The 138,941-nt window shown below is 31.9% G+C and overlaps 14 protein-coding genes and 1 pseudogene across 23 annotated transcripts in view; 8 read left to right on the forward strand and 7 right to left on the reverse strand.

Moving 5' to 3' along the window:
- Positions 1 to 2,197, forward strand: part of LOC118049674 (serine carboxypeptidase-like 35) — a 6,807-nt gene extending 4,610 nt beyond the window's left edge. The window contains exons 7-8 of the mRNA XM_035059734.2: positions 1,414 to 1,506; positions 1,777 to 2,197. Coding sequence (XP_034915625.1) covers positions 1,414 to 1,506; positions 1,777 to 2,038 — 355 coding nt within the window. The 3' untranslated portion in view covers positions 2,039 to 2,197. The remainder of the gene's footprint in view (positions 1 to 1,413; positions 1,507 to 1,776) is intronic.
- An 8,696-nt stretch (positions 2,198 to 10,893) lies between these two features.
- Positions 10,894 to 14,049, reverse strand: LOC118049726 (porphobilinogen deaminase, chloroplastic). The gene is made up of 5 exons (XM_035059812.2): positions 13,604 to 14,049; positions 12,525 to 12,930; positions 11,847 to 12,053; positions 11,461 to 11,638; positions 10,894 to 11,258 (listed from the first exon to the last, which is right to left on the reverse strand). The coding sequence occupies exons 1-5, from the start codon at positions 13,828 to 13,830 to the stop codon at positions 11,146 to 11,148; spliced, it is 1,131 nt and encodes a 376-aa protein (XP_034915703.1). The 5' UTR covers positions 13,831 to 14,049; the 3' UTR covers positions 10,894 to 11,145.
- An 11,188-nt stretch (positions 14,050 to 25,237) lies between these two features.
- LOC118049727 (chaperone protein dnaJ C76, chloroplastic) lies at positions 25,238 to 27,618 on the forward strand. The gene is made up of 4 exons (XM_035059813.2): positions 25,238 to 25,658; positions 26,156 to 26,412; positions 26,530 to 26,713; positions 26,815 to 27,618. Exons 1-4 carry the CDS (start codon positions 25,287 to 25,289, stop codon positions 27,427 to 27,429), a joined length of 1,428 nt encoding a protein of 475 aa, XP_034915704.1. The 5' UTR covers positions 25,238 to 25,286; the 3' UTR covers positions 27,430 to 27,618.
- Positions 27,619 to 28,960: 1,342 nt separating this feature from the next.
- Positions 28,961 to 31,481, reverse strand: LOC118049728 (thioredoxin-like protein YLS8). The gene is made up of 2 exons (XM_035059814.2): positions 31,304 to 31,481; positions 28,961 to 29,494 (listed from the first exon to the last, which is right to left on the reverse strand). Exons 1-2 carry the CDS (start codon positions 31,421 to 31,423, stop codon positions 29,186 to 29,188), a joined length of 429 nt encoding a protein of 142 aa, XP_034915705.1. The 5' UTR covers positions 31,424 to 31,481; the 3' UTR covers positions 28,961 to 29,185.
- An 18,697-nt stretch (positions 31,482 to 50,178) lies between these two features.
- LOC118049670 (sugar transport protein 10-like) lies at positions 50,179 to 52,723 on the forward strand. Its single transcript, XM_035059731.2, has 4 exons — positions 50,179 to 50,314; positions 50,419 to 50,741; positions 51,437 to 52,066; positions 52,171 to 52,723. The coding sequence occupies exons 1-4, from the start codon at positions 50,179 to 50,181 to the stop codon at positions 52,618 to 52,620; spliced, it is 1,539 nt and encodes a 512-aa protein (XP_034915622.1). The 3' UTR covers positions 52,621 to 52,723.
- Positions 52,724 to 55,059: 2,336 nt separating this feature from the next.
- Positions 55,060 to 57,854, forward strand: LOC118049605 (small ribosomal subunit protein uS10m). 2 transcript variants are annotated; one of them, XM_035059642.2, is made up of 4 exons: positions 55,060 to 55,399; positions 56,105 to 56,159; positions 57,061 to 57,426; positions 57,529 to 57,854. In XM_035059642.2, exons 1-3 carry the CDS (start codon positions 55,124 to 55,126, stop codon positions 57,423 to 57,425), a joined length of 696 nt encoding a protein of 231 aa, XP_034915533.1. In that variant the 5' UTR covers positions 55,060 to 55,123; the 3' UTR covers position 57,426; positions 57,529 to 57,854. The 2 variants fall into 2 exon arrangements, with proteins under 2 accessions (XP_034915533.1, XP_034915534.1); XM_035059643.2 differs by having other exon boundaries at positions 55,064 to 55,354.
- Positions 57,855 to 62,785: 4,931 nt separating this feature from the next.
- Positions 62,786 to 64,974, forward strand: LOC118049681 (protein TRANSPARENT TESTA 16). Of its 3 annotated transcripts, none has more exons than XM_035059741.2 (6): positions 62,786 to 62,976; positions 63,983 to 64,049; positions 64,130 to 64,294; positions 64,427 to 64,468; positions 64,559 to 64,600; positions 64,738 to 64,974. In XM_035059741.2, exons 1-6 carry the CDS (start codon positions 62,789 to 62,791, stop codon positions 64,933 to 64,935), a joined length of 702 nt encoding a protein of 233 aa, XP_034915632.1. In that variant the 5' UTR covers positions 62,786 to 62,788; the 3' UTR covers positions 64,936 to 64,974. The 3 variants fall into 3 exon arrangements, with proteins under 3 accessions (XP_034915632.1, XP_073266476.1, XP_073266475.1); XM_073410375.1 differs by having other exon boundaries at positions 64,433 to 64,468; XM_073410374.1 differs by lacking the exon at positions 64,427 to 64,468 and having other exon boundaries at positions 62,789 to 62,976.
- A 418-nt stretch (positions 64,975 to 65,392) lies between these two features.
- LOC118049606 (pentatricopeptide repeat-containing protein At5g08305) lies at positions 65,393 to 67,270 on the reverse strand. Its single transcript, XM_035059644.2, has one exon. It carries the CDS (start codon positions 67,143 to 67,145, stop codon positions 65,526 to 65,528), a length of 1,620 nt encoding a protein of 539 aa, XP_034915535.1. The 5' UTR covers positions 67,146 to 67,270; the 3' UTR covers positions 65,393 to 65,525.
- A 1,905-nt stretch (positions 67,271 to 69,175) lies between these two features.
- Positions 69,176 to 73,369, reverse strand: LOC118049607 (E3 ubiquitin ligase BIG BROTHER-related-like). Of its 4 annotated transcripts, none has more exons than XM_035059646.2 (7): positions 72,904 to 73,369; positions 71,820 to 72,156; positions 71,588 to 71,640; positions 70,401 to 70,442; positions 70,201 to 70,322; positions 70,020 to 70,128; positions 69,176 to 69,600 (listed from the first exon to the last, which is right to left on the reverse strand). In XM_035059646.2, the coding sequence occupies exons 1-7, from the start codon at positions 73,174 to 73,176 to the stop codon at positions 69,553 to 69,555; spliced, it is 984 nt and encodes a 327-aa protein (XP_034915537.1). In that variant the 5' UTR covers positions 73,177 to 73,369; the 3' UTR covers positions 69,176 to 69,552. The 4 variants fall into 4 exon arrangements, with proteins under 4 accessions (XP_034915537.1, XP_034915536.1, XP_034915539.1 ...); XM_035059645.2 differs by having other exon boundaries at positions 71,817 to 72,156; XM_035059648.2 differs by having other exon boundaries at positions 71,588 to 71,634; positions 72,904 to 73,368.
- A 3,405-nt stretch (positions 73,370 to 76,774) lies between these two features.
- LOC118049683 (pyrophosphate-energized vacuolar membrane proton pump-like) lies at positions 76,775 to 77,655 on the reverse strand (annotated as a pseudogene).
- Positions 77,656 to 84,891: 7,236 nt separating this feature from the next.
- Positions 84,892 to 87,273, reverse strand: LOC118049609 (sugar transport protein 10-like). Its single transcript, XM_035059649.2, is given in 5 exon segments — positions 84,892 to 85,453; positions 85,540 to 85,968; positions 85,970 to 86,170; positions 86,257 to 86,579; positions 86,691 to 87,273. Coding segments are annotated over 5 exon segments (1,536 nt in total). The 5' UTR covers positions 86,824 to 87,273; the 3' UTR covers positions 84,892 to 85,003.
- A 2,208-nt stretch (positions 87,274 to 89,481) lies between these two features.
- On the forward strand, positions 89,482 to 91,906 carry LOC118049610 (sugar transport protein 10-like). Its single transcript, XM_035059651.2, has 4 exons — positions 89,482 to 90,107; positions 90,219 to 90,541; positions 90,629 to 91,258; positions 91,345 to 91,906. The coding sequence occupies exons 1-4, from the start codon at positions 89,975 to 89,977 to the stop codon at positions 91,792 to 91,794; spliced, it is 1,536 nt and encodes a 511-aa protein (XP_034915542.1). The 5' UTR covers positions 89,482 to 89,974; the 3' UTR covers positions 91,795 to 91,906.
- Positions 91,907 to 95,222: 3,316 nt separating this feature from the next.
- On the forward strand, positions 95,223 to 97,066 carry LOC118049684 (sugar transport protein 10-like). The gene is made up of 4 exons (XM_035059742.1): positions 95,223 to 95,355; positions 95,462 to 95,784; positions 95,866 to 96,495; positions 96,608 to 97,066. The coding sequence occupies exons 1-4, from the start codon at positions 95,223 to 95,225 to the stop codon at positions 97,064 to 97,066; spliced, it is 1,545 nt and encodes a 514-aa protein (XP_034915633.1).
- A 253-nt stretch (positions 97,067 to 97,319) lies between these two features.
- On the reverse strand, positions 97,320 to 98,440 carry LOC118049611 (thioredoxin X, chloroplastic). The gene is made up of 2 exons (XM_035059652.2): positions 98,016 to 98,440; positions 97,320 to 97,738 (listed from the first exon to the last, which is right to left on the reverse strand). The coding sequence occupies exons 1-2, from the start codon at positions 98,358 to 98,360 to the stop codon at positions 97,532 to 97,534; spliced, it is 552 nt and encodes a 183-aa protein (XP_034915543.1). The 5' UTR covers positions 98,361 to 98,440; the 3' UTR covers positions 97,320 to 97,531.
- Positions 98,441 to 100,696: 2,256 nt separating this feature from the next.
- LOC118049612 (E3 ubiquitin-protein ligase RING1-like) lies at positions 100,697 to 112,335 on the forward strand. 4 transcript variants are annotated; one of them, XM_073410326.1, is made up of 2 exons: positions 100,697 to 101,714; positions 112,068 to 112,335. In XM_073410326.1, exon 1 carries the CDS (start codon positions 100,795 to 100,797, stop codon positions 101,683 to 101,685), a length of 891 nt encoding a protein of 296 aa, XP_073266427.1. In that variant the 5' UTR covers positions 100,697 to 100,794; the 3' UTR covers positions 101,686 to 101,714; positions 112,068 to 112,335. The 4 variants fall into 4 exon arrangements, with proteins under 4 accessions (XP_073266427.1, XP_034915544.1, XP_034915545.1 ...); XM_035059653.2 differs by having other exon boundaries at positions 112,092 to 112,335; XM_035059654.2 differs by lacking the exon at positions 112,068 to 112,335 and adding an exon at positions 111,184 to 111,443.
- The last annotated feature ends 26,606 nt before the right edge of the window (positions 112,336 to 138,941 follow it).

The raw sequence follows: 138,941 nt of genomic DNA on the forward strand, positions 1-138,941 counted from the left end.
TTTATGACATGTTTTTTGAATTTAATAGGTTAACCTGATTTGACAAATTAACCTATAATTTTTTTTTGCCTTTTATTCTTTTTAATTAATTTTTTTTGTTAGTTTAATTTGTTAATGTTAAATTTCTTTCTATTTATTTATTAGACTTTCATGACACATATCCCGAATTTCACGAGTTAACCTGGTTTCACGGGTGAACCCAGTTAATTCTGGGTTGATCCGTCAATTTTTTTTTCATAAATTTTTTGTTTAATTTAGTTTGTTAATGTTAATTTTTTTTATTTAATTATTAGATTTTCATGACACAGATCCTGAGTTTAACGAATTAACATGGTTTGACGAATTAACCCGGAATTGTTTTTTGATTTTTTTTTAATTAATTTTTTTTTTAGTTCAGTTTATTAATGTTCACTTTTTTTGTTATTTAGTTACCAGACATTCATGACACGGATCTCAGGTTTAACGGGTTAACTTGGTTTGACGAGTTAACCTAAAATTTTTTTATTACTTTTTTTTTCTTTTTAATTATTTTTTTTGTTTAGTTTATTTTGTTAATGTTAAATTTATTTCTATTTAGTTTTTTTTTTCTTCTTAGAGGTTTTTTTTTTTTATTTTTTCTTCTTAATTAATTTAGTTTATTAATATTAAAGTTTTTTTTCTAAGTAGTTCTCGGCTAATACCTTTAGTTTTTCTTTTTGTTTTTATGCTTTGACAGTGGACTGCACAGTGCAATCACAATGAAAAAGGTTGATGCCTTTTATTTTTTTTTTAATTAATTTTTTTTGTTTAATTTAAATTATTAATGTTAAATTTTTTTCTATTTAGTTATCAAACTTTAATGACACGAATTCTGGGTTTGACAGGTTAACCTAATTTGACAAGTTAGCCCAGTTAATTCTGGGCTAACCCATTAATTTGCTTTTTTCTTTTTAATTTTCAAACTTTCACGATGCGAATTCAAGATATGACGGGTTAACCTGGTTTGAAGGGTTAACCCAATTAATTCATATTTTTTTTCTTTTTTTTTATTAGTTCTTTTTTTCTGTTGGTTTTTTTTCTTTGTTTTTTTTTTCTTTTTAACAAATCTATTTAATTATCACACTTTTATGACACGACCTTGCAGCCATACCCACATCCAATGCTATTAGGTATGGTATTGCAGTCCAGACACTTTTATGCTAATTAAGGGTTAACCTAAGTTTAATGTTATTATTAATATTATAAATATTACTCTTGGATCAGATGTTGCAACCAAACCTAAGACTTTTAAGTATAACTTTGCAAAAAAACCTAATACTTTCAGATATTGACTTTTTTTAAAATATAAAAAATAATTGACCCGCGGCATCGCGCAGGGCATGTAACTAGTGATCACTAAAATGTTTAGATTTTTGTTGTGTGTGGCATGAACAGCAATGCAATAAGGAAGTGGAATGACTCTGCGGAAACAATACTGCCCATCATTCAGAAGCTTTTAAACGCTGGATTGCGTATTTGGATCTATAGGTATGCTGATGGAACACCTTTTCGATATTAATTATCTTATGAATTTATCTAAAAAGATTTTAGGAAATGCAAATATTAAGATGTTTTAAAATTCATAAAATTCTGCCGTTTTAGAACTATATCATGAACCATCGAATTAATTGGATGAAAAACAAGAAAATTATTAACTTTTATAAAATTCTCTTGTTATAAAATAATGAAAAAGAAAAGGCTATTGTTCTCTCTTAATTTCTTACCATGTTCATAACAACAACATTAATGGTACTGCAGTGGAGACACTGATGGGAGAGTACCAGTAACATCAACAAGGTACAGCATAAACAAAATGGAGTTAAAAGTGAATGAAGAATGGAGGGCATGGTTTCATAAGAGTCAAGTGGCAGGATGGGTTGAGACGTATGAGAGAGGGCTCGTATTAGCCACCGTACGCGGTGCAGGCCACCAGGTTCCTGTCTTTGCACCTCAGCAGTCCCTTTCTCTCTTCTCTCATTTCCTTTCAGCCAAAACTTTGCCGGCTTCTTCAAGGTTCTAGTTCCCACAGTATCGGTACTCGTGATAAAGAGGATTAGAATGTGACCAATCATTGACTCTGTTTAGCAGATTTTGGACACATTTTTCTCCACATTGGGTTCTGTAATTTATCAGACAATCTTTTCTCTTTATCTCATTATGCAAAACTCAGGATTTTAAATCTTGGCTGCTTATAAACATGGATTTCTCTCCATGGTTATTGAAAAAAAATAAAATAAAAGGAGTTTAGAGAGCATTAAAAAGATGGGAAAAACAGATAAAAACTACATAATATATATATAAGTTTTTTCGAGTACCATATTTATTTATGGAAGAACAAAGAATAGAAAGGTTTTCCATGTCAAGAAACTATACAAAGCAAGTACGATTTGAGTCTGTCCATGTATAGTTCATATTAAAGAAGAAAGGTTGCTTTATATTTTCAGATCGTGTTCCAAGTAAATTGTTTTATAGCCTGCTGTCGGAAACTGTGCACTATAAAAATATTCATTGATAACCAAAGAATAAATTAAAAAACTGAGAGTATAGCATGTCACGTCATTTAATTATTTTTATTTAATTAAATGTCAATATTTTTTAGAAAAAAATAAAAATAATATTTAATTTAAACAAAATAATTTCCTAGTATAGTCTATCTCATCAATAACATATTTTTTAATAATTTGTATTTCAAATTAAATTATATTGTAATTGATTTGACCTGTTTAATTTAATGAGTTTAAATACAACTCTATCATATCATTTTATTCGTAACCCAATTTGAGTAAAAAAAAAAAAACCAATTTAACCTAAGGTTATTTGATTTCGTGGTTTTGAGTGACTTGAAGTTAAGATTTTGTTTATACTTTGAATGGAACTACGACTCTTTCATTAGCTAGCAATTCCAATTCTAATGTACTACCATTGAGCCATTAAACCTCTCAAAAGTTGGATGTCAAAGTTTCTATTGAAAGCAATTGGCTAAAATCAGCCTATTACCATTCATTTAGGAGAAAGCTTGCAGAAGTCCAAAATTTCGCTTTATTTTCAATACAAGCAACAAAGTAGTAATAGAATGTAACAAAAAATAATATTAATTCTAATTTATGAACTATTCTCCCTCCAAATCAATTTTTTTAATCTATATTCAATTAGTGGAACCCGTTAATAAATTGCACAAATTATATATTATGGATTCTTTTAAGAAATGATTTCGAGAAAAATTTTCTACAAGAGTACATATTTCATTATGTGCTCGTAAAATACGGTGATGGAATAATGAATGATTAATCCTTGGAAGAAAAAAGAGAGAGACTTTCTAATCAATATATAATCATGGCATCTTATCAAAATGTTATGGTACATCTAGTAAGTGGCCCTGCTTTCAGTATTTGTGAATTCGAAATAAATACATTTACAAAATTAGGGAAGAGAGACACAAAAGATTAAAGAAAAAAATCCAGTCCCCTGGCTAGCAATTGGCCTTCTACTTACCCATTCTCTCTGCATCTTTGTATTGTTCTTCTTAATTTTCTTCGTATTTAGTTCGATAGGTAGGGTGAGCAAAGCTGACTTTGAGCTTACTGGTGATGTCTTAGCCCAACAAGAAGCAGACAGAGTCATTAGACTTCCTGGGCTGCCTGAGGTAACCTTCAAGCAGTACGCAGTCATGGAAGAGCTTTGTTTTATTGGGTTCTTTTATGCCATTGAAAATCCTGAAGAAAAACCTTTCCTTATATGCCTCAATGGAGGTGATTAATTCCTTTAAACTTACTTACATTTAGGGTTAGGAAATTTAATGTTTTTTAATATATATATATATATATATATTCCTCAGTATTCTGCTGTGGGTCGGACTATTTTTTAAGATCATGATAACCCTATAGAAAATAAAAAAAATAAACCATAAATTTATTTTTCCAGCCAATTCAATATTGAATGAGAGTGAAATAATAATAATAAAACAATACTAGGTTTGATGGGTAAATCCACTAAACCTATGAATTGGATAACCCGCATCAACACATCAAATATGCAAATTAGGTAATGGACTTTCATTGGGATTAATAACTTGTTTTTTTTTTTTTTAATCTAAACTATTGTTTATTTAATTATATGATAATAAAAATAGACAATCACAGAATCAAGTGTCAAACCAATATTGAGACGTTTTTTTAAGATTATGATAATCTCATGGAAAATAAATTAAACCCACAAACAGGGTAATTAAGGTTATCTCACCAAACTCGCAAATCGAGTATTGACTCCACAAAGTTTAATAACCTAGTTTTTTAAAAAATTATTTTTTATTTAACTAATTTTAAAAAAAATCAGACCATACCACAATGTTATGATATTTTTCTGATACCAATCCGATGTTGAGATTTTTTTGATACCATAATAACCATATAAAGGCAAATTAATCACATAATCAAATTTAATTATAAATAAAGAAGAAGAAAAGTACTCCACAAAACCCGCAAACAGAGCAATTAGGGTTATCTCGTCAAACTTGCAAACCGAGTTATTGACTCCACAAAGTTTAATAACTTAATTTTTTTAAAATTATTTTTTATTTAACTAAAGTTTTTAAAAATTAAACCATACTGCAATGATGAAATATTTTTTCTAATATTAACCCGATGCTAGGATATTTTTTTGATATTGCAATAATCATATAAAGAGAAATTAATCACATAATCAAGTTCAATTAGAAAGAAAAAAGAAGAAGAAGAAAAGGTACTCGACAAAACCCACAAACAGGGGCAACTGGGGTTATCTCGTCAAACTTGCAAACCGAGTTATAGACTCCACAAAGTTTAATAACCTAGTTTTTTTAAAAAATATTTTTTATTTAACTAAATTTTTTAAAAATTAGACCATACCGCGATGTTGTAATATTTTTTCTGATACCAATATGATATTGAGATATTTTTTTATACTGCAAAAACAATATAAAGATAAATTAACATAAATTATCCACTCTAAATCCCCATGCATAAACACATCATATAAGAACTAAATTAAAAAATATATATCAATAACCAAAGAAAAAAAAAGTTAAAATGCAAAAAAAAAAAAAAAAACATCATAATGAATTACTATTTATAATTCACAATGCTAGGCCGAGAAAATAATATTTTTTTACCCACCTTTTAGCTTTACTTATAATAATATATATAGACTTGTTTGCATTAACTATTTTTATAACCAGATTAAGGAGTGCTTTCGGATCAATTTATGTATACTGAGAGCAAGTCGTCCTTCCAGTCCAATCAAACATATATACACACCTTGTAAAACTGTTATTTGAGAACGAGTGGAGTCATGCATTACAGTGGACAAAGTGATTGGTCTCAAAGGCATATTCTTTAAAATTAACTTACTAATTTTTGTCGAGGGTAAATAATTTACTATAAAATATAATCAAAGATGTTTTTGGGAGGGCAGCCTAAATGGAGGTTGACCAAAATTTAAAATTATTAATTTTATATTAAAATTAAATATTTTTTTTATATTTTCAGATTATCTATATGGAAAATAAAATCCATGATGGTAAGAATTTTTTACTGGGCACGAGAACAGGAGTTCAAATCTTTCATCCCAAGGGATGCAAAACCTAGCAAAACGAGTCGGTGTCTGAGACATATAGTGATGTAAGAGACCCAACTTGTTCCTAATTACTGACAATGGTTGTGTACTGTATTAAATAGTTGTAGACCCAACATGTTTTAAAAGAACCGCGACAACCATGCACGAAGCCGGAGCAAAGACCAACCGAGACAACCATCCATTTAGATTGATGAACTGCAGATCAAATGAACAGAGGCGGCACATCTACTGAATGGATCTCGAAATGCCTTGTAATTGGTTAAAATAAAGATCAAGATCTGTAGGAGAACTCGTGTTTTCCACTCCTAAAATAAGCCCAGGAGCCGGCTTCATGTGCAACAGAGGCACATAAAGAATCTGAAAGCAGTTTTTATGCCAACCCAACAGGATTCAGAGCTGTTGATGAGACTTGCCAGCCATATTCTCCTTCATAATTTTGATTATTAGGACCTTAGCTAGGTTCACTGAAAGAGAAACAATGGTGTTATATGTTATATCTCTATATATTGGCTATGGAGAGGCAGAGGAGTTGGGCCCTTTCTTTCCCGTGAGCTAATAAAGTTCAGTCCTCACACATGGAACAATGGTAGGTAGAGCTAGCATTTCTTGATTGTTCATGTTAATTAGGCAGCAGCATCAGTCAATTTGCCTTATAATTTTTGTCCCCAGTGGCCAACTCGTTTGTTGAATCTCCTGTTTGGGTTGAATTTTCCTACTTCAGTGCTTCTAGTGATCTTAAATAACTTGGTGACACAGTTACATATGTTGTCCATGTTTTTGTTTTATTTTATTCTTAAGAACAATACTGGCTTTATTAAAAATCACGCCCTAAATGTCCCAACCATTGAATTCATGGGATCCGCTGACAAGATCTACTTGTTAAATGAATATTTTAATGCAATAATTTCATCAAATTATCCAGACATTAACTAACCAATTTCTTGTAATGATATTTAGCTCAAGATTCATATGTATTTCTTGTGAACTGGTTTCGAAGATCCCCACAGTTCAAGTCACATGGGTTCTACATTTCTGGAGAAAGATATGCAGGTATTGGTTAACAACTCATTAATTATCTGATTTGCCTTTGATTAAGTATCATTTCTTGATTATATTAATTATTTCTCAGGGCACTACGTTCCACAGCTTGCCGAGTTCATTTATGATAGCAACAAGAAAGATCACATAAACTTCAAAGGTTTATTGTGATTTTTCAAAAATCCATTCCATTTCTCCTATTCATGGATACCCATGACATGCTTTTGGAATTGAGAAGTTTTTTTTCATAATCTTGCTTCATGAAAACAAAATAATTTTAATTGGTTGCTACAAAGTATGTTGAAAGTAAACTGATATCTGAAAATTAATTGAACTGGTTGACTAGTTAAAAATAGATCAACCGGTTGAGACTGAGCAACCGGATAGAATAAGTTAAAGCGGTCATCTGATTGAGAAACGATCGACAAGTTCAGTCAGCAAAATATATTTCTTGTTCATATTAGAATTTTCTTGTATTAATTTAATTCCTTGATTATTTAGGACTTTATGCCTATAAAAAACATGTAATTCATCATTGTTAAGCAGTGCAAAAATAGAGAGAATAAATAAGAGAACTTAGAGATAAACACTAAATAAAAATATATCTTCCTCTCAATCTTCTTCTTGAGTTTTTGACTATGTATTACTGTTTTTGATCTTCTACAACACTTATCTTTCTTCCAATAAGTGGTATCAGAGTTTAGGTTTGATTATTTAACATGGTCAATCCAAACTTCTTACTTCAATGTCCTATGTTAACAAAGAACAACTATATATAAAACTTGGTGTATTCGAGTAAAAACTTGGTTAGGCTTCCAAGATGTATGGGAAATGATTGAAAAGGGGCTTTGATGAGCCTATAGATGGAGTAACATTGAATTAATCTCAAAGGAAGGTTGAGCAAAAGGCACGAAGGAAGGATCAACAAGTACTAACAGTCATCTACCAATGTTTAGATTATGCCACTTTTAAGATAGTGGCCAATGCAACAACCGCTAAGCAAGCATATAAAATTTTACAAGAATCAAACAAAAGGAGTTGACATTGTGAGAAAAGTACATCTATAAAAGTTATGTGGTGATTTTAAAAAGTTACGTATGCTTGAATCAGAGAATATTTTAGAATATTTTGCAAGCATACTGGCTATATACAATCAAATGAAGAGATATGGGGAGAAGATGAAATAGACACGTGTGGTAGAGAAGATCCTAGGCTTGTTGTAAAAAAAATTTCGTTATATGATGGTCGTGATAAAGAAGTACAAAATATGGATGTACTTTCAATCCTAGGTCTCATGGAAAAAGTACATACCTATAAGGAAATAGTCAATGAGATTCAAAAAGATTTGGGTGCACAAGCACTATTTTCAAAGCAAGATGGTTTTGGATATTTCCAACGTGATAGAGGACATGGACAAAGCAAACAAAGAGGAGGAAGAGATAAATTTAACAAAGAAGGTTATGACAGCCTCAATAGATCAACTGGTCGACCATATGAAGCAAATCGGCCGACTAGTTACACTAATAATGGCAGTCCAAAATCTAGGTTTGACAAATCAAAAGTTAAATGATATAATTGTCAAAAGACAAGTCATTATGATAGGGAGTGTTAGAATCCAACCAACATGGTTGAGGAGAATGCAAATATAGTGATATAAGAGGAGAAGGAAGCTACCCTATTACTGGCGTATGATGAGAGAATGTAAGATAAAAAGAACATGTTGTATCTAGACAATAGAGTCAGCAATCACATGTATGGAGACAAAAACAAGTTTATGGAGCTTGATGAAACAATTAGAGGTAATGTAACATTTACGAATCATTCAAATGTTACCATAAAAAGAAAAGGTACAATTTTGATTAAATTGAAAGATAGAAGTCATCAATTTATTGGGGTTATCTATTATATACCAACACTGAAAAAAAAAAACATATTGAACTTAAGACAATTATTGGAGAAGGGGTATGAGACTAAGAAGAAAAATCATAATTTGACGATACTTGACACTAAAAGAGCTATAATTGCAAAGGTATTTATAATAAGGGATAGAATGTTCTTACTAAACATATAGATGAATGTGCCTAAATGCCTAAATATATGTGCAAATGATGAGACTTGGCTTTGGCATATGAGACTTGGACATGTAAATTTTGATAGTTTAAAGATTATGGCACAAAAAAAGATGTTAAAGGGTTTATAATCCATAATACATCCAAATTAGTTGTGTGAATGATATTTAGTGGGCAAACAATTTCACAAGAGCTTTTCGAAAAAGTCTACATCAAGAGCAAGTCTACACGAAATACATGTCGATGTTTATAGTCCTATTAAACCATGTTTGTTTGGTAAAAATATATATTTTCTACTTTTTATTGATGATTATAATAGAAAAACTTAGGTATATTTTTTAAAATAAAAGTCTAATATGTTTAGTTATTTTAAGAAGTTTAAGGCAGTAGTTAAAAAAAAAAGTGATTATTCTATAAAATTATTTAGGATGAAAAGGGAGTGAATTTTGTTTTAATGATTTAAATGAGTTTTTGTGAAGATAAATGCAAAAAGACTGTTAACGGTGTCCAAATCTTCATAACAAAATAGCATGGTGGATATATTGTATATAATAAAATTTTAAAATAAATAGTTCATTATGGACAATAAAAAAAGTTTCACTATTTAAAGTGCTTAAATGAGGAAATATTTTAATTTAAAAAAGATATATTGTTTAATTAATATATATCTTTATATATGTTTTTTGTTTGTATTTTGTGTGTGTAATTAATGGATAACAAAAATAGAGTTTTGACAGTGACCAGTGGAATTTTGCCGGAATCTATTGACACTGCCAAATTCCGACAGAAATGAAGAAGAAGAATCCATCTAAGAAGAAGGGATAATCAGTCTAATTCTTAATAAAATATTTCTTATACTTTAGAGTGAGCCTCTAATAACATGCTGTAAATTTTATTTACAATTGCTATATCCGGTGGCTTTATCTACTTATCATATGTTTTGCTTTCATTTACAATCTGGCGACACTACTAGATTCCAACAAAGCTGTTGTAACCCAATTTAACCCCGGTATCCAAACTTTGTTTTTCAATATATATATATATATATATATAAAAGCACAATCCAGTTAAATTTTAAAAAATATGACAATTTGGTCAATATTTCAAAATTATTAACCGAGTCTCTCTCCTAGATTTGGGCATGGGCTTGAGTTTGGGTGTGAATTTACTATAAATGATTTTTTAACTTATAAAAAATTATTTTTTATCAATTTATTTTTTATTTTTATTTAGTCAGCCTATTAATAACATCAATTTTGATTTTAAAAGTTAGTATAAAAAAGAGTTGATTAATGTGAGATGTTGTTCATAACTTACAATAGCTCTTTGCCTTCTTCTCTTTAGATTTTTCAGCTTCGTTTACCTATGTTCTTGCTTAGTTTTTACTCTATTCTATAGCTTAGCTAGGTTCCAGTATTTTAGAGGGAGATTTTTTAGTCTCCTTGTTTCTTTAGTTCCTAGATTTTATATGAAAATTATTTTATAGGACTATATATATGTTTATATTCACAATATTTATATTATTTATAAAATTACAATTTATAATAAAATAAATTTCTTTTTTATCTAAAGCAATAATATTATACAAACTACAACGAAAAAACTCTTCAAAAAGGTGTTTATTAAATAATTGTCGAAACAATGCCTGCAATTTGCAGGAAAATAATTATCGTCTCTCTCTCTCTCTCTATATGTGTGATTTATAAATCATTGAACATAAAACATTGTAAGATCATTTTTATTCAAATTGATGAAATCTTATTGAATTTCCAAATCTCTCATAAAAAAAATTAACGAAAAAAAAAATCAAATGGATTAACAGTAATAAGTGAGAGTTAGATTTAGGTTTTTTGTATACAAAGATTTTGTTAAAGGATCATAAAGATAGTAAACTAATTTGATAGTTTTTCTTGGGATTTTTTTTTTAATCCTTAATTTTTGCTTCCTGGTTTTAATTTTACTTCAAATGAGAGAGCCAAAATAAATATTATGTTGCCGGACTTGAACCCGGGTCATCCCGGTTGAGAGCCGAGTTTCCTAACCACCCGGACTTGAAAGGTGTTCTTGGTTCACCCCCTTCCTCGCTCACCTATCCATGTTTGGATCAGCAGGTTTTCAGGAGCACAGCAGCACTTGTGCATGCACGCCAGAGATTGAGAAAGAGAAAACAATGGAAAAGCATAGCATTATGGATGCAAGTGAGAGAACACCAAAAATTTCGAATTCTATTACTTCTAAAGATACAATAGCCTATAGTGCTCGTGTCAGCTCACGCTCTTCTACTTTACAGCAACTCAAAAGATTAAATAGCTTTGAAGAATTAATGAACACTAAAATGGTCGACAGCTAGGCCTAAAACTCAAACACAAAGCCTTGATTTTGCTTATTCCTTGTGCTATTATCGAGTTCCTCATCGGTCGAAGAATCCAGGGCCTGCCTGTGAAAGAAGTTCCTTGCCGGCATCCATTCCCATTGCAATCATATCATCAAAAGCATATGGACCTTTTCTTGAAGTTTCCAGTACTGAAGAGAAAAGGTGGAAAAACTAAAGTGTCATAAAACGGCAGAAGCTACATGAAACTGAACATGCTTATAGTTTAAACAATTTAATATCTAACACATTAAAACAATCCAAAATCATTAAAAAATTTATTTTGAAGTAAAAAAAACAAATTTCAAGAAATTTTGAAAGCACCTTTTCAACGCAAAAACAAACATAACATACCACGTGTACCATCAGGAGAAGCAACCAGCCCTTTAAATATGCAATCACCATTTTCATCTTTTCTAGCATATCCAGCGATAGGAGTACGACAGGACCCGTCTAAGGTTTCAAGAAAGGCCCTCTCACATGCAACTGCTAGTCTTGTTTCCTCGTGGTTCAATGAAGCCAAATAATTAACCTGCAAAAGGCAGTAACAAAAGAACATGATTAGTTTTATGAAGCCAAGTTATTAGCCTGCAAAACCCGCACCAGAATGGGCCATCAACATAAAGTGTCCGGGTTCTGATATTAAGATATATCCTAATCTATGGCAGTTATGTGGAGCATGCAGAATTTGGATCAACTATTTCATGTATGCAAAGCTTAGATGAGCTAAGGTAACACACCATTTTATCATCATTGCTTCGACACGCAATTCCAATTGCACCCTGGGCAACTGCTGGAAGCATGTCATCAAGTGGAAGAATGGAAGTTACATTTTCTGTCATATTTAAGCGTTTAAGTCCAGCTAATGCCAATAGCGTTGCTTTTACAACTCCTTCATTAAGTTTTCTCAGCCTTGTCTGAACATTGCCCCGAAAATTTTCTTCCACCTACAAAACAAAATCATCGAGAAGCATACATTAGAAGCAATATAAGGATATCAATGATCAAGAGATACCAGATAACCCTGAGAATAAGCTCAACAAGCTAGAAAACGTGAAAAATCCTAAATAATGACAACTGCCTCAAGAATGCTTGCTTTTCTAAACTACAAGAATATAAAAAGCTAAACAATATTTCAAATAAATTTTCATATATCCCAATGTACCTCCCTCTCAAGAACTCAAACAGAAAAAGGAGTTCTACTGTCAATCACAACGTTAGCAAATCACATCAATGGAATGGTTTTAAAAGCAAGATTGCACTTCAAGTAACGCTTACAAACGACAGCTCCATACTAAATAAACAGGCATGATAGCTTTTATAAGCGTAAAATTAAATTTCATGTAAGAGCATCTGAGCAATTTCCAATCATTTCCCAAGAAGAATTATATTCAGAACATGTGGCTCAATAAACGTACACTGAGTGATGGATATCTGTGGAGTATTTGTGACTTTCTTCTGAGTGAGGCAGTTCCAATGACACTACCAGCAGGAAGATCTGCTAGTGAAGCTGCACTCAAGGAAATAAATGCATCCCTAACATCCTCACGTGGAAGGTTACAGGGGAGGATTGTCTTCTCTGGTAAATATGTAGGAACATCTTTCATTGAGTGAACGGCAATGTCAATGTCACCATTTATCAGTGCCTCGTCTATTTCTTTCGTGAACAATCCTTTCCCACCGATGTCTGCAAGTGGTTGACTTTGTATCTTATCTCCTGTTGTCTTTATTATCACAATTTGTATAGCCCCTTCTTCGGCTAGATCTGAATGCGAAGCCATGAGCTTGTCTCGTGTCTCATGAGCTTGAGCAAGTGCAAGCGGGCTGTCAAACATTTAGAAAGAAGATCAAGAAGCAGAACAACATAACTAAATCCAAAATATTTGGCACAAGATCATAAAAAGAAACAAAATCTAACTGTCTTTGCCATTCAACTAGCATGTTAAGGTCCTGGACCTACCTATACTAGTCACAAAGTAATGTCAAACGCATCATTTTCTAACAAAACTCATTGAATTTAAGTGCAAAAACATACAAAAATGAAAGCTTTTGTATAACTATAACCAAAACATACAAAGATTCAAGAATAAAACACCGATATCTAATAAATTTAAAATAGAGACAAAATCAAAACCACATTTCACAGACAAGCTAATCTAGAAGATGAAACTGAGTAAAAATCAACTTAAACTGCATCTCTGATTAAACTGATCAGCAAAGTCACGGCCGAATTTCTTTTACCAAGTCAAAATCTAAATCAATAACAGCCAATTCAATAACAGAACTTCCAGTGCAAAGATCATTAATTTGAAGACCATCCCGACAGTCTATAGAAGCACATAGACCAGAAAAGAGCAACCTTAAATCTCCCAAAAACCCAGAAGCCAATTTCACTCATACACCAAAAAATCCCAAGTATTAAACAAAATTAAGTCAAACATTAACAAACAAACCGAAACCCAGAATTTAGATTTGACCAGAAAAAACTTTTGAGTACCTTCCTCTAGTGCCAATTCTAATGAGAGCAACTTTAGCTTCCTGGGTTTGCTGCTCGACAGCAACAGAAGCCTTGACAAAACTCAAAGTGTGTTTCTTTTTTGAAAAAGCTTGAGTTTTTAGAGAAAACCCAGTAAAAGAAACAGACCCACTAGTGCAAAAAATGGCTGAACATGATGGACCGGACATTAGAGCTTGGCTTGTACATAGAGAAGATAGAGTCTCCATTGATAAGAGAGAGGAGAGAGAGAGAGAGAGTTTTGTTGTTTGACTTTCAAGGGATGGTTTTGTTGTCTGTTGGATTGCGGTGGGTAGGGGTATGTGAATCCTCTGCTTTAATGCTAATGGATCCTGCCTGGAAGTGGATAGGATAACGGGATTACATGCCTCTTTGTATCCCACTGTTCCGTTCCTCTACAATGTTTGGCCCATCATTCCTTTACGTTTTCTTCCCCCTGTTTTATTTTATTTAATTTTTTTTTTTTTAAAAAAAAAACACTTTTACCTAATTATAAGACCAAGCCGGGTTTAGCGGTTTGGAAACTTCCTCAGTCAAATTAAAATTTAAAATTGTGTGAAATAACGCTACTATCCTCGTATATAACAAGTTGCGAGCTAAAAATGACGACATGACACTCACTCTCACTCTTATTTCTCTCTCTCCATGACATTCTCTCTGCACAGAAATGGAAAAACACCAAATCGATTTAAACAAATTAGGTTTTTTGAGATAATTCTCATCGTATTCAACAACTCTAGTCGCTTCTCTTGCTGCTAATGTTGCCTCTGACGCTGCATTGCTCTCATCTCAATGGCAAAAGTTAAATGGAGGCAGAGATACTAAAAGTTAATAGTCAGCTCATACCGTCGAGGAAGTCGACGTAGCAGTTCTAGCTTCTCTTTCATATGCTGTGATAGAGATTTTCTAATTTCCTTGTTTTTCCACTTTCCACCGTTGAAGGAAAAACAAAAAAGGGTTGCCATTTAACTGTTGAGTTTGCTGCTATCATTGGGAAAGGTTTAATTAACTAGTGTTAGCAACTTCTCTTCGCTTTTCTATTGTTTTAGAAGTTGTGTTCTTTCACTTTGAACGACTCTGCACTAATTTCATCGTCTCTGACTCACAAAGATATCGTGGAGAAGAAAAGGCCGACAATTGGCTCGAAAGCAAGGTCAAGAGCCCAACTGGATGGGATTTCTAAAAGAGTTGTTTTTATTATTATTATTATTATTATTTGTCTTCAAAGACAAATTTAGTTCACCATACAACATGGTTATCATAAGTAGTGTGGTGAGAAATTTGAAAGTTGATACTTGCCAGTGAAGTAACGTATATTCTACTCCAATGATCAAGGAATTAAAAGTCTCAAACTTAGGAAAAGACAGCTTATTGATGAATAATGTATGAGAAAAATAAAATTTCTCAATTCATGCAAAGTGTTTCATACACGAAAAAAAAAAAAGCACAAGCTGTAGCTGTTTGCTGTTTAGGTAGTTTTTGATGGTTAAAAAACGAGGATAAATGATTATTAGGGATATCATTTGATGAACTGCTCTAAAAATTTTTATGATGCTTGGGAATAATTAATAATGTTTTATTAGCTTTTTAGAAAATACTTTGAAGATAAATTAAACACTTTGCAAGCTCAATCCATGTGATAGATTGAGGTGGGATTTCATTAGAGACACTAGTAGACGCGCGCGGGGTTCCCAAAGAAGACTGGTTGAGCTAATAATCTAGTACTGTATTGAATCCTCTTCGCTGAGAGTATTATGGGATGGAGGGCCTTCTGCAAGCTTCAATCCTACAAGAGGAATTCGTCAGGGGGATCAGTTCTTGGCAGCCTTTCAAAATGGCCAAAGGGGGTCCGAATATATATCTCATCTGTTTTTTCCAGATGACATGCTTCTCTTTGCTGAAACAAGTTTCATCCTGACTAAAGCTGTTCTGTAACACTTCAGGGTAAAAGGTCAGTGTGGAAAAAACTAAAATTTGTTTTTTTCCAATAATGTAACCCCTTCCCTAGCTAGATCCATCAAGCGTATTAGTGGTTTTACTGTTGCTAATGATCTGGGGAAATATTTAGGATTCTCGCTTTTGCATCAACGTGTTACCGAGCAAACATATATTGGATAGAATGCACCAGAAGCTGTCGAGTTGGGAGTCCAATAATCTATCCCTAGCATGAAGAATTACGTTATGCAAATCCATGTTATCCACGGTTCCTTTATACCCAATGCATCCATCACTATTACCTAAGGCTATATGTAATGAGATTGAACAGCTATGCCGAGAGGAGAACGAAGGCAGAGATAGGGTTCACCTGGTCAAGTGGAAAATATTGTGCAAGTCGAAGCAGGATGGAGGTCTAGGGCTTAAGAATCTGCATCTATTAAACAAGGCATTTATATATTATAAGGCTTGGTTGGGGTATAATTCATGATAACACAAGTGTTTGGGTGGAGGTCTAATGAAGAGGGAAGTACATCAGATCGAAGGACCTCATTCCACAGGTCTTGGGCTGCTGGTGCAATATGCTACTTGAACCATTCCGGAGGAGCTGATTAATTCTTTTGTTATGGAAATGGTGATTGATAATGAGCGATGGAGGTGGGAATCTCTTGCTCACTTGCTCCCCATACAGCTAGTGATGATATTGGATAATTACCTTTCCCCATCAAGTAGTGCTATGGAATGCTTTTTTTTTTTTTTTTTTTTTGAATTCGAGGAAACCCCACTTTCCGGAAAACGTGCACTTTGTGGGTCCAGGTGAGTGAGTAAAACCTCGGTTATCCCAAGCTCTTATAAGAGGTGCACTCCCTGACTCGAACTCGAGATCTGTTGTGCAGATTTCAAATCCTTTGCATCACACGCTATATGGAATGCGCGTTGGTTTGTGGGTGGAAATGGAAAGGTCAAAAAGAGTCAAAGATTCTTATGCTAGAGTGCGTAGACATTTTACAGAGGATCCTAGCTATCACCTTTGCTTGGGGGAAATAGAGAACACGATGCACGTCATTAGAGACTTTCCTGTCGCTACCAGTGTTTGGAACTCGCTTGTTAAACCATTGTATAGGCAGACATTAATTTCTTAGTACAGAAGAGACTATATGGCTGTACTTAAGGAACCTCTCAGCTTGTGATGTGGCCTAATTCGAAGGAGTTACATGGTCTACGATATTTAGAGTAACAATCTGGTACTCATGGAAGTTTAGAAACCAAAAAATATTTTCTGCTGATTTTATGGTTCACATTTGTCCCATGAACACGATGAAGAGTCTAGTAGCAAAAGTAAAGTGTGCCAATGATAGAGATGGCGGATCTTGTAGCAAAATCAAGCAAGTGGGTTGGATTGGATGTAAATATCCTCCACGGGAGTGGATGAAGCTTAATGTTGATGGCGGTAATAAGGGAAATCCTAGATGCTCTAGAGCAGGTGGACCCCTTCAAGACAGTAACTAGTTTCTAGGCTGTCTAATCTGGGTTGCATTGAAAGGCTTTGAAGTGCTAGTTTGCTACTTTGGCATACATGCTTATATGCTCACTGTCTGTCCTATTTGCACACAGATGCTGTAATTGTTTTTAAAATGTTACTACTGACAAGTTCTTCTCCTATGAGATTTTGAGTTAGAGCGGAGTGGAGATTGAGACAAAGAACATGCGCATTCTTCAAAATGAAACCCTTAGGCAATCTGTCTAATCAAAGTCCATGGCGTCAAAATGCTTCTGGGAAGCCAAAACCCTGTTTAGCAATATAAGAAACAATTTTCCCTTCTCCTTTTTAGTTCTCTTCTCTTTAATCGGAATACATGCTCATTTCCTCAACTCAGAAATTTAAAAAACGTGTTCATATTATATTAATTTCTATGACAAAATAGAAATCATGTTCAAATTAACTTGTTTTCCAGCACATTGTTTGCATTTTAACACAGACAAATATATTGAAGATGGTTTTTCCTGGATTGAAGAAGCCACAGGAGTGTTCCGAACTCATTGCATACTTGAAGTGTCTTAAGCATTCTACACTTCTGATCTCCCCATTTTACAATTATTAGAGATTCCTTCTCACAGAGCAAATGATATTTTTTTTACCAATGAAGAGACTACTATACCATGAGCGTCGCTAGTCATTAATTACCAGAATCATGCATGTCTTTGAATCTCCATGCTTGTTATTCCAAATAATTATAGTAGATGGTTTCCGTTTCTCAAAGAAATATGAAAACTCAAGGAGAATCATTCTAAGAACCAAATATTATTTTTTTTTAATTTTAATTAACTCTGTAAATTTTAGGGTGTGTAAATGTTAAGATGTTTTACCTTTCCTAATGGCTAGCTAGTCATTGAAATAAAATGCCTGTCCTAATTCTTCGAGTTTGTTTTGAAAAACTTGGGAAGCTTTACTTGATTATCCTTGCTCATCACCATACTTGAGAAACCCAAACTGGCCACGTAGATTTTTAATAGTAATTGTTGTTAGTGTATATGCTATGTAGTTAATGGGTTGGTTACATGTAGCAATGCTTTTATTTATGTAAATATATTTAATTTATTAATAAAGATTTATTTATCTTTAGTATTAATCAAATATTTTATTAATGAATATAGAATAAAAATAAAGTTTAGGGCAAAAATATCCTTGCAAAGAAAATTATAAAGTTTTTTTAATTATAAGATTTTTATTGCATCAAAGCATTGTTTTTAAATGTTCTTGTTCAATGTTATATTAAGACTGGACATTAATTAGAACTGTTGAGACTAATACATTTTTTGTTCTTTCTTTTATGAAAGAAAGCAGTTGTTCTCATAAACTAAGATATGAGGGTTACTTAGAACTAATATGTAAGTGCTTGTAAGATAATATGTATACTGAACTGACCTATATGATAAATATATATAAAGAGATTACTTGTGTTTATGAAAAGACTCATATGAACGATTGTGTCAATGATTCTTAAACTTGAAATCACTAAGTCATCTTATATAGAAGTGTTATGTTTTGATCCTACTACATGTTGTCCTAATCAAATGGTAACAAATAGACAAATATTGGGTATAATATGAGCTATAAAAAGTATTTAAATAATCAAGAGAGGATTACTCTAAGTGAATTAAGAAAAATACTTTATATATTCTCAAATAATATTGATTGTAAATCCTTGCATAAGGTGGAATAAGATTTGAAAAAAAAAATCTTATTCAAATAATCAATAACTATGGTGTTAAGAATATAATGATTTGACAAAGTATACGCACTTCATGCTATAATATCCAAATCAAAATGTTCTTGATGAAAGAATAATAATTGCATTGAGAAACTAATCACTCAAATGTTAAGTCAAACCAGTTATGACTTTCCTGATATTTGGGGGATCATTACAGGTTGCTAGACATTGCTTGTACTTTATCTTCAAATATAAATTAATCAATTGTTGAATTGATAATAAATTTATTTGTTAAATTTATTTAATCTTATTTTATTTAGGAATATGATTTATATTTGAGTGATTTTATTAAGGAGCCTAATAAGTCACACATATTAGGAATTTAGTTAGAAATTAAAATGGAATGATTAATCAAGTCTAACGTGATTGTAAATAAATTTTAGAAATTAAGAACTAAAATGTAATTAATACATGAGATTACAATTTTAGGTAGAGAACCAATTAAGTAAGGGTTTGATTGAATAAATTTTTAAAATTAGCTTAAAACAATATATGTGATATTATTTAAGTGAAAAATTGATATTTTTCTATTTATAGGATTTTCAAGTTTCCTTATAAATTGAAAGCTATGCCTTTTATTTTCTGTAAGTAAAGTACAATACAGAAACACCTAAAAAATACACAACAAAATAGCTAGCACTCAAAGGTATAACAATCTTTATCCCATAAAAGGGTTTAGGTAATTTCTTACTAGTGGTTATTGTGGATTACTGTTAAAGAATCGGATATTTAAACGGTTTGTGGTTTACAACAACCTAGTCTTGAAGCAAATATTTAAAGCCGAAAAGAATATTTGATATTAAGGTAATCTTCACATAAATCCTAAACAACTCTAGATCTGTTTAACGAGATTCTTGAGACTCCCAAAAAAAATTTAAATTTACTATCTTTGTTGCATGTGTGTATGTTTCGGAAACCTAACGTAACTTAGTATTAGTGACTAAGAGACACTACAAGTGAGGCAGTATCATCGAGACAAGGCCGATCTTACCAGAATTGTTGATTGTAAGAGGATCATTTTAGATTCTAGAGAAACAAGAACTGGAGAAATTGTAAGAGATTGATTATAGTTAAGAGTAGACCAATAAACGCACACACATAATAAAAGAAGGATCCATCATGTACGTAGCAGAACTTACGATGGTATTGTTTTTCTCACATCTTGTTTTCTATTGTTTTGAACTACAAGCTTTATACAAATGATTAGTGCTTTCAACTTTATTTCATTTTTTTTTAATGAGTTGATCAATATCTATTTTGCTTTAATCTTTAATTTATTTTTTGGATTTCCTTTTTTCATATCCCACCCTACCAAATTTTGTTTTGGATAAAATGTAGCATAATCTGGAATGTGTGTGTGTGTGTGTAAAGGAGTACGACCAATTTTAAAAGAAGATAGTTGGCTAATGTAATCACGTTCTTATACAAGAACTATAACAAGTTGTGTTTATCATTTCATTAACATTTTCAAGTCAAAAGTACTCTAGTATACGTGTTAAAGGAAAGTGGAAGTCTTCAACACAATTAATGGCTTCATGCACATATACGGTATCACAATGATTATTCTTCTAGATTGGGATATATTATAGGATGTATATATATAGGAAATACTATATGACTACTCTAGTATTATAATCTCTACCTTTAATATTGTATATTATCCTACACATATAAATAGAAAAGGTTTGCTAACTAATAAGTTAAGCCTCATGTTATTTTCAATTTGGTATTAGAGCACTAAATAATATAAAAAAAAATTTTTTTTCTTCTCTCTAATGGACTTTTATTCTTAGCCACCAGTGCAGACTTCCTCTACCTCTACTGCACCACTGGTGTAGACCTTTTCCTCTACTGCACCACCAATGCAAACTTTCTCTTCCCTGTCTACATTGGAGGCTTTCCATGCTCCTGTTGTGCCTCTGCAAAACTTTTTTCTCTTCCTCTGTTCTGCACTTTGCTCCTACTGATATTGGCTGAAATCTTGCCACCATAGATGTTTTAGATTTATAGACTTTTATTTTCGTTGATACTGTCATCCATTTTACTTCAATGGATGTTATTGTTCCACTCTCCAATACCCATCAAGTTCTTTCTCTGAAACTTACAAACACAAATTAGTTGTATTGGCGAATACAGATGAAGCCATATCTCCTTGAACAAAGTGTTTTCCAATTTGTTGATGGCTTCCTCGTGTCTTTCTCCTCATGTGGTTGCTATTAATGGTATTTTTCTTTAGGTTAATCATTTTTTTTCTTTGTTGGAAATAACAGGACCAACTTATTCTAAGTGCACTTCTTTCTTCGCTCTTAATATATGGATGTTCTCTATCTTTTTGTTGATTGTTAAACCTCGCACTTTATTTAGCGCACTCTTGAGCAAGCTCTCACTTCTCCATCTAATTATCATATTATGCAACTTCATGGTTCCTTTCAAGATCTTCGACAGGTGATGATTTGGTCACTAGGTTTATGTAAAAAGCAAAGGCATTATTTGATGAATTAATCCCTGCTAGCCAACCAATTTTGCTAAAAGACTTTAATATGTATGTGTTTCGTAGTCTTCAAGGTAAGTTCAAAGACTTGGTAACAAACCTCGTGACCAATGCAGAACCTCTTCGTATGCAGATCTTCATAGTCATCTCCTAACTCATGAATTTCTTCATAAAACCTCCCTTTAATCTATGAGTTCTACTGTCATCAATGCTCATTTACTGTCTATGCCAAACCAGCTCATTTAAGCTCTTATTGCCCAACATCAGTCTTTTTGTTCCTTTGGTAAAATCAGAGGATGATTTCAGGGAGGGTGGCGTCCTAATTCTAGCAATAATAGAGGATACAAGTCTGCTTTGAAGTCTAATTTTCACAGCTTCAACGGGCCTTCCAACAATGATTAGAGGCAGGGAAATTGGTAGTGAAACAGGGGACAACAAGGCTTTTTATAGTGATTTAATGTCTAGTGCCAGTTATGTCATGTCTTTAACCACTCAGCTTTTTAGTATGCTCAACTTCAGCACCATGGCCAACATTCTAGTGCAAATCTAGAGCTGATCAATATTTCCTCAACAAGTTTTGTCGATTGATTTTCTGACATCGGTCATAATCAATACGTTACATCTAATCTTGAAAATCTAATAGGGACTGAACCATATCTCAATAATGATCACTTGCATGTTGGTGATGGTAAGGGAATTCTTATATCTAATATTGGTCATGCTAAGATGCATACACCACATCGTACTTTCACTTTGTCTAACATTCTTCATGTCCAACATATTAAAAAAAAAAATATTGCTTTCTATTCAGAAATTATATCTTGATAACAATGTTTGTTTTGAATTTCACTCACTTGTGTTTTATGTCAAGGATCTCAACAGTAAAGCACCACTCCTTTCCGGTTAGAGTAAAGCTTATGTGGGTGTGTTTGTTAAGATATTGGAATATTCTCTCTTCAAGAAATAATTATGTGGGTGTGTTTGTTTATATATATAGTTTAAGCTTTTTATTGTTCTCAACCGGATAAAATACATGTTTTTATATAATAACATGTTTATAGAAGTCATTTCCATTTTAAAATCAGTCAAACAAAACTCATAGGGAAATGATATTTTGAAAGGAAAAAATTATTATGTCAGGATTATGGTTTTTAATCAGTTCAAACGAGGCATACCGTATCATCTCCTCTCAAGTAATGTTAATGTTAATGTTAAGATATTGGAATATTCTCTCTTCAAGCAATAGAATTATGTGGGTGTGTTTGTTTATATATATATATATATATATAATAAAATATATATATATATAATATTAAAAAAATTTAATTTTTTCAGATAAAAATAATTTGAAGATTACTTTAAAAAATAAATTGTAACGCAAAAATAAAATCCATAAATAAAATCAGATTATAATGCAAAATCAAACACTTGAAAAAGTTAATTTTATCACAATATCAGTATTCTTCGCTATAATCAATGGATTCAATGCTAAAAATCTCTAGAATCAATGCCCGTAAGCTTGAAATAAAAATGATTGTAAAAAAAATAGAGGCTGTGACTGCATCCGGGCGCAAAAAATATGAAAAACTCTAATTATCCGTTTTAACAATAAAATAATTTTTATGGTTTAAAATTGTTTTTTATTTTTTTTTTAAATTGGATTGAAGTGAAATTAGAGATGACTTCGCATGATGAAAACCCTTTTTATAGCAAATCCTAATGAGTATTCAAATACACACACACATCATCATCACCTGATACGAGGAGACTTTGACAAATTTGCAACATAGTGTGGTACAAAATTGACAACAGCTATTTCCTTGCACGTCTAAAAAACTTGCCTTTCTTAACGTACCTCTGTTCGTATAAGTCAAGGAGGTGGGGTTGTTTTTTTTTAAAAAAAAAATTCTTCTTTTTCTTCGTTTCTTGATTTTTTTTTTTATTTTATTAAATTTTATTTTTCAGTATTTATTTTACTTTGAATTTTTTTTTTAAAATAAATTTATTTTTATAAAATTATCGCAGTCTCAATAAATTTTAATACTTAATTTATATTTAATTTCACGAGAATCTATTTCTATTATCGTATAATTTAATAAACAATAATTTTAAAAAATAAAATTCTTAACTTAATGTAGTCCATCAACTCAATCATAAATTTGACGGGTTATGCTACAAAACTTAACTAGATATATCGCCGTTTTAATATTAACAAAAAATCAAGATGATTTTTTGTTAATATTAAAACAACGATATATCTAGTTAAGTTCTTGATTTTTTTTTAAGCCAAACCATATTTTTTACCGATTGTTTAGGTTGTTTTTAGATCTGTCAACTCAAGTGGATCATATCAAAATAACTTCTATACAATTTAATTTTAAATTTCAGCTAGATAAAAAGTTAGGTTTCAAGGTTTCAAGGTTAACCTATTGGGATAAGTTTAAAAACAATGTTAACTAGTTTCTTGTGTCTTGAATATTTTTTTTATATATATATTTTTTTAAATTCAACATGTAATATAGCACGATAGTGTAAACTAGCTGCTACTACTACTCTATAATGAAGCACCTTAGGTTTTTCTTTTAAATAACCTTTTTCTTTTATTTTATTTTAATTCTAACTTTGAAAAATTTTTTTTTCCTTCAAAATATTTTATTGATTTTGAATTGATCATCATAATTTGTTTTGATTTTCTTTTTATAAGGTTATCATAATTTTAAAAAAATATTCTGACATTCAATTAATGCTAAATTTTTGCAATTATCTATTTTTTTTATTATATCATTAAATAAAAAATATTTTAAAAATAAAATTTTTAAACCATCTAGGAGTCCATGATCCATGTTGCAGGTTTTGCGAGTTAAGTTGCAAAGCTTGATGTGATCCAATATATCGACATCTTAATATTAAAAGAAATAAATGTGATATGAAATGATTTTTAAAGTCAAACCATGTTTTTATCGGTTATCTAGATTGCTTTTAGACCTGCCAAATCAACTGGGTCATCTAGAGTCAACTCTTTTGTGGGTTAATTTTAAATCTGAGTTAAGCAAGAAGTTGGGTAAAATGGTTTCAGGGTTGACCAGCTCGATAGAGTTTAATAATAATGTAAAATAGTTTTTTTTTTCATCTTCTAATTTTCTTTCTTGCAATTGAATCTTTTTTAGTCCTTTTTTTTTTATCCTTCAATGAGTGATTGATCTTGAATTAGTATTAATAATTTGTTTTGTTATATTTTATCTAAGGTTATCATAATTTCAAAAAAATATTTTGATATGTGGTTGATACTCAATTTTACGAGTATCTATTTTTGTTATTATATCATTAAGTAACAAATAGTTTTAAAAAACTACTCCATGATTTGGGTTGCGGGTTTAAAAAGTTAAGCCTCAAAGCTTAGATCTAATATTTTATCGTCTCAATATCTTAAAATTAATTTTTTAAAGCCAAATCATGTATTTTTACTGGTTGTCAAATCGATTAAATCACATTAAGACAACACCAATACAATTTAATTTGAAACTCAGGTTAAATAAAGAGTTAATCGAGAGTTTTTATAGTTAATCCATTAGTTAGGATTTAATAACAATACAATATAAATTTTCTTGGCCTAAATATGTTTTTAGGTTCTTTTTTTATTATTATTATTCAACCCGTGGTTAAACACTTTTTTTTCTCAATCCTTTTCCAAAAATAATAATTTGTTTTTCTTTTCAGCTTTTGCATTAAGTATCTAACACATATTTTATTGTAAACAAAAATAACCAGTCGTCGTCTCCTTTAAAAAGAGGATTTTCACTTTTATTTCAGTGAATTGAATTTTTGCACGAGACATCATTTTTAAAGAAATATCTCATGTCATGAACCTCCTGCCTAAAATATCTAGTTCCGAAGGACCAATAGAAGCTACAAATCTACAACATCCTTCCCCCCCACCATTTGTTATCTTTTGTGTGAGGAGAACAAAATGCCTGCTGGTTGCCTGCCTTCTTTATACACGCCATTTGCTTCAATGATAACCAAAATCTTAACCCCAAAAACCTTCACTTCCTTCCCTCCGACGTCGTCTAGGAAAACATGTAACTATTCTATGACATGTAGAGCAACTTCATCGTCATCGTCATCGTCTTCTTATTCATCAATCACAGACTTTGATCTCTATGATCTTCTAGGTATAGATAGCTCAAGCGATCATTCACAGATAAAAATAGCTTACAGGACTTTGCAAAAAAGATGCCACCCTGACATAGCAGGGCCAGCAGGACATGACATGGCTATTATACTCAACGAAGCTTACTCACTTTTGTCTGATCCAAATTCACGTTTGGCTTATGATAAGGTCAGTTTGTTATTATCCATACATTAGAGAAACTAAGGTTGAATTTTCCGACCGTGGATGTGTTGTGTTTCTGTGGTCTGTCTTCAACATATAAACGATAAAATATGAACAGATTTTAATCATGCATGTTGAGAGTTGTGGCCCTACCATGGCCAATGTGTTCTTATCTTGGCCCGAGAAGTCTTTGATGTCTTAAGGCTTCCTTGTTAGTGTAACCCAAATGAACTTTTTTGAGGATTTCTAACATGAAGAACTTTTTTGAGTTCTAACAATTATCAAATCACCATAGCTACAAGACCACCCAATTTTTTATCATGAAGAACTTGTTAAAGAGAAATTCTAGTCAAATTTCTTAAATTACGGTCAATTTAATTACGAACCTAGCAGGACATGATTGAGTCATTCTTTAGGAGGATGAAGCAAACTGTAATGCATTTTTAGATTCTTGTGTTTTGCCTAGATGTGAGAATATGTTTTCGTGTTCATTTGCTGTACAGGAACAGGCAAAGATGGCAGAACTTCGTGGCTTCTCTGGCAAACCAATATATTCAGTATGGTTTGGCTCAGAAGGTGAACAAAGAGCGGTTTTTGTCGATGAAGTGAAGTGTGTTGGTTGCTTAAAATGTGCCTTAATTGCAGAGAAAACGTTTGCTATCGAATCACTTCACGGAAGAGCAAGAGTTGTTGCACAATGGGCTGACCCTGAGCACAAAATCCAAGCTGCAATAGACGCATGTCCTGTCGATTGCATCTCGTAAAGATCATAAATCTTTCAAATAGTTGAATACATTGATTTCTGCTGCTAGAGACACAAGACAGTTGTAACAAAATAAATTCATTTTTGTTTTTAATTTTCCTGAGACAAATGCAGGACTGTGGAGAGGTCAGACTTGGCAGCACTAGAGTTCCTGATGTCCAAGCAGCCTCGAGGCAGCGTACGAGTTGGTGGAGGCAACACAGCCGGAGAGCGTGTCTCAAACATTTTCATAGATGTGAAAAAATTCCAAAACAGATTTGTTGATGCCATGAACAAAGCCAACCCTCAGAACTCCATGGTAACTTGATCACATCATTAGGATAATAAACATTAGTTATGAACCGATGGCAATTGACATCAACTATAACATGATTAACCATAGAATATTTTTCATTTCAGGAATCCGACCTGCAAAGAGAAGCAAGAATATCAGCTTTCCAAGCAATTAGATCAATCTCAAATTGGCTTTACTGGCAATCACCAAAAACAAGAGCAGACTCACCAGAATCTTGTCAAAAGCTGGCAAGGATCGTAAGAAAATCTCCTCAGCCAAATATCGACAAGATTCGGGAGGCTGCTGCAGCAAGAAAGAAAGCAAGAGAGAGCACAAGGCCCTTTCGTCAAACCCCATCAAGTTCCTTACATTATGACGAGTATTGGACTCCAACTCAGTTTCTTCCCGCCTCAATCAATAGTTCTAGCTCCAGAGCCACACCAGAGACTTCACATACTAAAGAACCAAAGAAGCTTGAGAAAGATAACAGGGGAGAAGAGAAAAGACAAGCAAATCCCATAAGATGGGAAATACCAATGGTGCCTGCAATAATTGCAGCTGTTATAATACATTTGCAAGTAGGAGAAGGGACAGGTGGTAGATTGAATGAGCATGTCGGTGGTTCGTTCGCATTGGAGATTGTAAATAGCTCTTGGTTACAAGTTACATTAGCTGGGATTACATGGTATTTGATTGGTTTAGCAATTATAGGAGTAGTTGAAGCAATTCGCAAGAGGTAATGGTACAAAAGAAGAGGGAAATATGTCTGTAATTAGTACTTGAAATGTATTTGATGTAAAATTCATCGCTGTAGATCTGATATATACGTAAATAGACAATTAAAAAGAGCAATATGTTCTTTGTATGACCCCCAACAAATAATTATGGAAATTAGAGAGTTAAAGTAGAAAGGTTGTTATTTTTTTTAACTGAATACATTTTTAGTTTTATGGATTGAAATTAATTTTTATAATTTATTATATTTTTTTATGAAATATTTTTGGTGTTTGTTACGGGTTTTGGAAAGTTAACTTGAATTGACTTTAAGATATTTTTTTAATTATTATTTAACACTAGTTTGATTAGGAATTTAAATTTATAATTATTATTTTATTTGTTTTTTATGAAATTATTATGATCTCATAACCTGAGCTTGTAAGTTAATCTGGTTGACATAATTTTTTTTAATTGTATTTTTTAATATTAAATTAATTAAAAATTAAGTTTTATAATTTTTTTTTTATTTTTTTTATTCAATTATCTCAAGCTCATAGCTTAAATTTAATAGGTCAACCAAGATTACTCAAGTATTTTTTTTTTTTTTTTTTTTTTGGTATTTTATCCTAACACACATACAAGATAGTTAAAGATTTGTTGGGGGAACATGCCTACTCCTCACTTGTTGGATCTTTCACGAAATAAATTAAAAGGAGATATGCCAAGGTGCCTTTGCAAAACTCAGTCATTTGCTGTGCTGAAGATTTCTCACAACCAACTGATTGATGCAAGATTCATCAGTAACATCACTTCACTTCTCTCAAACATTTAGATCTCTGATAATTTGTGCTGGGGAATTCTCTTCGTAACCTAACAAAGATCGAGTCCTTCATCATCTCACGTAATGGTTTCAAAATCTCTCACCTTGACATTTCTAATAACGCAAATTTAACCAGACCTAGCAAAGCGGCAGAAATGTCTGCAGGTTCATAACCACACCTTGCAATTCCTAGATTTATCTTATAGCTTACTTGTTGAGAGCATTCCCTGTTTGCTGCTATACAATGTCTCTTCAGAATTGCTGATAAGAGGAAACAATTTGAATGGTTCATTCCCAAGAAGATACATAAAACATATGCTGGTTCAATTCTGCATGGCAAAACAGTTAGAGAGAGAGAGAGGGCGGGAGGGATTGCATCTGGTGCTTTAATTAAAATTCTCCTCTCCCATTTGTTTACCTTCACCAACTTTGCCACCAAAACTATTGTTACTGTCAAGAACCTCTCATCGTCTCCACCACCACCTTCTTCAATATATAAATAAAAAACTTACTGAAACTCATCTCCACGATCCAATAAATCCCACTCGCTTTCCTCCAAAAACAAACTAAATCAGTGACTCCATTCTCTCAACCGCTTAAAATCATCAAGATTTCTTAACATAATTACATGAATCTTTAATTCCACTCTTCCGGTTGAAATACTTTTCCATCAGCATGTTTGCTTTTACAGAATGCAGAGCGTGTCCTATCTTATCTGTCCAAACACTAATAACTTATCAAAAACATGAATGAATACTGTTTCAATTCTAGAATAGTTGTCGAGTTCAATGCGTCGTCCATGTCCAAAGCATGGAACTGGTTATCCACACCAACCAGTATTACAACATAAGATTTTGAATTAACCAGGGCATCCCCCCTTCTGTTCTAAGAGACAAGTTTGGCACAAGCATGATGTTTTCAAGGCAATCTACTACAGTTCAAACAATTAGCAAAAGTACTTAGTAGCGGTACTTTGTGGAGTAGTCTTTCGGTGCAATGACAAGACCACGACCCTTCCTTGCCCCCCGGTAGACAGTCTCAACAATGTCAATGAATTCCTGCTTGTCTTTGAGAGCCCAGTTGATCTTGTTGTTATTACCAGTTCCAAGATCAATCATAATATGCTTGTTCCTGAAGAAGAACATGACAGTAGATGGATCATACAACTCATACATTGTGTTAAAATCAGGAACCTCTGTGATGTCCACCAGGTATATCACAGCAAAATTCTTTATCGTTTCTGCTACTGACGCCAACACTTCATCCATCTGAAAAAGAAGAGATGAAAATGATTAATGAGGCAAAAGCTGGAAATGCCATCTCCCCAATAAAGAAAACAACTTAACTAACTAACATCATCAAATTTCAACATCCAGAAGGCACCATACATATATATATAATGGAAGCAGTTACAAGCAAGTGTTGTCAACCTACAGAATTATAAAAAATTAGGGGCTAGAATCATTGAGATCCTTTCACAAAAGGAATATCTTTAATCAATCATTAACAACCAGGGCATGATAACCTCTAACAACTGAGATTCCAGATAGGCAAAACTTCTCACTTTGCAGAATACCACATACACTAGGACATCTGCAACAAGTATCTGTTGATTCTAAATTCATTACACACTTCCACAGAAATGAAACACCTAAAAACAGTCAAAAGGAAAACATACAGTTAACAGAGGTTCAGAACCAAACAAATCCAAAAGCACCAGTCAAGAAGCAAGCTCTTTTTTAATTAAGGTTAAAAAGCGGAGACAATAATAAACCAACAAGGTAATTTGCAAACAAGTATCTAGAAGGCATACAATGACTTATGCATTCTCCACTTAGTCAAGGGTATTGTAGAAAGGAATGGAAGAGCCAACGACAATTAGATTTTTGTAGACAGTTCAAAATTGAAGACTGTTGCTAAACAAATGTAAGGCAAGAACAAAGTTTAAAAGGGGAGGGCAATAAGACTGGAAATGCTTTTACGAACTTTCTCCAACTGAAGGTCAACATAGATCAACAAATTTAATTCCCACTTGCACCTGAACAGGTTAAAACACAGGATCTACTATGAACCCAGTTACACTTTCACAAGATAAAACACAAGATCTACTATGAACCCAGTTTTCTGCCCATCTAGATAACATTCAAATTCAAAACATTTTTTTTCAATGTGTCTCAAACAACCTCAATGGCCATCACAGAAACTAAAAATTTAACAAAAACCACAAAAAAAATGATAATACTAAAAATAAAATGAAAATCTTCAAATAACATATTGTTCAATAGTCCAAAAGCTTTCCATAATTAAGGTGGCTCACAAGATTAGAGTCATTAATCAACATCTAGGATTGCAAACACTCATACACTTATAAAGACATTTCTTTCTAAACTACACGTAGGAGTCCAATTTTATTAAGATGTAAATCAGCAAATTAGCAGTTCACCGGCATCTCATGAGTCAAATTAGCTTAAAGTTACATATCAAAATAATAATAATAATAAAATAATAAGCTCATTAAAATGTACTCAAAGCATTCACAAACAGTTAGCAAACACTGCTAAAAAAAAGGGTCTCCCTTTACACAGACTCAAATTGAACCAAAATGCCGAGTAATAATAAAAAGTCGCAAACACTGCTAAAATAAAGTATCCCTTTACACATACTCAGAATGAACCAAAATCCAGAGTAATACCTTTTATTGATCAATTTTCCAAACTTTTCCTAATTCCCCCCAATAAACTCAACAGCTAAATTTCACTATTTGAGGTTAATTGAAACCAAACCCAACTTGAATTATAAATCCAAAATCATGGGACTTCAAAAAACAAAGAAAAACACCCACATATGCGGGAAACCCACCACATAAATCCCTCTAATAACAACCGAAAACACAAAAAGATCACAGTTTTACCAAAACACAAACAACAACAAATATTAGGACTTAAAAAAAAAGAGGGATTCTCAAACCCACCATAATTATGCAATTTTATGAGAAATCCATTCACAAAACCCACTATAAGTCCCAAAAACCACAAAAATATATATATAAAAAAAAAAGTTGGGAATTTGTTGTAAACCTGCATACAAGTCTCATCCCAATCATGACCAAATCGAATGACTACCAATCGCTCTTCTTCAGCTAGAATCGCCTGGTCTACAGCCCATCCTGAGTGCAAGTGAGGTAGCAGATACGACATCTCTCTCTCTCTCGGACTAGATTTTTCTACGCTGTCTTCGATTGAATTAAAACGAAACAGTCCGCGATTCTTATGGGGATTTTTTCTCTGTGCGCGTTCACTGTACTCACACGTGTGACCAATAAGACTGCAGCTTTCAAGTCTACTTGGGCCCAACTAGCAAGAACTGACCTTACTTAGGAAGTAGACCAAAGCCCATACACCGGGCCTCTTCTATCTTGTGTATTGTGTTTGGTCCGAGTCTCGGAGAGAAAATGCACGGAAGCAAGAGAACAAAAAGGTAAAACTTTCCTAGTATGAATCTTTTCTCCTCCTATTCTACTAAAAATAGATTTTACTTAATTCAAGTCAGATTTTATTTTTCTCACATTCCATGATCCAATTTCCCATTACATAATATGACTATATTTGTAGTCTTAAAAAATATCAAAACAGGAAAGAAGGAAGAAGGAGCTGAGAGAGGAGGGTTAGGCACCTGCATGCAGGTGTCATCCCAGTCGTGACCGAATCTGATGATGACCACTCGTTCCTCCTCCGCTAAGATGGCTTGATCCACCGCCCATCCAGAGTGCAAGTGTGGTAGCAAGTACGACATTTCCACCCAACCTTTGAAAGCTAAAAGGATGAGAGGTTTATCAGGAGAGAAAAATACCGAAGGCTAAATGCAAGAAGATGATGATGCATGGTGGTGATTCGGGCTTCCTTGTTTTAATCTTCAATACAGTGACCAGAAGGCTCTGGAACAAGCTGGGGCTTTCTTTCGGGTTTTTCCCCCCTTCTTTTTCATGTCAGATTCCTTGGGAACTCTGGAAGCCACGTGTATGTTCTTAATTGCTTGTTCATAACGACATGAAAATATAATATAAACTGTAAAATTATACATAAGTGTTTTTTTAATTAATTATATAGATAATTTGAGCTAAATGGTAAATAATAGTATAATATAGTTAAGATAAAAGTTAAATAATTAATATAAATTTCAATCATCTTAAAATATATAGAATATAACTTATATTTCAATCATCTTACATAGAATTTTTTTTAATTACCAATTGACAACCTTAAAACAAACAATTTGTTAGTATGTTATGCAAATTAAAATCAATATTATTATTTTATTTTTCTTGTTATTTATCAAAATCATTATTATGTTGAGAATTATTAATATTATGGCTAGTATTAACATTAATATTATGAACATTAGTACTCTATCAGTACCAAAACCAATATCGTCAATAATATTTAACTTGCACTAAATTTGTCTTGAATTTTTATCAATATGTTTACTATGTTACTATCCCACATCATGTCTAATACTATTGGAATTTATTTTTATTAACATGGATGTCCGGACTAATTTGCGCATACTTCGACTAATCCCACAAGTCTTAAAGTTAATGACTATGTAATTCTCCAGTAACCCTAAGATTTATGACACTCAAACTAATAACATCTGATAAGCAAACTCAGGGTCTAATTAATTAAGGTACACCCCTTAATATTATTATTAGAATTTTATTTAGATGTTCAAAAATCAATTCAAATTATTCATCTAAACAATTCATAAAAGATTGTTAATCTAGAATTAAATTCTATACTACAATGAAGTGAAGCAATCGTACACTATCAAACTTTAGCAAACAATTATTGATACAAAAAGGGAAAGAAACTATTATACAAAATTATTGATAGTCGGTCGACATGTTCTTCAATCCGGTACTGAAGACAAATGGTTGGAATGCTCGGTTATTATGCACTCTATCCAATACATTCATATATTGTCAAGCATGAAAGATGAAACAATAAATGTATAGTTTATTGAAGTGAAGATACTTATAAGACCAAGCTCAATAAATCGGGCATAATCACATTCACAGAGATTTGCATGAGTTCACATGACAAAGGACAAAAGTAGGGCATAATGACACCATGGACACAATTGCATGCTAGAAACAAAGGTTAGAGAGAGAGAGGAGGGGTCAACCCTCCTGGGCTTTGCAAAAACTCTTGAAGACACATATAATAGTCAAGTGCTGGCAGAGCTTGGAGCAATTTCCTTTTCCTGGGCTTTGCATTTGTGTATACAGAATATTGAATATGGGTCAGGGACTGAAAAGGACTCTTAGGCTCTTAGCTAGATGCAGAAAGATAGAGCTACTCATCCATTTGGAAATGGAATCTCAACCCTTCTAGACTTCAAGTGTCCAAATTCCCGTTCAATTTTATTAGATTTTGTTCCAATTCTTTGAGAGAAGAAAAAACCTCTGATCAATGCAAGTTTAGCAGAGGCTCTGCATACATGAAAACGTAAAAAAGATTGAAAAAACCTCTGTCCATTTATTCTTTTTCTCCATCCACTAAATTCCCAACTAAACCATTGCGTCTAAATTCAACCTTGGAGTCTATATTGAATAATGGCTGGTTTTCGAGAGAATCATGCATGAATCTCTGGAAATCATTGAATTTGAATAAGGCTCAATTTAGTAATAGAAATCGTCACACAGGAAGCCAAATCGAAAACGATGAAATGTGCTTCCAAGTATCAATGAGAGGCCCTTTCAAGCAGAGAGCATTATGGTTGTGACAGCCAAATGTTTGAAATAGTAATTTGATTCATAGCAAAATCCGTAGCCAATGTGCCTTATTGATATTATCTCGTTAAAGCCTTGAAGGCTCTTCCTTATCCAGAGAGACTACAGTTTCCAGTGTTTGGAGTAAAATGCAGCATATAGTAGGCAAGAGCAGTGGAAGGAATATATTCCATCATGGGAATTAATGGGTTGACATAAATAAAGAAGGATCAGAGAATATATGTCTATGAGGAGTCATCAAAATGCAAGTGAATTACGATGAGCGATTGTATTTGCAACCTTCATTCAATACGATTATTCATTTCAGCTATAAATAGGCTTCAAACACTTGGTATTTGCATTGCAGATATACGAGAAGAAGAGTGGTCAAATATGAAGATAAGAGTGCTGTTTTCTAGCCAAGGATGAGTTGCCCGTTAGCCCTTGAAAGATGTTTCAAATTTAGGCTGCATATGCTCAGAACCTTTTTCTGGCTTCAGGCATTCACCTTGGCTAAATGACAGCCTCTTCTCATTCATATTAGGCTTTTCTCTTCTTGCCATGACTGTCCTCCTACGACATGAACTTCGCAGCTAAGATGATTTCCTTTTCTTCAACTGGGTTCAGCATCTATACATACATATATATGTACTGTCTAGAACCAATGGATCCTAGGAAAACTCCTTGTTTTTTGCTGAAAGGCTCTTCTCTCAAATGTCAGGCCTTCTTTTCATCTACCATAGGATCTTGACATCAGCTTGCAATCTGATTAACTTTCATACTTCATAACAGGCACATAGCGCCGGCAAAATGCACAGACAAATGTTGTGTAAAAAAAATAGAAGGTGGCCGAATCCCTGCAACGTTTCATTACTAGGTTTTAGGATGCAGCGTTTCTTTCTCCATCTTGTTTTGCAGGTCATTCATAGTCAAGATTTGCAGCAGCCTTATAGCATTGAACAAATTACTGTAGTGTGGTGATCTAGACATTTATAAATTTTAGAATTCATTTCTTCATATAATTAAAAAATTCTAATCAATGGATATTAACTCCAAAATTCCTTTTGCTTGACAGCTTTTTTATCAAGTTGATACTGCATGAAATGCATGCAGAAGGCTGCAGACTAGGGAAAGTGAAGGGCTTGTCCGAGAAAAATTTCTTGGATAAATATATATAGATGGATCAAGAACATGTTCGACGAAAAATCTGTTACTATGTGATTTCCTCGATTAAAGTTTCTTACGCGTGCATGAAAGAGAGAAAGACGCAGGCATGTGTTGGTATGGCAAGACCAGCCTGAACCAAAACTGTGATTGTTTTAGTCAGCTTGATGTTTTCGTTCTGTTATTAACATGAAAAATAATTTTTAGCTAATTTATTTCTTGAATAAATATAGATAACTACAAGTCGAACAGTTGTTCCTCAAGTTAATACGAGGGACAAAGAAAGATTCGAAGCTAATGAGGAAAAATAAAGAAGATAAGAAGAAGCCAAAGGAAAAGAAGAAAAAGCAGAAGAAGAGAGGAGAAAAAAGGGTATCAGTACAACCAAGTGTTAGTGTACATGCCTTGTAATAAAGTTAGTGATATTGTTCATGTAAATATATTTAATTTAATCATAAAGGCTTATCTATTTTTAATATTGATTAAGTATTTTATTGATGAATTACATATTTGATCAATAAATCTAGAATAAAGATAAAGTTATTGGAACAAAAATATTTTGCAAAATAAATTTATAAAATTGTTGTAATTATGAGATTCATATTACATCAAAGCATTGTTCCTAAAATGTTCATGGTTAATACTTTATTAAAACTAGATATTAATCAGAGATGTTAAAATTAATACATATCATGTTCTTTCTTTAGTGAAAGGAAGAAACTATTCTCATAAACTGAGGTATGAGGGATATCTAGAGCTAATATGTAAGTGCTTTTCAGATGATATTTTCACTTAATTAACTCGTATGAGAATTTCATATGGAGATATCAATTGTGTTTATAGAAAGGCTCACGTGATGGTTGTTTAAGTGATTATTAAACTTAAGATCACTAAGTTATCTTATATAAAAAGTGTTATGTTTTGATCATGTTACGCATTATCTTAATCAAGGGTAACAAATTGACAGTTTTTAGGTATAACATGAACTATATAAAGGTATTTAAGTAATCAAGAGATGATTCATCACCATTGGTGAATTAAAATAAAAAAATTTCATTTGTTCTTAAATAATATTGATTGTAAATTGTTGAGTAAGGTGAAATGAGATTTGTAAAGAGTTTCACATCTTATTTAAAGAATTAATGACTATGGTGTCAAGAATAAACATGATTTAACATAGCAGACACACTCCATGTTATAAAGTTTAAATTGAAACATTGTCGATGAAAGGATAATAACTACACTGAGAAACTAGTTACCGTAAGGCTAAGTCAAACTACTTATAACTTTTCTAATATTTGAAGAATCATGACAGGTTACTTGACATTATACTTGATCTTTAAATATAAATCAATCAATTAATGAATTAATAATAAATTAATTTGTTTAGTTTATTTAATCATATTTCATTTAGGATTGTGATTTATATTTATGTCAACTTATTAGGAAACTTAATGGGTTACAAACATAAGAACCATTGGTCAGAAATTAAAATGTGATGATTAATCAAATATGATTTAACTATAAATAAGTTTTATAAATTGAGGACTAAAGTGTAATTTATATATGGAATTACAATTCTAGACCTAGAAAAATCAAGTTGAGACTTGATTGAATAAATTTTTAAAATTATTTTAAAATAATATATGTGATATTATTTAATGGATAAATTAATATTTTAGTATTTATAGGGTTTTTTAGATTTTTTTTATAAATAGAAAGTTCTTGCACATTTTGGACTTCAAATAGTTTATTTCTACCAGTACATTTTACTTTTGGTATAATTGAACTACACTTTCTTCATTTTTGTAATTGGTAGTGCACTGAACTTTGGTTCATTGACAACCTTTTCAATTAATTTTCAAGGAGCTTGTCAAAAAAATGCATTTTCTAAATTTGTTATTGTGATTGGTATTGTGCTAAAATATTTTTTAATAAAAAATACATTAATATATATATATATATATGTATATGTATATGTATATTTTATGTATATTTTATTTTTGATATAATTAACACATCAAAATCGTTCAAAAACACATTAAAAAAAAATATCAATTTAATATTTTTTAAATAAAAAAAATTTTAAAAAAACATTTTAAAACACAAAAACAAAAAACAAACACTACCACCATCATATCATGGTTTTATTTATACCGCAATCTACATGCATTAAGATTAAAGTTAAACAGAGTTAAGCCTAAATAAAAATATTACATTTAAAGGAATAAACTATATTGCATACGTGAAGATTAGAATTCAAGAAAAAAAAAAACAAAATAACCGGATTAATTGCTAGGTTGCTAGGTTTGGTAGTTAATAATATAAGTAACTTGACCATGGCTGGGTTAATTATAAGAAAGGATACATAATTATTATATGAAACCGAATGTATCAAATAATAAATTTAAAGTGTGAAGCTAACAAATAATATTTGTAAATCAACATGGTATCTTGAGAAATGTCATTCTTTTCATTTTAAGTTATTGGTATTATTACCATCCATTTTACTTTAAAAATCACATTGATGTAAATTGTAATAGCTGAAATTAATTGTGTTTTATTTTTTTTTCAGATCAAATTACATGGTTGAAAACTCATCAAGTGGTGCTTCTTCTATGGCTTCAGCTCTAGCAAGATCAGATGATCCAGTATGGGCTCATGAGCAAGTGGGTGTTGGTACAAAGAACTCAAGTATATGTGTTCATTGTAGCAAAAGGATCAATGGTAGTGCTATTACTCGTCTATCACCTTGCTGGTATTAAGGGCCAAGTTGAAGCTTGTAAAAAGGTCCCTCCAAATGTGAAATGGCAAATGAAGCAGTTGATAGAGGACTTGACAATGGAGAAAGAGAAAAGAAAGAGACTTAGAATTGATATTGGAAATTCTCAATCACTTTCCAATGATGAAGTCAAAGAGGGTGATATTGCAAATCCTACTTTAAGTGATATCAGTTCACAAGCAAATAAGATATTGACAATGCAAGACATAAGTGCAAATAAAAAAAAGATGACTTTATTCGTTCCACGAAATGCCCCAAATTCACAACCTAACATTAAAAGTGCAATGGCTTCTAAAGAGAAGGAACATAATGCAAGGAAGGAAGGTCATAGCAAGATGGTGGTATGATGTTAATGTACCATTTAATGGTGCTAAATCATACTATTATCAACCAATGATAGATGCCATAGCATCAATGGGACCTGGTTTTAAAGGACCATCATATCATGATTTAAGGGGACCACTTTTGAAAGGTGTAGTTCATGATGTCCATGAATACCTCTTTAAAATCAAGGCTGATTGGAAACTTTATGGATGCTCCATTATGGCAGATGAGTGGTTAAATAGAAGGAATGTACCAGTTATGAATTTTCTTGCTTATTCTCCAAGAGGTACCATATTCTTAAAGTCAGTTAACACTTCGGGTCTTCAAAAAGATAAAGAGACATTGCTTAAAATGTTTGATGAAGTTGTCAAAGAAGTGGGGCAAGAAAATATTGTCCAATTTGTTAGTGATAATGAGTCTGCATTCAAGGCTGCTGGGAAGGCTTTACAATAAAAGTATGGCACTTTCTTTTGGTCTCCTTGTGCTGCCCATTGCATTGATTTGATGTTAAAAAATATTTCTAATCCAAGATATTTTTCGATGATTGATGAAACCATTAAGAAGGAAAGAAACATAACCAAATTTATATATAATCATGCTTAGGTTTTAGCTTTGATGAGGAAAGACTTTACTAATGGAAATGATCTATGTCGTGCTGGCATTACAAGGTTTGCTACCCATTTTTTAAGCATCCAATGTTTGCTTAAGTTTAAGAAAGAGCTTCGACAAATGTTTACTTGCATGAAATGAGTAGAATCAAGTCATGGTAAAAGTAAAGTTTGAAAGGAAATAACTGCCATAATTTTACAAGATAAAGACTTTTGGCCTTAATGTGAACATATAGTCAAAGTTAGTGAGCCTTTAGTGCGAGTTCTTCGGTTAGCATATAGTGAAGAAAAAACAACAATGGATTATTTATATGAAGCAATGGATAAAGCAAAAGAAGCCATCAAGACAAGGTTGAAAAATAGAGTATCTCAATATGGACCATATTTTTGGGTAATTGATGCTAGATGGAATAAGCAACTTCATGGTTCATTACATGCAGCAGGTTGTTTTCTTAATCCTGGAATCTATTTTAGGCCTTCTTTTTCAAAACAAAAAAAGGTTACTCGAGGTTTGCTTAGCACAATTACTAGATTGGTCCCTGATTGTGACACTCAAGATGTAATTAGTGGCCAACTTGGGGAGTATAAGAAGATTAAGATCCTTATTTCTATGTTAATGATGGAGATTATGTTTGATTTATGTTTATTTTATGTTAAAACATTTTACTTTCATAATATTTTGATATTTTGTTTAAGTTGAATTACTTTAAGACTTTAAATTAAAATTCTATTTAATCTTGACTATTTAGGAATATTTTAAATTTTAAAATTATGTTTTCTTGACATTGTGTTTGTACTTTGTAATGCATAATTTATCTTCAATTTAAAGTATGTTTGTTAAATATATATATATATATATATATATATATATGGATAGTATAACCCCGAAACAACACATCGAAACGCTCCAAGATTGAAACATTATATTTCAATTAAAAATACAAAATACCTACTAAAATAAAATTGACAACCTTGGATTGAACATCTCATTGTCAGCAAAGATAGTCATGTTGATGCAAAAACCTTTACAAAGTCAACCAAGGCAAAGCTACCTCTCTTATCCTATTGTGGAAAATGCGTTGACTTTAGTTTGCATTACAAGGGGGAGCCTCTCAATTTGGTTGATGCTGAGAATTTGGAATATCGACCCAATTGCGAAGTGCGGGAAAAAGCTTCGGGTGGCAGAAAACTGTATCCATCTTATGACAATTGAATTAAGTAAGGTGTCACCTTCACCTCTTGCTATAAGATCTAATGCGTTTTTTATTCTAAATTGAGGTCAAAACCATTTCCACATGGGAGAGGGTCAGTGAATATATTCAATTATGGGGCGGCTAGATGAGAAAAGTGATCATGGTTGAAGTAAATGGATTGAAGAGAACCCTATAGTGCTGCCATTTGTGTCTGATATTTGTTCTCTGGTTAAGTATAAAAGGGCAGCACCATGAGAAACCTGAATTCATCAAACCATTTGAGCAAGAACTTGAGAAGAAAGGTCTAACATGATGAAAAGGGTCTTGTTTATTGCCAATGATGATTTGCCTGAGCTCACGTTGAGGTGTCGAGCTTGGTTAAATATACAAATTTGATCTCTGTTGATGAGGTTCCCAGGCAGTCATCAGCTTAGCCTTCCCTTGTTCTTATTCCTCCACACATGCCCTTGATTGCCATGGCGTTATTTCATGGAGATGATGGTCTTGCATGAAGATAAGAGTGCTGTTCGGTAGCCAAGGACGACTTTCCCACACTATATATATCTCAAGTGGTTCCAATTAGCAACTTCTTAATTGGTTAGGGAAGTCTCCTTGGCCAAGCTGACAGACTCTTCTCGATCATGCTAGGCATCTTCTCTTCATCCCTCAACATTCTGCGTTGTACTCTGTAGAGATCAACTAGAAAACCACAGAAAATGGCAATGTGAGAACAAGACAGGACCAGTTAAGTATTTAGTTTGTTTTGATACTTGAATTTTATTTTTATTTTTTCTTTCCTAGAAGAAGATTGACTATACAAATATGTAGCATGGCCACAGAGCTGCTGGTTCCCACTTGCTTGCAGGCATAGCTTGAAAGATCAGAGAACACTGTCAAACTTTAACAGTTGCTTTATCCGCCTTCACTGAGAAATAGCGCCATGGTGTTAAAACTCAGATAGGAGCCCATATGAAAAGATGGTAGGTTTTCAGTTCTTGATAGCTTGCAGAATTAGTACTACGGATTTTATCTCTTCTTAGTAAAGGATTACAAACTATTTTTCTTTGTTTGGAAACCACTAAATACATGCAAGGCTCACTTTAGAGTTTATATTTGTTGAAACTTGGGCCAAATCGAATATGAGGAATGTGAATCCCGATACTAAAGAGATCTTGTCTAGCAGAGTTAACATCCTGGTTGTCTTAACAAAATACTTGAACCTTCGCAGCACACAGGATAGCCATACTTGAAGATAAGATCATGTTTGGCAGCCAATGAAGACTTGCCCGTCATCGTCTTAGCTGGTTCCAGTGTATTACTTAGCACCTTTTGTTTGGTTTTGGGGAAGCACCTTGACTAGCTGACACTCTTCTCAGTCATTATGTTAGCGTGATCTGTGTTGCTGTAAGCACATGATTGTATGATTTATTTTCTTTATAGATTTCAGCACATCAATACGCTTAGGCCTAGAATCAAGTTATAATTAGGACTAGCATGTTGGGTTGTGCCTAGCGGTGGAAGGAATTTGTTCACTTTCATTGGATATGGGTTCAAACTCATTGTATACTTATTATCCCGCGGTATCTTACATGCTCATTAAGCTTGCAAGATATTTAGTGAACCTTGAGGATTTATTGTGGTGCGTGCATGCAAGCTGATCGGGACACCCCGAGTTATAAAATAAAAAATGATAATTAGGACTACAAGTTACCTGTTATTAGAATTGTAAAACTAGTCCACACACACACCAAATGTACAGGCAGAAATTTATGACAGAAAATTTCAAATATCAACATGGTACCTGCCGACACCATAGAGCAGCAGCCATTGTTCATTGCAATCTTAGTTTTCTAGGGTACCTTAGAAAGATTTGACAGCCTTCTCAGTCACAAGTTTTTTCTTCCCTGTCATATCGAAATCAGAATTTGCACAGTACAACAAGTGAAATATACTCTTCCAATCACGTACCTGTCTTCCCGGAGTCTTTGTAAGATTAAATGGGGTTATTGACTCATCCATCATCCAAAAATCACAACCTCCAGTCTTCACTGGAAGAACCCTAGATGAGAACAATTATCCTTTATAGTCCCAATCAATGGAGATGCGTATTGGCACCTGGAACAGACTCGGATTTCTCACTGATGCTACGGCGAAACCAGCCCTGGAAGAAGCCACTTTTGACATATGGATTGTTGAAACTTAAACTCCATCCAGAAGGTTAAGGAAGGCAACCACCGGCCAGCCAGCTACTAGCTGTCACCGATCAGCCGTCAGCCGCCTCCACACCTGTAACCGCCTTCACACTTAAAGGTTGAATTTTCTTGTTTTGAATTCGTGTATAAATAGAGTGCTCAGCTTATGTTATTTGTTTGGAGAGAATAGAGAGAAAGAGAAAGAGTGTGTGTATTGTATTAAGCTTTTGTGTTAATTATTTGTAAGCTTGTGTTTTTGTAATAAAACTTTGTATTTTATCCCCTCTGAGTGTTTCAAACCACCACCAGTGGTTTCTCCCACCAACATGGATTGCTAAGAATAATAGGGTCAAGAGTTTGCTTATCAACTCCATGACCCCCTCCTTGATGCAGGTTTCATCAGTCTTCCTACAACCAAGGACACAGGGGAGGTGGTGTCGAAAACCTTTTATGATGACTTAGATGAAACTTGCTTATTTGAACTGAATCGATGATCTTTCTCTACCAAACAAGTGTTAGAAATAAGTAGGGGAGAAGGAAGGAAACTCTTATATTACGTAATCTCAAATGAGAGAAAGTTTCAATGTACTTACTTAGATTACAATACTTTAAAGACACATATTTATACTAATTTATGAAAATTAAAAGATTTAAAAGGATAAGCACATTTTTAATAGTTATACATGTACCCAAGATACACTTAAGAGAACAAAAAAAAAAACTTTAACTTTAAAATTAATTCCAACACTCCTTTTTAATTTTGAAAGTCTCACAAGTCTTCAAAATTAAATTGTGTATAGAGATCATCTAATCATGATTATTGCAATATTCTCATCTCTTGTCCATAATAAAAAATAAATAAATAAATGTCTTGTTATGGCTACTTAGAATATGTTTGGCAGTGTAGTAACGGTTGCTTTTCAAATAACTTTTCGTACCGAAATACATGTCAATGATGTTTTTTTATTTTTTAAAAATCATTTTTGATATCAGCACATTAAAACGATCCAAAACATATAAATCATATTAAATTTTAACAAAAAAAAATTGAATTTTTTTGGAACGCGATTTGCACCGCATTCCCAAACGATTTCTTAGCAATTTCTCATCTCTTTAAAGAAGAGTTTATATATTTTTTTTTATGTGTTATTTCTCTTTTATCACATCATCTATTATCTTTATTACCACTTTGTTAACCCAAGAAAGAAAAACAACATATTACATGTTTGAAATAATTTTAAATGTTAAAAATTAAATTTCTAATAGAATTCAATCTTTAAAAATAATACAAAAATAAATCAAAGATCAACCTTTCTGGTTCACTATACTATATAGGAGAAATTCACATTAAAAATAGCTTTCTAAAATACTTATTTATCCATCTTTTGTTTTAAAGATGTTTAAAGGAACAATATGAAGGTGATTAGAGTAATATAAAAAACAAAATAAATTGCATTCTATCATTTTCAAATATATTAAACCAATTTATTTATCAATTGAATTTAAATTAAACACTATAGTTAAATTCAATTTAACTTTTTCTTATTTTATCAATTGATTATAATAACTACAATGAACATTTGGGTTGTACTCAACAATTTTGAGTTATTTGAATTACAAATAAGTTCACTTTTAAAGGATAAATGAATATTAAGTTATATACTATATTTTAAAATGAATTAATTTTGTTTTTTAGTATTTATGTTTGAGAGTTTGTTATTTTCTCAAACAAGATACTTCACAACAAGTTTTATTATTTAATTTTTTTTTTGTGATTTTTTTGTCTAAAAGCTTTCGTAGAATTTTTTTTTTGAATTTAAAATTTGTTATCATATAACTTCATTCTAAGTAATTGTTATAACTCTTAGAAAAGATTTAAATCACCTCATTATACTAATGATCATTAAATTATTTATTTTTAAAATAAGATTTAAAAATATGAATAATTTTAAATTTTATTTTACTATCATGATTTGATTTGATATAATCCAGATCTAAAATAATGGTAATATAAAAATAGATTACAATCATAAACTATTTTACAAGTTAGAGAAATTGAATATTCAGAAAAATCATTATGAAACTTTTTAAGAAAACAAAACAAAGAAAATAAAAATAAATTAATTGATAATTTGTCAATTATATAAAGAGGGTTATAAAGATAGCATTAGATCATTTACTCATGTTACACTACAGATTGGATCATGTTTTTTATTTTAATGTTAAAAAAATATCCAAGTACTAATAAAGTATTTAAAAAAAAAAATTGTGCAAAAATTAACTCAACATGACTTGGTTAACTTGAAAAGTTCAAAGGCAATCTAAACAATTAGAAAAAAAAATTGTTAAAACAAATTTCAAGAGGACAATTTAAAAAAAAATATTGAGACGACAACAATTTGGATAAATCAAGGTCAACCTATGTTAACATGTAAAACCTGTGAACTAACTCGTAAAAAAATTGAAGCTAACTCAAATTGAAGAAAAAAAATTTTGAGAAAAAAATCAATTAAAAAAAATTCAAGTTAACTCAAATTAACCTGTCTAACCTTGATCATGAAATTAGAATAACCCAGTAAAATATTTAAAATTAAAAGGGGTGAAATTGAAAATAATATTGTAATTTCATGGCTTATTCAAAATAATAATAATAATAATAATAGGGACCAAATGTGAAGAGAAAATAAATTGCGTAGGACTAGTTTGATTTTTTAAAGGGGCTGACATGAAATTCAAGGTGGGGAGAGGAAAAAAAAAAAGTCATCGACACCAATACCGATGCATGTTTGGGGCATGCATCGTTCCATTATGTCGTAGGCACCAAAATGTTTCAAACGTTGCCTTGAAAGATGATTTTTGGTGGTTGGACGACCCCATACGCATTGCCTAGATAGTGCGAGGGCCGTCCATAAGGTAGCTCGTGTGTAGTTTTTTTAAATTATATTTAATTAATGTAAATTACAATAAAACCCTAATCACCATTGGAATTTACAATAAAAACCAAAGTAAAATGGCAAAAACAACCCTTGGGTGAGTGTTATGTTGTTATTGTCTTTAAATGCATAAAGTAATTACACTATTCTAAAAAAAACAAAAATGCCCCTAGATAATAAGCATTATATTATTTTTATTCAAGGGTTAAATTAGTAATTTTGCTATATAAAAAAATAATCAATCAAATCTCATACGAAAAGATTATCTTAATTGACTCAGATATCTAATTCAAAAGCATTTTTGTTTGAGGACAATTTTATAATTATATTATTACAATAAATAAAATTCTGAGTTTTAATGCACAGTTACTTCCTTCTTGAGGAGAATTATTTTTTTAAGAAAATTAAATTAACCTAATAAGTTAAGAAACAGTATTGAAATTTTGAATGGACTACTGTTAAAACTAAAATGTTATCAATAAATCAGTTATTTTGATATTGTAGATAATAAGTATTATTTAAAATTTCATATTAACTTATAAAATAAAAAAACCACCTTTCACTATTCTCAATAGAGTAAAGTACAACTTATTAAATATTCTATTTAAAAAAAAAAAACCAAAATTGGTATGTTATTATTTCCCAAAATATTTTTGGAAAAAAAATATTATTTTACAAAAATATTCCAAAATTGTTGCACCAAAAAAAATAACAGGCAATCTCTGACACTATTTTTATCATAGTTTTAAAACTCGACCCGGCCTGGCAGGTCGATTCGGAATTTGACTGACTTGAGGCTGGAACCGAACCGAGTTGAAAAAAATAACAGGGGAAGAAAAAATCCAATGTAACCTAGCGACCCGGTTGCAACTCATTGACTTTTATTTAATTTTTTTTTACTAAAACAACATCATTTTAACTTAAAAAAAAAAAAAAAGAATTGACTTGAACGACTCAATGATACGATCAAAATCTGAAACCCTATTCTTGAACCGAACCGAACCGACCATAAGAAGGGTCTAAAAACTATGAGTTTTATCCATGTGCTTAGCTCACAAGTGAGAAAGCACACAGAGTTAATGTGGCTTTTGGGATGAAATTATTTCCTCAAGCATTAATGTTTCAGATTAAAAAAGGAAATGCATCAATGTATTTTTTTTTATTTTGGGTGAATGGATGCCACTTGTCTTTTAAATGGAAATGGAAGTTACAACTCTTGCACGGTAAATTCGGCAGCTATTTTTTTTTTCCTTTTCTTCTTTCTTTAAAATTATAAATAAAATACGCATTAGCAATTACAAGTATTTCCTTTTGAAGTTGCAGGAAATCAAGCAATTATAGATACAATACAATATGCATTTCTTAAATTTAATATGTTAATTAATAATTGTAAATAAAATTTCAAGAATAAAATGATAATAATAAATCAATTGTTTTGGTAACTAAAAATTTTGAATATATATTTTAAAGGGAAACTAATTAAAAAAATAGATAAATACTAATAAAATTAAGTCATGTTTATACATGACATTGGAAACAAATGAAATGGCTTCTCCTTTTAGTACAAATACTAGTATATTGGCTCAGTAGCAGATCAATATCAAATTTTTTTTAATATAAAACAAATATTAAAAATATAAATAATATTTTAAATGTTTTGAGTCTGATAATTATGTCAGACCCAAGTGAGTAGGTGAGTTTTGTTGTTAAAAAATAGGCTAAATTTTATGGTGACAACATATTAGATTGATCTAGATTTTATGGCTTAACCTGTCAAAACCACGATAAAGGTCATGGACTCCAAAATGTTTAACTTTTTTAGACTATTTTTTTATTTAATTATATAATACATAAGCCAAGCAATGGACCAAACTTGGTTTAAGAACTTTGTTATTTTTAAAAACATTTTTTGTTTAATTATACAAAAAAAAATTATTCATAAAATTAAATATCAACTAAGTATTGAAGCGTTTGTTAGAAACTATGAAAAACCTACAAACACTTAAATAGCTATTTTGATATATTTTTAGCTAAAAACACTTTTAAAAAAAAATCTCTTTAATAAATCAACATTTAATCAATTTAAAAAACAAAAACTCAACCCAAATAAAAATAAAATTTGAAGTTTGATCTATTTTTTTATGCCAGATGGAAAAGAAACAAAAATAGAACTCTCATAAGTAAAAGAAATTCATTAACACCAATAATGATGAGTTTTTGTAGATTAAAAATAGAAGTTTGTCAACTTTGTATCCCCTTCACTATAATCTATGATTTTTTGTCCTTTCTCAAACTCAAAAACTTAAACGAAAGAAAAGGAAAGTTTTGAACCTAATCACATAATTTCAATATATAAGAACCAAAAATGATTTTTGACAAAACCTAAAGGAAAGAAATTTAGAAAAGGAGCGGGCACATTGTTTTTTTTTAAAGGACCTTTAAATATTTTACAAATGAAATTTTGGTCCTCTAATTTTTAATCCTTAAAATTGGATCATCTTTTGTGTACATGAGCATGAAAAAAATGACGTGACTAGTTTTAGTGATCGAAATAATGACATAAAAAATAAAAAAGATATATCAATTTCATAGACCAAATAACACAATATTAAAAAATCTAATTGAAAAGAAAAGGGAAAAAAAAGATGATTGAAGGGTGGAAAAAAGAAAAAGACACATATCTGGTATCTATTTTCATAAAAAATAAAAGTAAAAGGCATGTTATTTTTTTCTTCAACTTTAGTCCCTCATTTTTAATTTTTTGCAAGCAACTAAATTCAATTTTTTTTTTTTGTGAAATTAAGCATTTAAAAATCATATAAAAGATAAATAAAAATAAATTATTAATTTTAAATTCCAATTAATACAATGTAAAAAAAAATAAAAAAAATAGATAAAAATAAGAAAAACTAAACTAAAACAAAAAAAATATAAAATATTATTTTAATGCACAATAAATGGTCTCAAAATCCACAATAAATGTTAATGGTCTCACAATTCACAGTAATCCACTCATTGATTACTGTTTTTTTGTATAATATATATTTGAGAAAAAAACGAAACCACGAAATTTTGGGGGCGAGTCGCGTAATTAATTCAAACAAAGTACAACTGCAATATTCAATGTGGTTGTGTAGAGCGGCGTTGTTTATAAATGTAGTTGTAATTGTTTTATAAATTGGTTTTTAAAATATTTTTTATTTAAAAATATATTAAAATAATACTTTTTTATTTTAAAAAAATATTTTTAATATTATCATATTAAAATAATTTTAAAATACTAAAAAATATTAATTTAAAGTAAAGAAAAAAAATAAAATTTTAATTTTTTAAAAAGTAAAAATAAATAGTACTTTGAAGAAACTCTTAGAATTCTACTTTAATTTGTTGAGGTGAATCGCTGCTTTTATCAAAGAAAAGAAAAGAAAAACAAAACAAAACAAAATGGTCAAATGTTACTAATTATAGCTTCGACATATTCGGTGAATTTAAAAGTATTAAGTTCTGACACTCTCCCTCAGGCGGGAGTCGAACTTATCCTTCGGTAATTACTAATTATTATTAACCTATTAAATTAATGAATTTTATTGATATTTAATTTCACTACAGTTAACGTGCTATGAAATTCTATTTATTTATCTAATTTTATTATTAATTAACCTAATAAATTGAGGAATCCTATTATAATATAAATATACTTTTGAAAACAAATCAACTTCAAATTAATCATTTTGATTTGTAGATGATAAATATTACTTTAAATTTTAAACTATTTCAATGAGTTCCACTTATTTTTAATATAACTTATTGGGAATAAACCTCAAGAAATGTAACTCAACTGGTTAGATTTTAGGTTAGTATTTTAACAGGTTAGGTTCTAGTAGGTTAGTATTTTAGAAGTTATTAATTCAATTTTTACAAATCTCAGAATCACTAAAAATTTATATAGCCATTAATTTTAGAATTCATGAGATTAATTGAGAAGCATAAATTTTTTTATATAGTAATAGTTGATAATCTATAAGTTACGGTTTGGTCTCATTAATTATGTACATAATCTTTTTATAGAATGTGGAGGTTTCAAGAAGAGACGAAAATGTATAAAAGTTGAATAGAATTGAATGATTTTTTTAAAATATGGTGACATGTACTGTAAGATAATAATGTGGTATATTAATTAATGAGAACATTAACTTATAAGATACCATTAATTATAATTTAAGCATTTCTAGATAATAATTTAAGTATGTCAAATTAGAGATCACATTGATAGCACACACTGCAAATATGTGGTCCTTAATGATACCTAAAACTCTAAAACAGTCTTTCAACAATAAAAACAAAAATAAAATAATTATATCCGTGTGAATTACAAAACAAATATATATATATATATATATATATATATATATATATATATATCCCATAAATCCAATAATTAAAAAATATTGGGAAGTGAAAATCTTACAGGACGATCATTGGCATTATTACTCATGAAAGAAAAAGAGTAAGTCTATCTGGACCCTGATCTGCTAGATCCCACCCGTTGATAAAGTCAACTTCGATTTTATCCTGTGTGTAAAAGTGCAAAGCTGTAACTTCCGTTTCCATTAGAAGCATGGTCTGGGCCTTAAATTTCTTCCTCCTCAATTAATATTGTATAGAAATCAAGCAGTACTATCCAATATTATTATTTTTTATCTATAAATATACACTAAATAACATTAATTTCCTATTTTGTCCATTCTGTATTATCCAATATTTGACAGTATTAATTATTAATTTTCATCTCAAGAGTCGGAACGGAAATCTCTCAATATCAATCCAATCTCTCAAATTTGGAAACCACGTATTTATCCACGCATGCCGGCCTTAAATGGAATCATTTCACGAAAGTTATCCCTTATGTTATCCAGAAAATAGCATAAATAAGAGAAGAACAGACCTACTTCTCAATAGTTTGAGGTATTGCTTTTGCTTTTTGAAAATATGGCAGGAGGAGGTTATGCGGCGGATCAAGGTGACGGGAGAAGATACGAAGGTGGCGTCACTGCTTTTGTGGTCATCACTTGTCTGGTGGCAGCCATGGGGGGGCTCATGTTCGGCTACGACATTGGCATCTCAGGTGAGCAAAAGATCTCGAGTCTTGATGCAGTAAGAATGATTTTCTTGAATATACATGTGTTGTGTTGATCTGATAATGATCGCTGGCTCTGTGACATCTTGCAGGAGGGGTAACAGCGATGGATTCATTTCTCAAACCATTTTTCCCCCATGTGTACAAGAAACAACATGGAAATCACGAGGAAAACATGTACTGCAAGTTTGATGATCATGTGCTAACGCTGTTCACATCTTCCCTCTATCTTGCGGCCTTGATAGCTTCCTTCTTTGCTTCTGCAACAACGAGGAGATTCGGTCGTAAGATGTCTATGATGTTTGGAGGCCTGGTTTTCCTCGGCGGAGCTATTCTCAATGGTGCTGCTGTCAATGTTGCGATGCTTATTGTTGGTCGTTTGATGCTTGGTGTCGGTGTTGGATTTGCTAATCAGGTATGCTTTTTTTTTTTTTTTTTTTTTTTTTGTTTCTTATAGATATATATTGAATATGTTAGGCTAAATTATACTATTCGTTAAAGAACCATTAGTCTCTAAATTTTCACTTACCTCGGAATTTAACATTTAGTACAGAAACTAGTGGCACAGAATTGTAATTATACTTTGGCCCAGTGGTATCCAAACTGAACCAGATCTCAGTTTCCCAGGAAAGGTGACGGGTCATATGTTCATCGTAAATAAATTGTACATGATTCTCTTGAACTAGATCTACGGTTTGACCTACAGTCTTTTGACTAAGTTATAATATATATACTTCCTAGCTTCCGAAAATTCTGGGATTTTTTCTAAAATTAGATTGGATTTTTGCTTTTAAAGATGTTTTCATAATTTTACTGTGCATATATGTTTTTTTATATTTGATCAAATATCAAATTTTTTTTAAACTAAAATTATAATAACAAAAAAAATCATTATAGAAAATAGTCACCGATACTTAGATTTAAATTCTTTTACTTTCAAAGATATTTTATATTGTTTCACTAGAAAGTAAAAAATCTTATTTATTTTTGATAATTACAAATAAATCTAAGTAAAAAACGTGTGTAACTACACTTTTTTCCAACCAATTCTAGCTCTTTTTTATATTATATTGTAAATGAGCCAATGTCTTCAATCTTTCGTTTTTGTAGTCTGTTCCGGTTTATCTCTCAGAAATGGCACCGGCGAACCTTAGAGGAGCACTCAATATGGGATTTCAAATGGCAATCACAATTGGTATTTTGGCAGCCAATCTCATCAATTATGGGACTTCCAAGATAAAATCTGGTTGGGGATGGAGAATTTCTTTAGGCCTTGCAGCAGTCCCGGCAATTATTTTTACTATCGGATCTCTCTTTCTACCCGATACCCCCAACTCCATTCTTGAGAGGGGCAACCATGAGAAAGCGAAGAAAATGTTGCAAAAGATTCGAGGCACGAACAATGTCGACGAAGAATTTCAGGATCTTGTTGATGCTACCATGGCTGCAAAGCAAGTTGAGCACCCATGGAGAAACTTCACAGGCCGAAAATATAGACCTCAATTAATCATTTGCACCTTCATCCCTTTCTTCCAGCAACTTACAGGAATTAATGTCATCATGTTTTATGCACCTGTTCTCTTTAAGACTTTGGGTTTTGGTGACGATGCCTCGCTCATGTCTGCTGTCATAACCGGCGTAGTCAACGTCGTGGCCACGATGGTGTCTGTTTATTGCGTTGATAAGCTAGGAAGGAAGGCTTTATTTCTTGAAGGTGGCGTGCAAATGATCATATGTCAGGTACACGACAACCTTAATAAGATTACTCCTAGTCAGTCTGAGCAGTACTAGTGTATAAACGACATTAATGTTGACTTTGAGCTCGATGTTAAACTTGATTGCAGGTGCTTGTTGCGGTTATTATAGGGCGTGTTTTTGGGACAGGAGGGGAGGGAGAGATGTCTAAGAGTGTATCCTCCTTGGTGCTGTTCTTGATATGTGCATATGTCGCAGCTTTTGCATGGTCTTGGGGTCCTCTGGGATGGCTAGTGCCGAGTGAAATTTGCCCTCTGGAGATCCGATCAGCAGGACAAGCAACCAATGTCTCGGTTAACATGTTCTTCACATTTGTGATTGGCCAATTCTTCCTCTCCATGCTTTGTCATATGAAGTTTGCCCTCTTCTTATTTTTTGGTGGATTTGTTATTATCATGACCATTTTCATATATTACTTTGTGCCTGAGACCAAGAATGTCCCAATTGAAGAGATGAATCAAGTGTGGAAACAACATGGGTTTTGGAGCAAGTATGTCTCTAACGATGATGTCACTGCCAGGACAAGCAGCCCACCCTAGACAACACAACATTTTTTTGTGTTATGATGAAGGCAGAATGGCAAGACACAAATAGGGGAAAAGACTGCTTTTTTTTTTTTTTTTTTTTTTTTTTTTTTTTTTTTTTTTTGAAGGCAACTCATTTTATAATTTTCTCAGATTTTTACTGAACTTTCAATAGAAACTGCTTATGCTTAAGCATATTCATTCGTTTTGGATTTTTTTTTCTTACGTTTTCTTTTATGTTATCTCATGCAAACTTCATTAGTCTTTGATTTGTATTTTCGCACCAGTACACATACTTCTGACTCACATGGGTTGAAGGATGAGTGTTTATTTTTTTATATAAATTGAAGGATAAGTCATTAAGCTAGTTAGATTAGAAGCTTTTATAATTATAAGTATAAATTTACTTGGACTCAAGTCATTATGATTTTAACAAGATACCAAATCATATGTTTGAATTCAATTATAAATTGAATAAGTCATTAAGCTAGTTAGATTAGAAGCTTTTATAATTATAAGTATAAATTACTTGGACTCAAGTCATTATGATTTTAACAAGATATCATATGTTTGAATTCAATTATAAATTGATCCCGAATCATCGTGGATCCAATAAGATACAAGACCCAATATATTTAGGTTTAGCCTTTATATAAGTATAAGTTATTATGAGTCAGGTAAGATGTTAGATTTAATATACTTGATCTCAACCATAAGTTGAACCAAAATCATTATAAATCCAGTAAGTTGCCAAATGTATTTAGGTTCAATCATGAGTTAAACATAAGTCACAAAAGGTCTGGTAAGAAAATAAATTTAATATATTTGGGTTCAATTAGAAAATGAGTTTAAATTACCATGAATCTAGTAAGATATCAAATTTATTTTCTCTAGGATCAGAAATCTTTAAAACAATAAACATACTAGTATTTATTAAACTAAACATAAATATTTTTAAACCGTAGCACGGAGCAAGAAAACAACAATGAAAAGGATAATTCGCAACAAATTTAGTGTTATTTAACAATTATTTTTATTTTCATTGTTTTACACCATATTCCATTAGGCTTTATCAACATTCTCATTCCATGAAAGTGGGTAATGTAAGTGGGGTGACTTGGGGCTATATATTTTAATGACTTGGCTTACTGAAAATGGATGATTTTCTTTGTAGTTCATAGGTTGGTCCAGTACAATTACTTGGAATAACTGGTAATGATTTAAAATCAAATTTCTTTTTTTCTTTTATTTTTTTAGATTGATCTAAACTCAAATTAAATTTATAGTATAAAACAAAAAGGAAAACCCAATTTAGCCATTATATTTGTGTCAATTTGGTAAACAAAACTTTATAAAAAAACTCATAAATTATACCCCTATATTTGTCACATATAATCAATTCAAATCAAGTGTAAATAAACTATGATAAACGTACTTTTAGAGAGACCATATGTTAATGAGGACATTAGAATCTAAATTAAAAGTGGAATTCATACACTTTTGATGATTAAACTTTGTTGGAGTTTAATTTCTAACATAAACTCTTTAACATGAAATATTAATATGATTTTAATAAATTATAGAGAGTGAGAAATTAATCTCAAATAACTATTAATTGACATGTTTTGAAGAAACTTATAACCCTCTAATTTTTTTTTTTTCATATCCAAAGGAAACAAAATTTTCTAGTTATTTATTAGTAAAAATATTAAAAGTTAAAATTAAGTTCAAAAACTACCTAGGATTTTTGAGGTGAGAGGACCTAAGCTAATAATGTATTGAATTCCATCCGTTTTGGTACTTAAAATTCTCTATAAAAAAAGGTGAATAAAAATGTTTTAGGGTTGATTTTTCTGCATAAAGTTTTTAGAATCTTTGACACTTTCATTTACAACAATAACAACAAATCTAAATTTGATTATATGTTAAGTACTTTATCGAGTGAGTATTTTTTTATTGGTTTTACTTAAATATATTTTTAATATATGCTTAGAATGTTTGCTAAGAATTAATTTTGTTCTCTTATGCATCATTCAATCAATGTATGATTAATATTGTATTTCAATATTTTATGTAAGTTTATATATTTGGTTGATTTTATATATTAAATGATTATAAACTAAATATTGATGCACACTTTTCTAAAATTAATCTAGTCATTTTTGGATAGCACCATATTGTTTATAAATTATAATTCTGTTTGATCTGGTATAATTGACAAAATGTGCAGAAGTTAAGATAAATTCGATGAGATGTTCTCTACAGGGGCTCGTTTGTCAAATTAACAGAAAGCAGGGGCTAAATTGTGGGATATTCCAAAAAAGAAACCCGAATTGCAAGTTCAGGTCGGTTCAAGAGCTCCATGTCTTGAGCTGGAATGGATACAAAACACATGGGCTAAATCGGGGGATTTTTCTAAATGAGAGTCCATTTTTCGACGTCGGGTCGGGTTCACGTGCTCCATGTCTTGACCCGAACAAGAACTACTAAAAACCCGACAAAGAACTTCACTTTCTCTATGAGAAATCTTTGGCTGCGTTTTCCTAACAGTGAGAGAGGGAGGGAGATCAAAGAGAGAAAGAAACCCGAGAAAAGAGAGATGTCAAGACAAGCAAAAAATCTTGTATCGTTTTTCTCTTCAAAGATTTCATCTTTTTCTTATTCACAATCTCGCTCTTTCACGGCGGCTCCTCCACCACCACCATCAGTGTTTGTTATCAAGAATTGTCAAGGAATCACTGGAAAGAATTTAACTTCTCATCCTGAACAAGCTATTGAATATGGCACTAAAATGGTTTATAAAGTTCTTGTTTCTTTGTTTTTTTTCTTGAATGCGTTTTTGTGATTTTATTTCGTTTTTTTATTGGTTTTAGTTGGTGGGGTGGCGTTATTTTATAAGTTTGATAATGGGTTTTTTCTGTTTTGGTCTCTAATGGGGCAGAATCGGCATAGTTGCTCGTATAGATGCATATTTGTGATGGTTTTGGAGGTGGTTTGGTTTTTCATGTTTGTTAATGAGTTTCTGAGTGTTTTGTCGAATGAACTTTAGTTCTATTGTTGCAAATTGTGCAGTGAATGCAAGTTTCTGTGCAAAACAATTAGGTTGCTTTGCAATGTAGTTATGAAGCTAATACACCATTTATATGTAACAAATTGTTGTACTGTCAGAAATTTGATTGAGTTAAAAGTTCCAGCCATCAATTTTTTAGGATAGCCTATAAAAGTGTGAAGATTATATTAATGTTTCATGAATCTTCTCCTGATGTCAACCTACTGGTGGTTTTTGTGCTTGTACATGGAATGTGCAGCTCTATTGAGTTTTGGTCATTGGGCATTGCAAATTCTTATACCTTGATGAGATAACATATATGTTTATCATTGTGTTGGATGTTTGCACTCTATCAACTTTATTTTAGCTAAGAGATATGTTCTTTTTATTAAGAGATCTTCATTGCCTCATTGTGACTGCTGCTCTTATGATTCTATGCAACTGAAACAGGAAAGCGGTACTAAAATGCCTACAGTTGCATCTTCATCTGGACTTACTGCTGGAGGTATTACAGTGAGATCTAGTTTTACTAATTCATGATCATGCATATGATATTCTGTGCACCTAAAGTCATCAACATGAATGATATTGGTAAAGAACCTTGTACAATCTTAGGACTAAATTAGGAATTTTGAAGGGATAGATTTAGATGAGAAAATAAGAGAATTTAGTTGATAAGAGAAGAGGATAGGATAGAGAAGCTGCGAAGAGAAAGAGAGAACGGAAATTTCTATGTTTCATTCACATTTCACCGACTCACAATCAGTACATTGATTCTATGCATTTTAACCTGGACTCTTAGAAATAGAATACACCCTATCCATGTCTTGCCACATCATCACAAGAATTGGTTTGTTAGTTCTTATAGTTGAGTATGTTTACCATTTGTTACTTCTTAAGATATCAATCAAATGCATAAAAAAATGAAATAAAAACATTGATTTGACCAGCATCATATGTGTAATCTTGTTGTAGCTGTAACTCTTATAGAAACCGTTGTTGTAGGATAATCTGATGAAGAATCCATCTCTTAATAAATATGCGAACATTATCTCTAAGTTCACAAACAGTCGATCTCAGCTTGTTCTAATTTTTATACCTTTTATTTTTTTTGGTTGCCTGCATGTAGGGTCATGTCCACCTCTGTATGCAGGGTCATGTCCACCTCTGTATGCTTGTACTTTCCAAGATTAGAGTAAAAGCAAAATTTAGGATCATCCTGAACTTTGGATTCACAATGAACATTCTTTGTGATCCTGAGAACCTTAGGGTTACTGACCAGTTCAATCAGTTTCATTCCAATAGTATTATAATTTTCTTCTGTTTATGAATCCTGGATGGACTTCATTTCGTGCAGAGTGGTATTTTCTTTGGACTTATTGTCTTTGTGACCTTGTGAATCTCAGGACACCAAGAAGAAAGACCACCAAAAGCAATGAGCACCAAGATATGCATAGCGATTCGATCTTTTGAAGATCTAGTTCCTGGAAACACTATTTCAGGGATTCCAGCTGATGCAAGGAAGATTAGATTGCCTGAATCACGTGTCTTGTATACTGTGTTACGATCACCTCATGTTGATAAAAAGTCCAGGGAACAATTTGAAATGCGAATAAAGAAACAGTTTTTGGTCATGAAAACACAAAGCCATGAATTGCGCAATAAGTATTTTTGGTTAAAACGCCAGCGAATATTTGGAGCTCAATATGAAATTCAGTTTCATTGCAAGACCCGTTTGGATAAGGATAAACTCCAGAAACTGCTGCTTTGAAGTAAGATTCTAGTGTACTGTCATTGTACCTGGGAAATATAATTCTTTGAAATATTTGTAAACTGGCTCTCGCTAATTATTGCTGTTGTATTTTTGTTTACAGCTAGGTATCAGGAGAAAAGGGCAATGCCCAAAGCAAATATCAAGACTCTAAAGGAAGCTGGGGTGACAGTTGTGTGAATGTTCAGCAAAGATCCGGCCTGCATGCTTGATGTATTCAAAGAGAGATGTCTTGTGAATTGGTTCTGTTAGGATATTCTTCCAGCTTGCTAATCATTTTGTTTCTTTTTGAACTTAATTCTGGAAGGATTTTTCAAATTCAATTTTCATAATGCCTTGCTTGATAGGCCTGTCTCGGAATTTCTATGTGAACTATAATTGTGATTTTTCTTGTTCGTTAGAAATATGCACTTTAAATATTGTGATGGATACGCAATCTTTTCTGTGTTGCCCTCAACAAACAGGCTTTGCACTTGATCTACGAATTCAGGCTTTGTATGATGGCGTTAAGAAACAGAATAACAATGTTATACTAAAGTAGTCTCCATCACTTGCTAAAGAGAGGCAATACAAGTCCCTTGACTCTTTTTTTTCCTGTTATAATCGCTATAAGCCAACTGTTCTTCATTGATGTTTCTACTAATAAGTGTACTTGCTCTGCTATTCTATCCAAGCCTGGCTGAGGAATGGCTAATAGTTTAATGTGCAGCAGCCTAGCTGAGATCCTTGTTCTTCCTGAACGGTAGGTTGCTCATGTAAAGTCTACAGCATGGCAAGATGCGCTCGGCCAAATTGAAATGCTGACCACCTAGGAGCACTTCCAGTGCGATGCTTCAGACACATTTGATGCAATTTCAAGCTCCCCCCTCCAGTCGATGCCACTCATCTGACATATCTTCTATGTAACCTGGACAAGCTGAACCGCTGGAACAGAGAGATCTGAGATTAATGGCCTCATGCTTTGCAGTGTGCTCCAAACATTATCCTTAATGCCCCCATTTTCTGCCATTACTGCCTCCCAAGTGGAAGCAAATTAATGATACACAGGCCCGTTTGGTGTATTTGGGAAGTTAACAACTCATGTTCTGCCTTTCACCGAGGACATGCCAAGATTGAATGTGTTGAATTCTCATTGCACTTGATAAAATGTCTTGTTTGAAGACTTAAACTAAGAAGGAAGGATTGACTTGCCGATACACCGACTTGAACATATATTCGGGCTCTCGCCTTACACCATGAGGACCATAATAAGCTCTCTATATGGCTCTATATGCTATAAGTACTAGAAGTTTTTCATACAGAGAAGCACGGTTAGCAGAGAAGAGATTGAGGGTGTGTTTAGTAAAATCAAACCCTTTTTTTCAGTATTTTTTCCTTTTTCAGTTTTTCTTTTCTAATAAAAAATTAAAAAACATGTTCATTTTTTGAAAAAAAAAAAAATTTTTTCCACAACAAAAATTACAACTATTTTTCATGAAAAATCAAAATCATATTTTATATTAGTCATTTAATATTTTGTATTTGTGATAATCTAATTTTTAGGCTATTATTTTTATTTTATTCAAATTAGAAAATATCATGAAAAAGATATATTGTTAACTCAAAAAAATATATCTATAATAAAAATTAAATTTTTGACACTAACTAAATATGTAAATATAAAAAAATTTCAATCTCTTACATTGCTAAAAAAACAAAAAACTTGTATATATATGAAACTGTATTCTGTTTTATTTTGAAAATAGTGAAAAACTTGCATTGAAAACCTATGGAGAATCTCTAAAATATGTTTTCCAAACTAAGTACAATTTTGAGAAATTGAAAAACTAGTTTTCTAGATAGAGAAATATTGCATTTAAACATGAAGTCCCAATTGTTTTTTCTTACTCTAGTTTTTTTCTTTTTAAATAAAATCGGTGTATTGTTTTGTTTTTAAACCATTCTTGTTTTTAAATTGGTTTTATACTCTAAAATAAATTTACTCAAAATTTTTATATTTATTCAATTATATCCCTAATTTCATTAATTAAACTAATTCTAAACTTAATTAAATCCTCAAACTTATCCATTCTTCAATCAAACTCCATATATTATTAATTAAACCCAGTCAGAATTTAATTGAAACTCCATACCAGCTAATTCTTTCAATTTCTTTAAAAATTAGCTTTCAAAATCATAAATCAAACACCCATCAGAGCTTCCCATTTGTGTTGTCTTTATCAAAACCTCAATTTTTTATTCATTTCCTTCTTCTTTTTTTAATTTAATATTGTCCAAAATTGGATTATGACAAAGTATACAAATTGGATTAAGTTTATCGGGTTTTAAAAATCTTAACTTGCCACTCAACTCGTAATATCCATGTTTTAGATTGTTTTTTTTATCTAATATCATCTGTAACACCTATATTATTTGACTTTACTGGTTAAGTTGGATTAGATAATGCAAATATTATAGATATCTTGGTTTTTTAAACACCATTACTGAGCATTACATGATTGAAATGGAATATGCTAGTTTTTACTATTAATTTTATAACATTAAAGGTTAATTTTGAGATATTAGAAAAGTTCTGCTAATAACATGGCCTTGAGGTGATGATGGCCTTCTGAATTTCTCATGACAAATCTAAAACTATTAGTATTGTTGGTTCTCTATGATATGCTGCAAATAAGTACATGCCATTATGTTATATGGGAATTCAATTATATATATATATATATATATATATATATATATATATATATATATATATATATATATATATATAGTAATATATAGTGCTCCAGCCTCTAGGGAGATCAAGGATCATCATAGACTATGACATGCATGGCAATGGTATTTATGCTTGAAATAAATCTAATTAGCCTACAATCACTGCTGATAACATGGTGCTGTTTTTGCAAATAACTTTACATTTACAAATTTACAGCTCAAATGGGCACTTTTTCTCGGAAATAATAAATAAATAAATAAATAAAAATGGTAAAAATTAACTTCGATAAAAATAGATGGGAATCTCTCCCTTGAATAAAGAAGAAAAAGAGGGAATAAATGAGTAGGCTGGCCATTACTATTGTGGTGCATATAGCTCAAGTGGGATACAATGGATGTTGACACACATCAAGGAAAGACAGACACAGGGGGGCCAACAAGTTGCTCAACCTAAGTCTCCCATTTTTAGAATAAAAAACATGTGCTTTCTGACTATACAGAAAAACCAATCAATGTTTCACTACAACTTTTCATTGCACAGAAAGCTGTAGACCAAGCAGTGCATTTATACAATATTCTCTAATTAAAAGTAAATAAGAGATCACACTTACACTTTTGAATTATTGCTGGATGCTTGTGGTTTTTAGTTATTTTCTTCATGTGACACATTTAACTCTAGCAAATTTAGTTCTTGTTTGGTATTATATGTTGGTATTTCAATAGCTTCTGTTTTTTATCCAGCCTAAAAGAAAATTATTTGATTAATCAAATAGTTTATCTTTTACACAGGAGATCATACAAGTTTTATAAAAATTAAAATAATATTCTTTTAATTCATAAAAAAAAATACATTTTATTTATTTTACATGTAAAAATCCTATCTCATAACAGTTTTAATCAAATAAATATTTTTTAAAAACAATAATTATAAATGTTTTTCTTAAACCTATATTTTTAAAATATAATTATAAAAACTATTATAATATCAAATACACTTAATTTGATGAATTATGCATAGTGATTATAACATTCATGCAGTATCTCTGATCATAACCAGGGCTGTTATCAGAATTATATGTTTATCATTTGCTAAATGACAGGAAATAGTGTTAGTTCCACAAACTGCTTATTGGCATTTTATTGCATGTTCATCGCTCAAACTTGAGAAGAACATCCAAATTACAGCATCATTTCCTAAAGCTGAAATTGTTTACATGGTTAATTATTTTGGCTCATTGTAATTTATCTTCCATTCACAATTTCACTTGATTGTTCATTAGCTAATCATGATATGTCAAGGTCATAACATCATATGGAACAAAATGATAAACATAATTATAAATTTTAGCGTCCAAAATTTAGCTAATCCATGCACGTGTACTTTACATCTTGAACGACAACATTTTCTTCAGCTTGATTTGTAAATGTGTCCGGCTCATCACCATTGTGGCCAAGCTATATAGATGCACGAAGAACAATATGTGCCCCTGTATATATCTGCCAAAATAGAAACTTGTGACCTGCGTCTACAAAAGAGATCATGCATATGAAACGAGTGTGGTCGTATAAGAAATTTTCAAGCCACAAGTTAAAGATGGGTTTGCTCTGTACCCATCAGGAAAAAGACCTTAATTCGGTGGAGATCATATCAGTATTATTGAAAGATATATGTATAATTCAACTACATGCATGATCATGCGTATAAACATCATCACCTAGCCACCCTAAGGCTCATCAAGCGTAGAAAATCAGTTTCACTTCAACATCTATAACCATGAATACGAATTACCATGCAAGAAAGTCCCTCTCAAGGGATTTTTACACCTTGTAATTACCTTTTAGGTCATGGGTTTTGGCCAACCCTTTTGCCTTTCCTTTCTTAGTAAACCTAGTTTTCTGACCATTTTCAAAACGATCCCAAATTGGAAAAGTTCAGGTAGGCTGGCAGATCAGACTCAGAGAGTGGTTAAATGTCACAGCAACCCTTTGTCCATGGTCCCATTACAGGACAATAAAAGGAAGAAAATGCCTTCCATCAAATTACAATCCATGCCACTAGCCACGCATGAAACCTTTGTGTGATTTGACCATATCTATACCAATGAGTTATTGCATCACCACTGGTTTGAATTACAAAACAAGGTTTATAGATTAACAAGTCCTTTTCAACTCTTGTCTGTCAAGGATCGTGCAGAAGTTCATGCATGAGGTCATTTTGGTAGTTTTGCCTAAGTAAAGAGCCAGTCTGCATATAGATTAGTAATAAATTTTATCCCAATAGTATTCTGAAAAACAAACTCTCCATTTTCTACAAGCAAGAGAAAGAAAGATAGGTAATATAGAAAGTTTTCTTTCTTCTGTGATTATCATCTTGGCTAGAGAATTATGCCAAGTTATAATTAATTCTAGGTTTCAGAAACTTTCTTCACATTTGTCATTTCTTTGTGTCTTCTAGCTACAAGTTCCTCATCATTATTGCAAATTCACTTTTCATTTACTTTCCATTATAATTTTCATGCCTTTCGTGGTTTTTGGAACTAATCACCGTGTGTTAATTTCTTGCAAAACCAGAAAAACAGGTTTGTGAGAAAAGAGGGTCACTGACTTCCTTACTTCTGTTCTTTCCCTTAGTAAAAGGCAAAAGAATTATGGGGCGTGGAAAGATAGCCATTAGGAGGATTGAGAACCAGACAACAAGGCAAGTCACCTTCTCAAAGCGTCGAGCTGGGCTTTTGAAGAAGACTCATGAACTTTCAGTGCTATGTGATGCTCAAATCGGGCTCATCATCTTTTCCAGCACCGGAAAGTTGTGTCAGTACTGCACCGAGGGTTTGAGGTCCTCTATTCATCACTACTCACTACCATTCCAAACTTTATTTTTCTTAGCTTTTGTTCTTTGTGTTAACACTGGTTTTTTATGCTCTTCTTACTTGATTTTTCTTACAATGTTGGACCCCTTCTGGTTCCATATAAAAATTACTTCTTCTTTTCCTTTTTTGTTTCGTTATGTTTTTGTTTCTTAGATGTTCTAGTACCCGATCTTCATGATTTTCTTCATTTGATGACTTGAATCTGTTTCATACATAGAAGGCCCTTTTTGTTCCCAGCATTCTGATCCAACTGATAAATACCAGCCCCATAACTTTCATTAAAGATTTTAATTGACCAGCATGAGTATGACTTGACTTTCTGTGCAAGCTTCTGACAAACTAGGGTTTTCCACCGTCGAAGTGTTTTCTTTTCTTTCCCTACTTTTTCCTTCGTGGGCAGCTTATCTTTGATGCCATTTTTTCCCTTTCAATACCAGTTCAAGATCTTGTAAATTGATCATCCTAAGGAATGATTGGGTTTCTTAATTTTCTGTAAATTATGATCTAGCTAGTCCTGAAAAAAGAGTTGGAAATCCAACCAACTTTCTACCTATGATGACCACAATCATGCATCGTTTAATAAATATATCAACTTCTGATTGTTAATTTTCTTCTGTTCTATAGAGTTCATCTTAGTCAAGGAGAGGAAAAAAGTACAGAATGTGCATGAAATGTGTGGAATATATGTTACCTCAGTCTCAGATCATCACTGGTTGGTTATGATTGCAGTCCCTTGATGAGGTCATTAATTAATATTTATATAAGAAGGAAAAAAGTAGCTTGCGGTGTCCCTTAAATTGGGAGTCATTTTTCAATTCCCATTCTTTAGAACTGCCTTAAATCAATTCCCTTATATAGTCAGAAAGAGAGAACAGACTGAACCCTTGTCCATGGTGGTGATGTTTTAGTACCATATAATTATAAAATCACGCGCACATTTTTCATATGACAAGAATAATTAATGTGTTGCAGGATGGAGCAACTCATAGAGAGGTACCAGAAGATGTCTGGAACTCGCATTCCTGAGCACGATAGCCGGGTAAAACTAATATTCTCAACGGAAATGAAGTTTTCAGATGAATTTTACATTTGATGGTCTTTTCCCTTCTTAATTCTTAGGAACAACTATTTGGAGAATTGGCGATGCTGAGGAACGAGACTCGCCGTCTTCAATCTAACATGCGCCGCTATACAGGTGAAGATACGAGCTCTATTCCTTTCGAGGAGTTGGATGAATTAGAACAAGAACTTGAACGCTCGGTTAACAAGGTCCGATATCGCAAGGTAACTAAACAATCCAGCAATGGTGAGAAAAAGTATGCCTTACATTTTTTTGAAGTCAACTCTTGTGATATGAATTCCTAGATTTTTATCCTTCTAAAGTTGTTTATACATGTTTCTTTCATTTTCATGCAGAATGAGCTCCTGCACCAGCAGCTGGAAAATCTTCGCAGGAAGGTGAGTCTCTTAGTCTCAAAAACACAATCCCACTTTGATGCACATTAACTCTGCAGCAGGATCTGATTTTACTGTTGTTGTAACTGTTAGGAGCGTATGTTGGAGGAGGAAAACAGCAATATGTACCGCTGGGTAAGGGTTTTTTCCCCCTTATGTTTCATCGAGGGACTTTTTAGCTGCTGGAATCTTGTGAATTATACAGTCTAGACCATCTAATTTCTTACCTCCGTTGTGTAATCTTTTTGTTTGGTTGATGCATGATATTTTAGATTCAGGAGCATCGCGTAGCGCTGGAATATCAGCAGGCAGCGATGGAAGCAAAGCCGGTGGAGCCTCAGCAAGTCCTGGATCAATTCCCATTCTGTGGAGAACCTAGTAGTGTGCTGCAGCTTTCAACCATCTCTCATCAAATTGACCCGTACCATCTTCAGCTTGCTCAACCCTGCCTTCAAGGTTCCAGTGTCTAGGTGAGGAAAGAATGGCTAGTGAGAGTAACAATATCAGCCTTTGCTGCTGTTTCCCTTTTATAACTCGAGTTGTTTTGTGATTTGTGCAGATCAAATTGTCAGATTTGGAGAAGGGCTTCTCACATGGAAGTGTTGGGCATAGTACCTATAATATTTTAATTCGCCATGTTTTTAAGACAGACTTAATTCCTGCTTAATATTCCTTTGTATGTTTGCACTACTGTCTTAAGATGCACTTTATCTTGAAACTATGGTTTTATTTTATGAAGAATGGTGCTGTGTTTCTGATCCAACTCTTTTTTCTCTATGGCCCTAGCGTAAGGAAGGGGTAAATGAATTCTGTAATAACTTGGGAGTTAAGACAGTGTTTGTTTAGTGGCCTAGAGGGATATGAAATTAGACTTTGACAGTTGTGCTCTTCTGTTAGTTAATTGAAGAGTTCCAGAGGGGAAAGAGAACCCTGTGGTTAAGAAAACGGAGAGAATGGTAGTGGCAGGCAACCAAGAAAAGTAGCAAATTCTGCACAGAAGAACCACCATTTAGAATTTTAGCAACCTGAATAAGATTTATTTAAAGAAGAATTAAGTAACTCAAATACCCTCTATACCATACAAACAGTGTTCTTGGCCTTCCTTAAGAACACCAAATTGCATTTGGCTTGCAATAAAACTTAGCATTGTATAAATTTGCTCTGAGCTAGGATGTGATTTATCATGTGCAATGAATCTATGATGAGCTCCAGACATCTCGAGAAAACTATACCCAGGAGTCTTCTTCACCCCTCTACGCTCCATGGCTTCTCTCATGATTCTTGCTTCATCCCAGCGTCTGCCAATTGCATAAACATTTGACAGGCCAACGTATCTACCATCATGCTCTGGATCTAACTCAATAAGCTTCTTCCCTATTAATTCTGCAAGATCTAATTTTCCATGGTTCATGCATCCACTAAGTAAAGCACCTAACATTGAAGCCGTCGGTTCAACTGGCATTTGACACAAAAACTGATATGCCTCCGCCACTTGACCAGCTCGAGCCATAACATCCACCATACAAGCATAATGCTCAGTCTTTGGTGTCATGCAATTTTTGCCAAGACCCTCGAAGAAACACGAAGCTTGCTTTACTAATCCACCATGAGCACAAGCACTCAACAAGCACAGAAACGTGATCTCATCCGGTTTAATCCCAGCTATTTGCATCTCTGTATACAAATCAAGCGATTCCTTAACCAAACCATGAGTTGCAAGCCCTCCAATCATAGCATTCCAAATTAACACATCGCTCTTTCTCAGCGAGACCCCACGAAACACAGCGAAAGCCTCCTCAACTGCCCCACATTTTGCATACATGTCAATAAGAGAAGTCCGCAAAACCAAATTTAATTCGAACCCATTATCAACCAAATATTGATGCATCATCCTCCCTTTATCAAGAGCGCCCAAATGAGCACAAGCACATAGCACACTAACCATAGTAACCTCATTAGCCTTGGGGCCTGAAGTTCGCATCTTCTCAAAAACTGCCATTGCATCCCCGTAATTCCCACTTTTAGCATACCCATCAATTAAACAACTCCATGACCTAACATCTCTTTCAGGCATCAAATCAAACAAACCACGCGCCAAATCCAAATATCCACACTTTGCATAACCGTCAACCATCGAATTCCACGACACCAAGTTCTTCACAGGGGTTCCATCAAACACCTTCCGAGCATACACGATATCACCACAAGAACCATACATATGAATCAAAGAATTAGCAACAAACCTATCTATCTCAAACCCAGATTTTATTACATGCCCATGAATTGAAACCCCTAGTTCTTTCCTTAAAAGTCGCGATGTCGCCTTAGCAAGAAAAGGGTATGTTAAATGATCAGGGTAGATTCCAACTTGCAACATTTTGACAAAAACTGAGATGGATTTATTTGGGTTCTTGCTCTTTGAATAACCCCTAATGACTGAGTTCCATTCAAAGATAGTTGGGTTTTGGAGATTTAACAAAGCCCTGTAAGAATAATCAGTGTTGTTTGAATCAGATAAAGCAGAGAAAGAAACGATTCTTGACATAAAAAGGTCATCTTGAGAGAGGCCTAAGGTGATTACTAGCGCATGAAGCTGGTTCAATTGTAGCATTGATTTGCATTTATCAAGGAAGGTGATTAGGGTTCTGTTTAAAATTAGATTAGGATTTCTAAGTAACATGATGAAGGATCCAACATTTACAGGGAAGTGAAGGCCTGAAAAGCCTCAAGCTTGTAAGAACATTATTTTATTTTTACAGGCTCGGAAGAAAAGCGAGTCCAAGGCAACTTGGTCCGACCTCTTTGATATAAAAATTCGGTTCTTATCCAACCTGATGGGAGACCGGTCCGAGCAACTTCCCGTCTTCTCCAAACTGTATTTTTATGAACAGTTAAAAGAAGAAGAAAAGACAATTTTTTGTTTTTATGATAAATTTAGTTTGTGCTCTTTTTTTTTTTCTTTCTAAATAGATAAATTAAACAATATTTTATCAAATCAAATATTTATTTGATGTCAAGATATTTTTTTAACATTGTGAATATAATGTAGCATGCAAATCTAAACTCATCATCAGGCTTCAATTGTATGAACACGGGAACGGTGAAGTTGAAAAAAAAAAAAAAAAAGGTTAGTGTCTGAAACGAATAATTGTTCCAAGTACAAAAAAAAAAAAAAAAAAATTGGGCTAGAGTTAGTTGCTTTGTATCAATCCAAGTGTAATGCCATTAAGAATGAATAGTGTTTTACATTACTTCTTTAGTTTATTTTCCTAGATTATTGTCTCGTGAGTTGAATTAATTTTTTTTAATACGTTTTAAAATATTGATATAATAAATTATTGAAATGATATTTTTTTAAAAAATATTAAAACGATAATATATTTGACGATTAGTGTTAACCTTATTAAATCTGAATCAAGTTAATAAGATTGTAATAACTTTATAAAAAAATAAAAATAAATTACGAAAATTAGTTTTTAATTAGCTCAATATTAAAAGAAATTTTTTAAAAATAAAAATAAAAAAAGAATTAAAAAAACTATTCATGTCAACTCAAGTTAATCTACCAAACTTGCGACTTGGATCATGTGACTAGAATAAACCTATAAAAAACAAACAAATTTTTTTTATAAAGATCAATTCCCAACTAATCTAATATTGAAAGATAAAATTAAAAAAAAATCAATAAAAAAAAAATTAAAAAAAAACAACTTAAATTAACTCGAAGCTAACTTGATAAATACACAACTTAAATCATAAGATCGAAATAACTTCATAAAAAAAGAAAAAAAAAAAAAAGGCTATGAAACTCCATTTCTAACAAATCTAGTGTTGAAGATTGAAATCAAAGAAAAAAAACTAAATACATGAGATTGGAATAATTTCAAAGAAAACAAATTAAAAAAAAATTTATAAAACTCAATTCTCAATTATCTTAATATTAAAGAATGAAATTAAAAAAAAAAAAAAAAAAATTGAAGGTGAGGATAAAGTACATTGTGACAAAAATAATGCTAAATAGAGTTGTTGGAGGATAAAATATTAAAAAAAATCAATAAAAATAAACTAAGTTAACCTGAATCAACCTGTTAAACTCAGAGTTATAAAATTAGAATAATTCTTTAGAAAGCAACATAAAAAAAATATTATAAAACTCAATTTCAAACTAATTTAATATTAAAAAAAAAAATAATAACTTGAATGAACTAAAAAAGTAACTTATAAGATTGAGCTTTATTATTGTATAATTATAATAATAATGACAACGTGTAATCGTGTATGCGGAGGCTTTGGGCTAATGATTGATGTTAACTCGTAAAGTTTTAGGCCTCTTCTCAACCTGTCAGTTCAAGATTTGAGCAGCGACATCATCTCTATCTTTCCATACATTTCATGTAGGCATAACCTAAGTCCAATCCTATCAGGTTGCTTGCTTTCAAGTTTTACCCCATCATTCATGTCATGTTACATGGAGCAAGGTGTAGAGTTGCCAACAAATTCATGGTATGGATAGAGCTTGTTAAGATCATTGCCTTTGTTGGCTAGACAGCAAATTCCCTGGAGATTCCCATTTTGTTCTTGCAAGGAACCTTACACCAAGCAGAAAATCTAAAAGAGTACAATAGCATAACTGCTCCGTAGTATAGTATTATTCGTTCAATACAATCGACTGGTCGATTGTATGGAGCTGAAAACAAGAAAGGAAGTGGGGAAGATAAACCCAATTAAATAGGATAGATTTGTTATTCAATTTGGCAGGGTGAGGCCATATTCATTTGAAAGGAAGATTCTGCGAAAAAATAAACAAAACCCGGGTTTTGCTATAAAAAAAACTAAATCTATGAGACCATATTCATCCCTGAAGTTCTGCTATAGAGGCCACACAGTAACGTAAAAAGAAACCAATTTGTAGGGTTGGCTTCTTACATGGACACAGAGGATGAATTAATACAAACATGCGCACCTGGGCATTTCCCCTATTGGGAAATGGCATACAAGTTGGCACGACAATCATGCAAGTGGTGCACACATCGGTCTACTTTTCTTTTTAACCATGACTAGTAGAAGAGGATGGTCCCCAAGAAATGCTAGCTGTGCGCAGCAGTGGAGACCTCGGTGCTGCAAACAGGACAGACCTGCAGTCATAAGGAAAATATTAAGCAATAGATTCATACTATCCTTCAAACTGTAATTACAAAAATATGTTGTTGGTCTAAAGCAAGATCCCTTAAACAAATGATTGGTGCATGCATCACTTTAAAATAGGCGCCCTTGAACATATGGTTTGTTCCAATTCTTTACGTGTGTGATTGAAAAGGAAAAAGGTTTATTTATTCTTTATCGATAGCTAACAAATTATGTACGATGTAGTGAAGTGAAAACAAAAGCAAAGACGAAAACAGTTGAGACATGTTGAGATAACCAAGTGCTGTTAGGTTGGTAGGGTAAGAATTTCAGTCACCAGAAAGAAGTTTGAAGCAAGACAAGAAAGATAAAAAAGGACAAAGGCAAGTAACTACACCAAGTTCACACACACACACAAAAAAAAAATTACCTTGTTTATTTTCAACCAATTGTTTATGCACTCTGAATGGTAAGAATGCTTGCATGATAGCAGAGTCAGAGTTTCACCATCCTCGTAATCCAAACGACATATGACACAGCTGAAACACAGGCACACATTTCAATCATCACATAACTACAGTTGATAAAGAAAATTGGGCATTTGTGCTTACGAATCATTGCTTCCATTCTGACTGCTTCCTGCCTTGTAGTTTATCGAAGGCAAAGAAGCAATTATATCAGCTGAAAGGCCTCTGCTTTCAATTCCAACAACTTCACCCAATGCAAGCAACTCCTGAGATAAATGAATCGCACAATAAGAAATAAAGTAACGTAGAAGCATCATGGGAACACTCAGTCCAAGCCAGCTTACCTCATATGAAAGTTCATCTGGATCAACCTCCTCCCATGTTTCCTGGTCAATAAGAAGCCAATTAAGCCCCATAGGGAACAATAGAATTAATTAGGAAAGGAAAATTAGAGGACTCAACACAAAAATTTGCATTTACATGCCCACTCAACCAATAAAAACCTGAGGAAAAGCTAAAAAAAGGAACAAACCTAAACCGATAGCATCCTTCCATGGAGATTAAAACACCCATATTAAAGTTGTGGACTAGAGAATACCACTTAATAGACTGGAAATTTAACAAGAAAAGAAATGGCTAATGAAACACCTCTAGACTGGCAAGACACTTGGATGTCATAAAAGCATTTGCAGGCCTGCAGCTAAAATGAAAACTAGAGCAAGACAATAACCTAAATCAAGCAAACCGCTGAATCATATTATCTTTGACAAAGAGCAAGCAGAAAGCCATTTGTAGTGCTCCATGACTATTTGCTTCAACAAAAAAGGAAAATGTCAGAATTAAAAGTCTTTTGGTAGCATCATGCAAGCCAAACCTTGGCTGAACAATTGCACAGTTCTTAGTTCATCAAGTTGCTCTGCACCACAATGGTATCTACCCTTCTCCTCTTGTTATACCTAACCTTTTACTTCATTGACAACAACCCCTTAAGAAGTGCCAGTCGGAGCAGTCCCCGAGCTCCTATACTATAGCAACAACCTAAGTTGTTGTAAGCGTAGCTTGTGATTACTTTTCAGTTTCCATATAGTATTTCAGGCTTATAGACTTGGTTTAGATTAATTTAGTTCTTCTAATAGTTACCTGAAATGATTTTTTGCATGTGCACATAATGCATGTCAGCAGCAGCAGTTAGAACTGTTTTGAGAACACAACAAAAACCATCAAAGAGGGCTCACTAAAAAATAATCATTGATATCAACTTCATGATTGTGAAATCGACTGCTCACCTTTCCAATACTAGTATCACTAAACTAAGGGGCATATTACTTAGGAAAAATATACACAGCTTAGGTTTATATATAATCCATTGCTTGTACCCGCAAAAACACAATGCCAAAGTCACTTTCACAGACTACAGTCAAGGAAATTTGTAATAGCATGACATACCATAGAGCCAAATTGTTAAACTGAAATCCTTACTATGCCAAAAAGGTAGGAAGAAAATAATATACCAAGTTACAGATAGTGATACCTGAGAATTATCCCCAAGATCTTCTTCGCTATCCTCCTCAGCGTCTCCTGTAACTACAAGCTATTAGCAAAAGAAGCAGAGTTGCATAACACACGCAGACCACAGAAAGACCGACTGGCATAAGAAACAACACTCATTCATTCACAAAAAACGAAAAAGAAAAGAAAAGATGGGCACCAACAAAAAGACATTTAAAAACAATAGTTCCTTTTATACTTTTCAAACTTACTACCATTTAAGCTAGCAAGGGCCAGCAGTCTAGCAGCTATGTCCCTTTCTTCAGCTTCCTGCAAGGCTCGAGCATAGGCCTCGTCACTGGAATACACGGAAGGGTCAATTTCAACTTCGGTATTATCATCTCTATTGTCAGCATGAGCATGCACGTCAAGTGCATCACCATCCACATCTGTGTCATTGTCTCCATCAGTCTCATCATCATCATCATCTCCATCAGTCTCATCATCGGGATCACCAAAATCAACCCCATAGTCATGTAAATAACTTCCAGCTTCCCAACTTCCATAATCACTCCCATCATTATTCATTCTTAGCATCATGTATGCTCTTTCCTACTCCATGATCAAGCACATCAGATCAGACGGTTAGAAGAAAAGGATAACCATAGTAAGAGAAGTAAAGAACATAACCAAATTTCTTGGTTAGAGAAACCAAAGGCTAAAACTTGATAATAATGCCTCTATGGAAAAACAGAATCAACTGAGCCAATTCATCACATTAGAAAAGAACTTAACTAAATGTTTTGCTGATTGAAACTTGAGTGTATTTTCATAATTAATAACATAACTACGCCAAACAAGCAAGCACCAAATCATTTCAAAGTTTACTCCATTTGGGTTCTCAAACGCAAGAAACTAAAATCCAAACAGCATTTCCCCCTTGATTTATCAAAATACGAAAAAGCCATTAAAATTCAAATTTTGATGATATAGAAACGTCTATTCAAGAGATTATAACACCAATTATAAAGACCCAAGAACCTAAAAACTGAAATTCATCTCTTTGGCTAAGCCAAAAGTGAAAATAACACCCGCTAAAACTCAAATTGAAAATCCAAACTTTCACTCAAGTTTTCACATAGCACAAAAAATAACAAAAACCCACCAATCACTCGGGTCCAATAACCTAAAAACCCAATTCATTTCCTCAACTGAAACCAAAATTCAAACTTTAACAAAAAAAAAATGACTGTGAGATCAAAAAACAACAAGAACCCCCAAACCATAGAGACCCAAGAAGCTAAAAAAACCAATCCATTTCAATAAAAAAGATAAAAACATTGAGAAAAAGGAAGAGACCTGTTCTTGAAGGGTCCTGGCAAGAGCAAGGTCAGCATCAACTTGACTAAGATTGGTGAATGGAGTTCTTCCTGAAGTCTGACTTTGAGGACCACCACCCTCTCTCTCTCCTTCACCTTCACCTTCACCTTCACCTCCTCCTCCTCCTCCTCCTCCTTGTTGCTGTTGTTGTTCTTCATTAGAACTCAAATTTGGGTTCTCTTCAAGTTGTTGTTCACTGTTGGTGTTGTCTTTTGAGTCTCCTGAACCTAATTTGGTGTTGTTGTCGTCCATTATTGTCCTTTTCAAGGATTGATTTAACAATCTTGCCGCTGCTGCTGTTTTCGTTAATTAGAGTTTGAGATGCGAAGGGGGTGTTTGATTTTGATCGAATCAAGAATTATTCAAGAATCAGAGAGAGAGAGAGAGAGAGAGAGTTTGATTGCTTTTTGGCGTGGGATTTGTCCAAATACTTGAATACAAAATTAAAACGGATAATTGAAAAGGTAAAGTCCTCGAAGCAATTTCGCCTCTTATTATTTATTATTTATTTTTTAAAATGTTTATAATTGATTTATTTTTATATTTTAAAAACATTTTAAAAAATTAATTTTTTTTAATTTAAATTAATATTTTTTTTAGTATTTTTCAAATTATTTTGATGTGTTATATTAAAAATAATTTTAAAAAAATAAAAAATATTATTTAATATATTTTCAAATAAAAAACACTTTAAAAAAAACCATAACCACACATATAAACAATTAAATTTCACTTTTGGTTTTCGTCATAAAACGTTGGCCATGCCATCTTTAGCCACTTATTCTATTAAATTATTGTAATTGCTATCCATCTCACATAATCTACTTTCCATATTATATTGCATTAATAACAATTATTTGATTTTTTCTTTTAATTTCAACTAAATTTTGACTTTGATAAGAACATTATTTTTATGTAAGACTTTCCAATTACATTATTGTGCGAAAACTAAAAGGAAATCATCATCCATTTATGAAAAAAATTTAACCTCTTTTTTTCAATGATATTGTCAAATAAATATTAAGAAGCTCATTTTAGTTTGAGAAACCAAACCTCAATAAAAGTTTTGCAATCAAAATATTTTTTTTAATTAACCATATGTAATTTGATTTAATGTTTTTTTATTAATATGGGTGTCCGTGTTAGCTTGCGTGTACCTCGACTAATTCCACGGATCCTAAAATTAACGACTATGTAAGCCTCTAGTAACCCCGAGGTTTGTGGAACTCGAATTGATAATTTTTAAAGAGTAAACTTAGAGTCTGACCAGTTAAATTACACCTTTTAGGGTTAATTTGATTTAATGTTAACATGAAAGACATGATGTTAGATAAAGGGCATGTTTGTTTTGGCATTTCAAAAGTATTTTTTTAAAAAAATTAATTTATTTACTTCAAATTAATAATTTTTTATTTTTTTCAGATTATTTTAAAGTACTAAATTTACTGATATTAAAAATAACTTTTTAAAAATAAAAAAATTATTATTTTAATATATTTTTAAAATGAAAAATACTTTAAAAAATAATCATTATCCTATCTTGAACAACTCAAAAAATATATAGATGGTAAAAATTAAGAACTTTAAGTTTAAGAGCCGATTGAAAAACATATCATAAAGTAATGAAGTCAGTCCAAAATAAAATTATTCATTAGGAACAAAACGGAAAACTTGTTGAAAAGGCCAAAATATTTCAGCCATGTCAATTTATGAAAACAGGAGTCTGGTTGCTTGTGGACCGGATAGAAGCGTGTGGATTCCTCAGTCCTTTTAAATGCCCGTCAGTTTAGATAATCAATTTACTACTACTAAATTAAAACACATGCACAACGATTTTATTTTTGGAAATTTTAATGTTTATTTTTTTTGAATAAAAATTATTAGAATTATAAAAGAAATATTTAATAAAAACAATAATACTTTTGTTATTATGTCGCAATTGCACTAAAAAATACAAAAATAATATACTTGGAGTCTGTTTTTTTTTTTTTTTTTTTAATGTAATCATGAGATAATAAAAACAATTTGTGTAGAAAAGCTAAAAACCAAAATTTAAGGAAAAAAAAAAATGCAAATCACAAAGGGCTATACAATAAAAAGACTTGATAATTTTATAAAAACACTACAGTCTTATTCTTAAAAATAATATTTTTAATATATTTTAAAGTTATTATTTTCTTGAAATTTAATTGAAAAAATATATACTGACCCAAATATATAGAAACAAACACTTTACCTAAGAGCATAACACAACCTCGAAAATGGATTACCTTCTCTCATATAAAGATAGATGATTGAAGCATATAATTCTATATATTTAATAGATCGAGCAGTTTCATTAAACTAGTTAACCTTATTGGTGGCTGAATCATTATTGCATGCTGAATTGGAATTGTTTCATAGTTCATTGTTAAGGCCATCAATGGCGTGTAAGAGTTAGCAACCAAAAAAGAAAGAAGAAGAAGAAGAAGAGGAGATTAACAGGACTAAATCATTATTTTATTATGTTTTTTTTATGATGCAAATCTTTTGATCATGTGGTTAAACAACTCTTAATGAAGTAGATAATAACTTAGTTAAAAAATAAAAAAATTAGATTTGATAGAACCATGACTCAAAGGTAACTATATATTTAAGAATCAAATGTATTGAAAAAAATACTTGGACTCAAAGATAAACTTATATCTAAGAACTCTAAGTATGTGAATGACACCACAAATCCAGTTAATCTTCAATAAATCAATATATAATCTTTGTCCTTATAAAAAAATATTGTTTTGCTACAAATAAACAAGAGAAAAATTCATGTTTATTCTTTAACTTACTGCTCATATCTGCAGCTCATAAAAAACATAATATAGTCTCCTCAAATGAACCCCAATATACCTATTTTGAGCTGTAATCTAATAGGTCTAAATTAGTAATAAACTAACATAAATCTAATAATGAAATAAATTAAACCCCTAAACAATGTTTAATGAGATAGAACAAACTTAAATTAAAAATAATTATTAAATATTAAATAAATAAATAACATAGGATAACAAAAAAAAATTCTTTATACTAAAATCCCTTCATGTAATCTGAATCTTCATTTTTTGTATATTTTTGACATATTTCAGTCTTGACTTCAAGAAAATTGTTCTCTTTCATTCAAATGAATTATTAGGTCTACCATATATGACTAGAAATCTTAAGATGCTTAGTCTTCAACCCAATTTAAATGGCAACAAAATTATACATGTAGATCCAAATATGTCCCAGATAGTATATAAAGGTTTAGTTTGATAAATTTGACAAGATTTATCTAGTAATTTATATCCTATAAACTAATATGTTCTTGAATTTTATTTTATTTAAAAGTTTATAATAATATAGTTACATGTATCTATTTTTTTTTTTTTTACAAAATCTCCGCTTGATCTAATATAAAGTTTAAAAGATATGTTTGATTTGGTAAAATTAATTGGAGGATATTTTAATATCAAAATAGGAATTCCTGACATCCAAAGAAAAAGCCATGGCCTCTCAAAGATAAATGTTTGGCATTGAGGTTGAACCTGCTTTTTTGAAAAAATTTTAAATTTTTTTTTTGTTTTTGCTAAAATTGAGTGCGGTTTGTACCTTTTGGATCGTTTTGATGTGATGATATCAAAAATAATTTTTAAAAAATAAAAAAAACATTATTGGCATGCTTTTCGGCACGAAAAGCTATTTGAAAAGCAACCGCTACCACACTCCCAAACACCCTGAAAGAAAAACAAAACGTATATAGCAAAACGTTGCGTAGTTAAAATTAAAATGTGCAACGGTCATCTCCTCTCTTTCAGTTTGAAATAAACCCTAAAGATCATTCTACTTGCAACAATTCCCCTTCCATCAAAGCTTCATTGTCCTCGAGGAAGAAGTGGGGAAACCTAAGAGAGAATTCATTCAGAAACTCCCACATTGTATTTAAAGGTGAAAGATCTTTCCATAGGAACAGAACAAGCTCTGAAGCACCAGCCTCATTGTATTTCTTGGCATTATCCCATGCACTTTCGATGTTGGAAACACAGATGACAGTCTGGACGCCACATATAAAGATCCAGCAAGTAGGAGTGTTAGCATGACAAGTGCACCAGATGGGGTCATTTTTTTTTTTAATTAATCTAGATGTCCGGGCCAGCTTCTACACACCTCGATTAATTCCATAAATTATAAACTTAACGATCATATAAGCCTCCAGTTGGATGGGATCGTCTCCTTGGTAGAAGCCTTAGTAGGGAACATAACACATGCAACATAGTTAGGTTTAGTAGTGCCTTCCATGAAGCCAGGGGTGTTGTTGAATTGCCTGCGAGCTGCCTTAATAAATTTAAGAGCTGAATTTTCCACTCCCTTCAATGTCATGGCAGGAAAGAAATACATAAGCACTGCACCCGCAATCGAACCAATGAAAACGTTAGGATTTAATAGATCAACTGTTGAAATAGATGCATTGCTGATACAAACACCAAAAAAGGCCATGGACACCAGTGTAGCAGATCCAATGGTAAATTCCTTTCCAATGGTAGCATTGGTGTTGCCAACTGCATACAAAGCATTAGTTCTCTCACGAATACAGTGACTCATGCCAACGATATCAATAATTCCCCCAAAATTGTCACTGATCGAATCATAGATCACAACGGCTGATTCAGTAGCAATGGTGCTTAGCATTACAAGAACAGCCACTGCAATGCCATACATTGCCCACAGCTAAAACTAACACAAATGCTAGCTGCAATGGCAAGAACGGAAATGATGGCAGATTTGTATCCCAATACTAGGCCAAAGCTCACATTAGTGGGCAATATGCATTGCTGGTATAATATTTTGTGACAAATTCAATAATGAGACCAGCCCAAAGAACCACAACAACACACAAGAAGAGCTGTCAATTCTTGAAAACTTTGTGGGTTCTGAAGTGGAAACTGGTAAAGGAAGACCGGGGAGCTATCCAACTAACAATGGCAACTGATCCAAAAGTCATCAGAAAAATGGAGATGATTAGTGATTCTTTCGGTGCTGGTTCAATTTCCTTCACAACCTTGGTCTCAATGAGAGTCAGTTGCAAATAAAATGGTTATAAGACAAACCATAATATCCACAGAATTGACAATGTGAGAGTATAAAATTGGAGTCAATGTTGTGATGCACTAAATGCCCCGATGGCAATCAAATCATGATCATATTGAGGAGCATGAGCAGTAGCAACAACAAATAAAGAAATCACATGGACTCCATCATAGATAGCCCGATCCATTGCAGTAAGAATAATAAAGTTATAACAACCTGAACTCCAACAAATCTTGTTAGCTGCAATTCTTGCTTTTGAGACCATACCAAAGAGCTTCTTCACTCGCGCATTGGAAAAGACTTCAAAGATCCAGTTGTTGACATGTTTGTTCCATGAACTTCGGTATCCCTTGGAGATGCAGATTTTGGTTCATCAATAGGTCTCCTTCCAGGACTTATATAGCCTTTGTCAAAAGTTCTAGCACCGATAAGTTTCTTGTTGAGACAGGTCCTTTTCCAGTTGCCAGGGACAACTGACAGACCAGGATCCGATAAACTCCTGTGTTTAAGTCATATATATTCCCCGCTGAAAGAAAATGCATAGGGTTCCTTGTTTGCCTGAATTGTGAGGAGCATGTGTGGCAGCTGCAACAACAATATATGATGGTGGCAAGGGATATCCAGCAGGGGCTGTTGTTTGGATGCCAGATAAGCCATCGAGGGGCGGATGAAGAAACCCAAACTTGGGATTCAAGAAACTGCTATATAATGAAGGCTATGAAGGCATTGATGACTGCATCCCAAACGAAAAAGAATTTGGTGTTGAAGGAGCTGAAGTGGATGCGATAGCAGCAGTACTAGCAGTAGTTGAAGATGATCCTCACAGAGACGACACAGAACTTGTGTTTGATGTAGAAGAAGAGCGAAATGTGGGATTGCCAGAAGAAAAAACTGTACTCCCATTCAAAGCGAAAGGAGTTGATGCAAGTGAACTAAATTGCATCGGCATGGTCTGGGTGGCAGCTCCCAGACAAGTTCCAGCTACAAAAACATGAGCACTTCCAGCACTAAAAGGATTGAAACCCTGATATTGATTAGTAGAAGCTGGAGTTGAGCTCCCATCATTGAAGCTAATAAAAGGACCACTTCCTGTGGCTGTAAATGCAGAAGATGAAGCATTCAGAACATTGTTTCCTGAGGCCAAATTCTTCACAACATTATTCAAATACGTGATGCCCTTTGTTGCCTTTTCAGTAGCCCTAGCAGCCTTGTAGGGGTAGTGATCTATTTTGATCTATCATACCACGAAGAAGATCTTTTAATGTACTTTGGGAGTTCATTGTTAAAGCCAGCAATGGCTGGTAGGATTTAGCAACTATAGAAGAAGAAGAAGAAGAAGACGAGAGAGGGAGAGAGTGAGAGAGAGATTAACGGGATTCAATCATTGTTTTCTCGTTCCCTTTCTCTCTGCAATTATGTTACATATAGCAGCAGTACAAAGGAAATTCCTATAAAACAGGAGTTCCTGACACTAAGCTGCGTTTGTAACTGCGTTTTGGTAAATTTCAAAATTTTTTTTTTTTTTTTTTACTAAAATTGAGTTACGGTTGTACTTTTTGGATCGTTTTGATGTGCTGATGTCAAAAATGATTTTTAAAATATAAAAAAACATCATTTACATGTATTTTGGCACGAAAAGCTATTTGAAAAGCAACCGCTACCACACTGTCAAACACGCTCTAAGCCACACATGAACTCTAAAAGATAAAGAAAAACAAAACGTAAATATAAGCAAAACCCTGCGTGGTGAAAATTTAAATGTGCAATGGTCATCTCCTCTCTTTCAGTTTGAAATCAATCCCAAAGATCATTCTACTCAAAACAATCATACCGCAAAACCACTCGCTCCAAAGTACAAAGAACAAAACTAAATGTAATACAAAGATTTTGCCAAAGGATATGTGATGTAGTGCAAGAGACTTCGTGAGAAATTAATTTTAATACCATGCTTGCATTAATTAGAAATTTTAATATCGTTGGAGAAAATTCTTAATTCAATGGGGATACTTTACAAGAATTGTGAGATTCATGAGCAAGATCTTACTCGTATATAGACCTTAATTTATTAGATAGACCAAATTCATACGCTAGATACTCAAATTATTATAAGGTTCTCATGAAATACATCTATCTCATTGCGAGTATAATATATAACATGAAACAAGTTGAGGCAATAATTTCTTTATGAATGGAAACAAATTCCTGAGATCTTGGCGATGTAACCTTGAACCCTAGGGTTAGCAGTACTGAGCGCAAGAGACGCAAGACCAGAAGCATAACTCCATTGCAACAGAGCTTCATCCACAGCTCCATAATCCCTAAGTTTATTAGTTATCCAAAGAAGTTCCTGTGCCAATTTCTCTGCCACCACATCGTCCGCCTCTTCAAAACCAGCACTCCACGGCCTCTGCTTCTCCAACTGCCACCTACAATTTCCGACAGTTTGTATAACATCACTCAAACAACTACTCGTGCCCTTAAACTAAGATGCAATGTAGGACCCTAATGGAAGTGACCTAATGACACGTGAAGTCCAATTGTTGATGAAGAATCATCTGAGCCTTGAGGGTTCTGCACAGATTGGTATAGAAAGCTTAGTGTACGTGCAAATGCGGAAGAAAGAGCCATCCGATTGACTTCTGCAAGTTCCATATGGCCATCTCCGAAGTTTCCATCCATGATCTTGACAGCCATGGCAATTGCAAATTGCTATTTTCTTGACGTAGCTGGTATCTCATTCATCAATGTAAGTACCTGCCCCATTTAAAAATCTAACAGCAAATAACAATGTTGTGCATATAATTGAAATGTTATGACAAATGTACATGATCTTCAATATTTTGTATGAATCATGTCCAAAGATACGTGACACTAACTTTTTAGGGATGCAACTCAGTCCATATCCTTTTTTATTTTCTAGATATTTCAGGATTTTATATCGAACTCGACAAAAGTTGACAGGACATGAACTTAAAACATGCCGCGGAATATTATTATCTTTTTAGTTCGGTGCCCCCTCCTCCTTATTAATTTACATATTTTCCTGTACAAGGGACGGACAGAACGTGTTTGAAGGCCGTTTTGGAGAAATGAGAGGTGGGAATTTTGAGCCTAAAGATTGTTTATTTTACGAGAGTTGGTGTCTCGTTGTGTTGCGTGGCAATAGTTCTAATAGGAAAGGTTGCATGCAAACCACTTTGCAATTATGTGTAAAACGCAAAATATCTTAAGACACCCATCATTCGATGGCAGTCATTGCATGTGAGCACTCTTGGATTCTTATTACCTATAATATAATTTAAATGCTATGGTGTTTCTACCTTGTACTGTTTTTGATGTTAATCCTTTTATATTTTATATTTTTTAATTTAATTATCAATTTTTTTAAATGATTTAATCTTAATTAAAAAACAATTAATTTTAAATTCTTATAAAAAAATATGATTGAAAGAGAAAGGGTCGATATGAATTCAAATGTATGCCACGAACTAAATAAACAGTCTCAAATTTATCTCTTGCAATAAAATAATCATGAGTGCATGAATTCAATTTGAAATAATAAATAAATAAAAAACTCATTGATGAGATACGAGACTTACAAGAAAACAACAAATGAGGAACAAAATATCAATTAATTATTTTATCCGAATGGCCTTAATAATATAAAAAACCAGATTAGAGCATTAAACTTTAATTAGTAAGGGAGGATGCCAGTGAAAAGAGGGGGAAATTATGGAACATAAAAGGTGGAACCATGGCTAATATATTTTTTTTTTATTATTAATATAGATATCCGGGATAACTTGTGTGTATCTCGAACTAGTTTTATGGGCATGAAGTTAATGACCATGTAAGTTTTCAATGACCATTATATTATCAATCATAGAATTTGAACCTGAAATTATAAGAAAAACAAATCCTTTAATCCCAAGATTTTACTAGTAGATCATCTACTAAATGGTTTCATTGACAATATTTTTCTCCCACAAAAAGAGGAGATTCAAAGAATTAGATTACCTTATACGAATTTCACTCTTTTTTCTTTCCTTTTTTTCGTGATTTGAAAAAGAATATAAATCTGGTCCTCGTTTTTATCAAAACCTCTTGCTGTTTAAATGAATATTTAGCGGATGAAATCAACAGTCCCAAAAAGGGGTCATAAAAAAAAGAGAGTAGTTTAGGGCGTTAATTAAGCTTAATTAATTATATCGACAATAGACGTGCTTATAGAGTAAGAATAAACCAAAAGTACCAATTCTTGCAAATATGGCATATATGGAGATATACTGTAAGGTATATATTTACCTACGTAAAACTAGATAATTATATATTAATAAATCCCAGTTGTTCATAAAAAGCAACTGATAATTACCATAAATTATTATATAAAAAAATCAAGTCCATTGAAGGACCATGTTGTTGATGATGATTGAAGTGCCAAAGGAAATGATGATCCAATGGAGGAAAAGCTATTAAGAAGATAATGAGGTGACAAATTCATGGGAAAAGGGAAATGATCCGTTAAAACCCTAAGTACCCAAACAGTGACCCAAGAAATACATTACCATGAACCTCAAATGATCACTTGGTCTCCACTTCTCTGAGTGCTCTACTTTTAACTTTGATGCCACAGAAACAAGTGTTTTTTCCAGCCACGTTTGCTGTCGACATGAAGAGTTCAAGAGATCGCTTATGGCTTTGGGTTGTAGTTATACACTTATATTTATATTGAACAAGCTTAAGATCACTCGCCATGGTTCACGATCACAATTTTGCATACCAACGAAGGATTTTTTTTTATTGGTATTTAGATACTGATTTTGTCAGAAGAGCATTTAATTACCAATGACATCATAGACAATACCTATTTGTTAAAAATCTTATTGTAAATAATTTCTATTCAATTGGTTATTCCGTCATTAATATAATTACAAATAAATTTAATTTTTTTAAAACTGCCAAACAAAAAATATTTATTAGCATCATTTCATTGGTACTTCCATCAATGACTTAATTCATATTGCTAACAAAATTAACATGATGATGATGTACATATAATCAATGGTATTTTCTATAATTTTTTTTCAAACCCTCCTTCTTCGAGAGATTTAATTCATTACTGATTCCTTCTACAATAGTAGTGGCATTTCATGTATTTTTTAACTCTATGAAACTTTTCAATGGATTTAGTCCGTCAATAATTATATTAGTAATTTACTTAATAGTTTTGAAAATATTTATATAAACAAAGCAAAAAAAAAAAACTAAAATAAAAAACCAAATATTTATTACAAGTTTAAAAATTATCAGTTTGAATACAATTCATTTAGAGGACAGAAGCTGAAGGAGACGGAGGAGTTGAATCTACACTAGGACTGGATGGGCAAGAAGGTGGACATGTACCACCGAAGTTTGATAGATAACAACTCCATATACAATCGTCTAAGTTTGGTCATCTTAGCATTAAATCCTTCTTTCTTAGTAATAAACCAAGTGGTCTAAGCTTGAACTTGAACTTGAACTTGAACTTGTTCTTGTATAATTGTCAATAAAGTTAGAGATTAGGAGACTAAACCCGATTGAGAGGAACCAATAGTTTATACATTACAATTCATCCACATATCCTCAACTTTAATGTTTGAGATACCATAAATTTAATTTTTATTAGGTGCACTGGACAATCTAACCTCTAACCACAAGTCTAAATCGAGTTTTAAATGGGTTGAAGGATCGTCCCCGTATCTCTCATGCAATCGAGTGGTAAATGTTTCTTGAAAAAAAAAAAACCAATCAACTAATTTTAAAAAAAATAATAAGAAAAATATTGTTGAAATCCAACTATCCATGGACTTCTAAGCTTAGCTATCCACGAGCTGCTGCACCCTTTTTTAATAGTCATTATTTTTCATATGAGTTTCTACAAAAAGCTTCATCAATGTTGGTTTTCATCGAAGAACCATAACCTACAAAAGAAAACTATTGTTAGCTAAATATTTTTCATATCAAACAACAATTTTAAAAAGTTGGATGTAATAAAAAAGAATTTTATCATCTTCTTTGCATGTGAAATAAACAAAATGGATCTATTGATGTTCTTTTGTTATAATATAAATATTACTGTATATTTAATATTTGTAATTAAGAAAACAATTAAAAGAATTCTTGAATTTATGATGATACAAAAAATCATTGTAGTTCTAAATACAAATTAAACATTATAGATTGCAATGGTGTTCCACCGTGTTTTTTTTTTTTTAACTCTAGTTTTTTTTTTCTTTTTAAGTTCATTCATTTTCATATCGAGTTTATTTGGGATTGGATCATGTGGTTTGCTTTCGGTTAGCTTTGCATCGGATATTCACGATGTCAAGAAAAAATCCAACACCTGGTAGATGCCCAATTTAACAAAACAAGATTCAATTTTATTGATTAATTTAAAGTGATTAAAACTCTAGTGATTTGATTGAAAACTTACAAAAATACTAAATCAGGGAATATTTGAACAAAAGGGGCAAATTATAAAATATATATTTTGCTGTCCAGCTCACAGCGTAGCACAAGTCAACAATCTAGCATAGCTTAAAACCCAACAAACCTTATAAAAACATGAAAGAAATTGCAATCTAAAACAATTACATATTGTAATAGGAAAAAAGTTATGATGAACACCATGAGGGTATTTCCTTGTGGAAGCAAAACAAGAGAAATTATAAGTATACATGGTTTGAAATTTGACATTTTAACTTATAAGAGGTGTAAGTTTGGATGTAATTAGAATAGAGCATGGAATTTATGAATCATATGGACCAGTACTGAGGGGAGTTGGTCTGGATGTTTTCTGTTGTTTGGATTTTGAACAAAGTGAAATTGAAAAAACAAAAGAGAAGATACTCAAAAGCTTATGGACAACATGTAATTACAAAGCATATGTACATAGCCACAAGTGTCCAAAACAAATGTTGTCATCCTGATGGTGATTTCATGCAGTATGTGTATCGACTCCAATGACAGCATCATGAGGGATGTACTTGCTCCAGAACCAATGTGCCTTCCATACAGTGTTCATTTCTTCAATCGGGACATTCTTCGTCTCGGGCAAGAAGAAGTAAATGAAGATGGTCATGATAACAACAAAGCCAGCGAAGAACAAGAAGAGACCAAACTTGAAGTGGCAGAGCATGGTTAGGAAGAACTGGCCAATGAAGAAAGTGAAGAACATGTTGACTGACACATTGATGGCTTGCCCTGCTGATCTAATCTCAAGAGGGCAGATCTCACTAGGCACCAACCATCCCAATGGACCCCAAGACCAGGCAAATGCTGCAACATAAGCACAGATCAAGAACAGTACAAAGTTGGCTGTGCTCCCTGACATTTCTCCTACACCATTTGTTCCAAAGTTGATGGCTATCATGACTCCAACAAGTATCTGCAATCAAGTAAGCATATTCAATGGATCAGCGTGGATCCAACGTGAATATAGTAGACAAATTGGTTAAGGTTATCAATAAATACCTGGCAAATAATCATCTGAATGCCTCCTTCAAGGAACAAAATTCTTCTCCCAAACCTATCAGCTGAGTAGATGGAAACTGCTGTACAGACAACGTTAACCATGCCCAAGATAACTGCAGACATAAGCGAAGCATCATCTCCGAAACCCAAGGTCTTAAAGAGAACCGGTGCATAAAACATGATGACATTGATTCCAGTAATCTGCTGGAAGAATGGAATCAATGCGCAAATGACAAGCTGAGGCCTATATCTTGGCTGCAAGATGTTTTTCCATGGATTTTCCACTTTCTTTGCAGCCTCACTTGCGTCCACAAGGTCTTGGAACTCTGCTTCAACATTGTCCGCGCCACGAATCTTTTGCAACATTTTCTTCGCTTTCTCGGGGTAGCCTCTCTCTAGGATGGAATTGGGAGTGTCTGGAAGGAAAAAAAGATCCAACAACAATCATTAAAGCGGGGACAGCCGCAAGAGCCAAAGAAATTCTCCACCCATATCCGTCTTCGATCTTTGATGTCCCGTAGTTAATGAGATTTGCAGCAAGGATACCGATTGTAATGGCCATTTGGAAACCGATGTTAAGTGCTCCTCTAATCTGTGCTGGTGCCATTTCAGACAGATAAATTGGAACAGACTGTATAGAACAGAGAAAATGAATATCAATATTCGACGTTGTAAACATTTCAAGTAGAGAAAGACAACACGGAGAGAAACAGTTACCTGATTGGCAAATCCAACACCAACACCAAGCAACAAACGGCCAATGATAAGCATTGCTACATTTTTTGCAGCACCGTTAACAATGGCACCGGCAAGGAAAACTAACCCTCCACACAACATGGAGATTTTACGGCCGAATAATCTAGTTACCGTAGAGGAAAAGAAGGAAGCCACCAAAGCAGCGAGGTAGAGGGAAGACGTGAACAATTGCAACAAATGGCTATCAAATTTGCAGTACATATTGTCATGACGTTCTTCCTTCTCTTTATTGTACACAGATGGGAAGAATTTCTTGAGAAACGAGTCCATAGAAGTCACACCACCTGCAACGTTGTACAAAATAATCCAATCATTAGTACTTTAAGACACAGACGTGATTCATCAGCAATATTTGCCACTACAACAAGATGGTTAAAAGGTGTTCCATTTATTACCTGAGATACCAATGTCATAACCAAAAATGAGACCGCCCATTGCAGCCACCAAACAGGTGATGATAACGAACGCTGTGACGCCACCTTCATAGTTCCTCCCCCCACTTTGCGCAACGAAACCTCCTCCTGCCATCTCTATGCAATCTGAAATTGTACTTTCTTTCGCCCTCTAGATTGACAAAAGAATGGTTTATCTCAGATGCATTACAAACTATTGGTTACTCAAGCTAGCTTTATAGAGTTTTCATGCCAGCAAAATAGGTGGATAAAATTTGACATTTTTCCGCATCTCATTGTCCTCCATTGATTTCTTGCTTTCCTTGTGCCATGATCTCATGTCATGTTTTTGAGTGATAAGCTTAATTGTAGGATCTTTGTCCAGCTCAAAACTACTAGCAGATTACAAACTAAAAAGATCTCTAACCACTGAAACAATTTCTATATTTGTAATCGTGCTTAATCTCTAGAGATATTGAATAAGTAGCTAGGTTTGGATAGAACTTGAATGGTAATTAGGAGGGGTGTTTATTTTGAGATAAACTTTTTTGAGCACTCCAGCTTGCACAGCCGGTTTCTTAATGGATTTCAGAATGTAAAAAATAGCAATACCAGTAAGTTTCATTACAAATATTTACATCCCTGGATATAACCGAGACGTGGTCTTAATTATCATCGTTCTTATTGTTTCATTCCTTTTCCTTCTCTTTTTTGTATAAAGATCATTAATAAGGTATCATTACCTTTAAGACCACAAACACTATCTCCAAACCAACCAATTTGTTGAGGAATAGACACCAATAAAAATCACAGAAATCAGGTGAAAATGAAGAAAAGGTATCGCAAGCTATTGTTTGGGTCGGTGTTGCACATGCAATAAAAGGTTGAGAACAGAATCTTGGCAAGACATTCAAGAAGTACTCAATGCCAATCACTATCAAATTTAATAGTAGTATCGACATAGATTTCTGATGGTATTTATACTAGTAGTCCATTAGTACACATATTACCAACGGATTCACGGACATAAACAGTCCATCGAAAAAACTCTCGTATGTAATTTATGGACTTTCGGTGAGTCCGCGGTAATAAATATATCAATAGATTTACTGACGGATAAAGCACAAAAAAAAAAAATTACCCGCTTTATTCTGTCAGTATATCTATCGGTAATATAACATATCAGTGACAAAATACCATCTGTAATTTCGGCGGTGCGTTAACAGTAGCAGTGACATTTGCAATAATGTTTTTTTCATCTCTCTAGAATATACCGACGGTCTAGTTTCATCGGTAACCCCATCAATAATAGTGGTATTTGCAGTAATTATTTTCCAATTCTCTAGAATATACTGAAGGAATTGTGCCGTATTTTAAAAATATTTTTTTAAAAAAATTATTGAGAAAAAGTAGAAAAATAATTAAAATAAATAAATTATTATAAAAATCAAATATTTATTAAAAATTTAAACATTTGTACATTCAAATACAATAAATCTAAAATAGAGATGGCGCTGGAGGAGGAGTAGACGACTTTTCACTGGGATAGTAGGGTCAATAAAAGGGAGCACATATACCATCATTTGTGATCTCTTATTCATTAACAATCGATGGAGTTCGACAATCTCAACATTGAGTCGTTCATAATCAACAACAAAATGGGTCATCTGAGCTTGAACTTGCTAGTCTAAAATCACAACAAAATGGTTCATGATGATAGAGTTTGAGGTGATTTTAGACTAGCAAGTTCAAGCTCAGATGACCCATTTTGTTGTTGATTATGAACGACTCAATGTTGAGATTGTCGAACTCCATCGATTGTTAATGAATAAGAGATCACAAATGATGGTATATGTGCTCCCTTTTATTGACCCTACTATCCCAGTGAAAAGTCGTCTACTCCTCCTCCAGCGCCATCTCTATTTTAGATTTATTGTATTTGAATGTACAAATGTTTAAATTTTTAATAAATATTTGATTTTTATAATAATTTATTTATTTTAATTATTTTTCTACTTTTTCTCAATAATTTTTTTAAAAAAATATTTTTAAAATACGGCACAATTCCTTCAGTATATTCTAGAGAATTGGAAAATAATTACTGCAAATACCACTATTATTGATGGGGTTACCGATGAAACTAGACCGTCGGTATATTCTAGAGAGATGAAAAAACATTATTGCAAATGTCACTGCTACTGTTAACGCACCGCCGAAATTACAGATGGTATTTTGTCACTGATATGTTATATTACCGATAGATATACTGACAGAATAAAGCGGGTAATTTTTTTTTTTTGTGCTTTATCCGTCAGTAAATCTATTGATATATTTATTACCGCGGACTCACCGAAAGTCCATAAATTACATACGAGAGTTTTTTCGATGGACTGTTTATGTCCGTGAATCCGTTGGTAATATGTGTACTAATGGACTACTAGTATAAATACCATCAGAAATCTATGTCGATACTACTATTAAATTTGATAGTGATTGGCATTGAGTACTTCTTGAATGTCTTGCCAAGATTCTGTTCTCAACCTTTTATTGCATGTGCAACACCGACCCAAACAATAGCTTGCGATACCTTTTCTTCATTTTCACCTGATTTCTGTGATTTTTATTGGTGTCTATTCCTCAACAAATTGGTTGGTTTGGAGATAGTGTTTGTGGTCTTAAAGGTAATGATACCTTATTAATGATCTTTATACAAAAAAGAGAAGGAAAAGGAATGAAACAATAAGAACGATGATAATTAAGACCACGTCTCGGTTATATCCAGGGATGTAAATATTTGTAATGAAACTTACTGGTATTGCTATTTTTACATTCTGAAATCCATTAAGAAACCGGCTGTGCAAGCTGGAGTGCTCAAAAAAGTTTATCTCAAAATAAACACCCCTCCTAATTACCATTCAAGTTCTATCCAAACCTAGCTACTTATTCAATATCTCTAGAGATTAAGCACGATTACAAATATAGAAATTGTTTCAGTGGTTAGAGATCTTTTTAGTTTGTAATCTGCTAGTAGTTTTGAGCTGGACAAAGATCCTACAATTAAGCTTATCACTCAAAAACATGACATGAGATCATGGCACAAGGAAAGCAAGAAATCAATGGAGGACAATGAGATGCGGAAAAATGTCAAATTTTATCCACCTATTTTGCTGGCATGAAAACTCTATAAAGCTAGCTTGAGTAACCAATAGTTTGTAATGCATCTGAGATAAACCATTCTTTTGTCAATCTAGAGGGCGAAAGAAAGTACAATTTCAGATTGCATAGAGATGGCAGGAGGAGGTTTCGTTGCGCAAAGTGGGGGGAGGAACTATGAAGGTGGCGTCACAGCGTTCGTTATCATCACCTGTTTGGTGGCTGCAATGGGCGGTCTCATTTTTGGTTATGACATTGGTATCTCAGGTAATAAATGGAACACCTTTTAACCATCTTGTTGTAGTGGCAAATATTGCTGATGAATCACGTCTGTGTCTTAAAGTACTAATGATTGGATTATTTTGTACAACGTTGCAGGTGGTGTGACTTCTATGGACTCGTTTCTCAAGAAATTCTTCCCATCTGTGTACAATAAAGAGAAGGAAGAACGTCATGACAATATGTACTGCAAATTTGATAGCCATTTGTTGCAATTGTTCACGTCTTCCCTCTACCTCGCTGCTTTGGTGGCTTCCTTCTTTTCCTCTACGGTAACTAGATTATTCGGCCGTAAAATCTCCATGTTGTGTGGAGGGTTAGTTTTCCTTGCCGGTGCCATTGTTAACGGTGCTGCAAAAAATGTAGCAATGCTTATCATTGGCCGTTTGTTGCTTGGTGTTGGTGTTGGATTTGCCAATCAGGTAACTGTTTTCTCTCCGTGTTGTCTTTCTCTACTTGAAATGTTTACAACGTCGAATATTGATATTCATTTTCTCTGTTCTATACAGTCTGTTCCAATTTATCTGTCTGAAATGGCACCAGCACAGATTAGAGGAGCACTTAACATCGGTTTCCAAATGGCCATTACAATCGGTATCCTTGCTGCAAATCTCATTAACTACGGGACATCAAAGATCGAAGACGGATATGGGTGGAGAATTTCTTTGGCTCTTGCGGCTGTCCCCGCTTTAATGATTGTTGTTGGATCTTTTTTCCTTCCAGACACTCCCAATTCCATCCTAGAGAGAGGCTACCCCGAGAAAGCGAAGAAAATGTTGCAAAAGATTCGTGGCGCGGACAATGTTGAAGCAGAGTTCCAAGACCTTGTGGACGCAAGTGAGGCTGCAAAGAAAGTGGAAAATCCATGGAAAAACATCTTGCAGCCAAGATATAGGCCTCAGCTTGTCATTTGCGCATTGATTCCATTCTTCCAGCAGATTACTGGAATCAATGTCATCATGTTTTATGCACCGGTTCTCTTTAAGACCTTGGGTTTCGGAGATGATGCTTCGCTTATGTCTGCAGTTATCTTGGGCATGGTTAACGTTGTCTGTACAGCAGTTTCCATCTACTCAGCTGATAGGTTTGGGAGAAGAATTTTGTTCCTTGAAGGAGGCATTCAGATGATTATTTGCCAGGTATTTATTGATAACCTTAACCAATTTGTCTACTATATTCACGTTGGATCCACGCTGATCCATTGAATATGCTTACTTGATTGCAGATACTTGTTGGAGTCATGATAGCCATCAACTTTGGAACAAATGGTGTAGGAGAAATGTCAGGGAGCACAGCCAACTTTGTACTGTTCTTGATCTGTGCTTATGTTGCAGCATTTGCCTGGTCTTGGGGTCCATTGGGATGGTTGGTGCCTAGTGAGATCTGCCCTCTTGAGATTAGATCAGCAGGGCAAGCCATCAATGTGTCAGTCAACATGTTCTTCACTTTCTTCATTGGCCAGTTCTTCCTAACCATGCTCTGCCACTTCAAGTTTGGTCTCTTCTTGTTCTTCGCTGGCTTTGTTGTTATCATGACCATCTTCATTTACTTCTTCTTGCCCGAGACGAAGAATGTCCCGATTGAAGAAATGAACACTGTATGGAAGGCACATTGGTTCTGGAGCAAGTACATCCCTCATGATGCTGTCATTGGAGTCGATACACATACTGCATGAAATCACCATCAGGATGACAACATTTGTTTTGGACACTTGTGGCTATGTACATATGCTTTGTAATTACATGTTGTCCATAAGCTTTTGAGTATCTTCTCTTTTGTTTTTTCAATTTCACTTTGTTCAAAATCCAAACAACAGAAAACATCCAGACCAACTCCCCTCAGTACTGGTCCATATGATTCATAAATTCCATGCTCTATTCTAATTACATCCAAACTTACACCTCTTATAAGTTAAAGTGTCAAATTTCAAACCATGTATACTTATAATTTCTCTTGTTTTGCTTCCACAAGGAAATACCCTCATGGTGTTCATCATAACTTTTTTCCTATTACAATATGTAATTGTTTTAGATTGCAATTTCTTTCATGTTTTTTTTTCCAACTTATTTCAAGGTTTGTTGGGTTTTAAACTATACTAGATTTATGACTCGTGCTACGCTGTGAGCTGAACCTCAAAATATTTTTTTAACATTAGCCCCTTTTGTTAAAATCATTCCTTGATTTAGTATTTTTATAAGTTTTTAATCAAGTCATTAAAGTTTTAATCACTTTAAATCAATAAAATTGAATCTTGTTTTGTTTAATTGGACATCTACCAAGTGTTGGATTTTTTCTAGGCATCGCGAGAATCCGATACAAAGCTAACCCAAGCAAACCATAGGATCCAATCCCAAATAAACTCAATATGAAAGTGGTTGAAATTAAAAAGAAAAAGAAGAAGAAGAAGAAAAACACGATGGAACACCATTGCAATCTATAATATTTTGTATTTAGAACTACAATGATTTTTGGTATCATCCTAAATTCAAGAATTCTTTTAGTTGTTTTCTTAATTACAAATATTAAATATACAGTAATATTTATATTATAACAAATAGGCTAATTTGTTCGCTCAACATGAACAATCACTTTAGTACTTGAGTAAGTAAGCAAAATGAGACATGAAAAATATTGCCTTAATTAAAGATCAATATAAGGTCATTGTTACAACATTTAGATATCTCACAATCCATATCAGCCTAAAAAAGCCAGGTATGAGTTCAATTATTTGGTATAAGACATGGTGAACATTAATTCAAATTGGACACTCTAGAAGTAATCAGATTAAGACTTGTAAAGTATTTAGAGAACTATATATGCTCCTTTTTTTTTTTTTTAGATTCTCTACCATAATATGAATGTCATACTAAATGTGCTACAACAAACATAAAAGGAGGTGAGTGAATGGATCTTTGCTTCCTCACCATGTGAGTCCTTAAGGATTTCTTCTTTGTTTGTTTTTTATTACTTCTATTAGCCACTTTTGGCTTTATCGTGAAGATAAAAGAGTGGTGTTTGCTATAATTATGTCACCTATGATCATAATCGATTCGACCTTATAAGACATTGCTAGGAAAACAATTTGACTTTAACCTGATGATACAAGTACGAAGGGAAGACTTTTGAATTACTTTTGAGGCACTATAACTTAGTGTCGACAAGCAGCTTTTGTTGCTACTAGGTTTGCAACATAATTATAAGTATAGTATCAATAGCATGTGCATAAGGTTAGTAAAGCTTTTATTGAAGAGCTCGAGTTACTAACTTTTGTAATTTATAAAAGGTTTAGAACATTGACCTTAACACATTACTCATGTAGAGCTTTCAAAATTATAATAGACAAGCGATGACATTCTTTATTAATCAATATTGACAATAAAACGATGTTAAGTCATAAGTTGTAAAAGGTCATCTTAACCTATTGCAAGCAGGAGATATTGGATTTTTTTATATATATTTAATAATTGTATGGCCATGGTTAAGCCTGACCTAAATTCTATGAAATAGAAGAGAATTTGAAAAGTCAAATTGTCATAGTGATTTATGATAAATTTACATATTACAAAGAAATTTTGTCTCCATCAAGAGAGAATATCTCTCCACTATCCTTATTTTATAAGGAAAATCAACTCTCTCATTTTTTAATAATAAAAAACTAAGAGAACATTTCTTTTCTTAATTAAGAGAAAAACAAACATACAAAAAAAAACCAAAGAGTTCTAAGTGAGAAGAAATCACCCTTAAACAAAAAAACCCTCCATCGATATTGCTTAGTATTGAAGGATTCATAAAGAGTGAAATATTATTTTGACTCATTATTTCTTTGTTGACACCTAAAACAATTTAGTTTCAATTTCGATGAATTTTATAAGAACTTGAAAAATATGTCTAATTAACTTTATGCTTTCACTTTTGAATATATTTTATTATTCAGTAGAAGAGTATGGAACAACCAATCCAAATATTTTAGCCAAAAACGTAACTATGAAAAGTACAAATCCAACATGATTATGTGTGTTTGGGAGTGTGATTATGGTTGTTTTTTAAAGTGTTTTTCACTTAGAAAAGTATGTCAATAATATTTTTTTTATTTTTAAAAAATTATTTTTAAGATCGGCACATCAAAAATGATTTGAAAACATCAAAAATATATTAATTCAAAATAAAAAAAATTAATTTTTTTCAAAAACGTTTTTGAAACGCAATGCCAAACACACAAGCATATAAGTTAACTAATTTATCTTTTCATTTGTTCTGCTTTAATTTATCTTTTATTTTATTTTATCAATGGATTGTAAGTTTTATATATATAAGTGCTTTTGGTGCTTTTAAATGTTTTTTAAAAGTGTTTTTGGCTTGAAAAAAATATTAAAATTATGAATTTTAGTGTTTTTTTTATGGTTTTAATATTTTGATGTTAAAAATAAAATAAGAAATTAAAAACTAAATATTTTAATATATTTAAAAAATAAATAAATAAAAAAAACTATTCTAAAAAGCTAACTGCATGCAGCATAAACATACAAGCACCATTAGACTATCACTAAATGAGATAAAATGATTTCCATTATACATAAAGGGAATATACATGGTGAACATGGAAATCAATCTGAGGGAGGCTTACATTGCCTAGTCTAATCGCTGCATCAAATGAAACCTCCATAATTTTACTTAAAGAAGTGGATGATCTATAAATTAGGGACTGATCAACCAAGGAGATGAAAGTGTCTAATAAAAATGTGGATGTGGTTTGAATCAATCCCAGCCACCAGCAGATGGAGGATGATATCATCTTATTAATTAATCCACCTTAAATCTAACTCGTGAAAACTTAAAAATGGAATTAGATAAAAATAGATGAAAACAAAAGGGAAGGAACCCTCTCTTGGCGCCCACAGACTGCGGTAGAAAAACTATGTGAAGGGTTGCCTTATTTGGATTGAAAGCATTGGAAAAGCTACTGAGCAAAAGATAGTCTAAAGGATTGCCTTGAAAGATCCTTTTATTCATCACCTGGAATAAAAAGAAGTGCTAACAAAGCACTCCTTAACAACTACCCTTTGCAAATTCACATCCAAGAGAGCAAGAGAGTTCACATAAAAGATGGCTGGAGGAGCTTTTGTTGGGCCAAGTACGGGGGTGAACTATGAAGGTCGTGTCACTACCTTCGTTATCACCACCTGTTTGGTTGCTGCCATGGGTGGTCTCATTTTCGGTTATGACATTGGTATCTCAGGTAATAAATGGAAGATCTTTTAATCATCTTCGCTGTGGTGACTAAGATTATTGATGAATTATATCTGAAGGCACTAATGACTGGATGATTCTGTACAATGTTGCAGGTGGGGTGACTTCCATGGACTCATTTCTCAAGAAATTCTTCCCATCTGTGTACCACAAAGAGAACGAAGATCATCGAGAGAGCATGTACTGCAAATTTGACAGCCACTGGTTGCAATTGTTCACATCTTCTCTCTATCTTTCTGCTTTGGTAGCCTCCTTCTTTTCCTCTACGGTTACCAGACTATTCGGACGTAAAATCTCTATGTTGTCTGGAGGGTTGGTCTTCCTTGCTGGTGCCATTCTTAATGGTGCTGCCGCCAATGTAGCAATGCTTATACTTGGTCGTTTGTTGCTTGGTGTTGGTATTGGCTTTGCTAATCAGGTAAACTGTTTCTCTCAGTGTTGGCTTGGAAATGGTTACAACGTTTGAACTTGATTTTCGTATTTTCTCTGTTCTATACAGTCTGTTCCAATTTATCTATCTGAAATGGCACCAGCAAAGATTAGAGGAGCGCTTAACATTGGTTTCCAAATGGCCATTACAATCGGTATCCTTGCTGCAAATCTCATTAACTACGGAACATCAAAGATCAAAGCAGGATATGGCTGGAGAATTTCTTTGGCTCTTGCAGCTGTCCCTGCTATAATGATGATTGTTGGATCATTTTTCCTCCCAGACACTCCCAATTCTATCCTTGAGAGAGGCCACCCCGAGAAAGCGAAGAAAATGTTGCAAAAGATTCGTGGCACGAACAATGTTGAAGCAGAATTCCAAGACCTTGCAGCCGCAAATGAGCTTGCGAAGAGAGTGGAACACCCATGGAAAAACATCTTGCAGCCAAGATATAGGCCTCAGCTTGTCATTTGCATATTGATTCCATTCTTCCAGCAAATTACTGGGATCAATGTCATCAATTTTTATGCACCTGTTCTCTTTAAGACCTTGGGTTTCGGAGACGATGCTTCACTTATGTCTGCAGTCATCACGGGCATAGTTAATGTTGTCTGTACAGCTGTTTCCATCTACTCAGCTGATAGGTTTGGGAGAAGAATTTTGTTCCTTGAAGGAGGCATTCAGATGATTATTTGCCAGGTATTTAATGATAACCTTAACCAATTTGTTTACTATATTAAAACTCTTCTAACTATGACGGATTCACATTAGACTCATGCTGATTCAATGAATATGTTTGCTTTGATTGCAGATACTTGTTGCAGTCATGATAGGCATCAACTTTGGAACAAATGGTGTAGGAAACATGTCAGGTAGCACAGCCAACTTTGTACTGTTCTTGATCTGTGCTTATGTTGCAGCATTTGCCTGGTCTTGGGGTCCATTGGGATGGCTAGTACCTAGTGAAATCTGCCCTATTGAGATTAGATCAGCAGGGCAAGCCATAAATGTCTCAGTCAACATGTTCTTCACTTTCCTCATTGGCCAGTTCTTCCTAACCATGCTCTGCCACTTGAAGTTTGGTCTCTTCTTGTTCTTTGCTGGCTTTGTTGTTATCATGACCATCTTCATTTACTTCTTCTTGCCCGAGACAAAGAATGTCCCAATTGAAGAAATGAACACTGTTTGGAAGGCACATTGGTTCTGGGGCAAGTACATCCCTGATGATGCTGTCATTGGAGGCCAAAACTTGAAGGAGCTAACTGCGTGAAATGAGCTTGTACAAACAGTAAAGGTAGCACCGCGCACGGATTTGATTGTGAGCGGTGGTTGTAATTGTTAAAAGCTTAGGTTCTTCTCTTCTTCTTCTTCTTCTTCTTCTTCTTCTTCTTCTTCTTCTTCTTCTTCTTACATTCATCAGATTAATTATTAAGAAATTATATTTCACCCCCGGCCAACTAATTTCACCACTCCCTTCAACATCAAGAGCAAGAACGTAAAGATAATTCCAACAATACTGCAAATAAACAAAGAAACCAAGAGAAGGAAATCCTCAATAATTTAAGAAGTTCAAGATATTCTCTTGAAAATGATGTCCTATCTTATTCATCAGCTCAAATTATACAATTGGATGTCTATACAGACTGTAATATTAGAAAATGTCAATGAAAGCTGGACATTTGCTCACATCACATGATTCTCAAAACTAGCCAAAATGTTGAAGGAATATCAATGTCTATGCAACTGATATGGACTCCAAGAGAGCATCAACATATTCTTTAAGTTTTGCCTTGGTAATTGCACCTTCCCTTCTGCTTTCAGGCACTTCCTTCCCATCTTTAAAAAGAATCAAAGCAGGCAATCCATAGACTTTACACTCTTTGATTAATTTGGGGTTCGCGTCGTGATCGATCTTAACAACCGTCAATCTATCCCCATATTCCTAAAAGTTAGAGAAACAAAAACCATATCAGAAACGATTAACCATTTCTTGGCCCCTATCAATAGAAAGCGCCTCTTAATCACATCTAGATAGGACCCTCCAACCAGCTCTGGCGCACCAAATGCTATCCACATCAAACTAGAAAAATCATGAGAATTAATTCCTTTTGCTCACATCTCAAAAATACATGAATTGGGACAGTGAAAAAGAAAACCCTTTTGTAATCGAAGGCTAATGTATAGTCATGATTGAATAATATAGTAAGAAAAAAAGATACCTGAGCCACAGATTCCATGGCAGGAGATATTAACCTACAAGGACCACACCAGGTTGCCACAAACTCAACAAGAACTGGACGGTCAGAATTTAAGACAACATTTTGAAACTCACTTTCGTTAATCTCTGTAATAGCTCCACATGTTATTGTAGTAGACTTGTGAACTTTACAGAAGCTAGTTGACCTTCTTGAAGAAGAGGATAGTTTTCTTTGACTTTGAGTCGAACGTAACAAGAAGAGCTTCTTTGGAGAAGATAAAGAAGCTGTGGAAGTAACTGTACGAAGTGGAGGAAGAGAAGAGGTGGATAAAGGAGTAGAAGTGCTTGAGAGGATAATCTTGTCCATGGTGGAACTTGAGAGGTAGAGAGAGTTGCAGGGATTTTACAGCATTGGTGGATGTTGCGTTCAAGGTTTTTGAAGGTGCCTGGAGATCAAAGAAATTCTTTAAAAAAAAACCAATGGATGAATTTTTGCCACGTCAAAGAGCATGGTCATGTGGGGTTCACGGGGATGCTGGGTGTGGCTTGTTTGTAATCTGCCAAGTTATGATAAAGTGAGCCATTTCATTTTCTTTTTCTTTTTAATTCTTCCCAATTTTAGATGTTTGTACGAGCCAGTAAGATATGTTTCGTTTTATTTTTTAAAATATTAAAATAACATTTTTTATTTTTAAAAATTTATTTTTAATATTAAAACATCAAAATAATCTAAAAATATTCAAAAAAAATATAATAATGTTAAAAAAAATCATTTTTTTTAAAAAAATAATGTATGTTGCAAGTACAAACGGTGTCTAAATAGATTTGTTTTTGACATTTGTAATTTCTAGTACAAATGTAAGAAGAAGTTACAATAATATTTTTTTAAAAAATATAACAATATAACAATATATATGCTAATGATTCTAAATAATTTATGCATGTAGATATTGTGATATTTAGAGTGTTTACAAGAATACTTTGTAATGGGTCATGGTTTTCAAAAAACCTCCCTCATTTTAAGGCCATCACACGAAAATCATAATCCAAAATGGAGTTATATTTTTTTTGGCACCCAACTCTAAGTTGGGCTATGGCATATTCGCACCCAACTCCAAGTTGGGTAAAGGCACGTTCGTGCCCAACTCCACATCGAGCTAGGGAGCATCCGCACCTAACTTCAAATTAGGCTAGAACATATCCACGCCCAACCTTACGTTGGGCTATGAAGCGGCCACACCCAACCCCATGTTGGGTTAAGGAATCGTTTGCACCCAACTCCAGATTAGGCCATGACGTAACCGCACTTGATCATTCTTGGGTTCAGCGTATGAATTGAATCTAACTCCTCTCAGGTTCAGGGTATGGCTAAAAGGTAACTCCACACTGAGCCTTCCATACTCTAAGCCTAGGCGAGTAATTATGATGCCTATCACATCCCATTAAATACGAACAAGCAGTTCATGATTATATTATTTTACTATTATGAGATTACATCTCTACCCCTTCTACGTTGTAAGAAACAAGTCAAACCAAGTAATATAAAAAAAAAAAGTATGAGTATACAGAAAGGGGTTTGAAACCTTAAACTCTGAGACATAACACAATCCTTCTTCTTCTTCTTCTCTAACTTCTACATTTTCTTCTTCTTATTTCTCTCTATCTTTATAAAAGCTCATTAATACCTTCATTAATGTTTTTTGCCACATAAAAATATCTCATACTTACTTGATCTTCGGAAGGTCCCCCATTAACACCCCCGGGGGTCTCTAAGGGACTTTATGCATGTATTTATTCAAGAAGAGATTCACACCCCTTGAAGAAATCCATTAAAGAAGAAGCAAATGCAATATTGAAAGTGAAGGTCGTAGAACACACTGTGAATAACATACAAGGATCTCTAATAATAATTAATTCCAGAATATTTCCTGTGATTTTTGTATACTCGTTTCTTTATATTTTGTTTTTCATTGTTTAGTTGGTTATCAATATTCAATACACTAAACAATTTTGTTTCCTTTAAAGAAAAGTTGTTAAGATAGTCATTACCATCAAATTTGTGACACCTACTAATAGCAACCTTTTTTTTTAAAAAAAAAATTTCTTCATCTTTTCTAGATGAATAAAATATTTTATTTAAGTTTTATTGTATTTAACAACTATATAAATCTAATTCCTCGTTCACCTTACTTATAAGTTTTATTAAAATTGTATTTTTTTTCACACACAGAAAAAATAAATTAAATTACCCTTCATGAAATTATTTCGCATTTCCTTCTATATAAGCCTTTCATTAAGTAAATTTGTTTATATATTGCTAAAAATAATTTACCTAAATTATTTTTTTATAATCTTATTCATTGAATGGATGGAAACTCATAATAAATCTTATTCATATGACAAAGGAGATCATTTTAAAAAATTAATTTAATTTATTCTTGTACTTTAAATCAAGTCTCTAATAAAATATCTAACAAAAGTATAGTTAGCTAGGATAGATAGGAACAACTAAACTTATAAAAATATATTAAAAACAGATTGTAAAATATAAAACCAAATTAAGCTAATTCTTAAAAGTAATTTTCAATAAAATTAGCTTTATTTACTTTTATGGGCTTTGTAATGGGCTGCGCCATAGATAAATCCAAAATCCAATTTATTAATTAAAATGACAGAGACAGACACCTAGAAATTAGAAAATCTAATCTTCAGGCTACTAGACTCCTCCCTTTAGTCTCTTCAGGGGGGGAAAATAATAATAATAATAACAACTCTCCCATCTATAAAAATTAATACCAATCATGTCCTTCACCGGAGCTCCCCCATTACCTGCAGTGACCGCCGCAGCAACCACCACATCGAAACAATATTTCTGCTATCAATGCAACCGCACAGTCTCGATAACTGCCTCTTCCTACGATGATCCATTTTGCCCGATTTGCCACGATAGCTTCATTGAAGAATCCGAAACCCAAAACCCTCAAAACCCGAATCCATTCTCCGACTCGTATTTCAACGACCCATTTGACCCCTTCTCTTCTCTCTTTCCTCTCCTCTTCCAAAACTCTGGCAATTTCTCTCATCCTGAATTTCCAACCCGACCCGGATTCTCCGACCCGAATGCGTTTAACCCCCTTGAGTTCCTCCGTTCTCACCTCCAAAACCTTCATTCTGGTGGGGGTCGGGTCCAGTTCGTGATTGACAACAATGGACACGAACCTGGTCTTCGATTCCCAGATGGTAATTTTGGTGATTATTTTATTGGGTCGGGTTTGGAGCAACTGATCCAACAGTTGGCTGAGAATGATCCGAACAGGTATGGGACGCCTCCGGCGTCGAAAAAGGCGATTGAGGCATTGCCCACGATGAAGGTTACCGAGGAGATGATGAAATCAGAGATGAATAATCAATGTGCTGTGTGTAAAGATGAGTTTGAGGGAGGAGAAGAAGTCAAAGGGATGCCATGTAAACATGTGTTTCATGAGGATTGTATAATACCTTGGTTGAACATGCATAATTCGTGTCCAGTTTGTCGGTATGAGTTGCCTACTGATGATCCTGATTACGAGAATAGATCTCCTGCAGGGCAAGGGAGTGGTGGGGGTAGCGCTGGAGGAATGGAGAGAAGGTTCACTATTTCAATTCCGAGGGCGTTTGGTGGAAGTGGTGGTGGTGGACAAAGCAGTTCTTGACAGATTGGATTTTGGATTGGCGATCATTGGTGAGTGTTATTATTATGATCATTGGTGTTTGTGTGTGTGCTTGTTTACATGCTTATATTGTGCTTTCTGAGCTGTTCTTTGGTGTAAATGTTGTTGTAATTGTTAAATTTGGATTGGTTGCTTGAGGGATTTCTGGTTTAGTGTTGCTATAGAAGTATTTTAATAGATTTGTGGAGTTAAAATGAATAGACTGGATATCAAGAATTTGGGATGATCTTTTGGTGAGTGGTTTTGCTTTTTTTTGTATTTTCAGTTTTATCAGGTGTTTTTGTTGTAAAGTGTATTGCTTTATGTTTATCTTATGACTATTTCTTGTAAAAGAAAAAAAATTTCATTAAATTCTGAGTAGCTAAGGGGTTATGAGAAGAGAATTTTAGGGTTTAAAGATCATAAATTTGAGAATGAGTAGGTTTTTCCTGTATTTATTTATTTACTTTTGTTTATTCTCGTGCCTATGATGTTCTATGAGTTGTTTTTTAAATGGGTTGATTTTGTTGAATATTGATTGAGATTATGGAGTATTTGGTTCGAAATTATTTGGAGTACCATTTAGAACTTGGAATGTTTGTATTGGAGGAACAATAGTTTTTGTTTGTGTTTATGTTGTAAATTGTTGCTTTGCATGAATTTAGATTGCGTAATTAAAGGAATATGAGAAGGGTATATTATGAGATTAGAATTCATAAATTGGAGAATGGGTAATTTTTTCAACTTCTGCAAAATATTGATGATTTTAACTTGTTTTCTTATGTTGAGACAATGTCTAAATTTGGTTGCCTTTTTTTTGGAACTGGGCTTGAGGGATTAGGGGTTCAGTAGTTTGTTATTGCAAGGTGTGTTTTCTTAAGGATAGTTTAGAAGAATTAGTTTGAAGAAGCTTGTTTTGAGAAATTTAGATGGAATGATGAAATCAAGTAGGAGATGGTCATGATCAACATTTTTAGTTTGTAGAATGTAGCAAAGTATTTTGTATATTAGCTGTGTGGCATTGTATTTCAATTTACCTAGTATTGGTTAACTAGGAAATTTGGCTCAGTATGGCCAGATATGATATTCAAAGGCCCTGATTTATTTTACTGAAATGTGGCCAAAGTTCATATTTGACTAATTATTTTTTATTGTGGGACGTAATTTTAGGGTAATTTGATCTTTGAAATTAGAGCAGTTGCTAGTTGGAGAGACTGTTGGGGAATATTCGATGATTGTAGAACTGAGTTACAGGGAATCTTTCACAACAGTTGCATAATGTTGGTAGCTTTTTAATTGAAGGTTGCATTATAGAAGTATGAGTTTCTGCATGCTATATGGTTGTTTGAGTTCCTGGCTTCCTAATTATGAGGTTGTATTTCTACTATGAGTTTTTTGGTTTCTTGTTTCATGAGCTTTGTTGTCTCTCAATTTGCTATCTCGATGCTATTGAAGAGACTTTTCCTCTTGAAGATGCCATTGGATGCTTGTTTGGAATATATCCTCATGTTAGTGACCTTTATTAACAAAACCATTTTTTTGTTATTTTGATCTTATGTTGCATTTTTGTCAAATTGAGCTGAAGTGATTAAGGATTTGTTAGTTTGTATTTGTAAGTTGAGTAGTTTTAGGATGCTTTAGGAGGCACTAGTGACAAGAGGTGCGGGAGTGAGGCGGAGAGTTGGACAATGGAAAGAAGTTTCCTGTTTCACTATCGTGGTTGCTCGGAGAGAAACAGGGGTATAGTAGTGATGTTGGTAGGCTAGTGCAGTACAAATTAGTGCATGGAGATTTTTTGTGAATTGGAGAGATTGTTGGTAAGTGTTGCTTTTGCTTTTTTATTTCTTTTAGCATGTTTATGTTTTAAGAGTTGTTTGTTGCCAGTTTCTTGCTTTGATTAAGTTGAGATTGAGAGATCAAGGGGTTATGAGAACAATATTTTTGGAATCAAAATTTAGTCCTTCCTTTTTTAATATAGAGGATTTTAGTTTTTTTCTCTTTTTTTCTTTTCTGGAGTGTGCATGCCTATATGTTGAGATATTATGTTGTAATTTTGATGCGGGACAAACGAGATTAAAAAGAAAAAGTCATAAGAAAGAAGAAGTCAAGAAGAAAAGGCTAAAGAAGAGAAGATTGGAGGTGAAGAAGAGAAAGAATAGGGGTTGGAAAAGTCGGTAACTTTGCAAATTTTATTTGAATCATCAAAAACTGTATAACATTTAGAAAAATAACATATAAATACTAAAACCCTAACTAAAACAAACAATTAAACTTATAGTACACTAAAAAAATATCTAATAATAACTAATGCAAGCCTAACAAATAAATCCAAATAAAATTCAATAACAGAGGAGTTGACCTATCCTTTATCATCGTAGATCATACGAATGTGTGAACATTGTCTTGTGTCTGGTGTCTCCATCAACTCTTTCGGGGTTGGAAGGACTTGACCTCGTCAAGTATAGTTCAAGACAACTCCAATAACACTCGTAGAGATCAAGTTATGGTGATGTTGCTCTAATAATCTCAGTAGAATCTGACTCTAAGTCAACTTGCTTATTCACTGAATCTCATCATCTTTGATAGAAACAACTTCTACATCCAAAATAACATCAATAAATTCCTTTTGTGTCAATGATAAAGATAATGGTGTAAGAGTTTCAAAAGGATCATTAGGTGTAGGATAGTGCAATTTATATATACCAATTCTTCTGCATTAAAAGTAGAGCTAATATCAAAATTTGATGGTAGTTTAATGACTTAAATATTTTACTCAACCATTTATAACACTTTATATGGTATAACACTACTCGCCTATAATTGTTGATTGGTTTAAAGATGATACCGTATAGATCTAACTAGTTCGGTGTAGCGCTGGCCAACCTTTTATTTTCATAAAAAAATATTAAAAAAATAGAAGACCAAAAGTGCTGGGTCTGGCTGTAACGCCGAACCCAAGAGCTTTGAGTTTGGTTGCAACACCAGGCTTAACAATAATATTTATAATATAAATAATAATATTTAACTTGTTTACCTAAATTCTTATATTTTTTAATCTTTTTTTAAGAAAATTGTTTTTTCTTCAATAGTAATATTAGTATTTTTAAAAATTATTAATGATAATAACAACAAAAATAATAATTTTTAATTTTACCCTTCAAACCAAATCTAAGGCTATTTTTCAATATTGATAATAATTTTTTTTTCAAATTTTTTCAAATTATTTTATAAATAATATTAATTATAATAAAAATAATAATATTTTTAATACAAATAATAATATTTTTAATATTAATACTATTAATTGTTATAAAAATAATAATATTTTTTACATTAATACTTTTAATTAAAATAAGAATAACAATATTTATAACACAAATAATATATTTAGAAACTTAAGACCAAAGAACCTTGGGTCATGATGCAATACCTAAGAGAATTGAGTCTGAAGGCAGGACTAAAGCGAAATGGGTCCTGATGCATGACCCATCACCCTTGGGTTTGATGCAGTACCTAAGAAAATTGAGTTCGTAGGTAGGACCTACGCAAAATAGGTCATGACGCAGGACCCATTAACCTTGGGTCTTGATTCAGGATCATAATTGGGTTCGGACTCGGGACCCATTAGTCTTGGGTCCTATGCAGGACCCAAAAGAATTGAGTCTTAACGTCGGACTCATTAGCCTTGGATCCTGATATAGGACCTCAGAGAATTGGGTCTGGACCTAGTGCTTTTGGGTCCCCAAACTTATTGGGTCCTGTTGTGCAGCCGAACCCAAAGCTACTTTGAGTCCTGCCCCCAACAGGACCCAAAACATAATTTATTTATGTATTTAATAATACATATAATTCAAAACTAGTGAATAAAAAATCTAAAGACAACAAGACATTGATAAAACTTTGAATCTATTCACTAATGTTGTAAAATTAAAATATCTTCTATTACCCAATATAATATTATATTATAATATTTATAAATTATTTTTTAATTGATTTTATTGTTAAAAAATTCTCTTATATAATACAAATATATAAAGTATATCATGTGAATTAAAAATTTATTGAGAGCTCCATAAACTTAAATATGATAATATAGAGAAAAAAATTTAAAAAAAAATTTAAAATTTGTTTTGAAATGCAAAAACAAACATGTCTTAATAAGGAAATTCAACGCAATCTCAAATGAAAAAAAAATTTATGATCACCCTACTTTTAAACAATATAAAAAAAACTCCCATCAATATATTTCCTCTTAACTATATGAAAAAAATTACATGAGAGAAAAGAAAAAAATTCAAAGCATTGGGTTGTGCGAGGGACAAGACCCATCGCTGATGGGTCCTGCTCGCAGCAAGAGCCAAGGGTGATGGGTCCAACTACGGCTAGACCCATAGCTATTTTGGGTCCTTCTGGGGGCAGGACCCAACTCGAATGGATTCTATTGGGCAGGACCCGCCTTAATATATTCTCCTTGGGTCTGGTTGCTTAGCCAGATCTAATTTCAATATATCTAAAAACAAAATTTTGAAAAAAAAAACAAAAACATCAAAAATATTAATTTGAAGTAAAGAAAACAATAAAGAAATTTGAATTTTTTTTCAAAGCATTCTTGAAACGCAAAAACAAGCATGCTTTAATAAAGAAATTCAACCCAACCTAAAATGAAAAAACAATTATCATCACTCAACTTTTGTATAATATATAAAAAAAGTCACATTAATTTATTTCCTCTTTACAGTTTGAAAGAAAAAAATCAATAAGAGAAAAGATAAAAAAAATTCAAGAGGGAAAAAAATAAAATTGGAAATATCTTAAAATATTTATTTAAAAATATATTGAGATAATATTTTTTTTCTTTTTTATATAATCACATCAAAATAATACAAAAACATCTTAATATGAATGAAGGAAAAAAATATTAATTTAAAGTAAAGTAAAAAATAAAAAATTGTAAAATATTTTTTAAAGCATTTTTGAAAAACAAAAACATGCATGCTTTAATAAGAAAATTCAACCACACTTGAGAAAAAAAAAAAAAAAAAAACAACTTATCATCACCCAATTTTTATAGAATATAAAAAAGTCTCATCAATTTATTTCCTTTTTATTGTATGAAAAATAAATTTAAATAAGAGAAAAGAGCAAAAAATCATAGATCCAATATCCTTGGGTGTGGCTGTGGAGCACGACCCAATATCCTTGGGTATGGCTGCGTAGCCAGACTCAACACCTTTTTGAAGTGTTTTGGATCTGGCTGGCCAATCCAACGTTATTACACTTTTTGGAAGTGTTTTAGGTCTTGTTGTTAAGCTAGAACCAGTAGCTTTTGACAGTGAAGGCAATGCTCCCAGGCATGCGGGCTGCAGACCTGCTCGCCTGGATCTGCAGTTAGGCGCACTTGTCTGGCCCTAGCGCCCAGGGCATGGCAGCTCCAATGGCAGATGTCTGCAGCCCGGGGCTTGCAACCCCACCATGCCCCACCAAAATCGAAACTAAACATTTTCTCCCCATCCATCCCTTCAATGCCAAATGCATCCCAATGAAAAGGCAACCCTACCCTCCCCTTACAGTCTTTCCAACTCCCTGTGGCAAGGGCAGCTTTGCTATTACACTGCTCCAATCAACATTGTTTTGTATCTAGGTAAACAGTAAAAAAGGCACTGATGTCTTTTAATATATTGTATAATATCTATAATGAAACAATCTTTAATATTAAATGATTTATGACACTCAACTTGAAATTTATATTGTTTATTATTTGCTTGAATTCGTTTTATAATCTGAACATGCAACTCATAAACTCTACATGTAAAAGATTTAGTTGGCTCAAACATGTTAGTGTAAGGAGACATTGGAAGAAGACCTACAAGCATCCTAGGTTTATGACCATGAACATCTTATGGCTGCTAGTATGAAATGGAACAAACACTGTTTGTATCCTAGGTGGATATAAATTGGACATAACCTAGTGAGTCAAGGCTATCGTTATCCTCTTTATCATGAATAAAGGGTAATGAATTGAAGAAGCTCAACAAACTACTCAAAATTTATGATATGCTAGATGTCAAGCATAAAGGGTAAGTTATTAGTGAATTTAGAAGGTTGCACAGAATCTATGCATGCTGGATGTCAATTACAGGAGGATAAGAATCAGGGAGTTCAAAGGGACAAGTATTTTGAAACTCTTCCAACACCACACTTACATCTTCAGGCAATTGCTAGAGTCTCTCCAAACCTTTTTAGCTAACTTCTTTTGCAACTAAAGAAGACTTAATAGACTCTTCATTAACCTCATCTTCAAACTCTTTTAGATTTATTGTGTTAACCACGTTCATCTTCTCGGGTGGTTCCACTGAGATTTTTTTGAAATTTTCTTTTCAACTAAACCAAACATGATAGGCTTTTCCTTAACCTCATTCTCAAACTCATTTAGACTTGTGCTTAGTCCTTATTCTTTCTCACTCTTTTTTTTCTTGTTCTTATTGATAGATCTTGGTGGTAATCCAATAAAATGGATCTTTCTACCTTTTACTTTTAAAGAACATGAATTTGATCAACCAAATGGTGACCTCTAAATCATATACATTGTTTACCCAAAATGACAAATCCTTATTCCTATATTCATTGGAATCACATCACACCAAATCTCACATGATAGTCTATGAATTTGATAGGGAATAAACATCTCTTATTGATTTCTATGGAAGTATTATTAACCCATAACACATTATATGACTTAGGATGGAGAACAAGTTTTAGTCCATGGTAATTGTAAAATAAAAACACAATGCTGAAATAAAAATGAATAAAAGTAAAAGTAAAAGTAAAACTTATTCAATTTTTTTTTATATATTAATTAAGACAATGATACACTATGGAAATTGTAAACATGCATTGCTAGTCTTTAAGTGTAAATCAAACAAAAGTCGCAAATTTCCATAAACCTTGCAAGCTCCAAAGATAATAAAAAGGACTAATAAATAGATATAGATGATAACTTTGATAGGTGAGTAGAATATGAACTTTGTATGTAAGATAGGATTTTTTTACCAAACGCAAAAAGGCACTCTATTGATGATTAATTGAATAACAAGTACATAACAAAAGAAGTAAACTTCAATGAATCAAAACGTTGAGTAATTTACCGATAAAGATTCAAATCATCAAACTCAATCGCGGCTGGACCTCTTTGAATCATGTAAAATGTTGCCAATGTATCACTGATGTTGTTTGACTTGTTTGTTGTTGTCACTTTTTTTTTCTCCTTTTTCTTTGATCACTTTTCACTCTCTTTTTTTTACCTTTTCTTTTGACTTTCCGACTTTTCTTTTTTAACTTTTTTTAATTTTATAAATCAATATAAAACAAAATTACAACTAAATTGACAATAAAGCAAATGTAACAAGACTCTTCTAAAACCATTCTTCTTCACACCTCTCACAGCCAAAAACATTTGGTGCAATCTGAGGCTTGAACAAGCATGCTGATGTTATTTGAAGACTTGAATCAATTGTGCTCAGTGGTGGATTGTCGGTGTGATGGAGTTGCTAGTTGATTTGCCTGTTATTAGAGATTTTATTGTCTTCTATTGTGGTTACTGGTAATGAGCGGGTGTGGTGGCTAGTCTTTGACATAGTGGTTGGTACCAGGGTGGTTGGTGGCATGGTGGTTGAGGCTAAAGACTGGCTATTGTGGTTTTCTGTTTGGTAGTGGGTAGTGGATAGGGGGGCTAAAGTTGGGTTTGTGTTGGCAATGTTTATGTGTGGGTTGTGGCTTGTGGCTTGCAGTGTTTAGTTCGATTTGGTAGTGGCTGAGGCAACTGTGGTGGTAGGGATGGATTGGGTTGAGTGGTGTGGCTAAGTGGTATGAATGTGCTGATTTTCTGGTTATAGTGTGGCTGGATGTGATGGGTTTTTTGACAGTGGTGGCTTGAAGATCAGCTGGAATTGGTTTGATGCTACTGTAAAACTGAAGATTGTTGATTTCTTGATGAGGGGAGTTGTTAGGTTGTGATGGGTGGTGGTTTTGTGGGCGACTACTGCAGTGGATGGGTGGACTACTAGTGGTTGGCTGATGAATATAGGGGAAGATGAATATTGGCTAGGGTTTTGGGTTTTGGGTTTTAGGGTGTGTGTGACTGGGTGATTTTTTTTTTTTTTTTTTAGATTTTGACTATAAACATAAAGACATTTTTTTTTCTAGATCATTATTGATGATGATTCTTAACAATTGTTAGGGACTAGAAACTGTGTTGAATTTTTAAGATTTGCACAAGCTCTAATGGATCCGTTAATTATAAGAACAATTAAGAGTTTATGCTTTGATACCAAAGCTAATGTGGGACAAAAGAGATTAAAAAGAAGTAAGAAGAAAAGACGAAGCCAAAGAAAGAAAATAAAAAGCTGAAGAAGAGAAAGAATCGGGTTTGGAAAAGTCTGCAACTTTGTAAATTTTATTCAAATCATAAAAAATTGTCTAACATTTAGAAAAATAACATATAAATATTAAAACTCTAACTAGAACAAATAATTGGACATATAGCCCACTAATAAAAAATGTATCAATAACTAAATCAAACCCAACAAATAAACTCAAATAAAATTTAATAACACAGGGGTTGAGCTATCCTTTGTCATCATAAGATCATATAGATGTGTGAATCGTGTCTTGGGTCTGGTGTTCACATTAAATTTGTTGCTTTCGTTGGATTTGGGCTAAAGATTTCAAGGGGTTTTAGTGTATGATAATAGGATGAGGTCTTTTATGATATTTTATGAAATGAGTTAGAAATAGCATGATTTGTGCTAGAAAAATCGATGGTTGTTGATTGATTAATGGAATTGAATATTAGAATGGGGTTTAGTGTTGTGTAATTTGATAATTAATTTTGCATATGGAATGCTGATTGATATTAGATGAAGATAGTGTGCATAAGTTCATAACTTTAATCTTATATGCCTTTTTAAGTTCCTGAGTTATAATCACTAATACATTGCCATAGATCGATCACATTGGACTAATACCTGTTAAAAAATAGTTTGGATGTTGGGTGATCTCTGAAATCAGAGCAGTTTGGCAAGGTGGAGAGACTGTTGCATGGATGATGGGTTACTGGGAAACATTTTACTGAAACAGCATGATGTTAGGTACACTTTATGTCACAGAATGACTTGTGAGAAAAAGTTAAAAGAGTTTAACAGGAGGTTGCATGTCACCAAGTTTTCTTCTGTCTTTTATTTTTGGTTCCTCTTATGTTTTTTCAATACCTTTGGTTGTCTCATGATTGTGGATCTTGAGGATATTGAAGAGCATTTTCCTTTAATGTTTTTATCCTTCTTCTGGAAGGAGCATTTGAGTGCTCGGTTCGCAGCATGTGCTCACAGTGGCAAGCATATTGCTTCTATATGTTCATGTCTGTGTGGCTCCACCATAAAATCTTTCTTTAAGCAGTGCATATTATGCAGGCTGTAACGCTGGTGTCCCTTGTAATTTATTTTTCAGTCATTATGTGGGCAGTAGCTGAGAATCGAAATCCATATTTGTGTCAGACTTGACCCCCAAACAAGTTGAATCTCGGCATCTTTGCTTAGGCTGGGTGATCACAGTCGAGTTTCTGGTCTCCTGAACATTGAAACTGTTGTAAATAACTTAGGACTTTGAATTGCATGTCAAAAGTTATTTTCATAAATAACTTATGACAAAATGAGTCAAGTTAGAAGTATTTCTAATGAAAAAATGACTTAAAACAACTTTTGTTTTTTGTTTTTTTTTTTTTAAATAGAGGTGGTGTCAGTTAGAATCCATGTCAAAAGTTTTGATTTAAAGCAAAATTTTGACTCAATTTTTTAACAAATTTTTGATTAAGTCAAAAGCAATTCCTAACCAAACATGTTCACGACTTTTCTTTCAAAATCTTAAAGTCATGCCAAACATAGCCTTAATCCTTGCAGCTTAATGTTTAGAAATTTTCAGCTGCATCTTGCACTTTGAAGTTCGTATCTTTGTAAGACCTGCTGTTTATAAATCAAGTTTTGTTGAGACCTGGGTAGTTTTAAGTGGTGGTTTGAGATTATAATTGGTTTGTTTTTTTTTTTCTCCAATTTCCATTACTTCTCCCATATAATTTCATCTGGCAGAATGCAACTTGCAAATTGCGGATTTCTAGATTTGGGATTTGACCTGCTGTTTGAAGTAATGGTTATTATCTTCATGCTTTTAAAATACCAACATGCTTAATCCGTCGGATGGTAATGCTAACTAAAGTCATTGTAAGCATGGCCCTCGTTTCTTTTTTATCTAGTTCGATGTTTTTTCTAATAATAATTTTTCTTTTGATTTTTTGTATAGTACCGTTATGGATTATTTTGTCTTCATCTTCATGACAGACTCGTTTTGAGCTACTTTTGTAGGTGTGGAAAGAATTTTGCAAAGAAAAGGATTTTCTTTGTGAACATGGAATGTGGAAACTGGAAAGCAAGTTCCTGTATGTTGACATGAATATATTTTAAGATTTGCTGATATTTACTTCTGGAAGGTCCAAACACAGTAGCTTTTGTCATATATTCAAAATTGGTTTTCAATGTTGTATATTAACTTTTATAGGTTCTGTATCCTGAAATGCCCTTTTTTCCGTTATTATTCCTTTTGTGTTCATTGAATGAGTTTAACATACTAGGATGGGCCGAAGCCTGGGCCAACCAGAGGCTTCGGCCGCCGGCAGCGTATAACTCTCTCAGAATATGCAGAGTGTCTGCGAAACTCTCTTACTCTGTATACAACTCAGAAGCCATCTGTGTATTGTACCTGTGAATGTTTTCAAGAATAAGAACCATTGATACCTGCACAGAAAGAAACACGGTGTTTGAGTGGAAAAGGAGGATGGTGGTAGATAAGGAGAAAAGTAGTGAGTAGAATAAGAATAAGGTGGTAAAAGATATCATTGAAGTTGTGCGAGCAGGCAGTTTCAAAGCCACCAGTTGTGATTTATTAGATCTTGAAAATCTTGATTTGGAAAGCAGCCTCTTGCTTCTGGTAAAGGTAATATCAAAATTTGTATGCATGTGCGAGGCACGAAAGGCATGCAGAATCAATGAACAAAATTTTCCTACGAGATTCATGTACATGACAGCAGGAATTCTTTTATGGTAATGGGTTTTCATACGTTATCCAATCTATATTAATTATAAACTTTTATATTAATTATTCAATATACTAAAAGGTTTTAGTGTCCCTGATATTGTTTACTTAGATACAAAATTGTGGATGGGAGTAATGTAATGCCTTTGCCACATAGAGTTGCAAGGACAACAGGTGAAGAGTGGGGTTGTCTTTTTACTAGGATACACTTGATATTAAAGGGATGGTTGGGAAGAAAATGATCAGTTTTAATTTTGATAGGGTTGTAGGCCCTAGGATGCGGACACCTGATATTGGGGTTGACAAGCCTTGGGCGCTGAGCCAGACTTGTACGGGGACCCCTAACATTGGGGCTAAATTGCTTGTGCGCTAGGTCAGATCCACGAGCGTGGCTAAAGATCTTGGCGAGACCTAAGGCTTATAGGTCCTGTGTCAGGACCCGGATCTCTTGAGTTTTGAGTTCAGACTTAGTACTCTTAGGTCCTGTAGCAGGACCCAGTGCTCTTGGATCTAGTGTCAAGACCAGGACACTTGACACTGGGCTAACCTGCCCGTGCGTTGGGTTAGATCCACGAGCGTAGCTAAAGATCTTGGCAAGACCCAAGGTTTATAGGTCCTGCGTCAGGACCCGAATCTCTTGGGTTCTGAATTCGGACCCAGTACTCTTAAAACTTGTAGCAGGACTTAATGCTCTTGGATCTAGTGTCAGGATTCAATTTTCTTGGGTCATTTGTTAGGACCCAAGGTTATTGGATCTTAGGTTTCTTAATATAATTATTTTACTTATAAATATTATTATTTTAATTATAGTTGAAAGTATTAATATCAAACATATTATAATAATATTTTAGTTTGTGTTCTAAATATTATTAGTTCAATTATAATAAAAATAATAATCTTTATACCCCAAATAATAGTATTTTTTATATTAATATTTTGAATTATAATTTAAAAAATAATATTTAAAACACAAATAATGATAATAAAAATAATAATCATTGTATCAAAAATAATAATATTTTTTATATTAATACTTTGAACTATAATAGAAATATTAATATTTATAATACAATTTCAATATTAATACCTTCAATTATAATAAAAATAATAATATTTATAGCACTAATAATAATAATAATAATAATAATAATAATTAATTTTATCATTCAAATCAATTATATGGTTTTTCTTAGGTGGTAATAATATTTTATTTCAAATTTATTAATGACAATAATGATAATAAGAACAATAATTTATTCTTTTACCCTTCAAATGGGTCCTGCGCTAGGATCCAATAATAATGGGTTGTGCATCAAGACCCAAGTCTAACAGATCCTATCTCAGGATCCAATTCGCCTGGGTCCTATGCCAGACCCCATTACCTTGGATCCAACGCCAGGACTCGATTGTCTTGGGTCCTGTGTCAAGACCCAAACTTAATAGGTCTTGCATCAAGATCTAATTATATTGGATCCTTCATCAAGATCCAAGGTTCTTAGGTTTTAAGCTTTTAGATATTATTATTTGTATTTTAAATATTATTATTTTTATTATAATTAAAAGTATGAATATGAAAAAAAGTATTATTTGTGTTATAAATATTATTATTTTTATTTTAATTGAAAGTGTTAATATTAAAAACATTACCATTTGTGTTATAAATATTATTATTTTTATTATAATTAATATTATCAATAAATTTGAAAACAATTATTATTAATATCGAAAAACAACTATAGATTTGATTTGAACGGTAAAATTATTATTATTATTATTATTGAATTTTAAAAAAAACTATTATTACTATCAAAGAAAAACCATAATTGTTTTTTAAAGATTAAAAAATATAAAAATTTAGGCAAATAAGTTAGATAATAATATTTATACAACAAATAATATTTTTTTTAATATTAATACCTTCAAGATTAATAAAAATAATAATAGTTTTACCACAAATAATAATACTTGAACTATACTAGAAATATTAATATTTATAACACAAATTATACTATTTTTAATATTAATACCTTCAATTATAATAAAAATAATAATATTTTTAGCACAAATAATAATAATAATAACAATACATTTTAATTTTATCCTTCAAATCAACTATATGGTTTTTCTTTGGTGGTAATAATATTTTATTTGAAATTTATTAATGATAATAAGAACAATAGTTTATATATTTTTACCCTTCAATTGAGTCTTGCATCATAATCCAATTCGCTTGGGTCCTCGCAATGCTTTTGGATCTTGACTCAAGACCAAAGTCGAATGGGTCTTGCGTCAGGACCCAAGGGCAATGGGTCTTACATCAAGCTTGATCTCTAGGGTCATACGTCTGGATCCAATTCACTGGATTCCTACGTCAGGACCCGATTGTCTTGAGTTCACTATCAGGACCTAAGTTTAATAGGTCTTGCGTTAGGACCTGAGGTTCTTGGGTTTTAGGTTTCTAAATATAATTATTTATATTTTAAAAATTATTATTTTTATTATAATAATTATTATTAATAAAATAATTAATAAATTTGAAAAAATATTATTAATATTAAAAAAATATTATTATTTATATTATATTTTTTTATGAAAATAAAAAATAAATCCACAGCATAGCGCGGACAACTAACTAGTTATAAACTAAAAGAGTAGGGGGTTTATTGAAACCTTCTCACAAAGTACTCTTCATTGGAATAGTGCTTTGTTGTTTTTTTTTTCTTTTCAATTAATTTTTTTCGATTTAATTCCATTCTTTAATATTAGATGTTTTTTTTTTTTTCTATTTAGTTATCATACTCTTATGACACGGATCTTAGGTTTGACAGGTTAACTTTATTTAACAAGTTAACACAATCGACTCAGATTTTTTTTTCTTAATTAGTTTTTTTTCTTTCAATTTCATTATTTAATATTGATTTGATTAAAAATTAAGCTTCATGATTTGTTTTGCTTGCTTTTTATTAGATTATTCTGATCTCGTGATACGAGAATAATGCTTGATTGATTAACTCGAGTTAACTCAGGTTGTGTTTTGTGTCTTTTATTTAATTGATTTTTTCCTTAATTTTATTATTCAATATTGGATTAATTGAGAATTAAGTTTTATAATCTATTTTGATTTGTTTTTTATGAGAATATTTTGATCTTAAAATCAAGGTCACGAGTTTTGGTATTTTAATCCTAATTAAATCAAGTTTTTTTTTTTTTCATTTTATTTTTTAGAGGTTATATTGGTCTCATTACCTGGATCATGAGTCCTTCAAAATTGGATTTATTTTTTATTGAGTTGTCCTATCTCATTACCTGGATCGAGGATTAACCTAATTGATTAAATTTTATTTTTTTTTATTTTTTTTAATTTCATCAATTAATTTATTTTGGTTTTCATTAGCTTTTGCAGAATTCAACACAACTCGGAATCAAACCTCTTGCATCATCTAGAGCTATGCAGTTTTGTATGCTTAAAGTGCATGTCAGGTTTTTACCACTCCGTATTCCTAAATATTGAAATCAAAGATATGAAGTAATAAAATTAACCAAATAAATATCTCAGTTTATCACAACCTAGAATTTCATACGATTTGGGGATGGAATGCTCTCCACCTTGCCACAATAACAAATCCTCATCCTTTCAAGACAAGGAAATACTGCAACAACTCGATCACCCTTTCCTCACTATAGATTCGATCTGTGCTTGCCAGTTGAAGCTGGCAACTCTATGATTTGGAGCTTCGGATTTCATACGATTTGGGTTTTTTTTTTTTTTTTTTTTTCTTTTTGATCTATTAGAGCATCCACATTATTGCTTTCTAAAGACAGTCTTTAGCTATAAAAGCTAGCCACCCAAGCCCTCTCTGTCTCCACTCGCTGTTCTCGCAAAAAAAATCCCCTGAAAAGCCTCAATCTTTATGTAAAAATCTCCAAACCACTGGTTTCTCCGATTCCTCTATCCAAACTAGGTATTGTTGGTCTTGATCTAGCCCATTTGGTATTGTTATCTCATTACTGATTGTAATTTGAGGATTTGATGGGTGGAAATTTGATGATCATGGTGGTTTTTGGCATGGAAGCTAGTGTTCAGCCTTCGGTTCAGGAGATTTTTAGTCTCTGTAAAAAAACCCACCAAGCCTAAGCCACTGACCGTCGAATATCAAGAATTTATGATACGATTGAGATGGTTAAAACTTGTAGTGTGATGTCATTCATTATTGTTGTTATTATTTTTTTTTAGTGACGTATCTATTGCTTATTTTAATGAAAAAATGTATTTAATTTAACTAGAATCAGTATTTTGTTTTTAAAAGAAAGAATTCATGTTTGTTAAAGCAAATATATATATATATATATATATATATATATATATATATATATATATCAAAATCATATGTTAATATTTTTATGTGGTAAAAAAAATTATAAGTATGATAAAATTATCTTCACAAAATATTTAAAAGTTTTAACAACAAAAATACTAAAATAATGATTTTAAATCGAATTTTCATGAGAAATTTATTATTATTATTATTATTATTATTATTATTATTATTATTATATCACATAAATAATAATTGAAAAAAAATTAAATGCAAATTAGAGGTTATAATATTATTTAATAACCATGTCAATGTCAATATTAAGTAAGTGAATTAACATTTGTAATTTTTTTTAGTTAAAAAAAAATAGAACAAAAAAAAGTTTAAGAAAAAGACCAAGCCCAAGGCCTAGCCCACCAGAAGTAGGCTAAAAGTGTATGCCTAGAGGCTAGGCTTTGGTGCCTCACCTAGCTTTGATTTTTTTTTTTTTTTTTTTTATAAAGATTGTAGGCAACATAAATCTTCTATTGGTATTTACTGGAGAGATTTACAGTGGAATTTTTTTTTTAAAAAAAAAAGTCAAAAAGTATAATGTTGTATCACTTTTATAAACAAATTACTAACGAGTTAATTCTGTTAGTAATATTTAATTTATGACCTGGCAAACGATCTTCCTCTTCTCTTCCCTCATTTCTTCTTCTTCCACCATTTTTCTTTGCAATAAATGACACATAACCTCCCTAATTTTATCACAAATGAACCAACCACTATAAATTCAGCCACTCCAACACTTCGTTTGTCAACATTCTTGTACTACTTCAAATTTGATTGAAAAAAAACCCTTATTACAGTTGGTTAATGCATCCTTTGGCGAAGCGGTGCAACCATTGTATCATTAAAATTAAAAAAATAATAATTTTGTTATATTTTTTAAATTGTTTTGATATACTAATGTTAAAGAAAAATTTAAAAATTTATAAAATATATTATTTTAATATATTTTTAAATAAAAAACATTCTAAAACACAACAAGCACTAAACAACACTAAAAAGGGATGGCAAATGCCTTTTCTCAGAAATGATTGATTGATTCCTCCTTCGTGCAACGATTCATAGAACAAGAAAAACAAAGAAAAGTAACAGGTCAGGAAAAAAAAAAAAGATTGGTTTAAAGAAGAAGTTGCTTTGAGATCATTCCTCTTGCTATGGGAAGATTTGATTTGAAAACCCTAAAAAAAAACCCAAATTGATTTTCATTGGTTATAGAAAGGTAATTGAAGGGAGAGAAGAAAGGGAAGATATTGAAAAAACAAATTGATATGATATTTGTGTATTTGAATTGTATTATATAACGGTGAATTTATCTTTTTATATTATTTTAAATTTTAAGTTGATTAAGAATGTAAAGTAAAATATTTCAAAACACATAGGCGAAACAAAAAACGATCAAATTATTATAAAATTTAATGAATATTAAAATTTGTATTTCTTATTTTTTTTTAGGATATTAGGATTTTTTATGTGTCTATATAAACATGTGTCCTTTTTTTGTTTTGCCAGAAAGTAGGTTCTTTTTTTAAAAAAAAAATTCATGAAAAGTAAATTCGTTTTCAATTGGAAAATATTTTCCAGTATTTGGCTATACCTTGAAAAATGAGCTCCAAAATCACTTCTTAATGTTTTTTTTTTAATTTTATCAAAAAAATAGGGATCACATATGACAAATGAAAAAGTCGAAGCAAAGTGAAACTAAAAAAAAAATCCATCATTATAAATTATTTCAAATAAAAAATATAATGAAAATAATGAGGACTAAATCTGACATATAAAAAAGTTTAAGGATGAAATTAAAAAAATTCTTATTTTATAAATTATTTTAAATAAAACAAATAATAATCAAAAGAGTATGGACCAAATATCAAGGAAAAAAAATTAAAGAGTTGATTTGAAAATTTAGAGGACTTAGTGTAGAAATCGATGAGATGAGAGAAAATAAAGGGAAAAAAAGGTTGTTGATGCCAAAATAAAAATTAGTACATTACATATGCCACCTAGGAAGGAAGAGACCATCGAGTAAGCAAGCTAGCCTTCAATCACCGTACAAGATCTCACGTGTCACCTGAATATGGTGGCATAGCTAACATGCTGACGTGTTTAATGCACGCATCTATCACTTTTTATTTTAAAATTATATATTATATTTATCAAATAATAAATTATCCCTCGGTCAACTTTATTATTACTAAAAAACCAATACAAAAATTAAAATAAATTAAACCTCAATTTAACAAATTTTGATTTTAAAGATAATTTAGTCATTTCACTTTACTTTTTTTTGTTAAAGATCCAGAAAGTGTTTTTCAAAATTGAGAGAAGGAAAACACATTCATTTGAAAAGGCTTAAGTTTTGAAACTATTTTTCATTTACTAACTTTTTTAAAAGTTAAACAAACATAAAAAAATTTGAAAAGTGATTTTCAGGAAAGTGTTTTTCATAAAACAAATGCCCTTTTTTTATTAGGTTTTCACTAGTTCCTTAACTACTTTCTATAAGTATATACCCCTTTTTATAAGTTTTTTATAGAGAAAATTACCTTGAGCATTTTATGGTTTACTCTATTTTACACTTTGCTTCTATTATTTTATAAATTATATAAACTTTTTGAACTTTGTATATACATAACACTTTAAAAGGCGCTAAAAAATCAACAAAAAAGTTTTGATTATTTACAAGTTTTTCATTATTTTTCATTTAAAGACTAAAGAGCTCTTGGTGCAAAAAACTTCTCATTGTTTACAAGTTTGTCACTAGTTACCGTTTAAGTTTTTTTAAAAAAATTGTTGATGCATAACCTTATATATACCCTGACATAATCAAAACACACTCTTTCATCTCATAAAAACACACATTTCTTTCTTCTCAAAACCTGTAATTTTTTTCATATCAAATCACACAAATCTTCATAAAAAAACACGTTTTCTTTTCATCAAACTAACACTCATTCTCATCAAAACCTGTAAATTTCTTCATATCAAAACACACATTTTAGCTCATCAAAACACATAAATCTTCTTATAAAAAACCACAATTTCTTCTTCTGAAAATACACCATTACTTCTCATCAAAACAACAACCATTATTAAAAAAAAAAAAAAAAGAGCACCCTTCTTCTCATCAACTATTTATTCTTATCAATAAAAAATCTCCATAAATTTATAAATTCAAAACATGAATTCATATACATTAAACAATAATACAAATTATAATGGTTATGATGGATTGAAATTCAATAATTAAAAATGTATGAAATGTTAGGGGGGATTGTTTAGATCTTAGACTAAAGCTAGCAAGAACAAGTTATTCTATAGATGTGATGATAGGTTATGTGACAACACATTCATTGAATAATGCATACCTATTAATGAAATTGAATTAACTAAGTGAGTGTCTACATATGTTAGTGATATTGAGTTAATGCTAGATGAAGTGAAGAGAATAAAAGATGAGTTACATCAAGTTCAGATCAAGAATCATAACATGAAGGCTAGCATTGCAAGTATAAAGTTAATGGTAGTAGCTAATTTAGTATGTGCAATGTAGATGTTTGTAACTATTATAATGTTAATGTCTAACAAATGATATTAATGCATGAAATAAATTCATATATAAATATTGCATAAACAATAAGGAACTCTATCACCAAGGCAACATCAACTTTGACATCAAGGCATCATTAACAGTAATACATCAATAATACAATATGTTCAAAAGTTGCATACATCAAGGCAACACTAATATTAAAACATTCATTAACAAATATGTTTAAAAAATTACATACATCAAGGTAGTAGAAAACATCCTAAATGTTTATAAATCACATCATAAACACACAAACCAACTACAAACAATAATACTCCTTCATAAGAACCTTTTAGATGGAAGCAAACAATCCCAATGAATGGTCTACATCCATTAACAAATCTTTCTTTTGTCATCTTCAAACATACATAAACCTTTTCAAAATTTCCTTGGTGAATATATTTCAGAGTTGTAATTAGAGTCAAATCCTATAAACACATCAGACCTTAGGTTATATTATTTTAGAAGTTAGTTATATCTAGGTGGTCTCTTATAAGACTCCTTGTGACTTTCTTCCATAAACTCTTTATCTTTAGTCCTAAATCTCCATAATTGCATTAGATGTGGCTTAATCCTAAACTTGTCATTAAATATTATATCAAGTTCTTTATTAGATATGTTTGGGTCTGCATAATTGGAAGCAACTATTTTGTTATCCAAGTAGAATTAGTTCCTTTTATATTTTCAAGCCTAATAAAACCATGTTGGTCTCGCAAAGACTTGATCATAAAATTCTTATTACCAGGAACCAAAGAAGCATGTATTTTCCACAAACAACCATTACTCATACATATAGCTCTAGCCTTATCCTTTTAATTAATATATCTTTTTAGATGATTTTAATGAAAACTTGACATTTAGCAAACTTAGTTGATCAACCAACACCTGCCTTAAATATCTAACACTTAAAGCCAATTGTAGGATCAACAATCTTTCTTTCTTTCTTTTTTCATTTCATCCTTGTCACTTTCATCCTCATCACCTTTATCACTACTACCAAAAGTTTCATAACCTTCAAATCAATATCATTTTCATCACTGCTAAACTTCCATTTATTTTTTGAGTCTGTTGCGCCATCCAATGTTAGACAAAAAAAAAAGCATTTTCTTGTGAACTATCATTGCATTCATCTTTATTTGCATTCAAGAATTCAAACCTTTTATCATCTAAAGGAATATAATCATCATCATCTTCACTAAAACCCTCATCCTTGTAGTCTTTATAATATTTAGTATCATCATCTTTACTTCCTATATTACAGTTTGAACTTCTCACACCAGCACCCGTACCAATACTCATATTAGAGCTACCAACACCACACCCACACCTATAATTTTTCATAATGTAAGAAGCAATTCCATGATGTACAATAATGTTGGGCATTTTGTTTCTAATAAAATTAAACATGTTACAATAAAATAATAAAAAATTAGAGTTATATGAACAATAACTCTAATTTTTAATTTGGATATTTTTTAGGTTTTCAAGAAAACAATCCAAATTGTTTCTACCCTTTAATAAATTTTGAGTTTTTAAACATTGAAGATTGAACCAAAAAATAACTTAGGGATCTACGAGTTTCATATTAACCTAACTTTTATGCAATTTCTTTATGTTTAATCTTATAAACCAAACAATATTCTAATGAATAAACAATAATTAAACAACCACTAAACCCATTAACTTGATTATTGAAGTTTTGATTTGAGAAAACAAGTGAGATGACATACATTTTTGTTGTCTCATTTTCATGACAACAATATAGGAGAGAAATCTCACCACCTGTGACACAAACCGATGTAAAGAGAATCGGCAAAAAACCCTCAAAACTTTGATTTTATAGAATTTATATTCAATCAAGCTGTGACTTTAACAACATGTAGAGAGCTTTTGTTTAGATTAGAAATCGCATTGGATAAAGAAAGAGAGTGTGTGTGTGTGTAGGATATGGTTATGTTTACATTTTACTACCCTATCCTTCATCAATTGCAACAAGCTCATTATGAAAAAATCATGTGAAAACAAATCTTCCCTTTAAGATTAAAAATCATATGAAAAAGTATTCCTCCTTTTATTATTGGTTTCATCATATATGAAGATTATGTTTATATTAGAGAGTTCACTCATACAAGTCAAGTTTTATTTGTTAGAATCCATCACTTCTTATATCAAGTTAGTGATGTAGTGTTGTATGAGATTGTTTAACCTTATAGCTTTATGGATGAGATTATTACATATGATAAGGCAATCCTGGTTTATTTTAGATCTCAATAAATTATTATCTTTGCTTGAACTAATCTCCATGAATATTGTACTTATAAAGTTTGTTGCAAGTTGGATACTTGGTTTATTAAAGTTACTATTAGATCTTATTTAAACAAGGTTTATTGTTTACTTAATGAGGCAAAAGTTGTAATAGCTAAATAATACGAGACTAGAGCTAAATGATGGCAAAAATTGTAGTTATTCAGCATTAATCTGGATCAAACTTTTATTTTATCTTGTGACACTAGTTCTATTAAGGATTTTTTAGAACATTAATCTTGTCATGAAGAGAATTTAGTTATGAAGAATCAAGTGCAAGTTGATCAAGTAATTAAGAAATAAAAGCTGCACCCTAGTTATGTTATTTATGAAGAAGCCAAATAATTGAGCTTTGTGCAAGTAAAGTTAAAAGGAGCAATATGTCTATACAAAAACAATTGATTTTGTCATTTCTCTCTACAAACACCATGAATTTTTCATATCTAGAGTAATGAATTATATGTATCATGTCTATGAAAGTTACTTGAGACTTTGAATTTGAGCTTTTAAATGGAGGGTTTCTGGTTCTCTAATATTTCAAAACTCGTTTTGAATAGTTAGAGTATGATCCAACACATCAACAATGTAATCTATTTATTTGTTTGTAATTCTTATATGATTTTATGATTATCTAGGTAGGTTTTTTAAGATTTTGTTAGTACATAATAGTCAAAGGAAAAGGGAAAAAAACTTATAAAAAAAAGGGATAAATCCCTAAAAAAAAGGTTGAGAATTAGAAGAAAACCTATAAAAGAGGGTTTAAATAAATAAAAGAAATATACTCAATTCTAAAATTCTAATTCACTGTCAACTTCTTTGCTTTTTACAAAGAATATGGTGTTTATATAGATACCAAAAACCCTAATATCCTAAATTAAATAGAAAATAAGAACCCTAATAAATACTAGCTTTATAAGAAAACCTGTAATATACTATATAGGAAATAAAGTTCTGATAAATATTAGCTTAGAAAAAAACTATACAGGAGAGGGTTCAAATATAAAAAAGAAATAAAATTATAATTCTTAATTCTAATTCATAATCAACATTATATATGTATTCTATAAAGGATATGCAATTTATAGAGACACCAAGAAATATTAATGTTCTAAACTAAATAGAAAATAAAAAGCCTAATATTTTTAATTTTAACTAAATAGAAAATCTTAATTTTTAGTTTTAATAAAATAATTAATATTTATACTAAGATTATCACGAATACAAAATATTAAGATTACCATTATAGATTATAATTTTTATATTTTATAAAAAATAGTTATAATGTAGGTGTAATTTTAATATTTTTATTTTTCAATGAAGAAATTCATCTTTTTTATCAAAATTTAAATTCATAGTTTTAAATTTTTCATTGAAAAGGGGAAAATGAAAAGAGAAAAAATAGAAATAAAAAAAGAAAATATCCACACCGTAGAACTTCTTTATATATATATATATAAACAAGTATGGGTTTCTCCAACATTTTTGGGGCATGAGCTACCAAGCAAGGCGAATAGAAAGGGTAAGGGAAGGTGCCAAAACATGGTGAAAATAAGGTGGCAAAATGATTAAGCAAGAATTATATGAGTGACGTGTCCCGTTGCTATTGGAAACTCAAGAAATTAGCAAATCTTCTGGCATTTGTATTCAAAAGGATCAAATCCTTTGGAGTCCCTTTCATCAATGGCTCCAAAAACAGGTGAGGTGGGCTCTACCCTGTTTGTTATGTTTACGCTCCGTGTGTGTGTGTGTGTACACGCTCTGTGCGTGTGTGTATATACAATATGTCTCCAATTCCATCACATCTTATTATATTATATGCAATAGTATTTTTTTTCTTTTCCTTTTTCTTTTTCTTTTTGGGTCCCCGTAGAACCCACTTGTGTGGGTCCTATACACGAAAATCATCTGTCTACTTGGAAAAACATTGTTCTCAAACTCATGGGTACTATTCACCGGAACAGTATAATGGTATTTTTGTTTATTTATCCAAAACGTTTTACACTAGTTTCCAGTAATGTCGAAAAAAATTAAATCAGTCATCCAGGTGTATTTTTGTATTTTTATAATAATTTTATTATTATTATTATGATTTAAACTGAGAAGTAATTTAGTATTTAATAAAATATAAAAAGTGATAAATAATTAAAATACACATTAAAATAATAATAATACCTTTAAAATCAGAAAGATCTAAGTGTGGGTCAAAAGGTATTTTTAGTTTTTTACAATGGTTTTTTTTGTAATTAGAAAGTCAGCACAGAGATACTTTGACATTTTACAAAATAAAAATAAATAAATAAATGATGGATGCGTGTGGTATCTCCTAGCGTTCAAAAATAACCTTTCACAGTGTTATTGAAAGCATCATCATTTTTTTTTCTTCTATTTGTGTGGTGCATGACGTCAATGGTGGTCCAGTTTATTGTTGGTATGCCTCTTTTTTTCCTTATTCTCTCTCCTACTCTAACAATTATAGTCCAGCCTTTGGGTTATTGATATTTCAACTTTTGTCCTTATTCTTATAATTTCTCATTTTTTATCATAACTTTTTTGTAAAAGTTTTATTTGTTTTCAGTTTCATCCTTGAATCTCAATTTATCAAATATTATATTTTTCAATTTGATCCTCATTAATTTGGTCCTTGTTATTTTAATTTTTAATTTTTTTTATTGGCACTTTTGTTTTATAAAAGTTCTTATTCTTTGCAATTTCATCTTTTAATTAAAACATTGCTTTTATTTTTTATGTAAATTTTGATTCTTATTCTTTTTAAATTTTTTCTTTCTTTTACTAAAATATTTTTTTTTTAATTTCACCATTCAATTAAATATAAGTTTTATTTTTTATTTAAATTTTGATCGTCATTGTTTTTATTGTTATTTTTTAAATCATTTTATATAATTAAAGTTTTTTTTAATTGTATCCTTCAATATATGATTGATTGAGAATTTGATTTTATAGTTTTTTTAAATTAGGTGTTTTGAGTCTAATAACTTAGATTACAAGTTTGAAAAGTTAACACTATTGTTTTTATAAGAAAAAAAAAAAGCTTTATAATTTTTTTTTTATTGGATCATTTCAATCAATAATTTAAGATGTAAGTTTGGCGAGATATCTCGGCTGATTATAATTTTGTTATAACCAGTTTTTAATATATTTTTTTAAATTCCATTTCAAAACTTGAACATTATTTTTTACAGCAAAACAAAAGTCCACCCTGCTACAAAATGCAAATTCCGAAGCTAGTTGGTATACTATTTGAACTTGGATATAAAGTTGATGGATTGTTTTTTCTTTTTTACATTTTTATCACATTAGGAATGGTAAATTTATCCTGTCAATGATTAGTTAGATAAGATGGGAGAGATAAATCAACTCGAGGTTTGTGTAATTATTATGTTTTAGAATCTAACTAGTCGGTGTGCTCGCACGATCCCTTGAAACACTTTTCAAAGTTATCTTTATACACTTCTATAGTAATTAAAATAGATATTCATTTCGAAAAAAAGAGACAATGATTTATATTGTAAGAAAAAATATATTTTTTTTGTAGCTAAAATTCCCTTTTGTTATTCATATATTTTTTATTAGCTGTATTTTTTTCAGTAAAAACTAAAGATAATTATAAAAAAAAAATTCTTAAAAGATTTTAATGGTTTTAATTAAGGGGGGGGAATTTAATAAAATATCATTTTCCTTATTTGTATTTTTCTTTTTTATTTTGAAAAAATTATTTTTTTTATCAGAAGCATTAATTTTTTTAAAAAAGAAATATCATAATTTAAAAAGCATGTTTCCATCAAGAAACAAACAAATTGTGACTATATTCTTTAAGCTAATGTATAAAAAAATAAAAGAGCAGTTATTTTAATAAAATTAATTAAAAAAACAATAAAAAAATAAATCTTTTATTCTAATCAATATTTGTTAGGCAAAGTTTTTAAAAACAAATATGCATATCAAGAATAAGTATTAATAGTTATAATCAAGAGCTCTACTCTTATTAACAAAAACCTAAAGGAGTTCAATATTTCATTGTAAACCATTTTTTTTTTTTTTGGGATTGAAATAGTAAAATAATCATTGTACCCTTTCCAAATAAAACTATTAAACTAGCCATTAAGGGTAAAACAATCTTTTTAGAAGTGTCCATAGGTCATTGTCATATTGATACAAAATTATCTTGTCACATTTTTTCGCATAGTAGAATGACTTAATTATCCTTAAAAGTAAAAAAAAAACAAATATTAAATTGGCTTTTGAAGCTTCCTAGTCTTTTCACTTTTTATGTTGAGAAAAATTTGATCCATCTCGTGATGTAGTGTGGGTCACCTATCTAGTTTGAATACTATGACATAATCAGACAGATTTTTTGGGCCTAGAAGATCAAACACGTGTTTTTTTTTAATGAATGGACATGTTGTTTTAATTTAATGGATAACATGTTGTTTGCTTGTTTAATTTTTAGTCACATTTGGTGATAAAAAATCATGATCCATGTTTTTTTACCCCTAAAACTAAATTTTCAGCATGTTTTTCACATAAAACACCTAAACAACATTGTAGAAACCTCAATAATCCTATTTTCAACTCCAAAACACCCTTTAATAAATCTAAAAATTCAAAATCAATCCCAATTAAAAAAAATCTCAATTCAAATCTACTTTTTTCAGTATAGTTGAAGGTCAAAACCGCATATATCAAACTCCTCTTTCCAAGTCAATCTCATGTAAATAAGATCAAACTTTTACAGCTAAAGATTTCCCTCTTCTTGTTTCTTAAAGTGACTTTTTCATTTTTATGTCAATTTATAGGGATTTAAGCATGAGAAAAATTAAGTTTTGGACCAAAGTGTAAACACCAAAACTATAGGGACCAAACATTAAGATTTTTAAAAACTCAGGAGCTGAAGCATGATTTAAAAAAATCAATATTTGACTATTCATTAAATAGTAAAGCATCGATGAACTAAAAGTGTAGTATCATAATTATTCACTTGCACCTTTGATGTCTAAAAAAAATGCAAATAGTTTGAGAACAAGGTTTCTATGTTGGATAATCAGTTAATCTCTTGGTTTTGACAATTTGATCCATTCTCTCTAGCCAAGGTTGCTGGTGGCTGATATATGTAAAAGATTCTTTTTTGTGAGTTTGAAGACTTTTCAATGCTTAAATAAGTATCTTCTTGAGAGAAAAGACAATGATATTTTAGAGAGAGACCCTGAAAATAAACATACAGTAAAGAATTGAGATTAAGAACCCTCTTTTCTAAGGATCTAATAGGTCTTTATAGCCTATCCTTTAACTTTTTCTTTATTATATTTCAACCTCTTTTGTGTTAAAGAGAAAAATATCTTTGACTTAATCAAAGGAAAAAAAATCTTTGACTTTATCAATGGAAAAATATCTATATATACGTGTGGGCTTAGCTCTTGGCTGAGCCTAGGGGTTCTGGGTCTAACATATCATCAGACTCATATATACATGTTTGGGCTTAGTGCTTAGCTAAGCCCAAGAATGTTGGGTTATCACCCTGTCTTTCATTCCTCTAAATGACAATCCAAATAAACAAAAATAAAAATAAAATATATTATTCCATCAGTAGCCCCCTAATTCTTTAGGTATTTACTACGCAAAGATTTTGAAAAAGGTTATCAATAGTAAATGAGAGACCTTTTTAATTTTTTCATAAGATTTATTTGTCCCACAGAGGATTGTTAGGGTTACTTGTGGCTAGGTGACTATCTTTATTTGAAAGAGGCGTCTCTTGGGAAGTAAAGTGGCAAATTGCATTTAATGTTGTAATTAAGTGGATTTTTGGAGTTTAGAGATGGCATTAAAAGCCATTCATCCAAGGGTAAAAATATGTTTCCTTTTATAACCTTAGACATTATTATCTTTGTCTTGTCTTTTACTTTCTATAATTTTTTTAAAAAATGATTATGTTGAAGATCTCAAACTATTTTAGTCCAGATACAAAGAGACAAATTTATTTCTAAGAATTTTCCATTAACACCTTCTTTTATTTTCTACTCTAAACTAAAAAAATAGAGCAAAAAAAAAGTTAGATATGACTTCTACTTGGAATTTTTTTTTTGTAAAGGGCTAATAGTTAAAGAAAATGGAGAAACTTCAACGAGGTCTACAGAAGAGAGTTGACCAAAAAAATCTTCATCTATGTTCGTGGTTGGAGGTAAAGCTAAAAGAATGATGAAGGATTACCCCCATTATTGTTGATGAACTCTCTGTTCCTAAAGAAATGATAGTGGGATTCAGAACTTCTATAAGAAAATGAAGTCGAGGGAAGTCACACTCCCCAATTAAGGGTCAAGTAGATTTCACTCCCTCTAAAGTGATCAAAGGTGATACCACCCACTTTCTAAGGAGAAGGGTCTTCACCCTTGTGGAGCCTGGTGTTCTAGTTTCAATTGTATAGGCTCCTGTAGTGGTATTTCCTCTACTTCAACTTCTAGCTTTGCTAGTAGAGGCTACAGTAGTTGGGCCTTCTACTCGGGTTATTCCTAAGGAAACTAAGTTCAAGGATGTTTTCGCCAACCTCACCCTTAGTTGAGCTCCCTTTAATTTCCATACCTTGATTGAGGAGGAGAGATAACTTATAAAGGCTACTATTAGTGGTAGGTTAAGCATTAAGAAGGCTAGCCTTAACGTAGTGAGACTACTAAAAAGGATTCTCACCATCCCATTAGACATCTCAATGATGTCTAATAAGAGTTATAGTCGTTATTTGGCTTTAACTAATCAAATGGATTTTAATGTAAGGAACCTTCTTGTTCACCTTTCATTTAGTTCTATGACTATTCTTCCTAACACCTGTTTTTTTAATAAACTTTCATGATTTACGCCCACTTCATGAGGTGTTGGGTGGCCAAGAGAAATCATATAAGGGAGGTCATTGCCACAAACAAGGTAAACCATGCTACCTTCAAGGGGTTAAAGGAGGGAAAAAATTATTGTAGAGGCCAAACTGAATAGCCTCGAGGTGGCTTATTCAACACTGAAGGAACAAATACAAAACATTTTTTAGTTGAGCTTTAATGACAAACTGCTTCAGGTTGTCTATAACCAAGTAGATTCCCTAAAACGGAAGATCTTTGAGATGAAGACCATCCAAAATAGTTTAAGGGCTAAGCTTTTTTCTATCAAGGAAAAATCCTAGAGTTCCTAGGCTCAACTGAAGGCTTTGATGAACTCTTTCTAGGAGTTTCAAGAATTTTTTAAAGGGGAGGCAACTTTGATCGAGACAGTTAGGAACAAGATATTCCTTGCCATATTTAATTTGCATTTCTTCAATTAATAAAAAGGAATGCAGGTGAATTTTAGTGTCATCTTTCATCCAATCCTGGTGCTTGACTTTGTAAATGTGTTTCAATCAAGGTTGTTGTTGCCCACTGTGGGGGAATATCTAGCTGAGGAGCCTACGCTAGATATTTAAGCCTCGTTTCCTCCTTTCCCCTCATTAATGTACACACCTATAGTCTTATGGGGTTTATCCATGTAAAATTTATCTTTTATTTTATAAAATATTTATTCTTTTTATTTCTCTATTTATTCGTGTGTATAGATATAACACCCATAGTAAACATTCCATGCAGGTTTCAAGACACTTAAAAAAGCTTTGAGATTTTATTTGGGTTTAATGCCTATACTTGGAAACAATTATAGGAATTCCTTAAATAATTAGTGCGAGTCCAACACCCATACCTAGAAAAACATTTATTAAATTTAAACTTTGAACTTTTTCTAACCTTAATCAAGATTTAGGAGGGATCTACCACGTGTTTGGAACTGAGAAGATCTTGGTTTTAAGTATGTTCCTATCAATTCGGATGAATATGTGGTGGATTGTTGAACAATTACTAGGAAGGAGTTAAAGGTTGGTGTTGTTGTCTTAGAGAGGATTCAAATCCATCTCTTTCAAGATAAATTATACAATCAGACTAGGGAAACTAGGTTCATCTCATCTTTGAAAGGTTGTGAGGCGTTGTCTTAGAGAAATGTCATGCCAATCCATTCTTGGAGACTTATACAATCGCACTAGGGAGGCTTCAGATCATCTCTTCCCAGGTAAATTGTGCAATCGCACTAGGAAGACTGATTCCATCCCATCTTTAGAAGGTTATGAGGTTATTGCCCTAAAGAGATGTTATGTCAATCTCATCCTTGGAGAGTTGTGCAATTGCATTAGGGAGGCTTCAAATATATCCCTTCCAAGATAAATTATGTAATCACATTAAGGAGACTAAGTTGATCTCTTCCAAGGTAAAGTATGCAATCACTCTAGGAAGACCGAGTTCTTCCCATCCTTGAAAAGTTGTGTGGTTGTTACTCTAGGTATCATTTAATGAAAAAAAGACATTGTTACCATAAATAATTTTATTTATATATAAGAAACTTACATTCCTAGTCATTAACCGTGATATATTTGCATTGCCCTTTAAGGCATAATCATCTTGATAACATTTCTGTTGAAATCATAATCTCAACTCTAGAAAAGGAGAGAATAGAGTTTCCATAGTATATGTCTTCTAGATGGCTAACGAACAAACTTCACATGTTTTACGGTTTGAATCAACATTCCACGTGTACTTGTTGAAAGTATTTTCAAATTCTTGAGGCTCCAACTACATTCATGAAGTTGGAAAAAACCTAACCCAAAATTGGTCATATCATCAACCCCATAAACAAGTAGAAAAAACATGTTGATTTAGGGCAATCAAATTATTGTATAGCCTATCATTCTTATTGAAGAGTTGTTAAGATTCTAATAGAACATATATGCCAACAACTATGAAAGGCTTGTGCCACGCCCCATGCCAAGAGTGTTTTGATTATCTACCTTTGATGGTGATTGGGGACATCGATAAACCAGTTCTAGAAGAACTATCAATGGCTTTTTGATCAGTTTCCCACATATGATGTCATTGATGATGTCCTAAAAAATTCAAGTAGTTTGAGAACAAGGCTTATGTGGTGGATGATTAGTTAATCTCTTGGTTTTGGTAATCTAATCCATTCTTCCTAGCCAAGATGGGTGGTGGTTGGTGCCTGATACCTATAAAAGATCCATTTTGGTGAGTTTAGAGGCTCTCCAATGCTTAAAAAAAAATCTATTTGAGAGAAAATAAATTGATATTTTAGATAGAGACTTTAAAAATAAATATACAGTAGAGAATGAAGATTGAAATTCCTCTCTTCTAAGGATCTAATAGGTTTTTATAGCCCATCCTCACTTTTTTTTTTATCGCATCCTAACATTTTATGTGTCAAAAAGAAAAATATTTCTAACTTAGTCAGAGGGAAAAACATCTCTAATTTTATTAGAGGGAATTTATATATATATATATATATATATATGCTTGGGCTCAGTCAAGTGTTGAGCCCAAAGATGTTGGGTTTGGCAAATCAACAGATTTATATGTATATAAGCTCAGTGTTTGATTGAGTCCAAAAATATTGGGTTATCACATGTCTCTCTACTTTCTTTAAATCACCAAAGAAATAAAAACAAAAAATGATTATCCATCGAGTGGCTTAAATGCATTTCATGATTTGTTTGTTCATACACACACGAGTGAATTATTTTTCTCTTGTTGAGAATCTTTCTTTTTTCTTACCTTTAGGAGTCTATTAAAGACATCAAGTTTTTCTTTAAATGCCTTGCAACGTGGTTAAATCATGCCCTTATCCTTCAAAAGTGTTGATTATAACGTCAGGACATATTTACCAACACCACTGAGTTCAAGGACTAGTTTTCTTTAACTTTTCCTTTTCGATCGAGTGACGTCAGAAGAGTAAAACACACTTATATGCAAATAAAAATACACTTGAATGAGAGAGTATGAAACTGGGAAGAATATTGTCATTGAAGTTCCCATCAAACAACAAATAATTTTTGTGCACTTCATTTTGCATCATAACTTGAATTCCGAGTCATGGCAAATAGATCATTTAAATTTTATACAAAGAACTAAAATCATTATTAGGGTGTGTTTTCGAAACTCAAAATTAAGTATAATATTTAAATATAGAAAATGTTAGACGTGACTTTTGTAAATTGAGTTGTTTTTTTTTTTTTAATTTTTAATCTTTTTTCACTTTAATTCAGAAAATTTCATGAAAAATATTTGGTTTAGAACAAATTTTAAATTAAATCAAAAGTTATTTCTAAAATTAATTCAAGTATTTGCTTAAAAGCCAAGATTTTTAAAATTGAATTATTCATTTTTTTCCTTGTCATAATAATATAGGTATTTCTCATAACTAAGATGGACAAATCCCTTCTGATTTATTTCGGATTGTGGTAGTGGTTGTGGTTATGGTTCAAAGTATTTTTTACTTAGAAATGCATCAAAATAATTTTTTTTATTTTTATAAAAAATTATTTTTGATATCAACGCATCAAAACGATCCAAAAACACACAGAAATTATTAATTTTAAAACAAAAAAAAATTAATTTTTTTGAAAACACGAATGAGACCATAAGAGTTCACTTTCTTTCTTTCTTTCATCCTTCTTTTAGTTTTGAACCGCAAACGATTACATGAAGAAAGCACAACACTTATCCTTCAAGGATTATTACTATTAATATATCTCAAGTCCTTATTTATTCAATACATTTCTAATTAAGGATAACTCATGTTTTGATCTTCTGTTCTGATTCTTGAATTGATTATATATGTAGCTCTCCTAATATATATGTAGCTCTCCTAATAGTTTGAAAGATTCTCTGATATTCTCCAACAAAATAATAATAATAATAATTAAAAAAATCACAGGGTTCAAGGTAATTGGCTTGAAGTTGTTTATAGTATAACATATTTGGTATTGTAGTGACGGTTGTTTTTTTAAATATTTTTTATTTAGAAATACATCGAAATGATATTTTTTTTATTTTATTTTTTAAAATTTATTTTTGACATTAGCATATCAAAACGATCTAAAAACATCAAAATTAAATTAAATTAATTAATTAATTATTTTAAAAGCATAAAAAAATCATTAATAAAAAAAAAAGAAAAAAAAAGCAAATGTTAGGAATTGCTAGGTCTGACAAGCCAAACCAGCCCACATGGCCCATTTTGTAAGGGCTCGTGTGATTGGCCTTTAATTATTTTTTTTGTTTGTAGCTAGGTTGGATAAAATCATCCACCTCATATCTTTTTTTAAAAAAAATTAGGCAATGCGTAGGGGTGGGATTGAAAGAAAAATTCAGACATCCGTTTTATTTTTTACCCGAAACACCTATAGCCTCAAAAACCCGCTCCAAAAACAAAATCCAACCAAGCTCATATTTTTTTTTTCATGAACTTTAAAGGTATAAGAACACTTAATATGAACTTATTTTATCAAATGAACCATTTGACATAAATATAGTCTGTTTTGGTGGTCTTTATCAATGTCAATGACACTTTTTTCTCTTTACCACTGGAATCCAACTATCTCTTTCTCTCTCCTCTCAAGTAGAAACTAAAAAATAACAAAAATAAACTTTGTACTAAAATTGAATTGGAAAAATACTGAGGTACTGAAATTGTATAATTTGCGTGATTTTTAAAGGTTAATGACTAAAGTGCATTTTTTGTGAAACTTATGGCATGTCACCTATATTTGATGTCTTTTTAATTTATTTTACTCTTCTTTTAATCTCATCTTTGCATAAGAAATTAAAATTAATTGATTTTCATTTAAAACTAAATCAATTGAGAAAAAAAGTTTGAGAATCAAATTGAAAAAACATAAAATTTTGCATAGCTTCTCTACAATAATTTATGAGAGGACAAGAGATCTTACACAATAAAAAACCATGTCTTTTAGAATAATATTTAATAAGAAAAAATAAGAAAAAGATACAACACCAAATGCAAAACATCAATTTTGAACTGAACCATTGGGAAGGGCCATGCCCTCACACCATTACCCGAGGAATATATATATATATATACACCTGTGGTTTTGGGGTTCCTTTTATATATAATTTTTATAAGATCATGATCGATTATAGTAATGGCCTCACCAAAGAATGTTCTATCATTTTTGTGTAAAAAAAATTATATATTTAGTTAAAGAGAGATTGTGATTAAATAACTTTAATTTTAGCAATTTTTCTGAAAAAAACTTCTAAACTTCTAGTATGAAATATCTTATACATTTAGTATGTATTTAGTAAAATTGAGACATGCATGGGCGGATTGAGCGTGATGGTAATATGGGCACTTGCCCACACTGCCAAAAATAAAATTCAAATGAAGTATATTTCTTGCTGAAATTGGTAACGTGTTTTAACAAATAGAAAAATAAAAAAAAAATTAAAATAGATTTGTTTTGAGAATGAGAAAATAATTCCTAGGAAAATATAATGAAAGTTAAGAAAATATTGTGCGAAAAAAGTGTTGGTATAAATCCCAATTAAAAATTGATAACATTACTGTGTAAAATTATAGTAAGTTTGTAAATAAAATAAATGTTGAGAATGAAATATAAATATATTTTAAAATAAATAAAAAATGATCTTAAAGACTTAGTAAAATAACTCATATGATTTCAATAATGACTGAATAAGAAAATTTGGATTTTGATTTAAAATCATAAACTAATCAATTTTACACAATTAAGCATAACTCTCATTGCGAACGTTGAATTGAGCTGAAATTTTATGAGAAGCCACTTGACACATTGATCTATGTTGGGTTAGAATTTTAGGGAATTTAAGTTTGCAAAGGCCATATGAGAATAACAACAGTCATACAAAAAATAACATGTAGGCTCATTAATGACATTTTCATAAATAAATTGAGAAAACTTGAAATTTAGCTTCTTCTTCCCCTTTAAAATGTCGGCCAGTGTTGAAAAAAATTAGAAAGATAAAAAAAAAAAAAAAAGAGCTTTCTCACTAAAAACATGAAGGGAAACCAAGATAAATGAGGGGGTGAGAATTATACACTTCTAACTCAAGATGTAAGGGGAAAATCAAGTGAGGAAAAAGAGAGTAGAGAGAGGAAACTTGTGACATTTTGTTAACATTTGAAGTTCATATTATTACTGGTAAGAAATTATAAACTTGATTGTACAAGTTTAAGTAAAGATTAATAAAGTTTATGCAAAATTTTTAAATTTTGAATTAGGATTCTTAAATGTTAAATTGGGAAAAAGTAGATTTGCAAAAATGTGATATTCTTAGAATATAATAGGATGCAAATGATTTTAAATAAAGCATGATTAAAGAAGAAAAAAATGAGTGTTTATGGTGAAAGCAGAGTCAACCATTTAATGAGGGGGGATGCGATCTTTTAGAACCGGAGTAAATATTAGTTAGTTATGTGTATTTGGTATGTGTTGTTGTGTTGATGAGGATTGAAAAAAAATTAATTATGTTGTTTAATTGTAGTTAAATCTTCAATGTAACTTGAAAAAAGACGGTGCAAAATTGATGAAATAAATAATTTATGGTTATGTGTTGGTTGATTGAAATAAATATTTTATTGTTAGTTACCGGATAATTTGAATGATTATTTGGTTATTTATATATTGAAAATAAAATATTTAAAAGCATTGATAGCAAGAAGATTTATAACATTTTTAATATATGAAGTCTTGTAGGAGCAATTGTGAATTATATATATATATATATATATATATATATATATATATAGAATTCTAGATGGCATGTTTTTATAATAAATATAAATTTTTGAATTTTATATTAAAAACTTATAATTTTTTGATTTTTTTATCTTAATTAATTTAGTTATATACTTATATTATTTTGCCCTTCTATTAAAATTAGATCATGTATCCATACATAGACACATGTATAAATCATCATCTAATGTTTTGCATTATTTTCATTTATTAATTTGAAAATACCTGCTGCACTATGGTACTAATCTCTTTTCCCTCCTTTACTTTTAGCAGAAAAGAAAAAAGGCATCATTGTATTGTAGTGGTTAGACAAAAACAAAAGAAGAAAAGCATAGATTAGTTTAAATAATTGACATTTGACAATTAAAGTAATCAAAGTAGGCCACAAAACCCGAAAACAAGATGCGGAATATATACCCTCGTGTGCCTATAAAATTTTCCCATTCAAATCCTACTAATTGTATTGTTACTTCATATAAAACCCTTGCGTTTGGGAATACTGACTTCTATAAAAAAATTAATTTTTTTATTTAAATTTTTTTTTATGTTTTGAATTATTTTGATGTGTTGATTTTAAAAATATTTTTTTAAAAAAAAAAAAAAATAATTTTAATATATTTCAAACACTAAAATTATTTTAAAAAATAATCATAACTATATTCTCATGTAGATTGTAAAGGAGCCAAATAATCGATGATTAATAATATAAGATCAAAAGCATATTAATAAAAAAAATCAAATTTATTGATTGATCACAAATGCCAATCACTGACATCACTGATTTACGAAGATAATCACTGAAATGTGGTGATTAATTATTTAATTAGTAAAATCTTGACTTAATCTCAACTACTTTAGTTATAGGTGGTCCATATTGATCCATGAAACTAAGGCAAGGGATTTTTGTTGCAAAAATGGTGTGCTAATGATGTAATGGGGCCATTGATTTGGACTCCAAGAAAGTTTAATTAGCTAATTGTTTGCGGACAATGCTGCACTTTTTTGTAATGTGCCCTTGTGATTTGTGTGGCCTATGGTAGACCCCCACTTAAAGGAGATTGATAAATAAATAAACAAATCTTTGTAATATGATTCCTTTAATTTCTAATTAACCCCGATTTAATTATAACATAAATCTCCATTCCAATGGACCCTATTTTAAAAAATATCTCAAGCTCCCATCCCGATATAAATCTATTAAATTTAATACTCAAGTGAGGATTTGGCCTCATTTGAACATTGAGGTGGAAGATTCCATGACCCATGAGTTATCAATCAATCCATTCTAAGAGCTAAGTATAGATAGCAAGAGATTTGGACCCCTCATGAACGTATAAGAATTGTTTAGATAAATTTTAAAGAAGTAGTTTAACTTATTAGATTTTAAATTTATTTTTTAATAGTTATGAATTTGAATTTTTTAAAATTATTGGAGGCTTATATAATCATTAATTTCAGGACTCGTGAAGATTAATTGAGATATATACAAGTTGATCGAACACCCACATTAATAAAAAAAAAAATACCTAGATAATAAATAAATTAATTAATAAAAATTGCCTAGGTAAAGAAAAAAAGAAAAAGAGAATTGCCTAGGTAAAGAGATTGGTGTAAGAAAATAGATGCATCATTCTGCCTTGTTGGTGACAGAAGAAGTCAGCTTTTTCAAGTCCTTCCGGCTCCAACATGCTACAATATTTTAAGTAATGGAGGTGATGACCCTGCTTTTACTCGAGTCAACATCCATCCTTGCATATATAGGTCTAACTAAAATGTCTCTAGCACAAGGCATCCTTGGTTTTACGAGGTTGCTGAAATATCTATCTTTCAAATTATTTTTTATCAAAAAACATATTAATTTGATAATTTTTAATATATATTTTTTAATTTTTTAATGTGTTAATATTAAAAAAAAAACCAAATTACTTATGAAACAACAAGATAATCATGTATCAAGACTATAACCAACATCCCATTATATGTCTCATTATATAAAATCTTGGTGCACCAATTATAGATCTCACTTGACTAAAATCCTAAAGTAATATGTATTTTTTAGAGTGTGTTTAGAATTGTTGTAGATATTATTTTTTAAAGTGTTTTTTTCTTGAAAATACATCAAAATAATATATAAATTTTATTTTTTAAAAAATTTATTTATGATACCAAACACATCAAAATATCCAAAAATAATTAAAAATTC

Source organism: Populus alba, chromosome 7 (genome assembly GCF_005239225.2).
Source record: "Populus alba chromosome 7, ASM523922v2, whole genome shotgun sequence".
NCBI classification, from domain to species: Eukaryota; Viridiplantae; Streptophyta; class Magnoliopsida; order Malpighiales; family Salicaceae; genus Populus; species Populus alba.

Coding starts and splice junctions, on each gene's coding strand:
- LOC118049611 (XM_035059652.2), bottom strand. CDS start 98,360: ATGGACAAGATTATCCTCTCAAGCACTTCTACTCCTTTATCCACCTCT. Junction 97,739..98,015: donor CCATGGAATCTGTGGCTCAG/GTATCTTTTTTT, acceptor TCTAACTTTTAG/GAATATGGGGATAGATTGAC.
- LOC118049681 (XM_035059741.2), top strand. CDS start 62,789: ATGGGGCGTGGAAAGATAGCCATTAGGAGGATTGAGAACCAGACAACA. Junction 64,050..64,129: donor TTCCTGAGCACGATAGCCGG/GTAAAACTAATA, acceptor CTTAATTCTTAG/GAACAACTATTTGGAGAATT. Junction 64,601..64,737: donor ACAGCAATATGTACCGCTGG/GTAAGGGTTTTT, acceptor ATGATATTTTAG/ATTCAGGAGCATCGCGTAGC.
- LOC118049684 (XM_035059742.1), top strand. CDS start 95,223: ATGGCTGGAGGAGCTTTTGTTGGGCCAAGTACGGGGGTGAACTATGAA. Junction 95,356..95,461: donor TTATGACATTGGTATCTCAG/GTAATAAATGGA, acceptor ACAATGTTGCAG/GTGGGGTGACTTCCATGGAC. Junction 95,785..95,865: donor GTATTGGCTTTGCTAATCAG/GTAAACTGTTTC, acceptor TGTTCTATACAG/TCTGTTCCAATTTATCTATC.
- LOC118049612 (XM_073410326.1), top strand. CDS start 100,795: ATGTCCTTCACCGGAGCTCCCCCATTACCTGCAGTGACCGCCGCAGCA.
- LOC118049727 (XM_035059813.2), top strand. CDS start 25,287: ATGCCTGCTGGTTGCCTGCCTTCTTTATACACGCCATTTGCTTCAATG. Junction 25,659..26,155: donor CACGTTTGGCTTATGATAAG/GTCAGTTTGTTA, acceptor TTTGCTGTACAG/GAACAGGCAAAGATGGCAGA. Junction 26,714..26,814: donor CCAACCCTCAGAACTCCATG/GTAACTTGATCA, acceptor TTTTCATTTCAG/GAATCCGACCTGCAAAGAGA.
- LOC118049726 (XM_035059812.2), bottom strand. CDS start 13,830: ATGGAGACTCTATCTTCTCTATGTACAAGCCAAGCTCTAATGTCCGGT. Junction 12,931..13,603: donor AGAATTGGCACTAGAGGAAG/GTACTCAAAAGT, acceptor AATGTTTGACAG/CCCGCTTGCACTTGCTCAAG. Junction 12,054..12,524: donor ACAGATATCCATCACTCAGT/GTACGTTTATTG, acceptor TTTGTTTTGTAG/GTGGAAGAAAATTTTCGGGG.
- LOC118049610 (XM_035059651.2), top strand. CDS start 89,975: ATGGCAGGAGGAGGTTTCGTTGCGCAAAGTGGGGGGAGGAACTATGAA. Junction 90,108..90,218: donor TTATGACATTGGTATCTCAG/GTAATAAATGGA, acceptor ACAACGTTGCAG/GTGGTGTGACTTCTATGGAC. Junction 90,542..90,628: donor GTGTTGGATTTGCCAATCAG/GTAACTGTTTTC, acceptor TGTTCTATACAG/TCTGTTCCAATTTATCTGTC.
- LOC118049670 (XM_035059731.2), top strand. CDS start 50,179: ATGGCAGGAGGAGGTTATGCGGCGGATCAAGGTGACGGGAGAAGATAC. Junction 50,315..50,418: donor CTACGACATTGGCATCTCAG/GTGAGCAAAAGA, acceptor GACATCTTGCAG/GAGGGGTAACAGCGATGGAT. Junction 50,742..51,436: donor GTGTTGGATTTGCTAATCAG/GTATGCTTTTTT, acceptor TCGTTTTTGTAG/TCTGTTCCGGTTTATCTCTC.
- LOC118049605 (XM_035059642.2), top strand. CDS start 55,124: ATGAGAAATCTTTGGCTGCGTTTTCCTAACAGTGAGAGAGGGAGGGAG. Junction 55,400..56,104: donor TTGAATATGGCACTAAAATG/GTTTATAAAGTT, acceptor CAACTGAAACAG/GAAAGCGGTACTAAAATGCC. Junction 56,160..57,060: donor ATCTGGACTTACTGCTGGAG/GTATTACAGTGA, acceptor TGTGAATCTCAG/GACACCAAGAAGAAAGACCA.
- LOC118049607 (XM_035059645.2), bottom strand. CDS start 73,176: ATGGACGACAACAACACCAAATTAGGTTCAGGAGACTCAAAAGACAAC. Junction 70,443..71,587: donor ATCTTGGGGATAATTCTCAG/GTATCACTATCT, acceptor CTTATTGACCAG/GAAACATGGGAGGAGGTTGA. Junction 69,601..70,019: donor ATTGGTTGAAAATAAACAAG/GTAATTTTTTTT, acceptor TTATGACTGCAG/GTCTGTCCTGTTTGCAGCAC.
- LOC118049606 (XM_035059644.2), bottom strand. CDS start 67,145: ATGTTACTTAGAAATCCTAATCTAATTTTAAACAGAACCCTAATCACC.
- LOC118049728 (XM_035059814.2), bottom strand. CDS start 31,423: ATGTCGTATCTGCTACCTCACTTGCACTCAGGATGGGCTGTAGACCAG. Junction 29,495..31,303: donor GGGATGAGACTTGTATGCAG/GTTTACAACAAA, acceptor CTTCTTTTTCAG/ATGGATGAAGTGTTGGCGTC.